Raw genomic sequence first — 141,583 nt, 5'->3', positions numbered from 1 at the left:
TGCCGGTCCACAAAAATACAATAAATTATTTATCCGCCGGTCAACGAAAAAATTTTTTTTATTGACCTGCCGGTACGCACCCAAATCATTTTATTTGACCCCCCGGTCAACCAAAAACACCGTTATTTGAACCGCCGGTCAACAAAAAAAAAAAGAAAAATTGATCCGCCAGTCATCGAAAAAATATTTTTTATTGACCCACGGGTCAAGAAAAAAATAAAATTTTAACGATCAGCCAATAACCAAAGAAATAATTTTACTTGACCCGCCGGTCGACCAAAAATACCCTTACGTGAACCGCCGGTCAACAAGCATTAAAAAAATTATTGATACGCCAGTCAACGAAAAAAAATTTTTTATTGACCCACGGGTCAACAAAAAAAAGGAGAAATTTTTACAACCTGCTGAAAAGCCAAAGAAAGAATTTAATTTGACCCACCAGTCAACCAAAAATACCCTTATGTGAACCACCGGTCAATAAACATGAGAAAAATTATTGATCAGCCAGTCAACAAAAAATTTTTTTAATTGACCTGCGGGTCAACCAAAAATACCCTTATGTGAACTGCCGGTCAACAAAAATACAATAAATTATTGATCCGCCGGTCATCGAAAACATTTTTTTTATTGACCTGCCGGTACCCACCCAAATCATTTATTTGACCCCCTGGTCAACCAAAAATACCGTTATTTGAACCACCGGTCGACAAAAATAAAAAAAATTATTGATCTGCCAGTCAATAAAAATTTTTTTATTATTATTTATTTTATTGGGCAACAAAAAAAAAGAAGAAATTTTTACAACCTGCCGAAAAGCCAAAGAAATAATTTTATTTGACACGCTGGTCAACCAAAAATACAATTATGTGAACCGCCGGTCAAAAAAAAAAAAAAAATTTTATAACCTGGCAATAACCAAAAAAATCATTATATTTGACCCGCCGGTCAACCAAAAATACCTTTTATTGACCCGCCAGTCAACAAAAATACAATTAATTATTGATCCGCCGGTTAGCGAAAAAAAAGTTTTTTATTGACCTGCCGGTACCCACCCAAATCATTTTATTTGACCCCGTGGTCAACCAAAAATACCGTTATTTGAACCACCGGTCAACAAAAAAAAAAAAAAAAGATTGATCCGCCAGTCAACGAAAAAATATTTTTTATCGACCCGTGGGTCATCTCCTGTTATCTCCTCTCCTGTACGCGATTTGCATTGAGCCGTTGGCACAGATCTTGAGAAGGGACCAACGAATCCACTGGGTCTTTGTACCAGTGTCCGGGGGACTGTCTAAATGCGTTTTATACATGGACGACATAAACATTTTATGCACTGACCTCTTATCAGTCAACCGGACCCTGGACTTGACAGACTGGTTTGGACGGGCCTCTGGGTCCAAACTAAACCGGGACAAGACCCAAGCCCAAATTTATGGACCATGGACAGCGACAGAAATGACAGGACTGCCCCTGACTGTGACCCAGACCGACCAAAAAAATTGTGGGGGTTAGATTTGACAAGGAAGGGGGAGGGAGAACAAATTGGCCAGACATTTTAGGAAAAGTTAGACAAAGGCTTGGGTACTGGGGACTGAGGGAACTGACGATGGAGGGAAAGGTTTTAATCATTAAAGCAGTGATTTTACCTTTGCTTTTATTGATCGGTTCTGTTTTTATCCCCCCAAGAAGAATTATTTTAGCCCTGGAACGAGCCATTTTTAACTTTCTGTGGGGTTCGAAGTGGGAGCGCCTGAGAAGAGAAGTCCTGAAGCGACCAAAAGAGAAAGGAGGCAAAGGCGTCCCAGACCTGTCTGTCTTTTTAATGTCTTTATACACAGCCACGCACATCAGAATAGTGACAACCCCATCCAGAAACCCCAAAACGGCAGCTATGTCACGTTTCTGGATGAGGTCCTACCTCAGACGGCTCAAAATTTTAACGATTAGTCTTAAATTTCCAGTGTCTTTTAACCTGCCACCAGCTTATGCTTTTATTCAGACCTTTTTAAAGCATTTTAGCCTGGAGCAGGAGGAGCTGCAAATTTTAACCAACCATCGTTCTCTTTTATGTGTTGTACAGGAGCGGGAACCAGTGAGTTCAGTGCGCGGGCTTGCACTCGGCGAGCCCTCCACGGTTTGGCGCAATGTGAACCATCCCACTCTTCCAAACAGACTCCGGGACCTGTCTTGGATGATGGCACACGAGATCCTCCCAGTCAGGTCCGTCATGCACTCCCGGGGAATGTCGACGCTGTCGACCTGCCCCCGACCTGGTTGCGGCGCGCCGGAGTCGGTGAGGCAACTGCTCTGGGAGTGTAGTGCTACTGTGGACCTGTGGGAAATGGCTGGCTCCTCACAATTCCCGTACTTGCCAGCAATAGAGGTCCTCACTGCATAACTGGTGCTCTACGGGGCCAGCCAAAGGCCCGTCCCCAAAAAGGACTGGGAGAAGCAGTGGCTGGCCATCAACGCCCTAAAGGACGCCTTGTGGACCTCCAGAAATTTGCTGGCAAGAAAGCACACGCAGATCCCCCCCGTGGCTGTGATCCGAATGGCTGCCGCAACATTCAGGGCAGCCGAGGCGGCCAGGGACCGCCCACGGACGCAGCCACCAAGAAGAATGACCTCTTTGCCCACTCGGAGGGAGGAGCCGGACCCACAATGCTGAAAAGGACACAGCAGCAGCGGCCTGGCTCTCCAGGAGAGGCAGGTGGGAAGGAGCACCAGGGCGGGGATCTCTGCCGAGTGCCTCAACAGGACCTCCGAGAGACCTACTGTTTGGAAGAGCGGGATGAGTTACCCTTGGTAGGGACTCACTGTGCTCCTGTACAAACGGGACTTTGGTTGGAGTTTTTTTTAATGTTCTTTTTATAACTTTTACGGACAATTGACCTATTTTTTTACTTTTTTGCACATTTTAAATTTTTTTCAATTAACTGAAACTTTTTCACCCATTACTGGTTTTATCTGTATTATTTCATGATTGAGAATATTTATTGTCCTGTACAGATAAATATTTATGCCTAAAAGAAGTTGTGGATGGAAAAAGTGAAATATGACTGAAATGTGACAAATGAACCAAGTGTCAATAAACGTTTTCAAAACAAAAAATCTGTTCTTATCAGTTTAATATCTGATACGTTCCCTACCCGGGGACCATATATTAAATTGATTTTTGGAACAGGGAGATGGAATAGGGGCTTGCTCCGTCCACTCCACGCATCGACCTGGTATTGCAGTACTTCCAGGAACGGTGCACCCCCTGAACGTGTGAAAAATAAATTGGCATCAGAAACACATTATTTAGTAACTAAAGGAAAGGGAATGTGAAACTGTTGTTTCATAGATAAGAGATGCACGTTTCCCGCTTGCTTCTACTTGCCTGTGAAATTTGGGCTTTTTCATGTTTTTATTCAGTTTCTTTTCTTTCCAGACATATTATTACAACAGACTTCACTTTCATCAGTTTTTGGAACATCAACAACAAAATCCAAAATGACAAATAAAAAAAAGTTTGACGGACATTAATGACATTAATGGTCTGAGTTGTGATTTCCCAGCTTCACTTGCTCTCTCCTGTCAGACAGGAAATCCATGATGCATGATAGGGTGGAGTCGGTGTTTTGTGAAATTTTAAGCCTTATTTAAAGACCTAAGGTCCGAAGTAAGTCAGCACACTCACAAATGGTTAATATATTTATTATAACAAAAGATCCACAAAGCAAGCAAAGATAATCAACAGTGATGAAAACGCTAGATACAGGTTGTCACTCCCGCAATCCCCACATTAACATCAGTTCAAAGAATGCAAACAAGTCATCAGCTATATCACTCTTACCGTTGACAATAGGCGGAGAGCCAACACCTCAGTCAGAGCAGCAGATGAAAAACTAAGGACCAGGCGTCTGTACCAAGACCCGTGGCAGACTAACTGGCAGAGAAAAATCTCTCTTCTTTATAGTGGAACATCACGTGCAAGTGAGGAGGGCCGGTCCCCACCTGCAGGCAACATCCATCCCTGGTCAAGGCTAGCAGTCTCCCCTTATCTAGGTTGTCAAGGCAAAATACGAGCATCAGCTAAAATAATTGGTCTCACAAGTTTGACATGTTTTGCAATAACAAGGCCATATATTGTATGGGAGTGTGCAGATAAGGATATTTTATGACAATGTGCAACAGTAATGAGTTTGAGCTCATTTAGGAGTTCATTCATATACTTGGGTTCATCCATGGGACACATAAGACACATGCATTCATGGGACACATAAGACATATACACTTGAGTTCATTCATGGGACACACTAGTTCAATCATGGGACACTTAAGACATACACTTTCCTCCACAGTCGGGTACATTCAGCAGGGAGAATTTGTCCTGTAGCAGATCAGGAATGAGTGTAGAAAACAAAGCTGAAATCCAAAGAGTATCCTAGCATCATGTCCTGTGGAGTCAGACGCTAACGGCTAGGGACCCGTTGGCTTTGCAGGCGAACTGCAGGGGGTTCAGGTGAGTGTTTGTGGTAGCTTTGAGGTGTGAAAGCACAAGACGCTCAAAAGACTTGATCACCACAGGGGTCAGGGGACTGCTGTGGTTGTGTTGGTGGAGGAGGGGGGGCTCTGAGATCAGCATCTGTCAAGGAGCCCTGTGATGAGGGTGGTGGAGCTGGTTGGCTGGGCCTAGTCAGAGGTGTGAAGATGAGCGATGGTCCCAGGTCTGTCTCTTTTGTCTTTCAAATGGGGTCGTTGGCTGGGTGTTGATCGTTCATGAAGCGGAGGGGGGTGGGGGTTGCGCTGGTAGTCTGTGATCTTCCTGAACCTCTACAGACAGAAAAAGTATCATTATCTGAGAACTTTTGAGACGTCTTCTCTGGGTGGTGGTGTACGGGGGCAGCCATATTGTTTTGAAATATTGTAATGTTGGATATTATATTATTGTAATTTCTTTCAGAGAACATGTCAGTGCTGAGGATTTTTCTTGCAAAAAATTCAGTTTTCAGTTTATCCATCCCCTTTATTACCAGCAAGGTCATGGTAAGAAAGTTAACATGACCATGCAACAATATACCAAAATAACTATGTACCAAAATAAAATCATTTAAATGTGACATGCAATGTACAAATTTGGTTGATTATGTGTTGCAATGAGAGAGATGTTGTAAATTATGGGGACTGGAACTTTAAAACCCGTCGACTCTTTTTTTTTATTTGTCATTTTGGATTTTGTTGTTGATGTTCCAAAACTGATGAAAATGAAGTCTGTTGTAATAATATGTCTGGAAAGAACAGAAACAAACTGAATAAATAAATGAAAAAGCTCAAATTTCACAGGCAAGTAGAAGCAAGCGGGAAATGTGCATCTCTTATCTATGAAACAACAGCTTAATCATCTTTCATTCAAACCTTTTAGTTTCTAACTAATGTGTTTCTGATGCCAATTTATTTTTCACACGTTCAGGGGGTGCACCGTTCCTGGAAGTACTGCAATACCAGGTCGATGCGTGGAGTGGACGGAGCAAGCCCCTATTCCATCTCCCTGTTCCAAAAATCAATTTAATATATGGTCCCCGGGTAGGGGACGTATCAGATATTAAACTGATAAGAACAGATACTACACTTGATCTTAGCCAAAAGGCCGAGAAGCGATACCGACAAAGGGACCGAGGCAGGGTATTCTTATGCCGCCCTCTCCTTCTCGCTGACGGTCCACAGAACCGAATCACGAACCGGAGCCGGGCTGGAACACGAGAATAACACCAAACACACGACAGTAAATTAAACGTCAGAATCGCTGGGAAAGAGTTTTTAACAAGTGGACGTAACTAACCGGCTGGACTTCCTGGTCACGTGATCCATGTCAAACCAATGGGAACTCACAACCGCAGAATTTTTCTTCAGTGATTTTAGCACAAAATAATGTGTCTGAACATATAAAACCCAACAAGTTTATACGTATAATGAAATAGTTCAGAAACTGTAGTGGAAAAACATGCTTTTCTGACATACTTTGTTCATAAAAAACGTTTCTTGATTACCATTGATGTCCAACCCTCCAGACGTAAGAGCAACAACTTGGTTCGGATTTTACGAGTCTATTTCGTCTGATTTGATCGATTAACTTCAACTGTATCTAGTGAATAATCGAATCATAACTGTCTATATTTACTCAGCCGAAACAATTTGCTTTTGCGATCCCCAACTACCTCCGAGAAGACTGGTCTGCAGCGCACTCAGCTGGAGAATTCAGGCAACAGCAGGCAAATCCACAATTACCGAGCTGGTAATTACTGTAGAATATGAGACGCAAGGTTTTCAACAAATAAATTGTGTGAATACATTCATAAATCGATACAAGCAAAATTTCCTCTAAATCTGATTGAGTCTTAATCCAACTGTGGCATAAAATCTCTCAATAGTCGTCAATCAACACATCTGCATCAAACTCCTTCAGAGTGATGTTGCTGGCATGGCATTTGACGACAAACATGGAAAAGGTGTGGGCTTCAAATTTAACGTACCTTGAAACGTCTTCGTACCAAAACAAATCTTCAGACGACGCGGAGAAATAAAAACACGTCCGTCGTCGCGCAGTCCTGGTGACCTAGGATCGTGTTACATGCATTGATGATTGATGCGCCTCCCCCCCAACGGGACGAGAGTTTACTTCAAGTTTACGAAACGCACTTTCCGCCCTGAGATCGACAGGGTGAGATTATCAATTAAACCATTTTTAATCACGTTTTTTTTTTTTCTAATTATTTTTTAATGGTGTCACACAAATACAACACAGCTGGTGAATGGAGTTGTATTTAACTTCTAATAGAGGAGATTATTCTGTTAATAAAAGATTGTCCGTGGAACCTTTAACATACACTGAAACAAAAATATAAACTCAACACTTTTGTTTTTGCTCCCATTTTTCATGAGATGGACTTAAAGATCTATAATTCATTCCAGATACACAGTATTACCATTTCTCTCAAACATTGTTCACAAGTCTGTCTAAATGTGTGATAGTGAGCACTTCTGCTTTGCTGAGATAATCCATCCCACCTCACAGTGTGCCACATCAAGATGCTGATCTGACATCATGATTAGTGCACAGGTGTACCCTATACTGCCCACGATAAAAGGCCACTCTGAAATGTGCAGTTTTGTCTCACAGCAAAATGCCACAAGCATTGAGGGAGCGTGCAATTGGCGTGGCACCATAAGCCGTCTCCAAAGGCGTTTCAGAGAATATGGCAGTACATCCAACCAGCCTCACAACCGCAGACCACGTGTAACCACACCAGCCCAGGACCTCCACATCCAGCAGGTTCACCTCCAAGATCGTCTGATACCAGCCACTCAGACAGCTGCTGAAACAATTGGTTTGCATAACCAAACAATTTCTGCACAAGCTGTCAGAAACCGTCTCGGGGAAGCTCAACTGCATGCTCGTTGTCCTCATCGGGGTCTTAACCTGACTCCAGATCATCGCCGTAACAGACTTGAGTGGACAAATGCTCACATTCGATGGCGTCTGGCATGTTGGAGAAGTGTTCTCTTCACAGATGAATCTCGGTTTACATTGTTCAGGGCAGGTGGCAAACAACGTGTGTGGTGTCGTGTGGGTGAGCGCTTTGCTGATGTCAGTGTTGTGGATCGAGTGGCCCGTGGTGGTGGTGGGGTTATGGTATGGGCCGCCATCTGTTATGGACAAAGAACACAGGTGCATTTTATTGATGACATTTTGAATGCACAGAGATGCCGTGATGAGATCCTGAGGCCCATTGTTGTACCATACATCCATGAGCATCACCTCATGTTTCAGCAAGATAATGCACGGCCCCATGTTGCAAGGATCTGTTCACAATTCTTGGAAGCTGAAAATGTCCCAGTTCTCGCATGTCCAGCATACTCACCGGACATGTCACCCATTGAGCATGTTTGGGATGTGCTTGACAGGCGTATACGACAGCGTGTACCAGTTCCCACTAATATCCAGCAACTTCGCACAGTCATTGAAGAGGAGTGGACCAACATTCCACACGCCACAATTGACAATCTGATAAACTCTATGCGAAGAAGATGTGTTGCACTGCATGAGGCAAATGGTGGTCACACCAGATACTGACTGGTTCTGAGTCCCCAGACCCCCAATAAAGCAAAAAAACCAAACAATCCCCTGCACATTTCAGAGTGGCCTTTTATTGTGGGCAGTATAAGGTACACCTGTGCACTAATCATGATGTCAGATCAGCATCTTGATGTGGCACGCTGTGAGGTGGGATGGATTATCTCAGCAAAGCAGAAGTGCTCACTATCACACATTTAGACAGATTTGTGATAATATATGGTAATATTGTGTATCTGGAATGAATTATAGATCTTTAAGTCCATCTCATGAAAAATGGGAGCAAAAACAAAAGTGTTGTGTTTATATTTTTGTTGAGTGTACAACCAGTTTCATCAACAAGAGTAGATCCGCACATAAATTCAGATCAAGAAAACTCTTTGGTTTTATTTCCATGATCTACACTAATAATTGTGGTTTCTGGAGAGGAGATTTTCTCCTTTACAGTCCGATAATGCCACCTTCTGACGATGGGCAGAAGGACCTACAAATCCTCTTTAGTGAGGTGTGGCTATATTTCCCCCCACTAAGGGACAATTGACATGCAGGTATGTAACTGTATTTCAGTTTATTATAACACCAAAAAAAGCATAAAACCAGTTAAAGTAGCTATTTTAAAATACTGTTGTGAAAAGCTGGTGAATCCTTCTCAGACTAGGGAGGCCAGTTTAGCAGAAGCAATACCCCTGGCCTTTGGTGAGACAAAGATGGAGACAGCAGACCCAACACCAACATAAAGCATACAACACAGGGAACACCACACACCTAAAAAAAATCTGAATCTAAAAAAATATTAATCTGGTAAAAGCTATAAAATATCACGTTATAGTAAAAAAAAAAAACATGTTTGTTGTTGCACAATATTGGTGATCTGGGCCTCCGCCAAGGGGGGCAAGAGTTTACTTCAAGTTTAAGAAACGCTACCCTGAAACTGACAAGGTCAAATTACCAATGAAACTTTTGTTTGTAATGAGGGCTTGTTCCAACTAGTAATAACTTATTTTGTGGTGTCACACAAAACACATCGACAGTCCACATCATAGCTGGCAGTAAAAGTTCCAAGTGAAACAAAAAGAAAACATAACGGACATAACATAATGGAGTGTATTTTTATTATAGAGCAGATCCATGGACACATCCCGTTAATAAAAGATTATTTGTATAAACAATAATAGCATAATTATAAACCTGATTCTAGAAGTAGGAACACTGTAACACAGATGGTAGCGTGTTGTTAACCTTCTGTGACTCACTTGAAAACAGTGAACATGTGCGTATTAAACATTATGCGGCAACATTTTAAACCAAATCAGGAGAGAGGAAATGAAAAAGAAAAATGGTTGTTACCTTGAACATACACCCAGTTTCGTAGTTCCAATCATCAATTCAGATCGTTATCACCTCAAGAAAACAATCTTTGGTTTCCTTTCCAGAATGTACACTAATAGTACAGAAAATGAATCCTAGTAAAACATTTAGCAATCATCGGAGGATACAACACACATTCATGAGAGATACACACAAGTAATATTTAAAAACAACTTTTTAAAAACAATATTTAAAAACAACTGTTTTATCTGCACTCAGTGCAGACAAAACAGTGAAAGAGGCCTAAGTACAATCGGTGCCACGTAAACGATCACTTGTGATGGAGTGAGAGGCTTTTATCCCTGAGAGTCGAGCTATAATGTTGAGTTTTCATCCAGGCTGACGCCTCCAAACCGCTGAAAGTCTTCTCTAAATGACACGCAAATTCGTGAAGCGTTCCACATTTTTTTTCCGGGGGCGGCAGTGGCTCAGTGGTAAAGCGGGCGGTAGAGCGGGTCGTCCTATGATTTAAGATCGGCGGTTCGATTCCCGCTCCCGCCCCCCCAAAAAATACCCGGAGGTGAGCTGACAGTGGGAGGTGTCAGCTCACCTCCGGAGCACTGCCAAGGCACCCTTGAGCAAGGTGCCGTCCCCTTTACAAATTGCTCATTTGAGGCGCACCAAGAAGGAGCTGCCTGCCACTCTACCTCCCCTGCATGCCTACAGGCCCCCTTGTGTGTTTGTGTGATACAGGGGCCTGTACTCACAAATATATATGTATGCATGCATTTGAATCAGTAGCTAGAGTGTGCGTTCTTAATTTCCCTCAGGGGATCAAATCAGTATATTAAAAAAAAAAAAAAAGCTGACACAATGACACAAGCTGAAGTGACAATATGTGATTTTCCCTTACCGCACAACTTACATGTTAGAGAAAAGTGTTTGTTAGACGTTGAGCAGTGAACAAACTTGTACCGTTCTGTCAAAAAACAACAAATACATGTATAAAATCAAAAGTTTAAAGCTTCCTGCACAAGAGTCAAATCCTGCAGAACAGAATAATGAATGATTTCTTTTAGTGGTGTCCCCCTTTCACAACGCAGACCATGACATCATCCTTACATACGAGTAAAACAGTCATGCACTCACAGAAACAGTGAAGATTAAGGTCACGTCTCATTTCATACTTGATGTAGAGTACCTGTATATCAATGCAAGCTCAAGCTAGTGAGCATCTACCTCCACCTTGTCTGTAGCTTGCGTGCTTGGATGGATGGATCCAGCTTGCTTTTCATGGAAATCATTTTGATATGTATGTATTTAAGGTAAATATGAAACGTTGATACCGAATAACTGGGTATATATCGTTTTTCCAGCTGTGCACCAAAACATAGTGGTTATTCCCTGCCCCGCGCCCCACTATTTCATTAATACTTGATGGATATTTCCACTGATAAACCAACCAACAAATCTTCACAATATCAAAATGTCTTTGCCCGAGGCAAACATCCATCTGGATGAGGCAGCAATCCACCTCTTATAGTGCAACAACATTTAGTACAAACTCTGCAGATTGCTTTCACTTGAAACAAACATTTAAAACACATCTTGATAACTACTCCAAAGTAAACGGGTATCACATCCTAACAAGCTGTCTAAACAACTTTTGATTTTAACATCTTCTTTAGATGTCAGAAAGTCTGATAAAATCACAGCCAACAATTAATTTAGTAATGCAGCCTTGTCGCCAAAACCTGTATTGATTTCTAAGAGATCAAAAATGTCAACTGCTTTCTTTAATCTTTCAGAGTAACAGACAAAAACTCATCTCACCGACTACATCGTTCAAAGAAGGACAAATATTTGAATCCTTCATTGATGATGCGTCAGCATCATGAGATGATGGTGATGCTTGATATTTATCCATCAGCAGAGGTGAGGTCATGAGCGTAAAGTAATGTTACATCATGAGGCCCCTCTGTCCAGGTCTTCACATCAGCAGCCGTTCAAATCGCTCTCTGGCGGACAGTCTCTCCTCTGTCTGCTGCGTTGCTGTTTCCTGCCACCAAGGGAGCGAGCTCTGTAAATAAAGAAACCATTTTGATCTTGACGTTTGGGATTCTGCCCCTGTATCTAGCCTAGCATTGTCCAGTAGAAACAAAAAAAATTCACCTACCAGTGTATTTACAGCTTGCCAACTAGCACGCTGTATATTGTTTATGTATTTTAAAAAATAGTCAGATTACAGTTTAGACTTTCCTTTCTGACCCTGTATAACGCATGTAATGGTCATTTTTAGACAACCGGAAATTTACAACAATCTGTTCAATCTATTTAAGTACATTTGATTAAAACAACATGCTACTAATTTACTTAAACTATTACTTAATATTTACTATTTTTCTTAAAATATTTACTTACTTTAAAGTATGCCATCTATGAAACAGAACAGATTTAAAACGTGACGTGACTGTTTACATGTTCTGGAAATCAGGTCATTCCAGTTTACGCTCATTCTTCAGGCCAATTTACACAGTGAATGTCTCCATTCAGAGTTTAGCTCATACTGATGTTTGAAAACAGTTCAAAACCAAGAAAATAGACTATAACTTTGTTATAGACTATGACTATAACAAAGTAAACAAAATTTAAGGCACTGCTTTGCGGCAAATGTATGATCTTTCAGATGCATAAACGTCTTTTTCTCAAGAGATACTTGCTTTATAGAACAAACTGTACAACACAACAGCATCAAACAGTTATTTTAAACAGCTGTGAAGCATTTCTAATTTTTGCCTCACCTTTCATTTCCGTTTTGTTGTCATTGAAACTCTTACAGCTGTTCTTGTCTGCCTCGTCTTTAGGTGCCGTCAGGCTGCTGGCAGAATCAGCTGTTTTTACTTGATCTTGTTTCCCTGCAGCCCCGGAACGTTTAGCTCCGTCCACGTTGTCCACCTTCACCAGACAGAGAGTCTGCAGCAGACCCATAGCGTCAAAGTTCTCTTCTGAGCTTACACCTCGTTTCTTCAGCATCTCCAACACCTAGAACCACAAAACAAAAAAAATTAGTGAAAAATCTAAACCACATACTCCTGAAACGGTTAAAATGGATAATTCACAATTCATTTGCTTTAATCAGAGAATAGTACAGTACAGACAGTTATATTCAAAATGATTGCAAGATAAATCAATATTTTGTCAGAATTTCAACTTCTAGACTGCAAGTAAGCTTGTAGAAAACCAACAGACCCAACAGGCATCATGTGTGTGCTGCCGAGTCTGTGAAAAGGAATCACTAACTGAAAGAGAAGCGTTCGAAAAATAGTAGTGCTGAGTTGAATTAGTGAGGTCACTGATTATGTAAAAAAAATAAGTGTTCAACAGGTTTCCCTTATTTAAGGATCAAGGAAACTGATACTGTAGATGCTGGCTGTGCATTTTTCTATAAGAAACAGTCAAATGAGTCATTAAAGATGCATCACAGATGTGAAGCAGTTATCAGAAACCGTGGTTACGCAACCAAATATTACTTAATGATTCTCAGCAATGTTGAATCTTCAAGCATTTCATAGTTTACACAGTAAATTTTTAAATTTGTAAATAAAGATGTCAACACTATTTTTTTTACCGATATATCTCTTGACTTTCTGTAAAATATTACCAAATTTAATTGCTTTTCCCAACTTTCTTGCCACTTCAAAATAGAATGTGTAGTGTCTGCAATGTATCTGTGTGCATTAAAATAAAATTTACTAGAATAACTTTGCAGTTTACTAATCACTAATGAATCAGATTGGTTACCACAGACATGTGCAGAAGCACACAAATATTTGAATTTATGATAGCTGTAAATAAAGTACTAAACACGATCCATATGTAAATCAAGATTATTTTTAGAGACAGCAATGGTATATAAGCCCACCTTGATATATTTGTAGGATTTCAGTTCACTGATGTTCTCCCCCAGGAAGAGCAGATAAAGAGAGAGATCATCCCATCGGCCATCCGGGGTGGGCAACAGGCCCACGGTGGGGAGTAACTGGTAGATTTCCAGGAAGCGAGCGTATCCATGACAGAAAAGGGGCCGGACACTTGCATAGATGACCACAGGCATCAGCGCAATGAAAAGGACCAAGTTGACAAGGCTGGACAGAGTAAAGAGGGGATATATGTGTGACTACTGGAAGTGGACCATTAGAAAATGAGAAAAAATAAACATCAAATGATAGCTGTCATAGCTGTCTCTAAGAAAAAAAGATTTCATTTATAAATTTCTAAACATAATATATCCCCATTCACATGCAGGCAGATACCTCAGTAAAGAGAAGACTCCAACGGCGATGAGTTTACACTGCACCTTGTCAGGTACGCCCGGGTCAGAGGCGAGAAGCCCGACACGAAGCGTACAACCAAACTCATCTGTGACGGAGGCAAGTCGCAGGTAGTAGCCCAGGTAGACGCAAGCGCAGATCAGGGTCACAAGAGTCAGGCCGCGACACAGCAAATAGTAGATGAGCACGACTAGCGATGAACGCTTGGTCATCAGGAACTTCTCCACTAGTGGATAACTGAAACAGCTCTCAGGTGGTTCGCTGACAACACAAGAGAAGTGATGTTATTTCATCGATTAGCAAAATGGAAACATCAAACCAATCAGTTGATATTTTGTGGGAATGAAGTAGGAAAATCTTTTTTCCATCCACTAAAAAGATCAACAAAATCTTTTCATTGGTCGAAGGGAAACATTAAATCTCTTGTTTGTGTGCCGTTCATTTGAAGTGAAATGGTGTCTCAAACATTCCCAAATGATGTGAGGGATCTGACCCTACCTTTCTGAGGTGGCCACACGTTTTGCCAGAGTGACAGCACGGTTGTAACACCGGTCCAGCTCCTCCATGATGAAGCTGATGTCAGAGTGCAGGCGGGGCGCTGCCGTAAACCTCCAGAACAGCGCTGGGGTGTACATGAGCACGGCCACAAGCAGCAGAATATAGGGAAAGAACTGGACACAGGACGGACAAACAATCTATTAAAGCAGCAGTTGACGAAAGAGATGTGAGTACAAGTGTAAAGGGCTTAAAGTACAGGGGGCAGGATAGTAGTGTGTTGTGTTGAGTAGTGTGTGTTGTGTACCTTATGCAGCCACAGGGGAAGTGTGTGCGTATGCACAGATGCCCAGCAATAGGAGTCCACATAGGAACCCTGTTTCCAGGAGAAGTTGGAAGGAGGAAAACAACTGATCTGAGTACCTTAAAAGAAAAAAAAATGACTGACAATATGCCATGGCAAAGTTTGAATCTGCTGCTCTTTCTCTAAAGAGGGAAAAACAAAGAGACCAGAAGTGTAGCACAGGATCTCATCTCGGGAAATTCTTCTGATCTTGCCTCTCGTCTCCTTATCTCTACTCACCGACTGAAACTTCTTGCGCGAAGGCCAGAGAGATGAGGAGCAGGGGCAGCCCCACCGCCACACAGGTCACTATCTTGTCCACAGCCAGCTCAGTTCGGACGCTGCGGTACCGAGCCTGGGTCGGATCCCGCAGCAGAAAATCGCTAAACACGTACTCAGTAGCCACATGGGCGATGGCCATCTCGCTACGCTTCTATCACCTACAACACATACGGAACAACTGCTGAAAATACAAAAACCAGGAAACAGGATTCACATATTTAGATTTATTCACATGATCGTATCCCGCCCTTTTTTGCCTGGCAAATTTTATTTGCAGATTGAAAAAAAAAAAAAAAAAGGAGTCGGGTAACAAGGTAATCTCAGAGTCAAGACGACCAGACAATGCTCACTGTGCCTGATTATCTCCCTAATTCGTTGAAAATGGATAAGAATGACCTCAGTCGGTATAAATTTAAGGGGATTTGCGTCCATAAATATCTTTGCCACGTATAATGGAGTTGAATTGAGAAGTCATCATAAAAATTCCAAAAATTCCAGACTTGACAGTTTTATTGGTTCATCTGAAGCTTTTTATTTTTCCTAAACTTCATCATCAGCCTAAAGTGTGAAACTCAACCAAACACCAAACTCAAAACTGTTTACAAACTTTGCAGGCGGTACATGAATATTTATGACACACATCTTGACAATCTGGTTGAGAATGTTGACATTGCATCAGAGCTTCCAACACTACCTCTCTAAAAGTCAAGAAGTTGGTAGGATTGTAATCAGTGACTACAGTTTTAACACTAAAGACAATTGATTCCACCATTTGTTGCTGATGGTGAATCAGCAACAAATTGTTGCTGATTCACCATCAGCAACAAACATCTGTCGATGTTTGGTTGTTTTTCTGTGGTCAAGACTTGAGACATGTTTATAAAATCATGGCTGTAAACAACCCGTGACCGTCTCCCCACAAGACAAAAACCTCGTTGTTTAGCTGCAGATGGATCGTGAAGACATGTTTTTTTTAGTTCATACTATTTTATTATTAAGGCACATGTCGTTTCAACACACATCTATACTCCGGTCAACTTTTAGGAAGAACATTTGATTGTTGTGATTTGTACTTCGGTGCCGACTGGCTGTTTGTAGAGAGCAAGAATAAACAATTTATACATTCACTTTTTAAGTAATATCGATTGCACTAAAAACTAAACAGTGCTGGAATATAAAAAATGTCAGAACACGTTATAAAAACAAATAGCAAAGGCGATAAAGCACAGCAGCGCTGCGTGAGTCATAATGAAAGAAATCTCACCTGCCGCCCAGATTGTGTTCGCTGTCAACTGCCTCGTCTATTAAAGTGTCATGGCTGCGGGTAAACAGCTCCAGCTATGAAAACACAAGTTCTGTTTGTTTCCCAAGAAGGCGGCTAAGCGATGCAGCGGGAAATACATTCAACACCTGAAACAATGAACACAACTTCACAGTCTTCTTCCTGTAAGACACAAAACTCCTTCCGGCCTTAATTAAAAACAGATGCGTTCAATGGCAGATTAGCAGCTCGGATTTTTTTTAAATATAATGACGAATGGGTTGGGTTTATTAGAAGATATTTTGAATTAGTCCAGTAACAATATAGTATGAAATAGGCAACAAGATATAAAAATAGTAAAATAAATGAAAAATATAATCGATATCCCAACACTTTTATAAATGGAATAAAAAAAAAGAGCATTATCAGTGTATTCCATTTGAAATGTTCAAAATAAAATTCATGGAGACGGAAGTGTCTGTCAGGTGCTTGTTTAGTCTGTCCAAGTGATTCGTCTTTGAGGTGCTCCTGTATCAATGCCAAAATCAATATATTTCCCACTATTTTCAAATTGCAGAGTGAAGAAACGTTGCCTAACCCACCCCAGACTTCAATACAGCCTTCCTGAAAATACTCAATCATTTTGCATTCTAGCCTTCTCTGTTTTTGTTATTTCAAAATTTTGAATTGCAGCTCTGATTGGATGGCATGAAACTCCTTATTTCCCTGTGTTTTATACTGTACTGCATTTGGACAACAAACTCCCGCATTGTTTGTATTCATATAAAACTGAGACCCAGAATACTATTAATTGTATGTTTTAGAAATCAGTCGAAAGCTAAAATTCGTCACCTTGACCATCAAATCAAAAACGTCCAACGAGATGATTTCTTCATGTTCGTAAAACTATTACTGTACTGTAATACGTTCAGCATAAATAACAAAATTGCCATCAGTCCTTGAAGGCGGCATTCACCCAGGCAGACCAACCACATTCAACGCAGCAACATGCTGCAATACTCAATAATAGCCAAACGCCTGATCGATATTACATGTTTGTATCCCAATGCGTTTGCAACTACTGTACAAACCCCTAACAAAAAACAACAACACACAGTTTAGACACAGCCCAGGTCTGCTTTGGGTCTCTAGTTTTTGAGAAAGATTGGTGGAGACTGTTACGTATTTTATTCTGGAGGCAACTGAGGAAAAACAACAACGAAAACCCATTTTAAAATGTTTCTGATGTTGTTCTATCGCGTTGAATTCTGGGCATTTCTCACTGCCCTCCGTGGTCCTCCCAACTTCTCGAAGATGCGTGAAGTTGTTGTAAACTATAGAAAATAATACAGGAAATGGGGTTGCGTATCTAAAATAAAATTGTTAACATACATGTTTTGTGGAAATAAATGTAGAAACAGACAAGTAGCACTGTTTCAAATAATGAGAATATTTAAAACTAGTTTTAAATATGTAAAAATATTCGTCTATCGTGTACTATCAACCCGGAACTCATGTCCGAAATGGTTTTATTTTGAAAGTAAAAGCCGGAAACGGGAAGGTCTCGCTCTTCCTCAATAAAGGAATTGACGCTGTACTCCTTCCATTCATTTGATTCGCACACAGTCGCATCCTAGCATCGAGCCCTCCCCTCCTGTTTCTCTCCGCCTGGAAAGATGGCTGCTCCGGTGGTGGTGAGAAGCTCTGGCCCGGCGCTTTGCCCGAGCTTTGCGGAGGTCTGCTCGTTTCTGGAGAGATACGGAGCGACGCTAGATCTCCCCGAGATGACTTTCCCGCAGATGGAGAGGTACCTGCGAGACACAACGACAGGTGAGAGATCGGTAGCTGTGGTCGTGGTGGGGCGAAGAAGTGGTAGTGAGCTGCGACACTTGAAACCGAAGGAGTCCACCGCTACCACCACCATCACCACCACCACCACCATCATCATCACCATGAAGATGCTGGGGATAGCGAAAAAGTGTGTAACCAGGAGTTTAGTCAACTAGCATCGAGCTACACTTTCCTGGTAGTTTTTGATTGGACGGAGACTAATATTAGTAGTTTCTTAGTAAGTTTCGTAAGAAAGATTTGCCGGAGAGAAAATCGTTAACCGCTACACTGAGCTAGCGTCACTCCGAATTTTACTCACTTTAGAGCATGTGTGTTTGTGCTAAAGGAAACGAATACTGATGAACACAGGAGCTCATAATGTGGTAAACAACATCGAGGGATTTTAGTTGGGGTTAAGTGACATGTCGTAGACGGCGCTGTCAATGCTAATATTGATCTGTGAAGGCTAAACTTGGTGTGGGAGCCATGATGCAGCGGAGCCCAGTGACCACCAACAGCTCAGCCAGCCAGCTAGCTCCGGTGGGTTGTCAGGTGTCGTTTTTTTTATCGGCCTTGCTTCACAGGTCTGCGGAAAATTACAACAACATTCACTGGGTTGCGCGTTGTTCCTCTTCTCACGGCTTATAACGTTGTGTCTGTCGACGTTTAAATACTGCGCAAACGATGCTCGATGAAAACACTGGGTGTAATTTTTTGCCAATGGTAGAGTGGCTGTCAAATGTGCGCATGCGTACTAGGTGCTCTTACTCCTGGCTAACTCATAGCAATAAGGATTCCATCAACTTTAATCCAAGTGTGACATGAAGCCGTATGGTAAATTTAGCACGTAATACATATTTATACGTATTTTTACAAAGCGTTGTGTGAGAGTTGAAGCCATGTCGTTAGAATGTTAGCTAACCGTGTCACGCGGTTTGGAGTTAGCTAGCAAACCCAGTTTCCATTTACCGTTAGGTCTGATTTTGTTCCGTAGAATGGCTGAAACAATGTGTTGGTGTTCATGGTGAAGTAAAAGACAGGATTTTAGATTGGGATTCAGATTACAATCTGATTTCTGTGTGGATTATGTGAAGACGCAGAAACATTTGTTTTATAACTGCAGCACTGAGAACTGTAATTTCCTGGAAATTCATGCGGTCCCTGAAAGTCTCACAGCAGAACTAAGGCGCGATGCTTTTTTTGTAATTTCTAGTTATAAACACTTATTATCATTATGTAATAATACTAGTGTTAATGTTTTAACGTTTGTTTACATTGGAGAATAGTTTTTATCAAAGTATTTTGTTCAGTACACGTTTGAGTGTCTGTTGGTAGATCACTAAATCGTATTTTGATGACTATTTTTTTCATTAGATAAGATCCAAGACACAATCCATTGTATTTTGGGGTGATGTAAATAATCATTATTTGGGGCCACATGTTTTTAGAAGATTTTTTTTTACTAGTTAAAGGCTAATCTGTCATGAAGAATGAACAAACATGATGTGATTACAATCAACCTGATTTCACTTAGACATGACATTGAACATTGAAAAAATGGATGTAAGGATGGAGGGCATGTTTACGACTGTGTTCCACACATACTATAGAACCATACTGTTTGGAACCACACTGTTCCAATGCGTACACTGTGTGGCATCAACAGTGTGGATCCTTTTTCAGTACTGTGTATTTAAAACTCGTCGATTGCTTTGCTTTAGCTTCCTGGTAAAAGCAGGGATTTCCCTGATAACTACAGAATCTCAGTGACAGCATGTGTCATATTGTTACTCCTGCCATGTGCACCAACACACTCTGTCATCCCAATGTGGGCCTTAAGCAGGAGGTAAGAGATGGTGGTCAGATACTGTATAAACGGTTTTTCTGGCTGGATGTTCAGTCGTGCTCAAAGGCACTTAAGCAGAATGAGTCTTTGTTACAAGTCTCTGGTGTTTTGTGTTAATTTGGGACTGACAGTCCTATGTTTTAATTATCGTGTTGTGTTTTCCAGTTCCTAAACCCCTTATTGAACTCCATATCAAGCTTCTCAGAAAACTGGGGAGATCTGTCACGACTGACCGATGGGAGAAATACCTGGCCAAGGTGAGGCCCCCATACACCTGCTTGTAGTTTTGATGTGTTTAACTGTAAGGACCCTAACGCAGTGCACAATTTCTATTCACTGGAAGATGATATCAAAGATGTTTGTACATCAATTTCTGACCTTGTTGAGCTTTATGTGGAATGACTTAACTGTCGAGAATTTATTCTGTTGTCTTCAACAAATGTTATAATGGAAGGAAACATCTGAAAGGGAATGAAACTGGGCGTGTCATATTTGTGACTCAGAACTTGTGCACATTGTCATTTGTCTTTTTGTGGTTTGTTGTAGGTTTGCCAGGAGTTGAACAGTACTTGGGCTTGGGAGTTGGAGCAGAAGGGCTACCAGGAAATGTCAATGGAGTGCAAGTCAAGCATTCTCAAAGTACGATACGTTTTAATTTTATTGCTTCATGTGATTAGTGCATCCAAAGCATTGAGCAACCCGTCAACAAAACAACCTCATTAACCTCTGTTGTTTCTCCCCCTGCAGTATCTCTGTGAGTGTCAGTTTGATGACAACCTCAAGTTCAAAATGGCGATAAACGAGGAGGACCCAGAGAAAATGCGTTTGCAGCCTCTTGGTCGGGACCAGCAGGGTCTGATGTACTGGCTTCAGCTGGACCAGGAACAGAACATCCGGATGTACACAGAGGAGCAAGATGATCTGGACGGCTCCACCTGGAAGTGTATTGTTAGGTAGTACTTTTGTTTGAATTAGCTGATCTCCCTCTGATAACAAACATTATCCCTTCCCCCATTCAGATGAAATTAATTGTTATCAAAAAGTTTTTCTTACTACATTGGGTTTGCGTTAGGGTTATCGGTTTGCAAAATTCCATTCCAGCCCTGGCTTGAACCGATTCGAGGATAACCTCGTCATGTCATTGGGTGTCACATTATTTAAATCCTGCTTTTCTTTCTCCTCAGGACACGTAATGACCTGGCTGAGGCTCTGGAGCTGCTGAAGGCCCAGATCAGTCCTAACCCAAACCAGGACCAGGACCAGGCTGGAACAAGGAGCACCAGCCCAACTGATAAAGATGCTGGTGTGTTTTGCAAAATGGAGAATAGATGGAAAAATATGATTTCACCTCCTTTAACAGTGACTCGCAATTTTTTCCTTTTTTCCATGAACTCTTTATTCTCTCTGGAATTTATGAAGTGAAATAATTTCACTCTCTACCGTATATTTAAGTAGACAGATATGAATGTAAACTGGAACTTGAATGATGCACAGGGATATCCAGCCAGAAGATGCTGATTTTAATTCTATGCTGTGCCGAGAGTCTAACTGCAGTAGTGACTGTAATGTGGACAAAAGATAAATGACTCAAAATGTTTTATGATGTTTCAGGTAATGAAGCCACTGGAAGCACCGACCTTGAACCCTCCAAGACCACAGAGGAACAAACTGATAGTAAGACGGTTGACCCTGTGAAAGAAGAGAAGGTCCTAACAGAAGGTATTTATGTTAAAATAACAGTCTTGTTAGAAAAAGTAGACTAGACACACACAGTATACATTAATTATAGTACAGTGCTTCCATGTCAAACAACAGACACTCTGAGATACCTAAAGAACTTTCCCAGTTCATCCTAATTACACTGATCTGATTGCTTTTTGTTTTGCAGAGTTAAAGCAGGAGCAGATTCAGGATATGAAGCAGATCAACACCGAAGTGAAAGAAGAGAGAACAGACCAAAAATCTCCGCTGTTTGATAACCGCGTGAGCACCATAACCACCATCATCAAATCAGAATCCAGGGATGCTGACGCCTCCAAGAACTCTGTGTCGGTTGTCATGGCACCAGTAGCGACTGTGACGAAGCAGGAAATGAACAAGGAAGAGGAGGCAGAGCGAGCGGTCGTCAGGAGCAGCCAGCAGGCCAAGATACCACTGAAGAAGAGGGAGCTTAAGCTGGCTGAGAGTTACCACAGCAACCACCTTAACAACAGTAGCATTATTGTTTGTAACCCTTCAGTGATCCAGACCAAAGACAGCTATGGAAGAGAGCAGGAGGTATCAAACTCATTAGTGCCTGTTTGTGGTCAAGCTGCTTCACAGCAGCAGCGAGTGGCGACTGAAGCCAGGCCAGAACTGACCAATGGCAGGCCAGCGTCACTCTTCATGCCGCACAAAGAGGGGCAAAATGGAGTCATAGGAGTCATAGGTCAAGTCGGAGTTATAGGTCACATAGGAGTTATCCGCAGCCCATCCGAGCATCACAAGGGAGCACCTGGTTCTGATCGGCAGGAACAGAACGGGACAAGTTTAGAACACCAAGGCTCCAGAGATGCGAAGGAAGAAAAGGAGGCGGGCCGGCAGTCGGTGCTGGTAAGAAAGGAGGATGTCGAAGTGGAAGCAGCTGCTGCTCTTACTCCCCCTGTGGCCACGGAGGTTCCATCGGCCAGAAAACTACCATTGCCCACATCTGATCCACTCCCTGAAGTGATGGACAGAAAAGTAGATGCTTGTAGTGTTTCCTCCAATCTGCTCACAGAGGAGGACCAAAGTGCAAAAATGATAGAGGAGAGTAGAGGTCAGCAGAAATGTGATAACCTGGATCGGAAGGAGGAGAGGAGAAGAGAGGTGTACGGGCACCCAGTGGCAGACGATGAAAGTAAAGATCATGACATGAATAAAAGCACACTAGGAAAGTTGCAGGTAGAATCAGGGAGCACTAATTCACCTTCAAAAACAGAGGAGCAGGGAGACGGAGTCAACGGTGGGTTGGCATCGCAGTGTAATGTGAAGGACGCTGGGGCAGAAGAAAGGCCCGGTCCCCTGGAGGAAGCCTCCTCTGAGCTCCAGAAAGAAGGAATCAGGTTGAAGATAAAGATTCCTCCTCACCGGAGAAACAAGTTAAAGGGAAAGGGGGCCAAGGAGGAGAAGGAGAGGAAGCAGGATGCACAAGAGGAAGGGAGGACACTAAGGAGATCTGCGAGGATTTGCAGGTATGTGTTCCTTATGTGGTTGTTATGTCAGGTCCTGCGACGATGAATTTAGTCCTGTAGGTTTTTTTCTTCAAGATCATTTTTGTTTTCCAACTTGCAGGCCGAGCTCCAAGGTAGCCGAGAGCCCCAGGAAGAAAACACAAGGAAAAGAGGACTCGCTCGATAGGACGATGGAAGATGATGACGAGGAAGAAGAAGAGGAGGAGGAGGGAGAAGGGGAAGATGAAGATGAGGAAGAGCAGGACTCTACTCCAAAAAAACACAGAAAAACAGAATCTGTCAGTCAAAATAGGAAACAAAGGGTAATCAGATTGTGTGGAGTGAGGTTGAACAGATGTGTGTGTGTGTGTGTGTGTGTCTGCTCTGGTTTTTGTTTGCTCAGCTGCTTCTCTCTTTGTTTGGGGGGGCGTTTTTAGGGTAAAAGGAGACACCGGCGTCCGAGATGGTCCAACATTCGCTCAAAGAGGCGCAAACTGAATGAGGGAGGGGAGCTTGAGGACAGAGGGGGGAAAGGAAGAGACGAAGACGGCAAAGGAGGGAGCGAGTCGGAAGAATCGTGCAAATCGGGGGAGATTCCGAGCGAAGATGCCTGCAGCCATTGTGGCCTGCCCAACCACCCTGAGCTGGTGAGACATATTAACTCAACAGGGTGTCCAGATACGTTATATGATAATGACGTGCAAGCAGGTGTGACAATCTGTTAATTCCACAACAGGAGAAACCTCTTCTGTATTTAGGCGGAATAAAATGTGCCTGTTAGCAGGGACTCAAACTGAGATGGAGAATGTTGTTGTCTGTCCTCAGATCCTGTTGTGTGACTCCTGCGATAGCGGATATCACACGGCCTGTCTGCGGCCGCCACTCATGTTGATTCCAGATGGAGAGTGGTTCTGTCCACCCTGCCAACATGTAAGCTGCATCGTGTGACACGGGAGAGGAACTCACACATACTGTTGATCAGCGTAGCCAGTTAGGTTGCAGTTTGAGTCGAATAGATGTCAGCTTTCGCAATAAAATTAAAAAAAAACATTTAAGAAAAATCAATTGCTCTCATTAGAATAACAATAAAATTATCTAATTTAATCCCACCTTGCAGCACTGGAGTTTTGGACACATTTCACTCATACAAAAAAAGAATGATTTCTGATCCGAAGCGCTAGTGAACATATTCGTGATGGGTTCAAATTTTTTTCTCAATTTCTAGAAGCGGCTGTGCGAGAAACTGGAGGAGCAGCTGCAGAATCTGGACAGTGCTCTGAAGAAAAGAGAGCGTGCAGAGAGGAGGTATACACACACACACACACACACACACACACACACACAAAGATCAACTTTCCAAAAATATTCTAATTCTAATTCTTGTGAATTTTGGCCCTGATTTCTCACCTTCGTCTTTGCAGGAGGGAGCGTCTGGTGTACGTGGGAATCAGTGTGGAGAACATCATTCCTGTGAGCAAATCACACCCGGATCAAAAACGCCTCATGAACAAATATGTACTGACCATCTGTTTTATCCCAAATACATTTTAAATATTAAATCTACTTTACTGTTTTAGGAGGGCGATGAGGAGGAGGAAGAGGAGAAGTCGGCAAAGAAGAAGGATTCCAAAAAGAGTAAAAATCTAGGTCGGAGATCAACCAGAACCAGGAAGCACATCAGTTACAGGTGAGTTTTACTCAGCAGAAGTTCATGCTCAACAGTATGTGGAGCTCAAGTTATCATGTCAAATATTAAAATAGCCATTTTTTATTTGTTTGGAGTTGCTGTTGTTTGCAGACCCCTTCTGTTGAGTCTTCTGATGTTTTTTTGACTTTTTGCATGTGTTTTCCAGGTTTGACGACTTTGATGACGCCATCGATGAGGCTATAGAGGAAGACATCGGGGATCTCTGTGGTGGTGAGTGGCCAATATGTGGTGGTGATGGAAATATGTGTTCATAGAGGAAATGTAACACCACATATTGAAGAACTCATCATTAGAAGTTCAGCAGGAAGGGTGACGTATGGAACGAACAGCCGGGTAGAGACAAAGCTCCGTCAGTTAAATTTAAAAATCAGAGACAACATCAATTATCATAAGTCCTAAATACAGCAAAATAATTCTACAAAATGTACCCATTTACGAAAAACAAGGGCTCCAGCAGAAATGAAGCTTTAAAAGAAAAAGACGACAAACAGAACGGATTGGCTAGCCCTGACGATGCTAGCTACTAGCAACAGGTGTCCATAGGACCAAGGCCTAATATAGGAGAGTCGAGGAAACTCCGTACAGAAAACCAGGACGGGCATCATCACATTACAATGTCCCTCAAAAAACTGGAACAGACCGTAGGGAATGTTAAACACTAGGTGGGCGATCATGAAAGATTTGTAAACTGGAAGAAAGCGTTGGTATGGCGGAAGATACGGTGATGCGACAACAAAAGGTGCTGCAATACCTGATCCACCGTGACATCGATCTAGGAAACATTTGCGATGACCTCCAAAATAGAAGGAATAACTTGAGAATGTTCCAGGTACCAGAAGGAAGCAAAGGAGGAAACATGGTTCAGTTTGTAGAAGAACTATAGCAGACGGTGCTAAAACTACCACCAGAGATGGACATAAGGACTGAAAGGGGACATCCTTCTCCCCTGTCTAAACCTCATGACCCCACAGCCCCTCCCAGATTGATTACTGTAAGATTTTTGGATGCAGCTGTAAAAGATGGTGCTTATAGCAAGCATGGAGTCAAGCAAAGGTCCGATTCCACAGTAAACAGATCTTCTTTGACCACAATTACTCTCCTGAGTTACTGAAGAAACAAGCAAAAGTCCATGAAGTCATCAAGCAGCTTAAAGGGATGGATATAAAGGCAAAATGTCTTTGCCCTGCCAGACTGAGAGTTAAACTGAGCTCAGGAGAGAAGACCTTTAAGTCATTGACAAGAGCGGCAGTGATGCTGAAGGACCTGGGAGTACAGGTGCGCTGTGGAGAAAGGGAGGGCATTGAGGAGGAGCTCAAGGAAGGATGGAGGAGCAGTGTGAGGAGAAAAAGGGAAAAGATGTTGTCAGCATCAGATCTGAAGGTCTTGCTTACAAGGAAAAGATTACATTTCCACCAAGATCAAGGTAGATCAAAGATGTACAAGGACTGAAATAAAGATAGTTGACTCTAGCTTAAATAGAAAAAAATCAAAGAAAAGGACAATGAACATATGTAACAATGCAATATGAAAATACTTTTTCCCGGACATGTGCTGTGGACCACAATTTGTTTATGTAGGGTTGGTATGGGTAAAGGTGTTGTTTTGGTTTTTTTGCTTTCTTTCTTAACAGATGTTTGCAAGCAGGCAGGGCAGAATATTCAAAACCAGAGTAAAGATAACAACTTATCTGAATTTTGTTAGTTATAATATAAGAGGAATTAATAACCCAATTAAAAGAAAAATGATATTGGGGCCGTTGAGGCTGCTGCGGTGCTAAGTAGCTCTGATTCAGGAAACACATTTAACAGAACTAACAAAGAAGGTCATCATACATACATACAGTGCATCATATGGGAACAGAAAAAAAAGAGGGGTGGCTATTTTATTTACACTGCTTAAATGAATATGGGGCAATTTCAGGATACAATACTGTATTAATAATAATAAATCAGAAGCATTGATGATATCAGGGAATTGGCCTATACAGTTAAATACGCATGTGTCTTTTCTCCGGTCCAAACAAAACTTTAGATACCGGTACTTAGGAATAACTATCACACCTCATTCCACAAAGTTATATAATGGTTATTATGATAAAATGATAACACAAATAAAAAATGACATGACACGTTGAGGGAATCCTCCTCTTTCTCTATTTGGGAAGATGGAGACAATAAAAATGAATCTGCTCCTCCAACTTCTTTTTCTGTTCCAGTTCCTTCCTGTAAGTGTTCCAGTCTACATCTTTAATATGTTAAACAAAGTAATTTGCAGGTTTATTTGGCAGCATAAAATATAAAGGATAAAACTTAAATCTTTTTTTATGTCAAATAACAGGGAAGGCTGGGACTTTCCCAATTTAAAAAATACTGCTGGGATAGAAGATAGATAGAACAGATAAAGTAAATGTACAGCTTTGGCGATACTGCCTTTTAAATATTAAAAGGAGAAATGGGAATAACAATTAAATACCATAGTTGGCAATAAGGAATGGGAAGATTTATGTTCCAGTTGTCATAAAGAAATAAATAGTCAATTACGGAAAGAATTTGATTGGAAATTAAAAATGAAGTACTTCAATGCACCTTTTAACATATCTATATATCTTTGTGTTGGAGGAATTATTGATTAAAAGAGGATCATACAGATGTGTTTTGGGATTGCCCAGTAATCCAAAGTTCCTGGAGAAATTTTTAAAAAGTAATGGAGAACATTTTGGATGTGACTATTAGTCCAGATCCTAACTTCTTATTGCTGGGAATAATCCCTGGGGAGAAGTACAACAGAGTCTTTCATTGATTGCTAAGAAGAGGATAACCATGAACTGGTAGGATGTGAAACCACCAAGAATAACTCAGTGCAGCCAGAGACTAAAACAAGTCTACACAATGGAACAGGTGACTGCAAGACTCCAACCGAAGATGGATATATTTAATTTGAGGTGGAATTGTGTTAAAATATATTTAGGTGTTAATTGAGTGATGAAAAATGTTTTTTTTAAAAACCTGTTACATATCTGACTTTGTCCTAGGGAATAACGGAAAAATAAAAAAAATGTGAGGTCTATAGTCTAATGTCCGGGAATATTTTATGTTTTGTATTTTATTTTATTAAAAAAAATATTACTACTGTATTTGTTGTTGTTGTTTTTGTTAAAAAAAATTTTTTTTTTAAAAAGAGAAGTTCAACAGTTGTTTCCTTGGATGACTGAAGCGTCTGTCATGAAGCTTTAGAAGAATTAATTATTAGTCCCGTAAGAAATTATTCTTTCCACTCATGGTGTTTTGTTAGTACAGTGGTACCTCTACTTACGAATGTCTCTACATACGAAATTTTCTACTTACGAAACGCCTCAACAGGAAAATATTGCCTCTAGTTACGAAAGAAATTTCGAGTTACGAAAGGTAAAAATACAGTATGGGCTGCTACTCGCATCTCCCAGAAGTTCCTGAACGCAACATTCTTATAGCTGCTCTGCCATTGGCAGCTTAGAGTGTGAACTGTCACCTCCCACTGCCAGCTCACACTCCAAATGTTTTGTCCTACCCGGGTTTTGAACCAGCGACTTCTGGTCCCCAGCCCAAGACTGAGCTGCTGCCGCCCCAACATGAATCAACATGAAATAATCAGTAACTCCAGTCAGTCAACAAAGTGCATGGTCAGGAAAAAAAACATCAAAATCACACAGATTTATTCACGTCATTAGAATATCCTTTAGGTGGGTAAAGACCAATGAACACAGGGTAGTTAGTTAAAATAGTTCCATTATCTTCAAACAGTGTCGAACACTGTTAGAGGGTCGCCCTGTCACTGCCCGTCACATGTTAACTAATCAAAATCATTTTGGGTCTGACGCCGGAACAGGACAAGGCAAAGGGATCACAGCCCTCCTGTCAGTGGATGGGAAGGAGAGCCAACGACCAATCAGAAGCCAGGCTCGGTCTGTGAGAAGCAGGAAAAGGCGGAGACTGAACGACCTGGAGAGTGACAGCACAGCGGCAGAGAGTGAAGACGAGTTCATGCTGAGCAACAGGTAATACACATACACACACAAACACACACACACACACACACACGGTATTTCCTCCATTTGCCTCATGTCCTTCATCTTCATCCCTTCAAAGCTCCGAGGATGAGGATTTTGGTGCCTCAGCGGCAGATGACGACGAGGAGGAAGATGAAGATGCGGGTAGCATGGACAGTGGGACTCGCTCCAGACAGGCATTGAGAAGGGCACCTAAACACCAAGCCAGTAGAAGCCAACACAGGAGCAGGAAACGAGTGCGACAGCGGCGGAGATGCTCCTCTGAGGAGGAGGAAGAAGACAGCGATGAAGAAATGGGTCGGTATATAGTTTTATGATTTCTGATACGGGGTAGATTAAATTAGTAGATTAATGATTTGATTGTCATCCCTTTCTCTCTCCATGGTCGGTCAGACTCGGATCAGTTCAGCGACATGACCGACAGCGACACTGACAACAAAAGGCGGGGTCTGAGACGAGGCCAGCGGCAGCAGGTCAACTACCGAGAGACGTCCGAATCGTCCGACAACTCACTGGCCTCCAAGAACAAGGAGAAGGTCAAAGTCCGCGGCCGGCCGCGCAAGGAGCGCCTCTCGAGCGACTACAGCGATGGTCAGTCGGTGCAGTAAATACAATCTCATTATTGAACACTGTAAGGGTTTTAACAATCAATAAGTTGGTTTGATTCCATGAATCTGCAAAGGATTCTGGTTGTCATGGCAGGATGAGCACATCTGTTACTGTTCATCGAACCTTGACCAGCAAATCCTTCCTCCTTTTTCCTTTAGCTTCACATTCCTCCAGGGACTCCGACGAGGAGGATGATTATGAAGATGAAGAGGAAAATGAGCAAAGAAGGAGAATAAACAGGAGGAAAAGAGCAGAGGAAGATCTCCGGAGAAACAGGACGAGAGAAAAGTATAGGAGACGTGAAGAGGAGGATAGAGAGAGGAGGAGGAGGCTGAAAAGGATGCTGTTGGAGAAGGAGAAGGAGAAAAACAAGCTGAGGAGATTAAAGAGGAGAGAAAGAGAAGAGGAGGACCTGGAGAAGATGGGCCGGGGGAAGAGGAGAGAGATTCTATCGCTGCAGCGCCGCAAGCGACTCGCCCTGATGCTGAAGAAACGGCGGCCCTCTACGGACGAGGAGGACGAAGAGGATGAAGAGGATTCCGAGGAATCGGAGTCTTCCTCAGAAGAGGATCGCCCGATCCGGAAAAGACTCAACCGCATCGACTCTGATGATGATGAGGAGGAGGAAGAGGAGGAGGAGGAGGAAGAGGATGAGAAAAAACTGAAGACCAAGAGGTGTTTGGCGGTAGAGAGGAGAGAGGAGGACAAGAACGACAGCGACGCTCAGGAAAAGAGGAGGAGCCACAGCTCGTCTCCGTGTAACGAACATCACACCTCCACGGCGACGGAGACGCCGAGGGATGGAAGTCCTGCTGGGACCAGGGACAATGTTGGGTCAGGCAGGCAGGACAGACACAATGGTCCCTTACAGCCCGAGGAAAAAGATGAGGAGGAGGAAGAGGAAGGCCGGTCAGACTCCTTAAACTCTGTCCAGAACAGTCCGCAGTCATGATACCAGCGTTCATGTCTGTGTTTTAGTCCGGCCTTTCTACCTGCAGACCACCTGTGAAACTGGATCTCTTCCTCTTCTTCCTGCGTCCTCCTCTTCCTCCCCTGCTGTCGTCTCGTGCTTGATAGCGATCCGTCACATACTGCACCTCACAACACAAATATTTACACACGTCACCTTCGGCAGAACGGACCACCGGTCGCACCAAACGTGTCATCGTGGTCGGAACCCGGCCGCTCCTCACGCCTCAGCGGACGCCAGAGGTTTTTGGCGACCTCATCTCCGAACTCTTCCAGACGTCTTTTCTGCTGGTTATTTGTGTCACGATGACAAAAGGTTCGCGTCATCGGGGCTAGGTTTAGTCGGATACAAGAATTTGTTTGTAGTGTACCTCATCCTGAAGCACTTCATCATTCTCATAGCACTTAATGTCCCACCAGCAAGGGGGAGCGAGTCTCAAACCGGACGCTCTGGGTCAGACGCCACAACACAGGTGTTACACACCTCTTAAAGTGGTAAATATCCCTGCAATTATTCTACTCTCATTAAAGCAGTAAAACAAAATGATTCACAGTCCAGTTCAGGTGGAGGAGCCGAGGTTGTATAGCTTCTCTGCTGCTTTAAATGTTCATAAACCTAAAGTTTATAGCTTTTCAAATGTTCACCAAGCAAAATCTTATGTCATGACATCACCTCTGGAGTTTACATCCATGTCATTCATGGATGAATTCTGTCGGCTTCAGGGAATCCAGAACGTTCTCGCTTGGAGTTTAGGCGATTAAAGTACAGTTAACTTTTTTATATGTTTGTTTACGGGATGCAAATGGAGCCTCCGTTTGTACCATTTAAGCCAAACTGGGTAAGATGAAGCAGTTTAAATTTCCCTTGAGATACAAAGAAATTTCTCCCAAAATTTTTATCGACATTCAAAATAATGCTGGAATTATTGTTAGGATTTTTTTCAAAGTAATTTTATTATGTTTCTGTCCCTAACAGAAAAAAATAAGTGCTTTCCCATCAGAAAATAAATTTATATTTTGATCATGAAAAACATCGTTTACATGTGAGAAGCTTTAGAAAGTACATTTTGATGCGGGACGTCTGTGATGGCCGAGGGTTCGGTTTCAGACCCGCTCGTTCGTTCACACCTCATCTAGGTGGGATCACGTTTGCTGTACATACTTTGCCTGTATGCTGTTTCTTGTAAGATACTAGATGTTCTGGTAGTCCTCTTGTAAAATATAGTGTTATATTTTCTATATGAAGGAGAGGAGGAGAGATGCTGCTCTGAGTGATGTGTGGATCGATGGGTTTCAACAAAAAGTTTATGGTGTGCGAATTAAGACCAACATGGAGCCCGTTCACCGCTGAAACATCAGTGTCTAAATTCTGCTTGCTTCACACATCTTTGTGGGTTTTTAACTGTCCCTGAAGGAGTTTTCAAAAAAAGTTTTCAAAAACAAAGCTTTTTAATATCTTGTTGAGGGGAAACTGATTGTAGCCGTCTCCCTGACGTCACTACGGATGTCATCTAGCTAGTTGTATTTGGTAAAATGGTGAAAGAAGAAGCCGAGGGTGAGAGTTGGTCCCTTTTGTTAGAGAATAACTAACTTCATGCAGTCAGAACACTGTTAAGACTTTAAAAGAAGAGTTCATCCAGAAATGGAAAGACAGGCACGATCTACTCACAGCGTGTTTCACAGTCCTCTGAAAATTGCCTTATTGATCTCTAGATTAGATAAAACCAATGTTCATCTAATCCTCTCATTTTTGGGTGAACTCTTCCTTTACTTGACTTTTTATTTTGGTCATTTAAATATTTCTAATTCCCCCCTTCCAATGCACAAAGTCAGAATATATACAGTAGTTGCAAATCTTTATTTTTTCTGTCAGTTCAGTTTTTTGGTTGTTTTTTTTTTTTACAGTTTTTGAAATTGATTTCCAAAATCCAAGCTTGCATTTGTCAAAATTCTAAGACTTCATTTTGAGCAATAAAACACCTTGATCACGTCGCTCACTGATCAGGGTTTTAAACATGTCTGACATGTTTGCAGTAATAAGTCAATATGTTTAGGTTTGACTCAAAAAAGGAAAATCTGTACAAAAACAAGCTTTTGTTGATTTATTTTTGTCGTTTCAATCCCTTCAAACGGCAGAACAAAAAGCCTCTAAATGCGGAACTCAAATGGGAATAATATAAAACTAGCATGTTGCTTTGATACAGTACAGTATTCCTTCATACCAGCCTCGACTCTGACTCCTGACAAATGTAATAAATAGCTTTTATTTTCCAGGTTTATGAGATGGAATGAGGTGAGTGAGTGCTTTTCATTTTGTCTTTCAATTGTGGTCAAATTTGAACATTTAGCAGTTTGATAAATCCCTGCCCGGGTCAGGACACAGAAAATCCTCTAGAGATTCACATCATGATGTGGAGCAGAAAAGTGAAAGATTTGAGACTGAACAGTGATTTCTTTTTAGAAGTGTTTCTGCAGACAGAAACATCTGTGGAAGAAAGCTTCTGTCACTTGTCAGAAAATGACAGTTATGAAACAGCAAACTGAAGATGCAGATGAGATCAAATGTGGGGGAAGTTAGTTTTTTCTACTTTATGCTGTCTATATTTACCACATCTTAACAAGTGCTGATGTAAAATCTAAAAGATCAATAACTCATAGAAATGTCTGTAGCCTCGTGAGTTCTCCAGTAATCAGTAGATCATGCTTTGTTTAAGTCATGATGTTTGACTGTCCTCTATGATCACTTTGGAGAGCATATTTCAAGGATATAAAAATAGATTCAAGTCTACACAAATCAAAATACATTTTGATTAATACTTAGCTTTAGAGCAAAATTAGGAAATTGTCAAAACAATGAATTTCGTAAGTAAAACTTTAGACATTTTGTGTCAGAACTGAAAAAATGTAATTGTTGAATTGAACTCTATTGACTAGTTTCAGTCCAGACGAACCGTGCTCTCTCACAGGAAGACAAATCTGGGTTTGTGGCTTTGAAGGGAGACCAAATTACTGAATTACTGTTCTTTCAGGTGTTTTCCTGCTTCCATGCCAAGAGATGAGATAAAAATATTCCCCGGACAGCTGAAAATCCCCTTTATGCTGAACAACTTCATCACTGCAAAAAAAAAAAAAATCTTTCTTTTCTGTAGTGTTCAATTGTTCAACCCTCATCATTTTTTACTGTAAATAATGGTAAACCCCTGTAGCAACTCTTCAAGGCAAGATGAACCTATGTTGAAGCAGCGAGGGGAACTTCATGCGTGTTCAGGACACCTCTCCAAATCATTCCACTGAACCTGATCTGTTGGTTTTAAATCTTCAATCCAGCTGTATTCACACAGGCATCAGTGGATGTGAATACCACTCCTTCCATTTCTCTGTTGTTCTGTTGCTGTAGTATCGCTGTAACATAAATGTTCTCTAAGTTATTAAAACCAACATCCCAGGCATCTCCTCAAACACACTGCCTCTGTGTCTTATTTTATTTATCAAAGGATTAGAAGTCGATCAGCTTACAGATGTTTGATAATACAGTACTGTATGACCCTGGTTCTCTGAAGGAATGACAAGAAATGCAGCTGACGGGGGGCAATACAAATACAGCAAATTCAGAAATAAAATAAGGCTGAGTCTCAAATAGGCACATGAGAAGACTCAATCAAAATGAATACTAAAGCTGACTCAATACAGCAATTCAAAACGAATAGTATAACGTTATTTACCCGAGTTACGTTATTTACGTAAAGTTACGTTGACGTTCCTGAACCGGTTAGAACAAAAAAAATAAAGTTCCTGAACCGGTTAATAACGTTCCTTGTAAATATTAATATGTAGGTGCCGTATTTTGCGCACCATAAGACGCGCTTAAAAGCCTTAAAATTTCTCAAAAATCAACGCTGCGCCTTTTAACATTAAGCGTCTTATGTGTAACTGAGTTCAGAAATATGTAAAAATGTTTTTGTGTGATTTTAGTCAGCGATCCGCCAGATCGGCCATTGTCCGCCGACATCGGACGTATTACGTCACTACGTACGCCGGCAGCGATGGACCAATTAGAGCACATGACGCGAGGCTCCGTCCGGCACACCTCCGGTAGGTACCAGTGTAGGGGAAATACTGGGACTGAACCGCAGGTATGCTGTTAACCACATCTGATTGGCTGAAGACCCCCGACGATGACGTCAGCGAAGAGACACGCTTACGATGAGAGACGTGAACACACGTTTACCAGGACTGGGGGGGCAGTGCCGACCGAGTTACACCCCCACAATATGTGGTGGATTGTGGATCCTGGACTAACGTGTCTGCTTCGACTTTTGTCCGATGTTTCCCAAAAGTCGGCATCATGACCGGACAGACACCCGGAAACCAGACGGTCAGCGGTAGAGAAACTACCGAGATGTTCAATGCAGACCGGAGATGAGGACTTCGAAGGATTTAGCACAGATTTATCAAAAAATAAAAACATATTTAAAAAATAATGTCGGTGTATTTTTTGAAATTTTAATACGTAGTACAACACATTTCAAACAGTCACCTTTTTGCTTCCGTTAGAACGTGTGCACCGAACAATAAGGTGCGTCGTGTGTCCGGTTAAAGCACAGAAATAAACTCCGTCATTTAGACTGAGTCTCTTTATACAATGAGCCGAATAGTGCGCAAAATACAGTAACTTAAGGACTTTTCAATTGGCAACTAAAGCAATTAGTTTATGTACTATAGACTATAATTATAGATATATCCCTACCCTACAGTCAACAGTACCACAGCACTGCACCTCTGCTTTATGACACTTGTATCACTGTAGTTAAGGCTTATGCCTCCTACTTAGACACTACATAAAATAACACAAGAATAACTTCCACCATGTCATTTATTGCTGAACAACAGATCTTCATTCCGTGTCTCCCATAGCTCAATATAGCTACAATGCACTGGTAGTACGGGAACACACTGCACTGAAAATGACTGCAGCCAATGAGTTAATGTGTCTACATCATACATTTTTAAGATTGACATACTGCAGTGTTTACCTGTTATGAATAAATGGTGACTGGGAGACCTCCCTTTTCTTAACTGTTGCTGATTGCTTCTACTTCAGCCCGCTCTCATCCCGCGTCGAGCGAATGACAGGAAGTGAAAAATGAGGTCAAATATTTTTTTCAAGAACGAAAAAAAACCCAGGTATTAACCGGTTTACAATTATTTTCTGTTCCGATTCTGTTCCAGAACATTAAAAAATATAGAGTTTCCGGTTTTCGTTCCATGAACCGGTTCAAAGCCCTGCAACAAAAATATAAACACAACACTTTTGTTTTTGCTCCCATTTTTCAGGAGATGGACTTAAAGATCTATAATTCATTCCAGATACACAATATTACCATTTCTCTCAAACATTGTTCACAAATCTCTCTAAATGTGTGATAGTGAGCACTTCTGCTTTGCTGAGAGAATCCATCCCACCTCACAGGTGTACCACAGCAAGATGCTGATCTGACATCATGATTAGTGAACAGGTGTACCTTACACTGCCCACAATAAAAGGCCACTCTGAAATGTCCACCTCTCCTAGGCACTTCCAAACCTCTACACTGTAGAGTCTACAGGTATATCATCAGGACCGACTGCCTTTCTACTCCTCACCCTCTTCAACGCCCTCCTCACTTCATCCTGACTAATCTTTGCTACTTCCTGGTCCACAACAGTCACCTCTTCTAGTCTTTGTTCTCTCTCATTTTCCACTTTCATCAACTCTTCAAAGTACTCTTTCCATCTTCCCATCACACTACACTCGCCATTAATCGCGAGTGGCAAGTCAATGCGCAAGCATTTTAAATTTGGCCCATTGAGGGACCCGTATGCTGCAGTAACATCACTTCCTACCTGCACCACTAGTCAAAAGCAGGGTGACTGAAAACAGAGATGGATGCAATACAGTAGAGCAAGGCAAGCCTACTCGGACCTTTGGGCGGAAAGTTATTTTATAAAAAGAACAAAGACGCCGTGATTCTGCGCTGCCGATCTGCGCTGTAGACGCCTCCGTCAGTCTGCCCCAGGGCAGCTGTGGCTACACACGTAGCTTACCATCACCAAGTGTGAATGAGGAGTGAATGAATAATGGATCCGATGTAAAGCGTCTTTGAGTGTCCAGAAAAGCGTTATATAAATCTAATCCATTATTATTATTATTATTATTATTATTATTATTATTATTATTATTTGTACCTTTTGTAAAAGAGAATTTTCATATCACCAAAGCAGCTCCAGCCTAACGTGTCATTTAAATGCAAAACATGTCAAGGACACAAAGTTGAACGTTAGCTTACCCTTTTAAAGGAAAAGCCTGCTAGTATCTTGCTATTTAGTTGCCTTATTTAGAGGCATGTTATACTATTTATTTTGAATTGCTGTATTGACTCAGCTTTAGTATTCATTTTGATTGAGAGTCTGCTTATGTACCTATTTGAGACTCAGCCTTATTTTATTTCTGAATTTTATTTATTTTTTTAACTGTATCCGTATTGCATTTTTGAGAAATGGTTTGCTGATGTGCTTGGCCTTTTTTCTTTTGAATTTCATTGATAAAGCACACTTAACCAATAAAAATGTGGATTTCAAATCTTCTCTTCTTGTGCATTCTATTGATTAGTCATGCACTACAATTTTGTAATATCCTAGAATTCAAATTCTTTATTTGTGGGCCTTTAGCAGGTATGAGATTAAAATGCGATTAATTAGATTAATTAATTACAAATCCTGTAATTAATTAGATTTTTTTTATCGCCTGACAGCACTGCTTCAAATGTTTTGTCTACATAGACATTATCGTTACAATCATTTTAAAACCTAGTGAAAGATGATATGAATGTAGTTGGTGTGAGAGAAGAGGATGCAAAGGACAGGTTAGATGGAGGCAATTGATTTGCTGTGGCGACCCCTGAAGGGAAAAGCCGAAAGGAAGAGACGATACAGCTGACAGAGAAACACTTTTTGTCATTTATATTTCCTTCAACAGTGTTTTTAACCTTTAATATTAAAACACATTTTACTGTATTTTGAGCATGAATTCAAGAGGAAATTGTAACATGACATGGTGTTATATAATCGAGTCCAGTAGGGGGCGGTATGAGCCCGAACGTTGTGAACAGAGAGAAGAAGAAGAAGTTCACGCGTCGTTGACGGTAATCTCGCGATATTAAGGAGCTGTCAGCCTTCAGAATGCCACCATTGGCTTTGAACACAATAGTTTGGTCTATTGCGCGCCTCTAGATTCGCTCTTACTCCTAGCTCCCTGGACGGTTCGAATTATTTATTGATTCCGGATTGATTAATTGCCGTCTTTTATCTTCTAACAGTCGAGCTGATATTTACTGTGAAGTCCCTGGTTTTAAATTTGTTAGCTTAGCGGAACGATACGGGTGAAGTTGTTGGTTTGTGTGGAGACAGTGACGGAGAGGGACGATGGTTTTACTGAAGAACCTCTGTCCCCCCACCGAGGGAGTCCGGCATGAGCAGGTAGAGACAACGGCGGTGATGGACGGCAAGAAGCTGGGCTGTGGTACGCTGTTCGTCGCCGAAACGTAAGTAAGAAAAATGGCGCTCGTTGGTGGTGTGGAAAGCATGGCTATGTGTGTTGGTTATTGTTACAGTGGTGAATAATATCGTCGTCGCTCCTCGCGTTTTCCGGAGGGCACACTTTCAAAATAAGAGCGCCAACCTGCTTCAGGTTGTGGGGAATCCGGATCCTGATCCTGATCCCGATCAACGCCAAAATTCAATCACCTTTAGGATATGCTACCTATGGTGAAAAAAAGATGAAAAAAAAGATGAAAAAAAGATGAAAAAAAGATATGCTATCTATGGTGAAAATTTCATGCCAGTTTGTGTGGAATCCTGCTAAGTAAATAGAAAAATCTAAACTAATCAAGTAACCTTCCAGGTGGAGGTAATAAGTTTAATGTGTCCCTGTTTGAAGCAGCTTTGGTGTTTTCTACTCATCAGGCGCCTGTCCTGGTTTGACGGCTCAGGGATGGGTTTCTCTCTAGAATATCCCACCATTGGTTTGCATGCCATCTCCAGGGATGTCAGCGCTTATCCACAGGAACACCTGTACGTCATGGTCAACGGCAAGCTGAGCAGTGAGGGTGAGGCAAAAAGTAAAATTCATATTTAAGGCTCGATTGTCGCATTTGCTTTCTGGTTTGTTTTTTTCTGGTACACTTTTCCGGAAGATTGTAGGTACGCAATCACCACTTAAAAACAAAATGTACCCCAAAAATATACAAGTACAATGAGTTTTGCATTTAAAATAAGTTTTTGGTTGAGCTACTGTGTGGTTTCCATTTCATATTTCCAGATGAGAATGAGTCAGAGATGGCAGAGAAAGCAGCTGATGATGAAGATGATGAGGGCAGTAACAGCCCCGATGACGACGACGATGATAATGGAACGATCACAGAGATTCGATTTGTTCCGAGCGACCGTGCAGCACGTAGGTATCACAATATTGTGAAATATGACACGTCCAAGGAATATTTTTTAATTTTTACTGTCCAAACCAGAAGCAGCAAAAATGTTATTGAGAAGATGTGATTCATAAAGTGTGCTTACATTGTGTTCATCTGAAACCCACATTTTCCCAAAAATATTAACATTATGATCTGTGTGCAGTGGAATCCATGTTCTCAGCCATGTGCGAATGCCAAGCGCTGCATCCCGACCCGGACGATGATGACTCTGACAATGACTTTGAAGGAGAAGAGTACGACGTAGAAGAAGCTGGTGAGAACACAGAAACACACAGCAACACAGGTAGAGTTCTGTAGGTCATGAAACTAATGGTTCAGATCTCATCAAAGGGTTCAGATTAATTTTTAATGAACGTTATGTCTTACCTGCTGCAGACTAGATGTAGAATGCTGACTCACCATTTCTCTCTGTCCTTCTTTTCCTGGCTGTCTGGATCCTTGGGATGCAGAAGCAGGTAATAAATATCTATATATTTATATCGCTATAAGTGTCTATAAATATCTCGTATTGAATTCACTAACATTCTATCCAACAAATCAGAAGCTTTGGCAGGAAGTGGGACAATTTATAAACCATTGATTGTGTTTTGTTTCTTTTTTTTAATTGCTTGTGTATTCCATACCAAACACATCAGTGCTTTCACCTAAACCATTTCCATCCTCCACCACACAGAGCATGGTAACGCCAACGTCTCAACGTTCTACACCTGTGATGAGGGTCTGTCGTCGCTCACGCAGGAGGGTCAGGCCACGCTGGAGCGGCTGGAAGGGATGTTAGCCCAGTCGGTCGCTCAGCAGTACCACATGGCCGGGGTTCGGACCGAAGAAACCAGCGCTGAGTTTGAAGGTTTGAGACGAGACACAACAGGGCAAGACACGGGGGCTGGGGGGAACAAGTAAGAGACAAAAGATGGAAAACAAACGAGAGCCAATCCGACACGCTGGACGTTTTTCAGTAACACATTTGCTGCCAGCACTTTGTAGCAGTTGATCCCCTTCGGCGGTCTTTGTCTGATGTTAGAGATTTATTGTGTTTTCTTTCTATTGTGGACCAATCGCAAGATTTTCTCAGAGCAAGTGTTTGCTCAAGGGTGCGTGCTGACATAGGCAAAATTTTGTTGCGTTGCACGCTGTCGCAAACTTCTCCATCTTCCTCTGATTCGTCATGCTCTATTCCATAACTGGATCAGTGGTCGCGACGCTAAATTCTGTAATTTGAAGCCTGATTTTCACTGACAAGCTCCGTCAGACTGTCTCCCAGCCCCCCTATTGAAAAACGTAGCTGACGTTTATAGTTGTCATAGGCAGACAGTGAGTTAATGTTAAGATTTCAAGAAGGGGCATCATGTTTTTTAAAATATAACACGAGGTCCTGTTTGGTCCATTTGTTGTTGGCAGATGGAATGGACGTGGATGCAGCAGCGATGGAGGCTGGCCAGTTTGAGGATGCAGACGTTGAGCACTGGTAATATTTGTCTCTCAGGCCACAAAACGTTTCTACAGTGTTGCTGTTGTGTTCAGCTGTCATCCAATTCCTTTTGTAGATGGAAATCACTCCGAGTCAAAGCAGCGACTTTTATGGACTGAAGAGGACAGCAGCACTTCTTTATTCTCAGCTTGAAGTCACCTCAGCAGTTTTGTTTTCATGTCTGTTTTCTGTCAGGATTGATTGAACGTAGTGATTCCAGCGCTTACTGTAACAATAAAAGTCAAGATTTTTTTTGTACTGAATGACCAATTTAATATCCAGTTTACCTTCAGAGGAGAGTTAATGTCTTTGTATGAAATTGTCAATAAAAGCATAGTTTTTGTATAATTTTGTGTTTAGCATCATTGTTCGGGTAGGCAGGTCTCTACCAGAATAAAATTCAGGTAGAGACCGAACATAAAGTTTTAAAATTTCAACTCCGTAAAAAACAAGCAGCGTGAACTAAAAACCTTTATTTTCAAAAAGATAACTGCAATGTGAGTTCCAGAGGTTTTGTGTCCTGGTTTGAGTTACTTGTTTGTATTGCAGTTTTTTTCTTTGCCTGATAATTACATCCCGCAAAGCGGTGATGTATGGTAATTGTCAGCGTTTGTGTGTTCGTCTGTCCGTCCACCAAATATCTTCACAACCGTTGCAGATAGAACAAGGCAGTCAGAGACTGCAACATCCTGTGACACCCCTGAATTCAAAATTTTACCCTGACCTACGCATTTTTGTTCCTCTGGCTTCCTGAAAATGTTGCTTTTTGTTTTGTCATTGCCGTATATTTCATCAATTTTCGGAGATGCGTACCTGAATATGTACAAAAGTTGAAATTTGACCTTGACCTAGTTTTCTCATGGTCATCATCTCTTTTTCATCCCCTTTGCGGCCGGTGTAATGTGCTTTTTCTTTCATCTTTATCTGCAACGGTTGTGAAAATATTTGGTGGACGTACGGATGGACAGTGAACACACAAACACTGACAATTACGATACACCGCCGCTTCGCGAGAGCTACATTGATATTTTTCTATTACCTAATGAGTTTAGCCCTGCTGGGCATCACAGGGATAAAAACAAACCAATCACTTCAGATTGATAGAAAACTGATCAGTTTAATGTGCCTCCATTAGTTAAAATCCCATCTACAAACAAACCTGTGTGTACAGTACATTCATGCATTGTGATTGGCTCTGGAATGTCTCATTTTAAAAAATCATATTTAAGTTAATGAAACTATTATACTTTCAAAATGTTGGATTAGCTTCAAGAAACAAAACCCTGGTTCTGTGTATTATTGCAACTAGAGAACAATACTTGTGCTTGTTGCCAAAAATGAGGTAAAAACAGCTTCAGCACGGATCCAGTCAAAAGTTGACCGTCAGTTCTGGTCCCTGAATATATGCAATTTCCTCCGGGATTAATAAAGTATCTATCTATCTATCCATCTTTTGGTGACATTCCAGAGATACGTCAGAGATTGTCAGTGTTTCAGACATCACAGTGGTCCTGTCAGCCACATCCACATCCTCTGCCGTCCTGTGAAGATCACGTCCTTTTCTTGGTCTCCTTGGTGACGTGAAGGGACGACTTTCTCTGGACTTTATCGAACAGCAGCACGGAGCTCATCATACCTGCAAAGGCAAGAATGTAAAGAAGAGCAAATACATTCATCAAATTATGTTTTGGGGGGGGGGGGGTCCTCACCCATGATGGGGCCCAGCCAGTAAACCAGGCTGTATTCCAGAAAGGAGTTTCCACTGCAGGGGAACTGTGTGGAGAAGGCGACAGCCGGGTTAAACACGGCTCCTGTCACACCGCCACCTGAATGCACACACACACACACACACACACCTTTATATGTTTTAATTAAAATGGAAAAAATAAAATATTAGTCGAGTTCAAAAAGGCTGTGAAACACTAACACCATGAGACAACATATTTAGAAACAAAGATTCACAATGAAAAGGACAGGTATGTATGACGTCATGCTGAACACACGTGTCACTGTCAAGACATGAGTCACACAGAAATCGCTTTGACGTCATTAAGAGAAATTCCCAGCATTGATAATCTTTATTATGCGGTCTCAAAATACAAACTGACAAAATGTAAAGAGCTGCATCACGTGACGTCAAACACCAGTCCGTGACGTACCTGCATACACCACTGTTGTGATGATCGCAGCCACGGCGTGAACGTGGGACCTCCCTCCGATCGATCGCGTGTAGGTGATCACCGTCTGCACCGCAAAGGCGCAGGCGAACTCCACGGCGGCCGCCTGCGGGAGCGGTGCGTGAACGGGGCTGATGCACTGGAAGTCGTGCAGTTTATGCCGCACGTGAATGCCCGACAATCCCACCCCCCAGATTAGCGGCACCGCGGCTCGGGACGCGGCGGCTGCAGCGAACTCGCATGCGATCCGCCGGAATGCGCGCCCGCGCGTTAATCTGGAGCGGTACGCGCACTCGAGGACCCCGGTGGGGTTCCCGATTGCCCCGTTGAAGGTAAAACCATGGATTACGGTTATCAGGTACGTAAAGGTGAGCGCCAGGCGGGGATCGATCCTGCCCACTTCCGACAGCACCTTTAGTTCATGCGCGCAGCAGCAGAGTTGGAACGTGGACACGAATTCCGCCGCGTACTCCGAGACCCCCGTGTCCGCCAGGGCCCGGGTCGACAACCTGCGGGTCACATAGCTCAGTGCCACGATCCCGACGAGCACCACCACCGATACGGCAACGTCTGCCGGCATATTGGCGGGTGGTCTGCGGCTTTACTCGCTGGTGCGTGCGGCGCGCTGTCGGCTCCTTCCTGTCCTCTCCGCTCCGGATCGCTTCCTCTCGGGGGTGGAAGATGAGGCGGTGCCGGGCTGCTCCTGCTGCGGTTCTATCAGAGGCTGGTGCGGGGTCCACCAGAGCAAATGAGAGCCAGTTCCTGTTGCTCACATGGTGCGGAAGTGACTGAGCCTAGTTAACCCTCCTCCTCCTCCTCCTCCTCCTCCTCCACGGGTTAATGAACCTCACCTGATGACGCATCATTCATCCTTTCTCAGTTCAACTCAGTTCATCATCATCATCACTGTTCATCAGCTTCATCAGGTAAAAAATCACGAGCCTCAATTCATGCAAAAAATTAACCCAAAACTTGTAATATGTCATTAATAAAGTGTTGTTTCTCAACAATCTTCCCTGTATTATTTCCCATAAAAATGAGCCCATTAAAGGTGATCGATTAACTTAACGAAAATTATTAACTAGATATTGTAGGTGAATGCTGTTCTACGGTTCTGTGTTGTTGTGAAGTTCTCAAGGCAAAAAAAACCCACTTGTCTCTCAAGTAAAGGAGCATTCTGATAGGTATCAAATAACCCATGTCCTCAACGGCCACATGCCGTTTTGTATGAATTACTTAGTCCTACAAAAATTCCTGGTGGATTCCTGGGACTTAGGGAAGATGGGGCCTCGTGAAGAGCCGGCTCTCAAAGTCGGTCACCAATGTAACGGATCTCAGTCTCACTGCGCTGAGCAGAGGGGGGAGGAGCGGCAGTTACGAACACAGCAGCAGTACATGAACAGGTCTCTAAAAAGAGCCAGAATTCCCATCACTACTGGGTGGAACATGAATTAGGGGCTCGTCCATCTTCTTGTCGAGCTTCGTTCTGGGTGAGTTCGGTGAGGTTTTTTTCGGTGGAGAATAGGAATAAACAGCTTGAAGTGCAAGTGTTACCAGTCCCAAATACTGAGGGACATAATAACAAATGAATGGTGGTTCTGTACGCCTCGCACCCTGAAAACACAGGAAAACAATCACAGGAGTGAGAGAGACGAACCACCCTTGTTGCATCTCCAGTATGTTCTCTTTTTATATTGCAATTGTTCACAACATTACAATAAACATTCATGTCCCTAATCTCTGCCTAATACAATAATGTTCATGTTTCAATGTCCATTGTGTGGCTCTCATCTGTCCCTCCAGGACACAGTGTCTTCCGTTCCATCTCACATCACAGTCAGTTTAAGATTTTCCTATTAAAACTCAAAATAAACCAAAGTAAATAAACATGAACCAGAGGGATTCAGATGGTACATTACTTTTGTCCCAAAAGCATATTTTCGACATCTATGCTATTACCATGGCTACTATGATATATAGTGCTCTAAAGTCAGTTTCACATTTACTGTAACAAAATCCACTGAAAGTTACTTACAGTAGTATAAGACTGGTATTAATCTAAAACAGTAAACTCATTGCATAGGGAATGTTAATGGACTAATATACAGTAAAACTAGCACCTTTAAAACTGACGAAAATGCAGTTTCACCCTTCATACTGTAACTATTTATTCCTGAAAGGCACATGAAACTAACAGTGCTTTTTATAAACAGACAATAGCCATTCAAAAATATATGTATCAGCTTGTTCAAGTAATTTCCGTAATGCACCATAGTAAACAAAGATCCTACAATATTAATTTAATCATATCCCAACAGCAACACTTTATTTACAATGTTTGTCAGGTGTGCAGGGCCAAAAGAGGGAAAACAACTAAAATCTTGCCACGCAATGTGCACGTATGCAAATGAGCTCTGCCTAATATGTAACAGGTAGGCGCCACTTTCTGAAACTCCCGCCAGGCGGTTTTGCTTACTAGGCGGAGTTTTCTAGCTAACATCAAACTTACTTTTATACATTGAGAAACGCCGCCGAAAGCATGTCACTAATGCTAAAAATAATTAACTCTTAGGAGGTATTCATTTTGTGATTGTCACAGTATATTAACCTGAAAACACAGGAAAACAATCACAGGGGTGAGAGATACGAACCACCCTTGTTGCTTTTCCAGTATGTTCTGAAGAGAGGGACCGAGGTCCCTCACTAGAGTCACCTGGGTGCAACGCGACCTGCACTTAGGTTCCGCCCTCCTGTTTCCCTGCTACCTGAGCTACTTTGTCTCAAAATAAAGACGAAATTAATATCTGGGAAGACAGACGTTAATATAAAAATGTGTCATCAATTACAATTGGTGAAAATAAAGTGCTGACAAATCAGTAAAATAATATCTAAACATTAATCCCCAAAAATAAAAACAAATATGACCATATATTTTGAGTGTACCACACAAGCCACGCATCTCTGTATCAGGGCTCTTGAACTAGGAAGAGGAGCCCCGTAACCTCCACCCCAAGAGAAAAAGCCAGCACAAAACTGCTAAAACTGCAGCAGGTGTGGGTTTCATCAACATCGCGTCCCCACCTGAAAAACACCATGAGTATTTACCTGAATCGGAGGTAATCGCGGACGTCGATCCCTGTTTTATACCTGGGCTTGCGCTAGCCATTCGCCATAGGCGAAGTAAATTCCAGATTGGCTACAAGGTTTTTAGACTGTGTAGCCAAGGTGGCATTCTTATTTTTATGGGAAAAAGGCTAAAACTTACAACTTTTTCTCTTGCTAGCGGCGCTCGCTATTTCCGCATGAGAGCGTCGCTAGCGTCGCTAGCGCCGCTATTTCCGCATGCCGACGGAATATAGCCGAAGCATGCTGACGGAAATAGCCAAAGTGACTCGAACGCTCCCGATCATTAAATATGCACTCGGGTCATGACCTCCTTTCGTCCAATGAAAAACAAAAATATTGTTTTTTTACAAGCTGAACCCGCGAATTGGTGTTAGACAAGGTGAAGACAATCGATCAAAAGAATCCAGTGTTTTATAGTAGGGTTTGTGTTAAAGTCTTCATTATTAAATAAATGGTGAGTGCTGAAAGGGGGGAGGAGTGGTGACAGACCGATCAGAAGGTAAATGAAAGATATTATCAATACTTGTTTGTAGTCTTAGACTTTTGTTCCCTATGACCGGCAGGAATAACCAGCGATGCATGTAAATATGTATTCACCTCGCTTGCTATTTTTCATGCCTTTTTAAATTGAAATGAAAAATCATGTTATTGAATTTAAAAAAATAAAAATAAACTATGGCATACTAATGGTGTTGGTGGTGGTCAAAGTTGAAATGTCTTCTAGTCTAAGTAAAACTTACAAGTAAACATTGAGTAATATTTTGTATGACTGCATCTTCACATAGTGAATGGAAGTTTTCAATTGTTGAATATCAAATTCATACCTGCATAAAGTAGGACAGAAATAAAGATAGTTCAGCTTGAACTGTTGACTTTAGTGTATTTTTGTAGGTAAACTGAACAGAAGATTTTGCCCTCAGAATGCAGGAAAACAACCCCATTTTCTAAAAAATTTCCCGGGAGCATTTCACATTTTCATGTGACCTAAGAACTGAAACAAAACACTCACTGCTGGGATTTGATCCTCCATCCTCTGACAAACACCTGTGATCAAAGAGTTGTTGTGCTTGGATGTTGTGTTTATTATTCACAACACTATAGTGTGAATAATAAACAGGAGGCGGCCTTCCGTTCGCTTTTACAGTGATACCTCTACTTACGAATGTGTCTACTTACGAAATTTTCTACTTACGAAATTTCTCAGCAGGAAAATATTGGCTCTACTTAACGAAAAAAAATGTCTACTTACGTAATGTAAAAACACAGTACTTTAGAGTCTGATAGTCACACACACACACACACACACACACACACACACACACACACACACACACACACACACACACACACACACACACACACACACACACACACGGAGAAAAATCAACTAGTTAGACTAAATTTCAACCAAATTCAAACCTACAAAGTCGACAGGAAATTGTTGTCTAAACATGTTTTATTTGTGGTGACTGGATCGATGGCACACTCCTATCCTAAGTTTTCCCAGTTCATCATTATTCTCAGTCCTTGTGGTTTGTCAGGCTGCCTTGAACAGTTTGGGAAACTTTTTCTACAGTTCACTGAACTTTCCTCCGTCATTTCCCCACAAAAAATGAATCAAACGAAGTTTCTCTAAGGGGATCACCGTCATGTCAGATTAGACAAACTATAAAATTATTGGACCATGAAAACCTCCTCACTTTTGGAATCGTGTTTATTATCAGTAGTTTATGAGTTATCAACAAAATTCTCCACTATTGAAGATCTGGATCTATTTATCTATTTCTTTGGCAACTCGTCCTCCATAATAAAATTACCGTCAGTAGTCCTGGTGCGTGTAGCACTCCTGATTCCCAGGAAGCGTATCAGCGCGTCGTTCACGTGAAGTGTGGTGGAATACCTCTGTGGAATAAAAGTTGCCTTAGCCCCCACACCCCCTGAGGATAAAATGCATTTAGAAAAGGTAGAGGGAGGAGGGTTAGGGGTTAACAAATGAAAGTGGAACCCTGAAAGTGGAACTCAGAAACATCGCTAAATCTGATGCAGTACTCGGAAACGTATGTACACACGATTTATTTTTTTCATCAGCGATTTGTTCTTTGTCATTTCTGACAAACGTATTAATAAAATGGAACGTACCCTATATTTGCATGAAATATATCTACACTGCTAAAAATACAAATACAACAAAAAAGGAAACAAAAACTGTAGGTCAGACCCGTTCCCGGGTTCAAGGATGGCGTTTTTTTCCGACAGCCTTTGGCGAGCACTTGAAGGCATCACAGCTATGGGGCGTGGCCACAGACCATTTATATTCAGCTTCACTTCTCGACAATATTCATTTCTCTGAAGACACCGAAGACGTTTGCTTACCCGACAGCTTTGGTAATTGTTATCATCCGCAACGATTAAATATTTGTCAGACGTTTATGATTAATGTGAAACTTTACATAAATTATTGCACAAACAGAACGTTGATTTATGTAATTTGCAAAGTACTGTAGACTAAATGCGTTTTTCATTTCTTTAAACTCTTAAATGTGTCTACAGATCTTATATGAAGGACCAGCAAAACTCGTATTTTGTTATTTATGGAATTAATACGCGAGGGAAGGGAGTTTTACTTTAAGTAAAGTATAAGTACATTCAGTATGTGTTTTATTTTAACACGTCTCGTTTTATTGTACATAGTACTTGATTTCTGTACTTGTTTTTTTACTTTTTTCCCACCACTACTTCAACAACAAACTTTTGTTTTACTTCTAGGTGACAGTGATCCAGAATGGCGGTTGATCCACACAAAACTTCCATGTAAGAGCCGGTTTTATTTTCTGATAAATGAGGATTCCGTGAGTAATGACAATACAGCAGAGGTGGATTCAGGTGTCTTGTTCCAATGCATCAAGTGACCAGTTTGAATACCTGGAAGAATTTTAAATATAAAACAATTACAAGATGATCCTAATGTGAGCAATACTGAGAGGCTGAGCCAATGGAGGGTTACAGTAGATTAGGTACATTATTGTTTGACTCACTGAGTGAATGAAAAACATGTCCTATTCTGGTCATCACTGCCTGATATTCCCACCATAATGATTTCTTAAAATGATCTGTGAGTATCAGTTACTACTTTTGTTTCTGTTGAATAAAGTCTATCTCTTTTCTGTGCACCAGACCAGCATCTGAGATGCTTCATTTCTTCCAGAGCCAAAGAGAACAAAGTAGGACACCAAACATCCTCTCCTGACAAATCTGAAAACCAAGCCATCTTAGATTTTTCCAACTCCTCTTGTCGAATGTATGTTGCAGAACCAGATTACCTGACGTGGGTTTCAGATGTTGTGTCCAAAAACAAACGCAAGACTTCTGTTCTGAAGAATCCAGCTGGTGCCAAATGGACAATAGGAGATGTGGATGACACCGTGTACAGCGGCAATTATCGTGAGGTGAACGGATGGGGGAAATTCTACCTTCCTCAGGAAGTAAGTATGCAGGTCATAGGCGTCGTGGAGGGGACCTCGTGCTGCTGTGATCAGCTGGTTCTGATGACCTGTGAGGATGAGAAGGTGTACGCCTACGACGGAGGAGAAGAACTCCATGTGGTGGCGTCAAGCGTGAAGCAGCTGTGTGATGAGGGAATGGAGTATCCAGCATCCAAGAGTTATTACTGCGGGGAAGCCTTCAAAGATATGGTGAGAGGTTCAGTTGTTGGGAAAAGCAGAGTTTTGTGATTGATGACTGTCTTGATTGATCACCATTGAGGACTAATACTGATATTTGTGTTGGTGTGTAGACCCAGGAGGACTGGGATGAAGTGAGGAAGGGAGATGTGGGGAGACGTTTGGACGAAGAACATCGTAAACTGGTTGAAAAATTTAAACCTACATTTCTGGCTGCGCTCAAATCCACCTGTGAGAAACTTTATCATTATTATAGATTTCCTTTGTACTGTGGATGTGTTGAACATCGACAAGAGAAAAATGTAACAATAATAGATGTGCTTATATGGATCAGGCCCTTTCTTACTTTTTCTTTCTGGCACTAATCTTGATTCTATATTAACTGATCTATTTTTTTCTGTCTCCTCAGGATTCCACAGTTGATGCATCTGTCTTGTTCTGTTTGGTTGTAAAAAAAAAAAAGCCCTCAATAAACTGCATTCTGTGTGTTTTATTAAAATCAATTAAAGAACTGCTCAGAAGAAATTTGTTGTTTTATTATCTCTGTCTAGGAGGACATTAATCACCACATTTGGGTTGTTTGTGTTTCTAAATGATAACTCAAAAATGTGGATGAACTTTGTGTAGGAATGTGTCTAGGAAGAATTTATGAAAGTTTGAGGTGGATCTGAGTCACTTTTTCATTGTCTCCAACATTGTGAAATAGAGCTCTTTTGTCATATTTTCACAATATGTAGAAAACTTAGGAATATTGACCAATATAATATACTAAAAAATACAAAGGTATAAACGGTTTGTGATCTGCTACCAGCGTGTGTAATTGGATGTAAATCATCATCTCAGCTAAGAATTATAATCTGGATATGAAGATATAATTGGAGATGGGGCAGTATGTATTTAATCAATACATGATAATAAATACAGAAACATGGCTGAGATAATGAAGGCTCAATGAAGAGTTGCTCAAGTGAATTTTATGTACACGTATTTTGAAAGTTAGATGAATAATATAAATAAGTAGAAATAAAGAAATAGATCCAGATCTGCCATAGTGGGAAACTTTGTTGATAACTCATAAACTACTGATAACAAATGCAAAGTGGTTTTCAGGGTTAAATAATTTAATGGTTAGATTAATTTGACATGAAGCAGACTAATGTAAAGAAACCTTGTTTGATTTATTTGTTTGTGGAGATATCAGTCAACTTTTATTTATTTAGCGCTTAATCACATGATGATGGAGGAAAGTTCAGTGAACTGTAAAAAAATTTCCCAAACTATTCAAAGAGGTTGGCATAAAGCCTGACAAACCACAAGATAAAATGTTTGTTTGGATTGAAATTAATGATGTAGAATAATTTAGAAGTGTGCCCTCAATCTAGACACCAGAAATAAAATGTATTTGTAAGGACCAACAAACAATTTCTTGTTAATTTTAATGATTTGAAACACAATACATTTTGTTACTGTTGCCAATAACAACTGCTGTTTGTTAGTGGTTGACAAACAACAAACACAACAGCTTTGAACAAAATTGCACCTAGTAGCAGCCAATTGTTTTACAGCAAGGAGGCACAAGCTGCATCATTTCTTTTAAAGATGCTGAAGGAAGAAGGTCCAAGTGAGTTTTCAAATTGTGTTTAAATTCACACACTGATCATTAATAGATTGAGGAAACTGGTATTCTGTGTTAACATTCATGGTATCTGAACAGGATTAATACGCCTGGATTTTAACTGGACTGAAAGATGATTAGCAGAGCGAACCTATAGCTCCCATATTTGCTCCAGGACAACCTGATAGAACAGACACATACTGTACATTTAACATGCAATCCTTTACTCATGAATGAGTTCCCAAGAACACAAATAGATGAGTTTGAACATTAAAAGTTTTATCATCAGTTCATTCAGTTACTGTGAGCAGTAAACATTTACAGTAAATCGCTCTTTCACTGGAAATTCAGTGTTGACACTGTTAACACCCCACCAATTACACAATATGCCCTCTGCCACCGTCACTGATAAGAGTTGATTTTAATCAGCACGTTTACTTTCACTGGAAAGTCAGTTCTAAAACTGTTAACGCCCTGCTTGCACAATATGCCATATGTTGCACAGGATCAAAGTTAATGTGACCTATTGGCCATTGTGCTGCTGTATTTACAAATATTTGCTAAATTATGAAGTATGAAAAATTTAATAATTGCAGAACATAAATTTATTATTTTATTTTCGCTGTTTAGGAGGTTATATTTGTGTTTTTAAATGACAACTCAAAAATTTGTCTACAGATATAGATGAACTTTGCGTAGGGATGTGTCTCAGAAGAATTTATGAAAGTTTGAGTTGGACCCGAGTCTTTTTTTCACTTTTCGATCATTATCAAACAGGATCTTTTGTCATATTTTCACAATATCTAGAAAAGTAGTAATTATTGACCAATCAATATATTAAATTACAGAAGTACTGTATAAGGTGGCATGGTGGTGTAGTGGTCAGCACTGCTGCATCACAGCAAGAAGGTCAGGGGTTCAAACCCCATCATTTCCAACGTGGCCTTTTTGTGAAGAGTTTGCATGTTCTCTCCATGTCTGAATGGGTATTCTCCGGGTTCTCCGGTTTCCCCCCATTATCAGGAAAAACATGCATCTAGGGAATATTAGGTCATGTTGGACCTCAGTGGCGGCGCGCCCGGGGTGCAGCGGCTCTGGACCAACTATCCATCTGGCCTCGAAATTTCGTTGTACCGTATCTATGTGTATGACAATAAAGAAAGTTTGACTTTTGACTTTAAGCAATTTATGATCCATTGCCAGCATGTTTAATTGGATCTAAATTATAATCTCAGATCTCAGAATTATCTGAATATGAGAGATAAAAATATACAATTGGACACGTTTAGTATGTATATTTTTTAACTTTATTTATTGGGTTATCTTCAGAAATTGCACAATTATACAAATCATCCACAGTGTAAAACAAAGTACAGCATATTGTGCAATCCTGTAAAAAAACAAAAGAAAAAAGAAAAATACAGCAAAAACCCACAACCCACCAACAACGTCCATCCACTCATGCTACAGCAGCGACGTGCGGTCAGGGGTGGAAGGTGAGGCATGGCCTCACCTGCCATAATGAGAAAAAAAAGAAAAGAAAATTGGAAGAAATTGTTATATTTATCGAGTGATGCATATTATAAAGTTATTTTCCATTCAACATCACCAATTTTAGGTTATTTTTACTCAAAATCGCTGAATTTTCACATTTTTTGCTGAAACACTGAGAAGAGACCTGCAGTGAGGCACCAGCTGGCCGAGCCTCACCATGGATTGATCAATGACTCGACTAGCTGTGCTGGCATGCTATACAGTGAGTCCGTAATGCTCTCTCTATATGTCGCTATTAAAATATTCAAACACGTTTGCTCTATGAACTAAATTTCCATAATTGAGCCAATGTATATAATGTAGTGTTTTTTTGTCAACAACTGCATGAGTGTAACGTCTTGAGTCGAGTGGTCCTGTAACTGCTGGGACAAGGCACTACGTGGGGCACGATGCTGTCGTGCCTCATTGGTAGGGGGCGCTGGTGATCCCAGGAATTCGGCAGAGGAGTCTTTTTCCTCAGCCTTAGAAGAAGTGACAGCAAACTACAGCCATTCAATTGTTTTCCGCTCGCCTTGCCTTAACATGTAACTTTTTTCGCTGCTTTTGTTCAGAAGGAGCGGCGCATGGACTTCATTTAGAAGTAAACGTGACATATCAACAAACATGTAGGTAACAACATAACATATTTTTTAATCAAATGTGCTTATTTGTGTGTTAGTTTGTACATGTAAATAATCCTAATAATTCTGCTCTGAGACTTCAAAAAATAACCCAATCACTGTTGCTAATTAAATGGTGAATGAGCTACACTGTAGGTTCATAACTTTGTAAATCGAATTATGAGGAGATCAGTGCCTCACCAGCCATGAACCTCACCGCACGTCACTGTGCTACAGCATATACAAATAAATACCAAAAAAAAAAAAGTTAAAACAGATACATTAAAACAAAATAAGGACAACTCTATGCAATGCCCACATACAACATATGAGAGCATAAAAAAACAATAAGGACCAAAAGTAAATAAGTACACAAAAATAAATAAAAAAACAAATAAACAAAACTAGCCTGGAACAAAAGGATAATGGCTTTCTTTTACTAACTGAAACAATGGGCTCCATATTTGTAAAAATTTGTCAGTTAACCCCCGTAGTGATATCCTAATTTTCTCAGTTTGAGATAGTAAAGAGTGAGCCAAAGTATATAGGGACAATACGTGTTAAGTCAATGCATAATATTAAGTACAGAGACACGACTGAGAATGAAGATTCAGAGTCGCCAAAGTGGATTTCATGTACAGGTATTATCAAAGTTAGATGAATAAAATAAAGAAATAGAAGTAAAGAAATAGATCCTGATCTGCCACAAATCAAACATGTTTAGGAGGACCAACAAATAATTTCTTGCTGACTTTAATATGGAACAAAATTTTGCAGTCACATCTACTACACTGTGTGATCTGAAACAATATATTGTTACTGTTGCCAATAACAACTGTTATACCGCTGTTGAGAAGCTACAAAACGTCCTTAGTGTATACGTACAGTACATACTGGTGTTAGTTGAGAAACAACAAACACAACTTCTTAAGGCACTTTGAACAACATTACATGTGGTAATATGATGCATTGTGTATTGTTATCGTAAAACAGAACATTCTGCAGTTCAGAACTAGCCTTTTGAAGATACTGAGGGAGGGCGGTCCAAGTGAGTTTTCAAACTGTGTTTAAATTCCCACAGTGATCATTAATAAATAGATACTTCATTAATCCCGAAGGAAATTGCACATATTCACTGCTCAGGCATTACATAATGAATAAATACTGGATAAACACCAGGAGAAAAAGAAACACAGGACAGGACATACCACAAGACGTACAGTGCACTAACAGACACATGTAGCATCAACAGAACATGTACTAAATTAAATAGATAGATATATACTTTAATGATCCCAAGGGAAATTCAAATTATAAGTAAAATATAAAAAGTATAAAATAAAATAAAATAAAATAGCAAATAAAAAGTGCAAGTGAAAATTAGCAGGAGGCCCGCATGGTGGGTAAGGTACACCCTTCTTACAATGTAAGGCGTCACTATCTAATATCACAACATCTAATATGCTAGAGGCAGTCTATTATATCTAATATAATAGACTGAGGAAACTGGTATTCTGTTTTAACGGTCATTGTATCTGAACAGGATTAATATGCCTGGATATTAACTGGACTGAAAGATTATTAGCAGAGCGAACCTATTGCTCCCATGTTTGATGCGGCTCCAGGACAACCTCATAAAACAGACACATACTGTACAGTTCCTAAGAACACAAATAGACGAGTTTGAACATTAAAAGTTTTATCATCAGTTCCACTCAGTTACTGTGAGCAGGAAACATTTACAGTAAATCGCCCTTTCACTGGAAATTCAGTGTTGACACTGTTAACACCCCACCAATTACACAATATGCCCTCTGCCACCATCACTGACAACAGAGTTGATTTTAATCAGCACATTTACTTTGACTGGAAATTCAGTGTTAACAGTGTTAACGTCCTGCGTTACACAAATTGACCTCTGGTGCACGAGATTAAAGTTAATGTTACCTAGTGGCCTTTGTACTGCTGTATTTACAAATGTATGACAAGCGATGAATGTACAGTCATTTTCCAGAGAAGCCACTTGATTGTCATAATCAACCTTTTTTTTGTCAGTATGTTTGAGAGCTGAGTGCAGATTGGTTTCCTGTGAAGTTGACAGGGTATAAAAGCGAGTGGTAGTTTGGTTGTGGGGAAGGACGGCACTCTTTCTTTCATTTACTCTTTGCTGATATGGTGAGTTGCTGCTTTTGAGTTGTTAACCAGTACTATAGTCTATGCCATTCAGTTTAAATTGTGTATTGCATATTTTATGTCAGTTATTTGTAAAGTGTGTAATTGGTTCTGTGTTATTTCCACTTACATCAGATGGAAAGGAAAATCACAAGGTGAGCTGATTCTCGGAATTACAAGCACTTATTGCATTTTTATGTTTATTTGTTATTTGTTTTTAATTTGTGTTTCTTTTAAGGGAAGAGGAATTTCTGGAAAAGAAAGACTTTTTCAGAAGGAATGGTTTCCTGGTTATCAAGCACATTGTGGGATTGGCTCCAAAACATCCTTCGAAGTTGGTGGATGAGGTATGTCTGATGGAGACAGTAATGAAAATTTCAAATATTCTGGATTTTGGTAAAAACAGCATATTTGTTAACTCTCACAAACACTTCTTGTGAATATTTTTTGACTCAATAGATTCTCCATAGCATCTTCTTTTTGGGAGAGATCAACGAACCCAAATACAGCCCAAAAGATATTGTGATTGATGAAGACATGATGAACATCTTGAAGGGTAATTACACGGACCCTTTTAACCTCTATGCCACCCAAGTACCCATGCGGACTCCGATTTCATGTGTGCTGGACATGGTAAGATCATGGTTCATAAAAATATATCATTCATTCTCTCATTGGTGATTCTTCAGCTAAAAGACCTGTTATTATAGTTAGTGATTCATTACAACTTGACGTTTATCAAACACGGGGCGTGACTCTTTGTTATTGCTTACAGACTGTCTATCTGACTGGACAAGAGAAGGAAGGTGAAATTATTTCAGCTCTGCAAAAGCTCATCTCTGAATTGAAGAAGGATCAAGCAACAGAGTTTGTGTCCTTCACCATTTGTGTGTCCCAGTGCAACAATACCGAGGAGTCAGAGAGACACTATGGTGTCTCCATGTCCACCGCTGGTCGTAATCCTGGCCGAATTTTGACAGGCGGATCCTGCCTCAGCTACTGGGAGCTTTATGTGGCAGACGCAGTGAATACATACTACCCAAAGACGAAAAAGAAGACCTACTTTGATGGAACCATCAAAATTCCAGAGCATGTCAGGTGTCAGGCATTTACTCTCACTGATGGAAAACCAATGGCTTCTTGTAGATCATGCAAGAATTTGTTTGGTTTGATTACAAGCGAAATAAAAGAATGGCCGTATGGCAACTGTGCTGAAGTTGAGAGTCTGACTAACCTGTTAAAAAAGGAGAAAGAATTAGAGGAGGAAGTTCGACCAACTTCTGAGACCTACACAAAAGAAAACAGGGAGAGGGCCATAGCGGAAACCTTGAAAGAGGTCACAATGTCTCTGGTGAACATGTTGCACTTTAAATGGGATAAAAAATTCTACACCCCACACGGCCTCACACCTTAAAAAACAGAAATGGTACCAAACGCTGATATACATCTTGAAGTCTTTGGGAGCATGGATATGATTCTCTTGACTCATAAATATGTTGTTGCTACTACTTGCTAGTGCCAAGTAATCATACAATGCATAACAATGTGTTAACTGTTAAATCTGAAATTAAATGAAGATGCAAAAGTTGATGTATTAATCACGTTATGATCAATAAAATGATGCTCAATTATGTTTGTGATTTTATTGTCAACATGTACAAACTTACATACAGTATAGTTCATACAGCGACATTCCACCTTAGGGGTGAAGTACCGAGGAGCAGCTATTGATGATGGCGATGAATAAAATTTAACAAAAAGGGTTTTTGACAATTACCTTTAACAGTAAACTAAAGGTCATCATCCAGGAAAACATCTTCAAATATACAAGACGGAATGAAGATGGACTTCAATAAATCATCTCATACAGTCTCTTAAATGTGTCTATATGTGACATGTATAGAAAAAAGAGAACTCAAAACTGCAAAAACTGAAAACAACTATCTCCCTGCAGATTAATCTGCGTACATCATTTACATACAGTATGTTCATGTATTATGTTCCAGAAAGTATATCCTGATGGACAAGGCTGATTCTTGCCTGTTCATAACCTAAAATTCTGCCCTTGTCACAATGTTACTGAACACAAAATATATAATTTACTGCAAAATTCACTGGCTCCCAGTATCATCACCACTCCTCATAATTTCATGCTAGTCTGTCAAGTAGTCTGAAACTAAAATGACAGTTTATTAAGTTTTTAAGAAATAGCTATGATGCCTTTGTTACACGCCCCAGGGGTGTGGCTAGTAAACAGATTATATTTTAAACTGCTCTGCCAGGTAGACCTGAATAGACAGGGAAAAACACGAGACAGAGTCAGTTTCGGTGTTCGTTGTTCTCTCTTCCTTGGTCATCTCAATTTATTAACAATCATGTATCTTAAATCACTTTACTTCTCTTTCTTTGTTTTAACGTGGTTCAATCATTTCAATCATTAATCATGTTCACAAAATATCAATGACACATATTTTCTCCATACAGTTTCATCATCAATACATTATTCTTTTCATATATGTCCATATTCCCATATGTTTTCATTACTCAGCATCCATATACTGTAATAATGTTTGATTTTTACCAATCATGTTGCTTACTGCATAGAATTAGTCCATTCTGTTTTCGTATCGTCACATCTCTAATGACTGTATTGTTTTTAATCATCACATCACTCTTAAAGTATTTGCAGGATCATGTAATCATTTCTATCATCGTGTAACCAGGTAAATCAAGAAATAATCATGAACCAAACACAACATCACCTCTGTTCTGCTAACAGGCTAACACTGTATTAGCATAATTTAGTGTATAAAGACAACTAGATGCACTTCAAGGGAAAACTGGAGACAATTAACAATATATAAAAAACGGAAATGTACTCTTTCAATGTAAACAAATCTAAAACACAAAACAGAAGCTTGCAAGACTAAAGGAGCAACAAAAATAATACCATCAGTCAAAACCACCCACATGTCACGTAGTGGACGGCCGGAATGGCTGCTGCCAAGAAACTCAGCGTAGAACCCGATTCCACTACGTACATCAAACTACTGCAAAGTAACGTCATTTCTGGCATAAAACCAAGTCAAGTTTTGTTTTATGATACAAAGTGCTCACAGTATAAACGTGTGTCATGTGCCAACGTTATACCTACCTGAATAAACAGGGAAAAACACGACACAGAGTCATTTTCGGTGTTCGTTGTTCTCTCTTGCTTGGTCATCTGAAGAAGAACGTCACGTGGGCACCGAGCTAACCTGTCTCTGGAAACGGAGCGGCCACCTGGTGGCGGAATGTGGAATAGGTGTATTCCGAGAATATACAGTAGATCCCTATTCATTCTCAATACACATAAAGGCTATTCAAAGTACAAGAAAAGTATCTAATATAACAAAAATGTGACTAAACTTTTGTGTGTGTCACACCTTCATCCAATTGATGGCAAATGACACTTTCTTTTCAAAGTGAATGATGATGTGCAAAGGTTGTGTAAATGCATGAGATGGCAGAATACCTGCTGTTGTCGGCTGGCACGACGCTTCAGCACGAAGGACGAGCTCCAAGCTGTCTTTTTGTGTCCCCCTATATAATAATAATATAATAATAATAATAATAATAATAATAATAATAATAATAATAATAATAATAACGAAATGTAGCCCCAAGAGGGCACAAGCCAGTGTCTTATTGTGCCTATTGACAGGTGCCAGTAGTGTGATGGGAAGATGGAAAGAGTACTTTGAAGAGTTGATGAACGAGGAAAATGAGAGAGACCAAAGACTAGAACAGGTGGATGTTGTAGACCAGGGAATAGCAAGGATTAGTCAGGATGAAGTGAGGAAGGCACTGAAGAGGATGAAGAGTGGAAAGGCAGTCGGTTCTGATGATATGGAAGGGAATAATGGAATAGCATCACAACCGAAAAATATCACCTTTGGAATACCCCAAGGCTCTGTCTTGGGGCCTAAACTATTCATTTTGTATCTAAATGACATATGCAAAGTTTCTGAAATGTTAAAACTGGTAATTTTTGCAGATGATACAAATACGTATTGCTCGGGACCTGACATTTCTCAGTTAATTTCCCAGGTGGAGTCAGAGCTTATAAAATTAAAAAAATGGTTTGATTTAAATAAGTTATGTTTAAATGAGAAAAAGACCAAATTCATGATCTTTGCATACAACAAGTCAAGAACAGAGGTCAACTTGATTTAGAATGGGATTGCAATTGAAAGGATTTATGAAATAAGGTTTCGGGGAGTGATCAGAGATCATCAGATCTGCTGGAAGCAACATATACAGTATATCAGGAATAAATTATGAAAGACACTTGGTATATTGTATAAAACTAAACACATATTGAATAAGGAATGTCTGCACATATTGTATTCATCACTTGTGGTTCCATATCTTTCCTACTGCTGTGAAATGTGGGGAAACACATGTAAATCATATATAGATCTTCTGATTAAATTGCAAAAAAGGGCAATAAGACTACTAATACTAATGAACTTTTCATAAAATCAAATCTATTGATCTTCCTCTCGGAGGCCTAGAGGAAGACCAAAGAGGAGGTTTACGGATGTAGTGAAAGAGGACATGAAGGTAGTTGATGTGAGAGAAGAGGATGCAGAAGACAGGGTTGGAGGCAACTGATTCGCGGTGGCGACCCCTGAACGGAAAAACCGAAAGGAAAAGAAGACTTGACTGACGAGTCTGTGTAGTCCTTAATATTAACCACTAGATGTCGCTGTCTGTTATTCTTTAATCAATTGGTTTTCATGATACTGTTTGTTCTCCAGTGTTCCTTTCGCGGACCTCTGAAACAATCACAGAGCAGGTGCGTTTAAACTGAGACCAAGGTGAACTCTGTTTGTCATTGTTAGTCATTTAGGTCGACATTGGATCATTCAGAAGTCATAAGGGAACTTCTGGAGTTGGTTGGCTGAGCTGATAAAACAGGGGTCCAATACTTCTGCACGTCCTACTTTTCAGTTTTTCACTTGTAAACACAATATAAAATGTTGAATAAATGTGGTTCCACTTCACAATTGTTTCTCACATGTTGTTGATTCTTAAAATATATTTTAGTTTGTTATCTTTAAGTTTGAAGCTTGAAATGTGGAAAAATGTCAAAAAGTTCTTGGGGGGCCAATACTTTCGCAAAGCACTGTATATATGTTTTAGACTTTGCATACAATACAATATATATGTAAAGGGCCCCTGAGGAAAACACAACAGTAGTACAGTACAGCATAGGGGGAGGTAGAGTGACGGGCAGCGACCTCGCGGTGCGCCCATCTGAGCAGCTCGTAAGGGGGATGACGGCTCCCACTGTCAGCTCCCACTCCGAGAATGGTCTGATCATAGGACACCCGCTCTGCCACTGAGCCACTGCCGCCCAATAATACCTCAAAGAATTATAATTTAACAGCATTTTAACAAATGTTCTGCTGTTATTTGTTGAAAATGGAGGAATCCATACCAAACCGCCTGATAAACTGGGAGTGTTTTACTGTCAGAAAAAGACGAACGACCAGTCACACACCCACACACACACACACGCACGCACGCACACACACACACACACACACACACACACACACACACGGAGAAAAATCAACTAGTTACACCAAATTTCAACCAATTCAAACCTACAAAGTCGACAGGAAATCATTGTCTAAACATGTTTTATTTGTGGCGTCTAGATTGATGGTACTCCTAAATTTTCCCAGTTCATCATTATTCTCAGTCCTTGTGGTTTGTCAGGGTTTATACCAGCCTCCTTGAACAGTTTGGGAAACTTTTTCTACAGTTCACTGAACTTTCCTCCGTCGTATCCCCACAAGAAAAAATGAATCAAACGAAGTTTCTCTAAGGGGATCACTGTCATGATTCTTTGACCCTGAAAACCTCCTCACTTTTGGAATCGTGTTTATTATGAGTCGTTTGTGAGTTATCAACAAAATTCTCCACTATTGAAGATCTGGATCTATTTATCTATTTCTTTGGCAACTCGTCCTCCACAATAAAATTACCGTCAGTAGTCCTGGTGCGTGTAGCACTTCTGATTCCCAGGAAGCGTATCAGCGCGTCGTTCACGTGAAGTGTGGTGGAATACCTCTGTGGAATAAAAGTTGCCTTAGCCCCCACACCCCCTGAGGATAAAATGCATTCAGAAAAATTAAAGACGTAAAGACAGATGGAGGAGGGTTAGGTGTTAACAAATGAAAGCAGAACCCTGAAAGTGGAACTCAGAAACATCGCTGTATCTGATGCAGTACTTGGAAACGTATGTACACACGATTTATTTTTTCATCAGCGATTTATTCTTTGTAATTTCTGACAAAGTGATAAATAAAATGGAACGTACCCTACACTGCTAAAAATACAAATACAAAATAAAACAAAAAGTTGGTAATGTAGTTCAGGCCCTGCGTTCCCGGGTTCAAGGATGGCGTTTTTTTCCGACAGCCTTTGGCGAGCACTTGAAGGCATCACAGCTATGGGGCGTGGCCACAGACCATTTATATTCAGCTTCACTTCTCGACAATATTCATTTCTCTGAAGACACCGAAGACGTTTTCTTACCCGACAGCTTTGGTAATTGTTATCATCCGCAACGATTAAATATTTGTCAGACGTTTATGATTAATGTGAAACTTTACATAAATTATTGCACAAACAGAACGTTGATTTATGTCATTTGCAAAGTACTGTAGACTAAATGCGTTTTTCATTTCTTTAAACTCTTAAATGTGTCTACAGGTCTTATATGAAGGACCAGCAAAACTCGTATTTTGTTATTTATGGAATTAATGCAAGAGGGAAGGGAGCTTTACTTTAAGTAAAGTATATGTACTTAAAGTACAGTACACATATCGTTTTATTGTACATAGTACTTGACTTCTGTACTTGTTTTTTACTTTTTTCCCACCACTACTTCAACAACAAACTCTTTTTCTTCGTCTAGGTGACAGTGATCCAGAATGGCGGTTGATCCACAGAAAACTTCCATGTAAGAGCCGGTTTTATCTTCTGATAAATGAGGATTCCGTGAGTAATGACAATACAGCAGAGGTAGATTCAGGTGTCTTGTGCCATTGCATCAAGTGACCAGTTTGAATACCTGGAAGAATTTTAAATATAAAACAATTACAAGATGATCCTAATGTGAGCAATACTCAGAGGCTGAGCCAATGGAGGGTTACAGTAGATTAGGTACATTATTGATTGACTCACTGAGTGAATGAAAAACATGTCCTATTCTGGTCTTCACTGCCTGATATTCCCACCATAATGATTTCTTAAAATGATCTGTGAGTATCAGTTACTACTTTTGTTTCTGTTGAATAAAGTCTATCTCTTTTCTGTGCACCAGACCAGCATCTGAGATGCTTCATTTCTTCCAGAGCCAAAGAGAACAAAGTAGGACACCAAACATCCTTTCCTGACAAATCTGAAAACCAAGCTATCTTAGATTTTTCCAACTCCTCTTGTCGAATGTATGTTGCAGAACCAGATTACCTGACGTGGGTTTCAGATGTTGTGTCCAAAAACAAACGCAAGACTTCTGTTCTGAAGAATCCAGCTGGTGCCAAATGGACAATAGGAGATGTGGATGACACCGTGTACAGCGGCAATTATCGTGAGGTGAACGGATGGGGGAAATTCTACCTTCCTCAGGAAGTAAGTATGCAGGTCATAGGCGTCGTGGAGGGGACCTCGTGCTGCTGTGATCAGCTGGTTCTGATGACCTGTGAGGATGAGAAGGTGTACGCCTACGACGGAGGAGAAGAACTCCATGTGGTGGCGTCAAGCGTGAAGCAGCTGTGTGATGAGGGAATGGAGTATCCAGCATCCAAGAGTTATTACTGCGGGGAAGCCTTCAAAGATATGGTGAGAGGTTCAGTTGTTGGGAAAAGCAGAGTTTTGTGCTTGATGACTGTCTTGATCGATCACCATTGAGGACTAATACTGATATTTGTGTTGGTGTGTAGACCCAGGAGGACTGGGATGAAGTGAGGAAGGGAGATGTGGGGAGACGTTTGGACGAAGAACATCGTAAACTGGTGGAAAAATTTAAACCTACATTTCTGGCTGCGCTCAAATCCACCTGTGAGAAACTTTATCATTGTTATAGATTTCCTTTGTACTGTGGATGTGTTGAACATCGACAAGAGAAAAATGTAACAATAATAGATGTGCTTATATGGATCAGGCACTTTCTTACTTTTTCTTTCTGACACTAATCTTGATTCTATATTAACTGATCTATTTTTTTCTGTCTCCTCAGGATTCCACAGTTGATGCATGTCTTGTTCTGTTTGGTTGTAAAAAAAAAAAGCCCTCAATAATCTGCATTCTGTGTGTTTTATTAAAATCAATTAAAGAACTGCTCAGAACAAATTTGTTGTTTTATTATCTCTGTCTAGGAGGACATTAATCACCACATTTGGGTTGTTTGTGTTTCTAAATGATAACTCAAAAATGTGGATGAACTTTGTGTAGGAATGTGTCTAGGAAGAATTTATGAAAGTTTGAGGTGGATCTGAGTCACTTTTTCATTGTCTCCAACATTGTGAAATAGAGCTCTTTTGTCATATTTTCACAATATGTGGAAAACTTAGGAATATTGACCAACATAATATACTAAAAAATACAAAGGTATAAACGGTTTGTGATCTGCTACCAGCGTGTGTAATTGGATGTAAATCATCATCTCAGCTAAGAATTATAATCTGGATATGAAGATATAATTGGAGATGGGGCAGTATGTATTTAATCAATACATGATAATAAATACAGAAACATGGCTGAGATAATGAAGGCTCAATGAAGAGTTGCTCAAGTGAATTTTATGCACACGTATTTTGAAAGTTAGATGAATAATATAAATAAGTAGAAATAAAGAAATAGATCCAGATCTGCCATAGTGGGAAACTTTGTTGATAACTCATAAACTACTGATAACAAATGCAAAGTGGTTTTCAGGGTTAAATAATTTAATGGTTAGATTAATTTGACATCAAGCAGACTAATGTAAAGAAACCTTGTTTGATTTATTTGTTTGTGGAGATATCAGTCAACTTTTATTTATTTAGCGCTTAATCACATGATGATGGAGGAAAGTTCAGTGAACTGTACAAAAAATTTCCCAAACTATTCAAAGAGGTTGGCATAAAGCCTGACAAACCACAAGATAAAATGTTTGTTTGGATTGAAATTAATGATGTAAAATAATTTAGAAGTGTGCCCTCAATCTAGACACCAGAAATAAAATGTATTTGTAAGGACCAACAAACAATTTCTTGTTAATTTTAATGATTTGAAACACAATACATTTTGTTACTGTTGCCAATAACAACTGCTGTTTGTCAGTGGTTGACAAACAACAAACACAACAGCTTTGAACAAAATTGCACCTAGTAGCAGCCAATTGTTTTACAGCAAGGAGGCACAAGCTGCATCATTTCTTTTAAAGATGCTGAAGGAAGAAGGTCCAAGTGAGTTTTCAAATTGTGTTTAAATTCACACACTGATCATTAATAGATTGAGGAAACTGGTATTCTGTGTTAACATTCATGGTATCTGAACAGGATTAATACGCCTGGATTTTAACTGGACTGAAAGATTATTAGCAGAGCGAACCTATAGCTCCCATATTTGCTCCAGGACAACCTGATAGAACAGACACATACTGTACATTTAACATGCAATCCTTTACTCATGAATGAGTTCCCAAGAACACAAATAGATGAGTTTGAACATTAAAAGTTTTATCATCAGTTCACTCAGTTACTGTGAGCAGTAAACATTTACAGTAAATCGCTCTTTCACTGGAAATTCAGTGTTGACACTGTTAACATCCCACCAATTACACAATATGCCCTCTGCCACCGTCACTGATAAGAGTTGATTTTAATCAGCACGTTTACTTTCACTGGAAATTCAGTTCTAAAACTGTTAATGCCCTGCTTGCACAATATGCCATATGTTGCACAGGATCAAAGTTAATGTGACCTATTGGCCATTGTGCTGCTGTATTTACAAATATTTGCTAAATTATGAAGTATGAAAAATTTAATAATTTCAGAACATAAATTTATTATTTCATTATTTTATTGTCGCTGTTTAGGAGGTTATATTTGTGTTTTTAAATGACAACTCTGACGGCTCTGGACCAACTATCCATCTGGCCTCGAAATTTCGTTGTACCATCTCTGTGTGTGTATAATGACAATAAAGAAAGTTTGACTTTTGACTTTAAGCAATTTATGATCCATTGCCAGCATGTTTAATTGGATCTAAATTATAATCTCAGATCTCAGAATTATCTGAATATGAGAGATAAAAATATACAATTGGACAGGTTTAGTATGTATATTTTTTAACTTTATTTATTGGGTTATGTTCAGAAATTGCACAATAATACAAATCATCCACAGTGTAAAACAAAGTACAGCATATTGTGCAATCCTGTAAAAAAACAAAAGAAAAAAGAAAAATACAGCAAAAACCCACAACCCACCGACAACGTCCATCCACTCATGCTACAGCAGCGACGTGCGGTCAGGGGTGGAAGGTGAGGCATGGCCTCACCTGCCATAATGAGAAAAAAAAGAAAAGAAAATTGGAAGAAATTGTTAATATTTATCGAGTGATGCATATTATAGTTATTTTCCATTCAACATCACCAATTTTAGGTTATTTTTACTCAAAATCGCTGAATTTTCACATTTTTTGCTGAAACACTGAGAAGAGACCTGCAGTGAGGCACCAGCTGGCCGAGCCTCACCATGGATTGATCAATGACTCGACTAGCTGTGCTGGCATGCTATACAGTGAGTCCGTAATGCTCTCTCTATATGTCGCTATTAAAATATTCAAACACGTTTGCTCTATGAACTAAATTTCCATAATTGAGCCAATGTATATAATGTACAGTGTTTTTTTGTCAACAACTGCATGAGTGTAACGTCTTACTTGAGTCGAGTGGTCCTGAAACTGCTGGGACAAGGCACTACGTGGGGCACGATGCTGTCGTGCCTCATTGGTAGGGGGCGCTGGTGATCCCAGGAATTCGGCAGAGGAGTCTTTTTCCTCAGCCTTAGAAGAAGTGACAGCAAACTACAGCCATTCAATTGTTTTCCGCTCGCCTTGCCTTAACATGTAACTTTTTTCGCTGCTTTTGTTCAGAAGGAGCGGCGCATGGACTTCATTTAGAAGTAAACGTGACATATCAACAAACATGTAGGTAACAACATAACATATTTTTTAATCAAATGTGCTTATTTGTGTGTTAAAACAGATACATTAAAACAAAATAAGGACGACTCTATGCAATGCCCACATACAACATATGAGAGCATAAAAAAACAATAAGGACCAAAAGTAAATAAGTACACAAAAATAAATAAAAAAACAAATAAACAAAACTAGCCTGGAACAAAAGGATAATGGCTTTCTTTTACTAACTGAAACAATGGGCTCCATATTTGTAAAAATTTGTCAGTTAACCCCCGTAGTGATATCCTAATTTTCTCAGTTTGAGATAGTAAAGAGTGAGCCAAAGTATATAGGGACAATACGTGTTAAGTCAATGCATAATATTAAGTACAGAGACACGACTGAGAATGAAGATTCAGAGTCGCCAAAGTGGATTTCATGTACAGGTATTATCAAAGTTAGATGAATAAAATAAAGAAATAGAAGTAAAGAAATAGATCCTGATCTGCCACAAATCAAACATGTTTAGGAGGACCAACAAATAATTTCTTGCTGACTTTAATATGGAACAAAATTTTGCAGTCACATCTACTACACTGTGTGATCTGAAACAATATATTGTTACTGTTGCCAATAACAACTGTTTACCGCTGTCGAGAAGCTACAAAACGTCCTTAGTGTATACGTACAGTTCATACTGGTGTTAGTTGAGAAACAACAAACACAACTTCTTAAGGCACTTTGAACAACATTACATGTGGTAATATGATGCATTGTGTATTGTTATCGTAAAACAGAACATTCTGCAGTTCAGAACTAGCCTTTTGAAGATACTGAGGGAGGGCGGTCCAAGTGAGTTTTCAAACTATGTTTAAATTCCCACAGTGATCATTAATAAATAGATACTTCATTAATCCCAGAGGAAATTGCACATATTCACTGCTCAGGCATTACATAATGAATAAATACTGGATAAACACCAGGAGAAAAAGAAACACTGAAACCACAGGACATACCACAAGACGTACAGTGCACTAACAGACACATGTAGCATCAACAGAACATGCACTTAATTAAATAGATATATACTTTAATGATCCCAAGGGAAATTCAAATTATAAGTAAAATATAAAAAGTATAAAATAAAATAAAATAAAATAGCAAATAAAAAGTGCAAGTGAAAATTAGCAGGAGGCCCGCATGGTGGGTAAGGTACACCCTTCTTACAATGTAAGGCGTCACTATCTAATATCACAACATCTAATATGCTAGAGGCAGTCTATTATATCTAATATAATAGACTGAGGAAACTGGTATTCTGTTTTAACGGTCATTGTATCTGAACAGGATTAATATGCCTGGATATTAACTGGACTGAAAGATTATTAGCAGAGCGAACCTATTGCTCCCATGTTTGATGTGGCTCCAGGACAACCTCATAAAACAGACACATACTGTACAGTTCCTAAGAACACAAATAGACGAGTTTGAACATTAAAAGTTTTATCATCAGTTCCACTCAGTTACTGTGAGCAGGAAACATTTACAGTAAATCGCCCTTTCACTGGAAATTCAGTGTTGACACTGTTAACACCCCACAGATAACACAATATGCCCTCTGCCACTGTCACTGATAAGAGTTGATTTTAATCAGCACGTTTACTTTCACTGGAAATTCAGTTCTAAAACTGTTAACGCCCTGCTTGCACAATATGCCATATGTTGCACAGGATCAAAGTTAATGTGACCTATTGGCCATTGTGCTGCTGTATTTACAAATATTTGCTAAATTATGAAGTATGAAAAATTGAATAATTGCAGAACATAAATTTATTATTTCATTATTATTTTATTTTCGCTGTTTAGGAGGTTATATTTGTGTTTTTAAATGACAACTCAAAAATTTGTCTAGAGATATAGATGAACTTTGCGTAGGGATGTGTCTCAGAAGAATTTATGAAAGTTTGAGTTCGACCCGAGTCTTTTTTTCACTTTTCGATCATTATCAAACAGGATCTTTTGTCATATTTTACCAATTACACAATATGCCCTCTGCCACCATCACTGACAACAGAGTTGATTTTAATCAGCACGTTTACTTTGACTGGAAATTCAGTGTTAACATTGTTAACGTCCTGCGTTACACAAATTGACCTCTGGTGCACGAGATTAAAGTTAATGTTACCTAGTGGCCTTTGTACTGCTGTATTTACAAATGTATGACAAGCGATGAATGTACAGTCATTTTCCAGAGAAGCCACTTGATTGTCATAATCAACCTTTTTTTTGTCAGTATGTTTGAGAGCTGAGTGCAGATTGGTTTCCTGTGAAGTTGACAGGGTATAAAAGCGAGTGGTAGTTTGGTTGTGGGGAAGGACGGCACTCTTTCTTTCATTTACTCTTTGCTGATATGGTGAGTTGCTGCTTTTGAGTTGTTAACCAGTACTATAGTCTATGCCATTCAGTTTAAATTGTGTATTGCATATTTTATGTCAGTTATTTGTAAAGTGTGTAATTGGTTCTGTGTTATTTCCACTTACATCAGATGGAAAGGAAAATGACAAGGTGAGCTGATTCTCGGAATTACAAGCACTTATTGCATTTTTATGTTTATTTGTTATTTGTTTTTAATTTGTGTTTCTTTTAAGGGAAGAGGAATTTCTGGAAAAGAAAGACTTTTTCAGAAGGAATGGTTTCCTGGTTATCAAGCACATTGTGGGATTGGCTCCAAAACATCCTTCGAAGTTGGTGGATGAGGTATGTCTGATGGAGACAGTAATGAAAATTTCAAATATTCTGGATTTTGGTAAAAACAGCATATTTGTTAACTCTCACAAACACTTCTTGTGAATATTTTTTGACTCAATAGATTCTCCATAGCATCTTCTTTTTGGGAGAGATCAACGAACCCAAATACAGCCCAAAAGATATTGTGATTGATGAAGACATGATGAACATCTTGAAGGGTAATTACACGGACCCTTTTAACCTCTATGCCACCCAAGTACCCATGCGGACTCCGATTTCATGTGTGCTGGACATGGTAAGATCATGGTTCATAAAAATATATCATTCATTCTCTCATTGGTGATTCTTCAGCTAAAAGACCTGTTATTATAGTTAGAGATTCATTACAACTTGACGTTTATCAAACACGGGGCGTGACTCTTTGTTATTGCTTACAGACTGTCTATCTGACTGGACAAGAGAAGGAAGGTGAAATTATTTCAGCTCTGCAAAAGCTCATCTCTGAATTGAAGAAGGATCAAGCAATAGAGTTTGTGTCCTTCACCATTTGTGTGTCCCAGTGCAACAATACCGAGGAGTCAGAGAGACACTATGGTGTCTCCATGTCCACCGCTGGTCGTAATCCTGGCCGAATTTTGACAGGCGGATCCTGCCTCAGCTACTGGGAGCTTTATGTGGCAGACGCAGTGAATACATACTACCCAAAGACGAAAAAGAAGACCTACTTTGATGGAACCATCAAAATTCCAGAGCATGTCAGGTGTCAGGCATTTACTCTCACTGATGGAAAACCAATGGCTTCTTGTAGATCATGCAAGAATTTGTTTGGTTTGATTACAAGCGAAATAAAAGAATGGCCGTATGGCAACTGTGCTGAAGTTGAGAGTCTGACTAACCTGTTAAAAAAGGAGAAAGAATTAGAGGAGGAAGTTCGACCAACTTCTGAGACCTACACAAAAGAAAACAGGGAGAGGGCCATAGCGGAAACCTTGAAAGAGGTCACAATGTCTCTGGTGAACATGTTGCACTTTAAATGGGATAAAAAATTCTACACCCCACACGGCCTCACACCTTAAAAAACAGAAATGGTACCAAACGCTGATATACATCTTGAGGTCTTTGGGAGCATGGATATGATTCTCTTGACTCATAAATATGTTGTTGCTACTCTTTCTTTTGCTTTCTAATAGTGCCAAGTAATCATACAATGCATAACAATGTGTTAACTGTTAAATCTGAAATTAAATGAAGATGCAAAAGTTGATGTATTAATCACGTTATGATCAATAAAATGATGCTCAATTATGTTTGTGATTTTATTGTCAACATGTACAAACTTACATACAGTATAGTTCATACAGTGACATTCCACCTTAGGGGTGAAGTACCGAGGAGCAGCTATTGATGATGGCGATGAATAAAATTTAACAAAAAGGGTTTTTGACAATTACCTTTAACCGTAAACTAAAGGTCATCATCCAGGAAAACATCTTCAAATATACAAGACGGAATGAAGATGGACTTCAATAAATCATCTCATACAGTCTCTTAAATGTGTCTATATGTGACATGTATAGAAAAAAGAGAACTCAAAACTGCAAAAACTGAAAACAACTATCTCCCTGCAGATTAATCTGCGTACATCATTTACATACAGTATGTTCATGTATTATGTTCCAGAAAGTATATCCTGATGGACAAGGCTGATTCTTGCCTGTTCATAACCTAAAATTCTGCCCTTGTCACAATGTTACTGAACACAAAATATATAATTTACTGCAAAATTCACTGGCTCCCAGTATCATCACCACTCCTCATAATTTCATGCTAGTCTGTCAAGTAGTCTGAAACTAAAATGACAGTTTATTAAGTTTTTAAGAAATAGCTATGATGCCTTTGTTACATGCCCCAGGGGTGTGGCTAGTAAACAGATTATATTTTAAACTGCTCTGCCAGGTAGACCTGAATAGACAGGGAAAAACACGAGACAGAGTCAGTTTCGGTGTTCGTTGTTCTCTCTTCCTTGGTCATCTCAATTTATTAACAATCATGTATCTTAAATCACTTTACTTCTCTTTCTTTGTTTTAACGTGGTTCAATCATTTCAATCATTAATCATGTTCACAAAATATCAATGACACATATTTTCTCCATACAGTTTCATCATCAATACATTATTCTTTTCATATATGTCCATATTCCCATATGTTTTCATTTCTCAGCATCCATATACTGTAATAATGTTTGATTTTTACCAATCATGTTGCTTACTGCATAGGATTAGTCCATTCTGTTTTCGTATCGTCACATCTCTAATGACTGTATTGTTTTTAATCATCACATCACTCTTAAAGTATTTGCAGGATCATGTAATCATTTCTATCATCGTGTAACCAGGTAAATCAAGAAATAATCATGAACCAAACACAACATCACCTCTGTTCTGCTAACAGGCTAACACTGTATTAGCATAATTTAGTGTATAAAGACAACTGGATGCACTTCAAGGGAAAACTGGAGACAATTAACAATATATAAAAAACGGAAATGTACTCTTTCAATGTAAACAAATCTAAAACACAAAACAGAAGCTTGCAAGACTAAAGGAGCAACAAAAATAATACCATCAGTCAAAACCACCCACATGTCACGTAGTGGACGGCCGGAATGGCTGCTGCCAAGAAACTCAGCGTAGAACCCGATTCCACTACGTACATCAAACTACTGCAAAGTAACGTCATTTCTGGCATAAAACCAAGTCAAGTTTTGTTTTATGATACAAAGTGCTCACAGTATAAACGTGTGTCATGTGCCAGCGTTATACCTACCTGAATAAACAGGGAAAAACACGACACAGAGTCATTTTCGGTGTTCGTTGTTCTCTCTTGCTTGGTCATCTGAAGAAGGACGTCACGTGGGCACCGAGCTAACCTGTCTCTGGAAACGGAGCGGCCACCTGGTGGCGGAATGTGGAATAGGTGTATTCCGAGAATATACAGTAGATCCCTATTCATTCTCAATACACATAAAGGCTATTCAAAGTACAAGAAAAGTATCTAATATAACAAAAATGTGACTAAACTTTTGTGTGTGTCACACCTTCATCCAACTGGTGGCAAATGACACTTTCTTTTCAAAGTGAATGATGATGTGCAAAGGTTGTGTAAGTGCATGAGATGGCAGAATACCTGCTGTTGTCGGCACGACGCTTCAGCACGAAGGACGAGCTCCAAGCTGTCTTTTTGTGTCCCCCTATATAATAATAATATAATAATAATAATAATAATAATGATAATAATGACAATAATAATAATAATAATAATAATAATAATTTTGTGCCTATTGACAGGTGCCAGTAGTGTGATGGGAAGATGGAAAGAGTACTTTGAAGAGTTGATGAACGAGGAAAATGAGAGAGACCAAAGACTAGAACAGGTGGATGTTGTAGACCAGGGAATAGCAAGGATTAGTCAGGATGAAGTGAGGAAGGCACTGAAGAGGATGAAGAGCGGAAAGGCAGTCGGTTCTGATGATATGGAAGGGAATAATGGAATAGCATCACAACCGAAAAATATCACCTTTGGAATACCCCAAGGCTCTGTCTTGGGGCCTAAACTATTCATTTTGTATCTAAATGACATATGCAAAATTTCTGAAATTTTAAAACTGGTAATTTTTGCAGATGATACAAATACGTATTGCTTGGGACCTGACATTTCTCAGTTAATTTCCCAGGTGGAGTCAGAGCTTATAAAATTTAAAAAATGGTTTGATTTAAATAAGTTATGTTTAAATGAGAAAAAGACCAAATTCATGATCTTTGCATACAACAAGTCAAGAACAGAGGTCAACTTGATTTAGAATGGGATTGCAATTGAAAGGATTTATGAAATAAGGTTTCGGGGAGTGATCAGAGATCATCAGATCTGCTGGAAGCAACATATACAGTATATCAGGAATAAATTATGAAAGACACTTGGTATATTGTATAAAACTAAACACATATTGAATAAGGAATGTCTGCACATATTGTATTCATCACTTGTGGTTCCATATCTTTCCTACTGCTGTGAAATGTGGGGAAACACATGTAAATCATATATAGATCTTCTGATTAAATTGCAAAAAAGGGCAATAAGACTACTAATACTAATGAACTTTTCATAAAATCAAATCTATTGATCTTCCTCTAGGAGGCCTAGAGGAAGACCAAAGAGGAGGTTTACGGATGTAGTGAAAGAGGAGATGAAGGTAGTTGATGTGAGAGAAGAGGATGCAGAAGACAGGGTTGGAGGCAACTGATTCGCTGTGGCGACCCCTGAACGGAAAAACCGAAAGGAAAAGAAGACTTGACTGACGAGTCTGTGTAGTCCTTAATATTAACCACTAGATGTCGCTGTCTGTTATTCTTTAATCAATTACGGCGTATTATTTAATGATCATAAAAATAGTCCCGAATAATCTGACTTTGCTGTGCTTTAAAAAAATTAGGATGTCTTAAATGATTTTATGATAATATTCTTATTTTATTTAGGTATTTTGAGGTTAAACGGAAGAAGTGTAAAAAAAAATAAAATAAGATAAACTCAACTTTATTTTACTTCTGCTACAACTCAGAACTGTGTCACATCCAGAAGTTCGCAGATGACACAGCTGTCGTGGGATGTGTCAGGGGCAATGAGGAGGAGTATAGATGCTTGGTGAGTGACTTAGTCGGCTGGTGTCTCAGCAACAGTCTGCAGCCCAACACCTCGAAAACTAAAGAGCTGGTCATTGACTTCAGGAGGGACAGACCCCAACCTAGACCAGTTCTGATAGGAATGGAGGAGGTGGAGGTTGTGCAGACCTATAAATATATTGGGCTGTGGCTGGACAACAAGCTGGACTGGACAAGCAACACGAGGCAGCTGTACAAGAAAGCACAGAATAGGATGTACTTTCTGAGGAGGCTGAGGTCATTCCACATCTGCAGAAGGCTCCTGTGGTTGTTTTATCAGTCTGTGGTCGACAGCATCCTGTGGTACGCTGTGGTGTGTTGGGGACGGAGCGTGACTAAGGTGGATCTCTCCAGGCTGGAGTAGCTGATGAGGTGGGCCAGCTCAGTGGTCGGGTTGAAGCTGGACCCTCTGGCAACAGTGGCAGAGAAGAGAACTTTGGACAAACTGCTGGACATCATGGACAATGTCAGCCACCCTCTGCACAACCAGAGGAGCCTGAGAAGCCTGACCAGCCAGAGGCTGCGCCTCCTAACATGCAGGACCAACAGACTTAAGAACTCCTTCATCCCCCGAGCCATTAAACTGCTCAACTCCTCTCTGGGGGAAGCGAAGAAGAAGAGAGTCCACACGTAAGCTCAGGGATGACACATATAATACACCAAAAACAATGCACACACTGTAGACATTTCACTCTACCCATGCTATCTAGACCCGTTTTTTTATGCCTTCTTATTCCTATGCCTGTTTATGCCTTTCTATTGTAACGGGCCATTGTATGTGTGGCGGGAGCGGAGTATGGGGTGGTGAGGAATACCGGAATTGATGAGTCGACAACGCCACCTGGGGAATTGCACCCCAGGAAATCCTAAACTCAGATTGATCACACAGGTCCGTTATACCACTGGGGCGAGACTGTTTTCCATTAAAACAAACAAATTTTTATTAACAAGAATTAAAATAATACAATATGTGGCACACACCAGTTATGCCGTACTATAGGGTGAGCACTGGGGTCAAAAGGAAATAAGGGCTGGGGCTCCAGGCTTACCAAGCGGCAGGGACAACCAAAATCAAACGAATCACCCAGTGACACTGCACACACTCAAATAAAAAAAAAAGGGATCGTGAAGAACGCGTCACCACCAAGGATAAAACTGCCGCTGTCAGCCCGCAGCACCTAACAGAGAAGGAAAAACAATTAACACAACAGAACAGCACAAACTGGTGTGGACTAAATGATAATTTACATGATTTAAATATACAAACTAATTCAATGAACTAATAGTAAATAACAAAATATAACAGAATGAATTAACCAAAATAAGAACAGAACCAAAATAAAGAACCAAATGAAGAACAAGAAAAGGAAACTCAAAGAGCCAAATAATCCAAAATCAAATGTGCCATACTTCAACAAAATGGTTAAGAGGGCCAGTATGAAATAAAACCAGTATAAAAGGGCCAAGACTAAGCCATTATAAAAGGGCCAGGGCTAATGAGAAGAGCCAGGGTAGCAGCGTGGCCCAAGGAGTAGTGGTCCGTGGTGTCCTGTAATGGCCAGCGCGCCGCAAGCACAGCACACCCCAGGCAACGGGAGGATGTGCGTCTCAAACACGCCTGGGGTACACAACCTGGGATTTACACAGAGATGTTAATGAGCTGGTGCGTGGAAACACAGCAAACGAAGGCGGACAAAGCGCAAACTAACATACCAGAGCGGGCAGGTAGACAGACGCACTGAGCAGAGCTCCACACAGGTCAGCCCCTCTCCCTCGGCCCCCGACAGCCAGCCACACTGGAACAGGTGGAGATCGTGTCACCACAGTGCGCATTACGCACCCACAGGAGGGAAAGGTGGCAGGGTGCTTACCTGGGTGAGACGGTTGGGTACCTAGATGGCGACCACACGACAGGTTCAAACCACCCAAATGGGAAGCCGTCTGGGGAAACTGAGCTGCCGATGCCACGCCAAACAATTTGCGGCCACGCTGAGCCACAGCCACTACGGGAGCGCATGAGGAGCAGGGGAGAGCGGGCGCGACTGCACGCACCTGAATATAACAGTGTGCGTAGCACCGCCCCCCCATCAGTGCGCCACAGCTGTGCGTAAAAGGCTGGCACAGTGCCAAACAGTGACAGGGAGGGAAATAGCCTCTGGCTACATATGGTTTTCTTTTAGAAATGGCTCTCTTCTTGCCACTCTTCCAAAAAGGCCAGATTTATGCAGAGTACGACTAATAGTTGTCTTATGGACAGATTTTCCCACCTCAACTTTGTAAGTCTGCAGGTCATCCAGCGTGATCATGTGCCTCTAGGTTGCTTCTCTGCTTAGTATCCTCCTTCTCTGCTTAGTATCCTCCGGGGGATGTTTAAATATTGTGAGAGCTTCTTGTATCCCAATTCCTGCTTTGAACTTTTCCACAACTTTATCCGGGACCTGTCTGGTGTGTTCTTTGGTTTTCATGATACTGTTTGTTCTCCAGTGTTCCTTTCGCGGACCTCTGAAACAATCACAGAGCAGGTGCGTTTAAACTGAGACCAAGGTGAAGTCTGTTTGTCATTGTTAGTCATTTAGGTCGACATTGGATCATTCAGAAGTCATAAGGGAACTTCTGGAGTTGGTTGGCTGAGCTGATAAAACAGGGGTCCAATACTTCTGCACGTCCTTCTTTTCAGTTTTTCTCTTGTAAACACAATATAAAATGTTGAATAAATTTGGTTCCACTTCACAATTGTTTCTCACATGTTGTTGATTCTTAAAATATATTTTAGTTTGTTATCTTTAAGTTTGAAGCTTGAAATGTGGAAAAATGTCAAAAAGTTCTTGGGGGGCCAATACTTTCGCAAAGCACTGTATATATGTGTTAGACTTTGCATACAATACAATATATATGTAAAGGGCCCCTGAGGAAAACACAACAGTAGTACAGTACAGCATAGGGGGAGGTAGAGTGACGGGCAGCGACCTCGCGGTGCGCCCATCTGAGCAGCTCGTAAGGGGGATGACGGCTCCCACTGTCAGCTCCCACTCCGAGAATGGTCTGATCATAGGACACCCGCTCTGCCACTGAGCCACTGCCGCCCAATAATACCTCAAAGAATTATAATTTAACAGCATTTTAACAAATGTTCTGCTGTTATTTGTTGAAAATGGAGGAATCCATACCAAACCGCCTGATAAACTGGGAGTGTTTTACTGTCAGAAAAAGATGAACAACCAGTCACACACACACACACACACACACACACACACACACACACACACACACACACACACACACACACACACACACACACACACACACACACACACACGGAGAAAAATCAACTAGGACACTTTTTCTACAGTTCACTGAACTTTCCTCCGTCGTATCCCCACAAAAAAATGAATCAAACGAAGTTTCTCTAAGGGGATCACCGTCATGATTATTGGACCATGAAAACCTCCTCACTTTCGGAATCGTGTTTATTATCAGTCGTTTGTGAGTTATCAACAAAATTCTCCACTATTGAAGATCTGGATCTATTTCTCTATTTCTTTAGCAACTCGTCCTCCACAATAAAATTACCGTCAGTAGTCCTGGTGCGTGTAGCACTTCTGATTCCCAGGAAGCGTATCAGCGCGTCGTTCACGTGAAGTGTGGTGGAATACCTCTGTGGAATAAAAGTTGCCTTAGCCCCCACACCCCCTGAGGATAAAATGCATTCAGAAAAATTAAAGACGTAAAGACAGATGGAGGAGGGTTAGGGGTTAACAAATGAAAGCAGAACCCTGAAAGTGGAACTCAGAAACATCGCTGTATCTGATGCAGTACTTGGAAACGTATGTACACACGATTTATTTTTTCATCAGCGATTTATTCTTTGTAATTTCTGACAAAGTGATAAATAAAATGGAACGTACCCTACACTGCTAAAAATACAAATACAAAATAAAACAAAAAGTTGGTAATGTAGTTCAGGCCCTGCGTTCCCGGGTTCAAGGATGGCGTTTTTTTCCGACAGCCTTTGGCGAGCACTTGAAGGCATCACAGCTATGGGGCGTGGCCACAGACCATTTATATTCAGCTTCACTTCTCGACAATATTCATTTCTCTGAAGACACCGAAGACGTTTTCTTACCCGACAGCTTTGGTAATTGTTATCATCCGCAATGATTAAATATTTGTCAGACGTTTAAGATTAATCTGAAACTTTACATAAATTATTGCACAAACAGAACGTTATTTGATGTAATTTGCAAAGTACTGTAGACTAAATGCGTTTTTCATTTCTTTAAACTCTTAAATGTGTCTACAGATCTTATATGAAGGACCAGCAAAACTCGTATTTTGTTATTTATGGAATTAATACGCGAGGGAAGGGAGTTTTACTTTAAGTAAAGTATATGTACTTTACTTAAAGTACAGTACACATCTCGTTTTACTGTACATAGTACTTGACTTCTGTACTTGTTTTTTATTTTTTTTATTTTTTTTTTAACAACAAACTTTTTTTCTTCGTCTAGGTGACAGTGATCCAGAATGGCGGTTGATCTACAGAAAACTTCCATGTAAGAGCCGGTTTTATCTTCTGATAAATGAGGATTCCGTGAGTAATGACAATACAGCAGAGGTAGATTCAGGTGTCTTGTGCCATTGCATCAAGTGACCAGTTTGAATACCTGGAAGAATTTTAAATATAAAACAATTACAAGATGATCCTAATGTGAGCAATACTCACGAGGCTGAGCCAATGGAGGGTTACAGTAGATTAGGTACATTATTGATTGACTCACTGAGTGAATGAAAAACATGTCCTATTCTGGTCATCACTGCCTGATATTCCCACCATAATGATTTCTTAAATGATCTGTGAGTATCAGTTACTACTTTTGTTTCTGTTGAATAAAGTCTATCTCTTTTCTGTGCACCAGACCAGCATCTGAGATGCTTCATTTCTTCCAGAGCCAAAGGGAACAAAGTAGGACATCAAACATCCTTTCCTGACAAATCTGAAAACCAAGCCATCTTAGATTTTTCCAACTCCTCTTGTCGAATGTATGTTGCAGAACCAGATTACCTGACGTGGGTTTCAGATGTTGTGTCCAAAAACAAACGCAAGACTTCTGTTCTGAAGAATCCAGCTGGTGCCAAATGGACAATAGGAGATGTGGATGACACCGTGTACAGCGGCAATTATCGTGAGGTGAACGGATGGGGGAAATTCTACCTTCCTCAGGAAGTAAGTATGCAGGTCATAGGCGTCGTGGAGGGGACCTCGTGCTGCTGTGATCAGCTGGTTCTGATGACCTGTGAGGATGAGAAGGTGTACGCCTACGACGGAGGAGAAGAAGAACTCCATGTGGTGGCGTCAAGCGTGAAGCAGCTGTGTGATGAGGGAATGGAGTATCCAGCATCCAAGAGTTATTACTGCGGGGAAGCCTTCAAAGATATGGTGAGAGGTTCAGTTGTTGGGAAAAGCAGAGTTTTGTGATTGATGACTGTCTTGATTGATCACCATTGAGGACTAATACTGATATTTGTGTTGGTGTGTAGACCCAGGAGGACTGGGATGAAGTGAGGAAGGGAGATGTGGGGAGACGTTTGGACGAAGAACATCGTAAACTGGTGGAAAAATTTAAACCTACATTTCTGGCTGCGCTCAAATCCACCTGTGAGTAACTTTATCATTGTTATAGATTTCCTTTGTACTGTGGATGTGTTGAACATCGACAAGAAAAAAATACAACAATAATAGATGTGCTTATATAGATCAGGCACTTTCTTACTTCTACTTAATGACACTAATCTTTATTCTATATTAACTGATCTATTTTTTTCTGTCTCCTCAGGATTCCACAGTTGATGCATTTGTCTTGTTCTGTTGGAATTGATGGTTGTCAAAAGGGATTTTTGGTTTTTCTTTATTTTTTTGTCTAAATCATCAATGTTAAAACAGTAAAAGGCTTCCACTTCTTCAGTTGTGTGTAATAAATCTAAAATATATGAAAGTCTAATGTTTATCAGTACATTACAGAAAATAATCAACTTTATCACAATATGCTGATTTTTTGAGAAGGACCTGTATAATCTGAATATGAGATAAAAATATACAATTGGACAGGGTTAGTATGTTTTATTTTTAGTATAGTAGTTAGTATATTTTTAAACTTTGTTTATGAGGTTATGTTCAGAAATTGCACAATTATACAAATCATCCACAGTGTAAAACAAACTATATTGTGCAATCCTGTAAAAAAAAGAAAAAACCCCAACAAAACACACAACCCACCAACAACCTCCATCCACTCATGCTACAGCATATACAAATAAATACAAAAAAAGTTAAACAAAATACGGTAGACTCTGTGTAATGCCCACATACAACATATGAGAGCAATAAAAATACAATAAGGACCAAAGGAAAATAAGTACACAAAAATAAATAAACAAAACTAGCCTGGGACAAAAGGATAATTGCTTTGTTTTACTAACTGAAACAACAGCCTCCATATTTGTAAAGATTTATCTGTGAACCCCCGTAGTGATAACCTAATTTTCTCAGTTTGAGACAGTAAAGAGTGAGCCAATGTATATTGGGGCAGTATGTGTTAAGTAAATGCATAATATTAAGTACAGAGACACGGCTGGGAATGAAGATTCAGAGTTGCCAAAGTGGATTTCATGTACTGGTATTATCAAAATTAGATGAATAAAATAGAAATAGAAATAAAGAAATAGATCCTTACTTGTTGACTTTATTATGGAACAAAACTTTGTCACACTTACTCCACTGTGTGATCTGAAAAAATATAATGTTACTGTTGCCAGTAACAACTGTCATACTGCTGTTGAGTAGCTCCAAAACATCATTACTGTATACATACAATAAATACAAACATTAGTTGACAAAGACAACTTCTTAAAGAGCTTCAAAAGACATTAAATGTGTTAACATATTGTTTATTGTTATTGTAAAAGAGAACCTTCTGCAGTTCAAAACTAGCCTTTTAAAGATGCCAAGGGAGGGTGGTCCAAGTGAGTTTTCAAACTATGTTTGAATTCACACAGTGATCATTTATAGACTGAGGAAACTGGTATTCTTGTTAACGTTCGTGGTATCTGATCAGGATTAATATGCCTGGATTTTAACTGTAATGAAAGATTATTAGCAGAGCGAACCTATAGCTCCCATGTTTGACGTGGCTCCAGGACAACTTGATAGAACAGACACATACTGTACATTTAACATGTATTCCTTTGCTCATGAATGAGTTCCCTAGAACACAAATAGACGAGTTTGAATCTTAAAGGTTTTATCATCAGTTCCACTCAGTTACTGTGAGCAGTAAACATTTACAGTAAATCGCCCTTTCACTGGAAATTCAGTGTTAACACTATTTACACCCCACCAATTAGACAATATGCCCTCTGCCACCGTCACTGACAACAGAGTTGATTTTAATCAGCACTTTTACTTTCACTGGAAATTCATTGTTAACATAGTTAACGCCCTGCGTTACACAATATGTCATCTGTCGCACAAGTTAATGTAACCTATTGGCCTTTGTACCGTTATATCTATAAATGTTTGACAAGCGATGAAAGTACAGTCACTTTCCAGAGAAGCCACTTAATGTCATAATCAACTTTCTTTTGTCTGTATGTTTGAGAGCTGAGTGCAGATTGGTTTCCTGTGAAGTTGATGGGGTTAAAAAGTAAGTAGTTTGGTTGTGGGGAAGGACGGCACTCTTTCTTTCGCTTTCATTTACTCTTTGCTGATATGGTGAGTCACTGCTTTTGAGTTGTTAACCAGTACTATATTCTATGCCATTCTGTTTAAATTTTGTATTGCATATTTTATGTCAGTTATTTGTAAAGTGTGTAATTGGTTCTGTGTTATTTCAACTTACGTCAGATGGAAAGGAAAATGACAAGGTGAGCTGATTATCGGAATTACAAGCACTTATTGCATTTTTTATTTGTTTTGTTATTTGCTTTTAATTTGTGTTTCTTTTAAGGGAAGAGGAATTTCTGGAAAAGAAAGACTTTTTCAGAAGGAATGGTTTCCTGGTTATTAAGCACATTGTGGGATTGGCTCCAAAACATCCTTCGAAGTTGGTGGATGAGGTATGTCTGATGGACACAGTAATGAAAATTTCAAATATTCTGGATTTTGGTACAAACAGTATATTTGTTAACTCTCATAAACACTTGCTGTGAATGTGGTTTGACCCCATAGATTCTCCACAGCATCTTCTTTTTGGGAGAGATAAACAAACCCAAATACAGCCCAAAAGATATTGTGATTGATGAAGACATGTTGAACATCTTGAAGGGTAATTACACGGACCCTTTTAACCTCTATGCCACCCAGGTACCCATGCGAACTCCAATTTCATGTGTGCTGGACATGGTAAGATCATGGTTCATAAAAATATATCATTCATTCTCTCATTGGTGATTCTTCAGCTAAAAGACTTGTTATTATACTTAGTGATTCATTACAACTCGACGTTTATCAAACACGGGGCGTGACTCTTTGTTATTGCTTGCAGACTGTCTATCTGACTGGACAAGAGAAGGAAAGTGAAATTATTTCAGCCCTGCAAAAGCTCATCTCTGAATTGAAGAAGGATCAAGCAAAAGAGTTTGTCTCCTCCACCATTTGTGTGTCCCAGTGCAACAAGACCGAGGAGTCTGGGAGACACTATGGTGTCTCCATGTCCACCGCTGGTCGTAATCCTGCCCGAATTCTGACAGGCGGATCCTGCCTCAGCTACTGGGAGCTTTATGTGGCAGACGCAGTGATGACATACTATCCGAAAAAGGAAAAGAAGACCTACTTTGATGGAACCATCAAAATTCCAGAGCATGTCAGGTGTCAGACATTTAGTCTCACTGATAGAAAAGAAATGGCTCCTTGTAGATCATGCAGTAATTTGTTTGGTTTGATTACAAGCGATACAAAAGAATGGCCGTATGGCAACTGTGCTGAAGTTGAGAGTCTGACTAACCTGTTAAAAAAGGGGAAAGTATTAGAGGAGGAAGTTCGACCAACTTCTGAGACCTACACAAAAGAGAACAGGGAGAGGGCCATAGCGGAAACCTTGAAAGAGGTCACACAGTCTCTGGTGAAAATGTTACTCTTTAAATGGGATAAAAAGTTCTACACCCCACACGGCCTCACACCTTAAAAAATGTAAATGGTACCAAACGCTGACATATATCCTGAAGTCTTTGGGAGAATTGATATGATTCTTTTGACTCATAAATATGTTGTTGCTACCCTTTCTTTTGCTCTCTAATAGTGCATAGTAATCATGCAATGCATAACAATGTGTTAACTTTTAAATCTGAATTCAATGAAGATGCAAAAGTTGATGTATTAATCACGTTATGATGAATAAAATGATGCTTAATTACTGTATGTTTGTGATTTTATTGTCCCAACATGTACAAACTTACATATAGTTCATACAGGGACGTTCCACCTTTGGAGTGAAATACTGAGGAGCAGGTTAAGCAGCTATTGATGATGACCTTGAGTAAAATTTAAGAAAATGGTTTTTGATAATTACCTTTAACAGTAAACTAAAGGTCATCATCCAGGAAAACGTCTTCAAAGATACAAGACAGGAATGAAGATTGACTTCAATAAATCATCTCATACAGTCTCTTAAATGTGTCTGTGTGATGTTCAAACAAGCGTAGAAAAAAATAGAGAACTCAATACTGCAAAAACTAAAATCCGCTCTATCCCTGCAGATTAAATTAATCTGCATACATAATCTACATCTGTTCATGTATTATATTCCAGACAGTATATTCTGATGGACAAAGTTGATCCTTGCCTGTTCATTGTTGTGTATAGATACTAAAAACTACCCTTCCCATAATGCCTTGTGTTCAGGCGGGGGCTGTATAATGTTAGCGCTCCCCTATTCCACGCGCTTCAGGTAATGATAGATATGCAGATTGCCAACCTGGTGTACCGGATGCGGTAAATAAAAATAAATGCAGTTTTAATGTTCAGCACTTCACTCGCTGCCTCCTTGTATGTATACGTGTTCCCCACTCGGACACAACATTCATCACCTACAAATCTGCCCTTGTCACAATGTTATTGAACACAAAATACATAATTTACTGCAAAATTCACTGGCTCCCAGTATCATCACCACTCCTCATAATTTCATGCTAGTATGTCTAGTAGTCTGAAACTAAAACAACAGTTTATTAAGTTTTTAAGAAATAGCTATGATGCTTTCTTCCAACTGATGATAAATAACACCTGCTTTTCAAACTGAATGATGATGTGCAAAGGTTGTGTAAGTGCATGAGAAAGCAGAATGCTGCAATAATCAGTGCTGTTGGGTATATGCTGATTATTGATTACAAACATGTTAACTACAGTTTTTGTTTGTTATGTGTCTTGAACACTATTATAGAAAAAAATACCTGTTTTATTTACTGATTTCCGTGAATCAGATTTATGTCCTGACGTAGTCTGTGGAGGCGCTACACAAACTAATAGAATATGTGTATATTACATTCCCGTTTTTTTTTTTAAAACTCCAAAACATAGTAAATGACCACAACCTATAGTTCAATTCAACCAAGTCATTAAAACAGGTTAATTACCTGAAGTAAAGTCAAAAACTAAACTTTTTGTATCACATTCTACCATGTGCCTTATAATACAAACAGCAGTATTTTACTACTCCAAATATTAACTATGGGATGACATTTTTTCTTTACTTTTGTTTATAAACATATACATGTTTCATCTAAACTGTGTGATACAGGCTGTTTATTCCCTGCATTCCTTGTGTAAGGAAATTTCTTATTGGTTGCCATGTTGTGTTAGAGCCAATAGATTCTCCACAGCATCTTCTTTTTGGGAGAGATCAACAAACCCAAATACAGCCCAAAAGATATTGTGATTGATGAAGACATGTTGAACATCTTGAAGGGTAATTACACAGACCCTTTTAACATCTCTGCCACCCAGGTACCCATGCGAACTCCAATTTCATGTGTGCTGGTGTAAGATAAGCTTAAAGTATTCTGCTCAAAGTGTGCATTTCTAAGTGTGTAATCATGTAAAGTATTCTGCTCAAAGTGTGCATTTCTAAGTGTGTAATCATGTGATACCCCAACAGTTAACCGACACTGGATCAAACCCTTTGTGTCTTCACTTCACCTTGTTTCTGTACTTTTCCATGATGAGCTATTTCCTTGTCTGATAAGGACAATAAAAGGCAGAGGCAGACGGGGGAGTGCCGAGAGTCGAGGATGAGCTGTGAGCGAGCTAGATACTTTCCCTCTCCCACTCTCCCCGCTGCAGCCGGTAAAACTTCAATACGTCTTTGCCTGGTGTTTTTCTACAGCCAGCCCCTTTATAGCTCTCCCACAACGTTGGGGCCTGATCTTAGACCCAACAGCTGGACATGGTAAGATCATGGTTCATAAAAATAAATCATTCACTCTCATGTTGGTGAGAATGAATGACTATAATAACCTCAGTTATTAGTTATTATAGTTATTATATTATTATAGTGATTCATTACCACTCAGCATTTGTCAAACGTGGGATGTGACTCTTTGTTATTGCTTGCAGACTGTCTATCTGACTGGACAAGAGAAGGAAAGTGAAATTATTTCAGCTCTGCAAAAGCTCATCTCAAGCAAAACAGTTCGTCTCCTCCACCATTTGTGTGTCCCAGTGCAACAAGACCGAGAGTCTAGGAGACACTATGGTGTCTCCATGTCCACCGCTGGTCGTAATCCTGCCCGAATTTTGACAGGCGGATCCTGCCTCAGCTACTGGGAGCTTTATGTGGCAGACGCAGTGATGACATACCATCCGAAGAAGGAAAAGAAGACCTACTTTGATGGAACCATCAACATTCCAGAGCATGTCAGTGTCAGACATTTAGTCTCACTGATAGAAAAGAAATGGCTCCTTGTAGATCATGCAGTAATTTGTTTGGTTTGATTACAAGTGAAACAAAAGAATGACTATATGGCAACTGTGCTGAAGTTGAGAGTCTGACTAACCTGTTAACTCCAAAACATAGTAAATGACCACAACCTATAGTTCAATTCAACCAAGTCATTCAAGCAGGTTAATTACCTGAAGTAAAATAAAAAACTAAACTTTTTGTATCACATTCTACCATGTGCCTTATAATACAAACAGCAGTATTTTACTACTGCAAATACAAACTACGTAATGACATTTTTTCTCTACTTTTGTTTTGTTTATAAACATATACATGTTTCATCTAAACTGTGATACAGGCTGTTTATTCTCTGCACTACTTGTGTAAGGAAATTTCTTATTGGTTGCCATGTTGTGTTAGAGGTCCCCCTATGGGACTCTGGCGGTAGTGGGTTTATCTGTGGAAACTTTTCAGTCCGTCCATTTTTAAAAAATTGAAGCTAAACAAATATGTGTGCAAATGGTAGCTTCTTTAAATATTGTATGTAATTGTATTGGTGTAGTCACTTCGGTTAGCGCACTGACAACTGCGCTAAAACATTTAAAATGTGCTGCTAGTTCGTTCGCCATGTGGTCTTGGTGGCTACCTGCTGTTGTCGGCTGGCGCGATGCTTCAGCACAAGGGACGAGTTCCAAGCTGTCTTTTTGTCTCTCCATACATATAAATAATAATATAATAATAACTATAATAATAACAACTTTTGTTTATTTTATTTATATTAGGTTATGTTTGAAGATTCGTGATCCCTGTTCCTGCACCGGTTTCTGTATTTACAGCATTCATTCATTTTTCATTTTCCTCCGCTTTATCCATCGCAGTGGGTCACGGGGAGCTGGAGCCTATCCCAGCTGGTATAGGGCGCCAGTGCACTGTGGAGCCACACACAAAGACAGACAACCACACACACACACACTCACTTCTCTGGGGAATTTGGGACTGGCGAACAAACCTGAAGCGCATGTTTTTGGAGGTAGGAGGAAGCCGGAGGACCCGGAGAGAACCCTCGCAGACACGGGGAGAACACGCAAACTCCACACAGAGTGGGACTCAATCCGAACCTGCCGACGGATGAAGCGGCAGAAAATGAATGAATGAATTTGGTACTCAACCTTATATGATGCCAACAGAATTGGCTTGTTTACTGAAGTAGCATTTGTCGTGTTATGTGTTTGTTGTTAGGAAGCATAGGCTCTGCTACGATGAGGTTACTGTCACTGTAGGCTTTATTGCACTACCTGTCACCATTCATCAGTACTATCTCTCTGACAGCTTCCCGCTCCTGGACGATCCCATCTACTTCAGGAGGGGTGAGCAGGCTAAACCATTATGTGTATTTCGAATACACCACATCTCCCCTTTTGAGTAAAACAATAAAGTCATTTAGTGTTTTCTCCCATAACCCAAAACATCTGCTGGTTATAGTTAACTGAAGATACACATTCAAATGCAAAAAATAAACATTCAAATGCAATCCCTTTTTGTTTCAAACACTAAATACTTAGGGAGGGAGAGGTTTGCCACTTCTACGTACCTGGAGTAGTAATCTACGACCAGCAAGTACATTTTCCCTTTCAAGGTAAAAAAGTCTGCCCCTAGCTTCTGAAGGGTCGGTCTGGAAGGTCTGTAGGCATGAGTGGTTCGGTGTGGTTTGTGCGCTTCTTAATGCACGTTCTACAGTTTTGAACCAGTTCGCTGAGTTAGGCCAGGGCACCACACACTTTGTGTATCACGCTCCCGGCACTTCACCACTCCCTGGTGACCTTCGTGCAGCTTAGCCAGGACATTGTTCCTCATAACTGACGGAATGACTAGTCGCGTCCCTTTAAACAGAAGACCATCATGGACAGTTAGAAAGGCGCGTTCCGCCCAATACAGCCTAAGGAGACCAGTACAGGAGCTGTTCTCTGGCCAACCATCTCGACACATCTTCATGAAAGCTGAACACACGCTGTCAGCCTTGAGGTTCTCTCTTAGAGTGTCCATGTAGGTGGCGCTAACTGGAAGATTGTCCATGATGCTGTCTACATAGATATTAGTGCTCTCCATGAGCTTGTTGTCCGCACGTGTTGCTTCGACACGCAGCGGCGCACGTGACAGGGTGTAAGCTGTCAACAGGTTCTTTCCTGCAACATGAGACATCGTGTATGAGTGTCCCATGAGCCTCATCTGGAAGTGCTGTATGCGAGGGGGCAGGGTGTCCAAGGCTTGGGCCCCCAGGAGGCTCAGAAGAGTCTTGTGATCAGTCTCTAACTCAAAGTGCTGTCCAATGAGAGAGTCTCTGAAGCGTTCACATCGTTCTCAACCTGTGCGTGTCTCTGTTCCACATTTAAGAGAGAACGAGAAGCACAGGCTACAGATCTCCATACGTCGTTCCATTTTTGCAGCAGCACTGCACCCAACCCAAAGGAAGACGCATCTGCTGAAACTTTTGTCTCTTTGTTTGGGTCGTACAGCGCCAACACAGATGTGGATGAGAGCTCCTTTTTCAGCCTATTGAAGGCTCTGACTTGGTCGGCTCCCCAGAAACGGTGGTTTTTCTTTAGAGAGTAGGTCTCTGAGGGGTTTATCTTTCTCTGCTAGCTGTGGCACAAACTTTCCTAGCTGGTTGACCATGCCTAGGAAGCTTCGTAGTTCACTGACATTGTTGGGTTCGGACATCTCTGTGACCGCTGACGTTTTCGTTGGGTCTGATTCCACACCTTTACCTCAGATAATGTGGCCAAGGAACTTCACTTCCGGTTTAGAGATCTCACATCTCTCCACATTGAGTGTTATACTGGCACTCTCCATCTTTTGCAGAACAGTGTGAAGGCGAGAATCGTGTTGTTCTTTCGTGGACGCCCATATGAAGAGGTCGTCCATATGGCACACGACTCCTTCCAGGCCTTCTGTGACCTGTGTGACCATTCTGTTTTGGAAATGTTCTGGTGCAGATGCTATCCCGAACGGCAGTCGGTTGAAGTAGAACCTCCCAAACGGTATGATGAAGGTAGTCAGCTTCGCGGACTCCTCAGCCAATGGAATTTGCCCGAACCCCCTGTTGGCGTCGAGCTTGCTGAAGACCACGGCTCCAGCGAGTGAGCCCAGGGTCTGCTCAACAGATAGAAGGACGTACTTTTCTCTGTGCACTGACTCGTTGAACTTTGTCAGGTCAACACATATACGTGGATCAGCATTCTTCTTAGGCACCACCATGCCAGCGCACCAATCAGTGGGCTCCTCCACTCTGCTGATGACTCCGATCTTCTCCATGTGCTCAAGCTCTTTTTTTGACTTTGGGCATTAAAGGCAGGGGAATCCGTCGTGGAGTCTTAAGTGAGTATGGCATTGCATCAGGCTTTAGCTTGATGGTGTAAGGTTGATCTATCTTTCCTAGACCGGTGCACAGCTTTGGGTAGCTGTCTTTCAGAGTTTGCATGTTACTGGCGTCCAAACTAGCCACTATGCCCAACTTTACACTGGCTGACCTACCCAGCAGGGCTGTGTGTAATTTCCTGATTATGAACACTTCCTCCACTGTGCTCTTCTCTACCCTCTGCAACACAATATCTGTGGCCCCCAACACCTTCAGTGGAGCACCACCTGATCCCAGCAGTGGTTTGGTCACTTTTCGCAGGGAGGGTTTGTTGCTGGCATACACTGCGTTAAACACATAGTCTGGAGTAACAGTCACGTCAGCACCTGTGTCAATTTTAAATGGACTGTTCTGTTTTTCAGTAGAGTTAACAGTCCATGGATCGTCTTTGCTTGCTGACACTAACCCTAGGAATAGGCTGCCGTCCTCTGAGCCTTCCTGGACCTCATTCACAGTTGAGGATGAGAGGCACACGCACTGATAGAGTCCTCTTTTCCCACATCCTCGACACGTGACATCGTTTGCAGGGCATTGACTTGGGGGTTGTGATGGGCTTTTTGCCACATTTGCGACACTGTTTGAGTTTCTCTGAATTAACATGTTTGGCCCTCTCTTTCTGGGCTCTTGGGTGAGGTTTTTTCTGATACTGCTGCTTGCCTTTGTATGAACCTCTACCAACAGGGCACCATACTTGCAATGTTCTGCCAATGTATACAAAGCAGTCACAAACGAATCCACACTTTCATTTTTTCTTCTTCCTCACGTTAAAGCGGGCTCTTTAAATTATCACATTCTTGGAAACAATGAAAAACGCGTGGAAAGCGTCTCTTACCGCGTCTGACAGGTTCAGTCCTTTTAAGACATTCTTGGGGTTTGCTGAATTCAAACTGCTCCGGCGGCTGAATGTCGCACCCGGTCCCGGGACAGCTGCATGTCGTATTCCCGACGCTGAACCGCTGTGGCCGGCTGGCCGGCTCGCCTACGATGGGGTTACTGTCACTGCAGGCCTCATTGCAGTCACCTTTCATCGGTAGCTCTGTCTGTCAGCCTCCCGCTCCTGGACGATCCCATCTACTCCAGGAGGGGTGAGCAGGCTAAACCATTACGAGTATTTCCAATACACCACATCATTCACAAAGCGGGATGATTTCTGGCAATATTCGGTACATTTTCACTGAAAAAACTCCAGCGGCTTATCAACGTGATTGGGATGTAATGTCTTTAAGTTCCATCTTAATTTATTAGACTTATGCTGTCAGCTGCCAGCATTATTGGACACAGTAAAACACACAAGCCTCCCCTCGTCTCCCATTGCAGTCACAGCGCTACAGACGCTTCTTCATGGTTCCTCAAGCTAATAATCCCTGCGCATTACCTGACAACGGAGAACGCCACTGCCAACTACTGTTGTGGATGTGCAATTACACTTTATTCTAGTACGGCAAAAAAAGCATATTCCCCAGGGTCACACGCGTCGCACCAATATTTGAGAAATGTTGATTTACAGGTATTTACCTACCTAACCACTGTCTGTCAGGCCCAGCGCGCTGCATTTCTGCTCAAATCGGTCCCAAACTTCAGTCTCATGCGCTCCAGAGCAGCAACAGTGTCGCAGATGTGAGCAAGAAAAAATTCAAAGTCCATCACTTTGTTTTACAGCACTCTTAAAAAGAGCATCACTTTTATTGAAAATGTACACAAACGCCACAAGGAGAAATCTTGTTGGTGCTTCTGACAGCCGCCAATCGTATCCTATTGCAATCATCAGCGTGTTTTTATCCCGGATGTCGGGATTTTCCATAATAACACAAAGTAATATGCGCAGATCATTTTGGTGCATGATGATCGTCTGCAGTGGTCTAGAGTTAGAGATTCATCCTTTAGGTGCTGCTCCAGGTAAGTGACACCTGATTTCATCCAGCAAGTGAGTGTGCTTAGTGGACTAGTCCCTCAGCTGTTTTAAAAAATATGCAACATTTCGGCATGCACTTTGCAAAATGCGTGAGCACCAAGTTCAACCGGTGTTCGTAACAGTGCGTGAACATGGCTTTGGGCACTTTATCTTTACTTTTTGCTTGCACGCTTTAGAGCTCTGAAGCCATTGCAGCAGCCTCATCATAGGTCTGAACTCAAAGTTTGTCGACTCAGTTCTACTTCTCCAGGACGTAGTAGGCTGTCTGTCTGTCTCCCTGTCTCTTTGTCTGTCTTTCTGTCCGTCTGTCTGTCCGTCCGTCATCCGTCCATCCATCCATCCATCCATCCATCCATCCATCCATCCATCCATCCATCCATCCATCCATCCATCCATCTATCCATCCATCCATCCATCCATCCATCCATCCATCCATCCATCCATCCATCCATCCATCCATCCATCCGTCCGTCCGTCTGGAATGTCAATCACAAATGTGTTGCTGATGATGTTGACTGTGCTCCCCTACTTTCTTTCTGAAAACTTTATTCCTAATTTGTTTTAAAACACATCTAATAATACAATATCAATACATGTCTATAAATTAATGTCTATCCATCCATATGAACTATTTATGAACTATGATGTTGGTAAATTCCTACTTCTTTCTCGTGTCAGATCCCACAAGCCATCTGTAACATGAATGCAACGCTTTTCACTTGTGATTCAATCATCTTTCAACATCAGATTTTTTTTATAGTGTTATGAACGCACCATCTCCTACTCTCTTCTGAATGGCTTCACACAGCACTAGTGCCCGCCCCTTTGTTTAATAGGAATCCATATCAACCAATTGACGGCGAGTATTTGCCACAATCGTCCAATCATACACACCAGGTCGCGTGTAGTTGGGCGGGCGTTACTGTGCAGCAGGTTTCTCTGTACATTGCTAACAATAGCCTGCGATCCATTTACTGCTAAAAACCGACCAGCAGGGCACCGGAGCGGAGCGGGGCTGATCCAGGAGGAGAGTGGAGTTTGTGGAATACATGAGACGGTGTGTCCCCGTGTCGGAAAATATTACCCAACAAACTGGGATTTACTTCAGCGACCAGTCAGTTGGTGAGTAAAGCTTTCGGCTTTGTTTGAAAAGATGAATTTAATCCCTCATCTCCATTCTGAGACAGGCACCAGTGGGGATTGTAAATTAGACTCCCTTGCCTGGGATTATGAAGGGGTTAATAATGGTTACTGTGGGCTGGGATTACAGTTATTCCCTCATTGTGTTTCCACATCCACGAATTACCGCCCCGGACCAACAAACTAGAAGTCAGCCACGACGAGGTTATTAGCGTGTATCTGTTTGAATCAGCGGTCTCCTCCCAGTCCACCAGCTGGATGTGGTCCTGATCACGTCGTGATTTTTTGTCCACGACTTGATAACGTGGACGAGCATCTAATTAATTAATTAGTGACATTTTATCAATTCCTACTTCCCATCCATCTGGTATGATCCATCAGAAAGTTCATGCATTACCCAAGTAGATTTTGAAATTATTTTATTTTTAAACTCTGATCTGTCGTCCTATCAAATTTCCTTCCTTCCACCAGGTGTCAGATTTTCAATAAGCAGATTCTTTATTTTAAGTTAATTTTACAAAAAAAACCCAACAACATTTAAGAGTTTGTTCCAATCTCATCAATTCTAGTTAAACATTTAACCTCATTTGTTAGCTCACCTGGATGAATCAGGTAATGTCTGTCTGTGATCCCATCAGTAATACATGGAACACAGCTATTCTCCCACTGGGTTGGGCTGATTTTACCATTTGCTCCCAGTAATAAAAGGTTTCGTCATTCAAAATGAAAGGCTGTGAAGCCAATTTTGAAGTTTTGGTCTTTGTCTCTTCCTTTTGTTCCAGACAAAAAGGAATTAACAAAGTCACTGATTCAATATGTTTCCACACATAGTGGTGGAAGGGATTTTTATCTAGTTTGTCCAGATTTTCTTTACTTCTTTTACACCCCCCCATGTGTATATTATCTTGAAAAATTAATAGCTATTGTGATTATTATAAAGTTTTTTCAAACAATTGTAAAATAATGCAATTTAGTTAAAAAATGTCACTTTGGATTCTTTGCCATTTTTAGATGTTTTTGTTTTTTACCTACATATTGATTATTTTAGAGAACAATTAGATGAATCACTAATAGAAATCATTATCAGTGTCACCCTTGCTTTAAATCTACTCATATCATGTATATTTTCTTTGTCTGCCGGCTGCAGATGAATTTGAAATTTTCAGAAGGATATGCACAGTGGAATTTCTTAAAATCCAGGACATCTGAGATATATTTGGAATGATTTTCTGTAAACTGGAAACTCCCTGTAAAATCCCAGCGGGTTTGATGAAGAACCGAGTAACTGATGAGGAACAAGCTGATGGGTTACGGGTGAAGATGTTTCCTTTCAAACACAGCAAATCAAACAGTGGATTTGTAACTGAAGTAGCTTCCAGGCTGTCCCACTGACCGCAGTGTGTTCTCCTAAGTTAAAATTAAAACATGATTACAGCATGAGTCTTTGTAGTCTGAGGGAAGAAGTTCAACCACGAGGACATCAAGGACCCTCAAACATGCCGGTGATTATGATGGAACTAAAGTGTGTTCTCCTGAGCGTCTGGCGGCCACCAATCAGAAAGGGACATGCTAATGAGTGGACGCTGAATTGGTTCAGGTCGGCTGACGTGTTTCCAGACTGTGTGGGTTTGGTCAAATGGCATTGAGTTCTCTGCTCGTGGATTTTGGTTGCGGTTTAGTGGCGGTATAGGGCACAGTGGTTGCCATGGAGACCTGGGTGTGGCAAGATGAGTAGTTTATGGCCCCATGTGAAGTATGAGGCCACCCAGTTGGTGTTTTGACACCTCGACAGCGTGACGGAGAGGGACGAAGGCCGGGAGGAGTGAACGGCCCATTTGGCTGCTGTGGTTTTGGGTTTGGTTACTAGAGGAGACGGAGAACTCTGTTCTGGGTTCATTTTGATTTTGGACTCTGAGGCTCTCCCTCACCTGTCTTTCACGTTATTTTAACAGTCACTTTGAGTGCCGAACGAATTAAACCTGCTGATCTACAATATGAGCGTCCCGTCATCTGCTTTTTAACTTGGACTTTTTTTTCGCATTTATTTTATTTTTTTTAATCTAATTATGAAAATGACAAAGCAGTAGCAAATTGTAGCCTGTGTTTTACGAATGCTTTCAGTGTCAGTATTAATTATTATCATTATTATTATTCCAAGAAGGCTTGTTAATATTATTTTCACTAGTTAGAATAACTTTAAGACATTTTAGACACGTTTAATCAAACGTGTCATGCTATCTCAAGGTGTTGTGCATCAGAAATCAAACGGTACAGTATTTTCTGCACTATAAGGCGCACCTAAAAGCCTTTAATTTTCTCCAAAACCGGCAATGCGCCTTATAATCCAGTGCGCCTTATAGTATTGGAAATACTGTAGTTTAACAGTTTGAGAAATATGCTAATGTACTTCCTTGCTGAAATTTTAGAACAAATAGGAGGAAAGGCCGATCTTTCTGTCCAGAGGATTAAAATAATTTTTATTTAACGTGGATGGCTTCGTCTGACGGTGAGAGAAATAAAAAATCATTTTCAAAAATTGTCCAAGCCCTCCTTCAGCCGTCAGATTGGTGGCCAGTGCTCGCATTTTATAGAGCTCCTGAGGAAACCCCGGTAGCGCAGTGATTATTTTCAAATTATTAAACTAAATTACCCATTAGGATGGATATTTTCCCAAGCAGGCTTGACAGTCAGCGACGCGCAGCACCAACAGAAATAGTAATATTGGCCGTTGAGCAGCCAGAAGCCTGCCAGCAGCTGAATAATGGATGGTTTGTCTGCCTGGAAGGCTCCAGGAGCTGTTGAGCATGGCGTCTAGACAGCAGCATGCTCTCTCCTCCTCGCCACCAAACAGGCTGAACCCAGAGGAAAGCTCTGATGCCAGCTTTCTTGGAGTGTTTTATCCTTTTCACTGATGAGAAGGGAGATGAAAGGAAGGGCGATGGCATAGGTTTAAGCTGTTAATAGTACAGCGGCGTACAGTTGGGGATCAGAAAGATGGCCCCTGTGATGTTGGTGTAATTATGATCAAACATGGAGGGAGGATCGGAGTGGCTCACTGGACTGGCTCTGCTTCGGTTCACTGTGGGGTTGGAGTTTGATTAGAGACTAGTTAAAGGAGAAGCTTTTAGAGGAAGATCCCCGTTCATGCATGTCCATGTGATGAAATGGGCTGGTATCGGGTATCGATCATTGGTTTGCTGCTGCATCCAGGCTTCGTTCTAGATCAGCTTTTATCAGTTTGAGAGAGGAAACTGGTGCAGGTATCAGAGCGCCTAGAATTTAACCAATCACACCACCTCAAATCTCACCAGAGATTTTCTGTGGTGTCTGTCATGCTGAGACTATTCAAACTGCTCATTGCGATTTCGTCCTTTATAAACAGCTGATCGAATATTTCATGTGACTGTCAGACCTGGATGGAAGACTGTGAATGTAGGAGCTATTTTTCCAAGCATTTTAAATATTTTAGCAGGATTTCCTAATCAATACAAAGTCATCAGAATAAAGTAATTACATTCATTTTGGCAAATCTTGATCTTCTTTATAATTATACAAAACTCAGCTGATGGGAAATCAGAATGCACAAAAAACCAGAACAAGAAAATAGTTTTGATGCAAAATATAGGGGGGTGTTTATGTGTGTGTGTGTGTGTGTGGGGGGGGGGGGGGGCAGGGGGGAGATGTCCAGTCACCATATGTTGGAGGAACCACCCACTCATTGTAACAGCCACACCTTCTAGTAACACACACATAGCTTAAACCCAAATGTGTGTGATAAATGAGTCATGAATCTGGGTGAAAGTGGGTCTAGTGTGTGTGTGTGTGTGTGTGTGTGTGTGTACATCAGTGTTGAGGTATTGTATTCGCACCCAGCTGCCTTGCACCACCAGAGGGATACGGTGTGCATTGCATTGGTTGATGGTGACACACCGTCTCTGATGGAGGGTTCACGTCCACTGGGAGAGGAACACAGGTGTGTTTTCACCACCCGACTGGTGAATAATGAAACTATATTGAAGAGAAGCTGAGAGCAGCCAATGCACCACAAACATAAGCATCTCCTTACTGTCCTCCTCCTCCTCCTCCTGTGCTCTTCATCTCTCCTTTGTCTCACTCTCATGCTTCACACTCGTCACTTTTTCCGTTTTTTAACGTTCCTCCTCATTACACCTGTACCTCCTCTTTTCATCCACAGCCTTCTGTTGTCTTTTTATTTCATCTGTTATTCCCCTCCTTCCCTTCTTCCTCCTCTTCCACACCTCCTTTTTCACTCCCCTCCTTCCGTTTATCTGACATAACCAGCGAAGCAGCTATAACACTGTAATCTATAAATACCCCTTCATTTCTCTCACTGTCAAACAGAGGAAGTTTCTTCTTCCTCTCTACTATTTTCATCTATTAGATCTATTTTCTTCTTCATCTCCTGTTCCTGTCGAGGGCTTCTCTGGCTTTTGATCCTTCCTCTAACATTTAAAGCAGAGAGAATTTTTTTTTTTTGATGTAGAGATTTTTCTAAATCACTCGGCGTGATTTGAAGATACAATAATCATCTCTGAAATGTCAGCTGTTCTTTTCCCTTGTTTTCCATTTTTGTCTTTTGTTTTTTGCCAAAATCCATCTTTCACATTCTCTTTCTCTTCCATCTTGACCCTTCCCCGACACACACACACACACACACACACACACACACACACACACACACACACACACACACACACACACACACACACACACACTGTTCTCACCTTGGTTTCATCGGGAAGACAGGAATGTTAGATGACATTTTAGATGCCCTCTGTGTGCTCTCTCTCTCTGCTACTCAATGATTAGCCTAAAGCAGTCATCATCATTGTCAAATTTAATTATAATTTCGTATACCAACAACCATTCATGCAGCTATTGATGCCAGAGCTAAGTTTAGTTCTTCTATCTTATGGAGTTGGCAGAACTGATTTAAATTAATTCACATAATTTATCTTTTTGATTAAGTTTTTTTAGCTGTAGTCCACACCGATAATCCTGCTGAACTCGACTCGAGTACATAAATTGTAGCCTTCTGGTGCTGGAAGACCTCCAGTTGTCATCGCAGCTTCATGTGTGCCTCCCTGCTAGCAGTTTGTCAAATATTCAGACACGCCTCGGTAGGAATAATCAGGCTTGGAACACAATTGAAAACCAGAACTCTGATGTAATGCGTTTGTGTGTTTTCTGAATCGAGCTTAGAAAGAAAGGATTTTTAGGGTGTCTTTAGTGTCGATGACAAAATGATGTGGAGCAAATGTGTGTAGCAGGAGGTGAAAACTCTGACTGTTGTTTCAACAAGAGCAACACACTCGCGTGATTTAGCAACACCTTAAATAGCCTCAATCTACTGCTGCATGCCCGCATGCCCGCGTGTGTGTGTTTTCTGACAGGAAGGTGTGAACGTGTGGACAGCTGCAGACAGTCACCTCCTGCCCTCCTCCTGTTTGTCCTCCTTCTCCAGAACCTTTTCACACACAGCCTGTTCCAGGCAGAACTATTGTTCCACGTGGGACCTGGCACACGAGGTTGGCGCTAGAGCGGTTAGCAGCTAACTCAGACAGGGAAAAAAAATAAATCGACCCAAAATGTTTTCCACATTTACGAGACGGCATGAGGTCGGTACCCTTCGAGCAGAGGACGACACGCCAGGTTTGCTTGAGGAATGCCAGCGTCATATTTACTCACACACGGGGCCAAACATTTGTTTTCTGTTAAGTGTTAACAGAAACAACAGTCGCACTTTTCTGCACCAGCGTGCAACTTCTTGTGCAGAAAGAATGTCAAACCATCTGTTCATCCTTTTCTGACGACATGTTGTGTGCACACTCCGCTTCGTCCTCGCCTTGAGGAGGGCAAACTACCAGTGTGTCGGCATATGGATCCCATCTGCTGGGAAAGACCTTTTTGAATCATGGTTTTCTGCTTTATATAAAACTTTGCCATCTGTGCTAGTTAGCAGAAGAATGCTAACTAACCAGGAGATAGTCTTAGCTTTTGCTAAACTGCTTGATCCTCTGTAAATCATCTCAACGTTGACATTGATTCCACGGTGTTTCACATTTTGTAAGTCAGCTGTAATGAGATTGTGAAGGCTCCCGGCATGCAATGCAGCCTCCATTATTTATGGCAGTTGCCGTAGTAATGAGGGTGGGGAAGGGTGGAGTCTGACAGATGGTATAGCGCGGATGGAGGTAAACCTCCCCCAATACACCTGAGTGTGTTGAGGGGGTTTTCATTCGCTCATAAGGGTTTGTCATGCATGTTTAATATATAGCATCATTGTGTGTGCATGAGTGGATGTGTGTGTCGGCCTCACCGTGTTTGTAAATGGGGTGTGTGTTAGGATTTTTTTTTTTTTTGAGGAAGCTAAACCTTCAACATCAGCTGGATGTCTGCTTTTAGCATCTTCAATCTTTTTGTCCGTTGTGTGCATCTGAAGGTTGTTGGCGTCGGTAGCTGACGGACCAAACATGTGATCCGTCCTCATCGCCCTTGTCTACGTGTCTGCTCTTTGACACAGGTGTATTGTTGTTTTCGTGTGTGTGTGTGTGTGTGTAATATGAAGCTGACTCATGTTTTGTGTGTCGTCCTGTGTCTCCAGGGCTAGACTGAGATCAACCCGCTGTCATATCACATTGCGTCTCACACACAAATGCCCACAGACCCATTTTCTGGTCTGGTCGATTGTACTCTAGTTGTCTTCATTTTGTTTTTATTCGTCCTTCTTTATTTCTATTTACTTTATCCAGAAACATCCTTTAGAGAAACGTCCTGGGAATCCTGGTCAATGGGTTCAGATGAATTATTTATAGCTTTAGTGGAAAACATGTTCATTTTTTCTGCTGATTATTTACTGAATCAGTCATTTTTGAGTTTAGTAAAACATTTACAATGATTTTTAAAAAAATAAAATAAATAATAATAACTGATCCATCAGGCTCTACTCCCATTTCTGGGCACATGTTCCACCATTCCACCCAGTTTCATGGTAACCAGTGAAGTATTTTATGTGTAATTGACAAAAACACCATAAAATCCATTGAGCAAAGTTCACAAAGGTAGAAAAAAAAAGGACCCCCACCTCTTAGTTCATCCCTGTCTTTTTTACCAATCCTTTTAAGTTGTCTGGAAATTAAAAAAAGAAAGAAAAACAGCGTTATGGAAAAACAGACTTTGAAAGAAGCATCTAGAAAATGCAGGTGTGTGTGCAGTTGGACACTTCCAGTGACAAATAGTTTTTGTCTAAATTCCACTGGACCCTTGTTGCTCAGTTTTCTATCTTCAGTCCATCGCTTTTTGTTTTCCTCGGGGTCCCCTCGCCCCCTTCTCTCCCCCCCTCCCCTCTTTCTCTCTCTCTCTCTCACCACTTTGTGTTCTTTCAGCAGCTCTCTCGCTCCCGCTGCACCACTCTGGCTCCGTTTTATCTTCCATTTTTGTCATCTTTTGTCCTGCTGTTCTCATGGCACTCACTCATTGTAGTTTCACTCATACTGTAGAGATTCCTCTTTTTATCCATTCACTGTTTTTTAAAAAGATTTCTTTCTTCTTCCACACACATTCACATGATAAATAGCCATAAGCAAAAAAAAAAAGTCCTGAAAGATTAAATGGAGGAAGAGCTTATTTGATGATAGGATGACAAAGGATAAAAGATTTGAAAAGAGTGCAGCTTCGGCTGCAGTTACAGTTTAAGTTCCTCAGTTTCTTGTCAGTAATTCTTTACATTTTCTTTGGGAAAATTGATTCATTAGATGTCATTTTATTTGCAGTACACAGAATGAAGCTGTGTCCATAATTCCAGGTCAGGTTCATGGAGAAACTTCTTGTCATGATATGATTAAACCTACGTACTGATACTAACACAGGAGGAAGTTAAATCAGTCATGTGTCCAGCAGAAGGTTGTTATAGTCGGACAAAGCTGCTGGTTTTTGTGTGTTTGCATTAAGCCTATTAGCATCATTAAAGGACTTCCTTCTTAAGGCTCTGTGGTGCACTATGGGATTGCAACGAAGACCTCACTCCGGTCTTCCCTCTTGTCTTTTTTCATTCATTCAGGGATGTTGATATTCTGGATTTCAATCTTCATTCGATGGCTTGAACAAATAAAAACGGGGGTATCTAAGTGTTTAAAAAACAACAACAGGTCATTTCCCTGTTCTCTCTGTTCCCGTCTTATTTCCCACTCTTCTTCTTCTTCTTCTTCCCGTAAAACCAATCTTGTCCACCTCGGGCAGCCAATCAATCACAGGCAGCGAGTCGACATGAACCAATGAGAGCTGCTGATTCAGACCTTTGCCACTTTGTCAGACACACACAGTTGGTGAGGCTCGGTCAGTGGTTGTCCTCCCTCGGTCAGGTCTCCTCCTTCGCTCTGCATTCACATCCCGCTCCAGTTTAACGTCACATCACATCGATCGTGTCCACGTATGGGATGTCCGCTGTGGTTTCCCACTTCATTTATTACTGTAGTAGCAGAGAATGCTATGAAGTATTCACATCAGCCTCCATCATACCTAATAAGTGGATTTAGTACTTTCCAGACATGCGAAGACATCTAGTGTGTAAGGACACATATTTAAGGGCAAGACAGAGCAGGAACATCAGGTCTCCCATTCGGGGGTCTTAATGCGATCTCAGTCTGTGCCAGTATCGATTATGGTGATGCCTGTGTGTGTGTGTGCGTGTGTGTGTGTGCGCTTTGTACTTGATCTTAAGACAAACACTCCAAAAGAGAATCAAGCTATTCTGGGATCACTGGTGTTGAACCAGGCTGAAGTACTGAATGCATGAATGAGAAATAAGGTAGCTAACAGCAGCTAATCAGTAGGAAAGCATGGGCGTAGTGCACAGAATGCTAAGCTAAAGGCACATCCAAAACATGTGATTCACAAGCATGTCAAACATGTAAGAAAAGCAGATTTTCAAATGTTAGAAGAACATTTTTTGTCATGATTTGTGGAAGAATTTTATTATTTTTTGACCCTTTAGTTGGGGATCATGATTATTTCATGCTTTTGTTATGATCTGCCATTTCTTGCTCTTCCAAATTACTCTGTGTGTGTGTGTGTGTCTCAACACACACACACACATGCAGGAATCTATTATAATTTAAGTCTTTGAAGTCCAAACCTCGAGAGAGTCGCTGATTTTATTCTGTTCGTCCCGACTGTTCGTCTGTATTCTGTAAAATATGTTAAAATATACATTTGAAGCCTGGGCCTTCGGTTTCGTCACGTTGCCATGGTGACGTGACGCCGGAGTCGACTGACAGACGAGATAAATTGCGGTCCGTCCTCATCGCTCAGTCGTCTTTCCCTGCAGCTGTTTGTTGACTCCTCATCGCTCTTCCTCTTTTGTTCTTTTGTTGTGGTTTTTTCCTCCAAGCCGCAGTCATCTCTCCGTCTGTCTCTTATCTCTTGCCTGATTCCACACCACACACAGATACACACAAGTTATTTCTATGAGTACGTGTGTGTGTGTGTGTGTGTGTGTGTGTGTGTGTGTGTGTGTGTGTGTGTCAAATTAAACCTTTTTCTTTGACACACATCCTTTGATGGTTGAACTCATTTTACATTAAGGTGCTTTCAGGATAGAATTCAGAGATCTTGTCAGTTGATCCAGTTTGTGTCTACAGCTAATATTTAACTTCATTATCAATTAATCTGCTGATTAATCAGTCTTGTGAAAAATAATTATCGACTAGAGAGGAGGAGTCATTTAGAGGGGCACGGCTTGCCTGATATAAATGTAAAGAATTCAACACATGTATGCATCAGCGGTGGATAATGCATGCTGGGAGGATTCTGAGTGTGTGTGAAGTCTTGTTCCAGTAAACGCTGCTGCAGAGGCTGACAGAGCATTTCCAAGAAGTGCTGACATTTAATGGCAGCGGCCTCGTCAGATGTACGTCTGTGTGTTTAGTGTGAGTCTCTGTGCATGCAGTGTGTGTTGGTTTGGTGGATATTTGAAATCCTTTACTCTGTTTGAAAGGAAAATAAAGATCTGGACGTAATTAGGACATGAGATAGACGGTGAAGACAAGAGTAGAAGTTGTATACAATAGTACGGATTGTGTTTTGTTTTTTGAGACACAAAAAGAAGACAACAGTTCACAAGTCTCTTTCACCAAAAACACACATTCTGTTCCCCTTTTATTAACAAATAAAGGTGGAACAGAATGGATGAAATTAAAATTTGGCTGTGTCCAACTAAGGTGATTTTAGAAATGGGGGGGGTGAATGAAGAAAAGCTAATGGTTGTTTCGGTGAAAACGTCTATAAAAAGTGAAGGAATGAATAGTTGGAGATGGACAGGAAGAAAAGAAGAATTTTTCAAGATGATTGAGGAGGAGATGAAAAGCTGACAGCTGAGAAATTGATGGGTCGGCACAGAATGGTCTGATATAGACTGTAATCATCCTCTGTGTGTGTGTGTGTGTGTGTGTGTGTGTGTGTGTGTTGTAATTTCAGATATCATGAGGTCTCTGACGGATGATTTTTTTGTCCTTTGTCAAATGATTCTCTCTCTCTCTCTGTCTCTGACTCTGTCTCTGACTCTGTCTCTGTCTCTCTCTCTGTCTCTCTCTCTGTGTCTCTCTCTTTCTTATAGATTGAAAAAACTAAGGAAAAAAGTAAAAGAGATGATTGTGGAGAACAGACAATTGTTGTTGTTTTTTTAACTCTGTCTTTTTTTTAGTTTGATAAATGTTAAAGGGTTAGGTGTTACTTTGTTCAGAAAACAATACTATTGAAAATCTTATTTACACGAATCTTGTGGATTTTGTTTCAACGTGATTATTTTGTAATTTGACTTTTATGAATAAATGTGATGTTAAATCTCAGTCTTTCTGTCTCCAAATTGCTACACATTTGACCTTCAAGAATCAGATAAATTACAACATAAACTCATGGTTTTGATATTTTTCAAGTTATTAGATTAAGTGAAAAGTGTGTGTGCTGCCGCTTGTTTGCTAGTCAGTAAGTTGAGCACTTACTGCTATCATTAATCAAAAAATCAAGTTAAAACGTTGCCTGTCATGTCGACAGCGGTTCGTGCTGAAAGGCGTCGGGGGCTGATGGGCGGCCGCTGTCAGCTGTTAAGTCGCTCGACTCTCTCCTCCCTCCATCCACTCTGCTGCTGTGGTCCAGAACAGACACTTTAGTTTGTAATCGCAGCGGCTTTTACCCAACTACATATCGATTTGGTAAAAAGGCGGTGGCTAAGTAATGTAATTGGCGCAGGCCTCAACATTGTCTAACACTGGCTTCCGCAGCAAGACTACCATGATAGCAGTAATAAATGCTCACTGCATCATAATTAGGATCTGTTGGATTACATTATTACAGAACGATGGAGCTCATAGTCACGCCGTCTGCTGGAGGCATCTGCATCTCCTCTCACAGTTAACAGCAAACTGATTCCATCCATGCATGTGATGAGGTGTGATTGGCTAATAGATCCATAAGGCAGGGTGTGTGTCATGAACCGTCTGAGGAACATTCTGTTGTGTGGTTTCTTCCGTTCTCGCTGAGTGAGGTAGGATTTTTTTAAAAATAGTAAACAACACAAGAAACAAAATGTATCGTAATAGTTTATTTCCTTCCTTTGGTAAACAGGTTTGCCTCACTGGACATTTGTAGATCAAATGTTCCTGGTTTGTTAGGATAGGTTAGTGTCCAAAGTTGTTTTTTGGTTCTTTGGTACTTTGAGGAGAGAAAAAGGATTTAAGTGATGAAAGAGCATTTTCTTTGCATTTAAGGCCAAAGTGATATTTTGATTCAGATGGCTCCTCTCCAAGGGTCAAACTGATTTACATATAAAGTAGATAATTGATTTAAAGCTTTTAATGCTGATAAAACTGTTAAACATAACTTATTTGTTTTACTGGGAAACTTTCTTTTTTTTTTTTTTTTTTTTTAAATAGTTACTTTATAAAATTTTAGTGTGACCGTTGTTTGGCTTATTGACATTTTATCAGATGTGATTGTGACTGGTTTAGAAAATGGTGTGTGGGTGTGTGTGTGTGTGTGTGTGTGTGTGTGTGTGTGTGTGTGTGTGTGTGTGTGTGTGTGTGTGTGTGTCATTTAGTATATTCAACAGACAGTGTGGGTGTGTTGAACTTTGACAGAAGTGTCTGAAATTTTAGACGTCTGCTGCCACATTCCGTGTATGTGTGTGTATGTGTGTGTTGGGGGTGGGGGGGGGGTTGTCTGCGTGTCTGTGAGACAACAAAACGGGCATCACTTCCCTGTATGCACTGGTTGGATGTGACCGAACACCTCTGTACCTTTGTGTGGCTCAGGGCGTGTGTGTTATTGTGTGTGTATTTGCCAACTTCCTCATGTGACTCACCTGGTGACATCACCGTCCACAGGAAGTAGGATTGGTCAAAAAGTAGTAGTCGGAGTGTCTAATGCTATCGCTCTATCATTCCCTTTCCATTTCAGTGGATCCTTTTTCTTCTCAGACTTTTCTTTGTTCCTCAATGAAGGTAAGACTTAGCTGCTGTTTTCTGAAGAGTTTGGTGTTTTAAAATTGTTTTTGAGGTGAACTTTCACTTCTCTCCTCCTTCAATCTCCTTATCCGTTTGTATATGTTTGTTTCTCTACGTTCTCTGGGCATGGCACTGACAGATAGTGGGCAAGTATTGGTTTCTATCCATCAGTCCATAGTAACTTTTTCTCTGATGCAGCGTCATGAACGTGGGACATAGATGAATGGAGGTCAGGTTTTTATTTAACTTTTAATCTCATATTGTGAGATTTACATGAAAACATCTGTCTTCGGAAAACTTGAGGCTCCCCAAAGGAATTCCTGAAATGATCTTCAGTGATTTGTTATGGAATGTTTTGTGGGATCTCGAGGTCATATTCTGACTTCATATTTGATGTTCCTACCATCTGTCTTATCTAAAAATATAGTCATTATATGAATTTTCCTTGGGTTGCTTTTAATCAATGGAAAAATTGTCAAACAACAGCTGCCAGACAATTTTTTTTTGTGAGAATCTTTGCTGTCTGCAAAACAATGCAATTCCATTGGCTTCTAAATTAGCGGAGGAAATGTTTTTTCGCACCATGACGGGGTTTCCCATAACTGTTAAAGCCACATGACAAGAGCCAGTCCTCCTCCTGTTGGTTGGGACTGGTTTGGATGAGAGGAAATGCATATTTACAAAAACGCTGGACAGGAAGACAGAGCTGGTATTCACACATCAAAAAGACAACCTGATTTGTTTGTTATCCCAGTATGCAAACCATTTTTGGCTAAAGGAACTTTTGTTGTCAGGGAACTCTTTAAGTTTATCATGTTTCCAACACAGTTTTCTTTGTAAGAGGACTTCCTCAAAATTTTCACCTGTTGTTGTGATGTCACATGAAGTGTGCTGCTGGATTTAAACATTTTCAGGCCAATTCAAATTTTTTTAAACCTTTTTCATAAGTTAATTACATTTTTTTGCTTGATTAAATTATTGTTAAACATCTTGATATTCCCTCAATATCCCAAATGAACTTATCCAAAGTTTGACTTGCTGGAGAACGTCAAACTGAAGCGTGAGTTCATTTGAAATGATTATTTAAATCCATCAGTGCAGAATGAATTGATAGTGTTGTTTGGAGGTCAGGCAGTGATGTTCCCTGGCTTGATGATGATGATGATGATGCTGAAGCCACAGGGATCTGATCTCAGGACACGTGCAAGAGAAGTTGGCCAGAACAGATTCAGTGACACTTTCAGTGCATCAGGTTCAGCCTGCTGTGTGTGATTGTGTAGTTTTTTGTATGATAATGTGTGAAGATGTGTTCCTGTGCTTCTCAGCTGTGTTAAGGTTAGGGTTTTTTTTGGACCGTCTGACTTCATAATTACAATATTACAGTTTTTAATATTGATATCTTAATATTTTTACTTGATTACATCAATAATATCATAAAAATAGAAATTTTAAAATTTTCTTATTGCATGTCTGTGATTAGTTGTGTGTTTCTTTTGTGTAGGAGTGGCCGGCTGTAGCCTTGTCGAAGATGTCTGATAATGGGGAGGTCGAGGACAAGCCCCCAGCTCCGCCTATGAGGAACACCAGCACCATGATTGGCTCATGCAACAAGGACCCCGTCCCCCTTAACCACAGCTCCAAGCCCCTCCCACCAAACCCAGAGGACAAGAAGAAGAAAGATCGGTCAATCCGATTCATTCTGACGGGTGGAGGCGATAAGAGTGAGTGTTCCTTCTGATTTCAGATAGAAAATTCACTTTTTTTCACTTTTTTTTTGTTAATGGGAATGCATTGATTCTTTGAAAGTCATCTCCGCTCCATCTCAAATCCAAATGGAAGGAATACCTTCCACAAAACATCCATGGAGATTCATCAGTTTTAAAAACTGGAAATCCAGAAAGCTCGCCTTTGCAATTTGTGGGAAGAGAAATAAAAATACATGAAAACAAACTTTACCATAACTTTTGTTTCCTCATCCATTTTTGGCTAAAAGCAAACGTCAGGTTGTGACTTAAGGGACAAGTAACTAACTCTCAGCCAAAGGTGAATAAACCTATTTGGAAGATTTATTTGAAGTATTTGCTTAATATTGTGTTGGGTTCTATGTTATAAGCATCTGCTTTTACGTTGTGAAAAATGTTTCTGGAGGAATCACCTGATCGCACAGGAACCGATTACCTTCGATTAATTCTCAGAGTCTGGTGGCCTTACATAATTGTTATTGATCCTGTGCATCTTTTTGTTCTTTATTTCACAGATTCAGTCTTATCGTTATGTACTTTTCTCATTCTCATTTCTTGTTCTTTACTCTCCCTCTTCTTTCCCTTGACCTCAGTCTGTCTCTCTGTTCCTTTTCGTTTCCTATACCATTTCTCTCTAAATAAGGGAAACTTGCTTTTTATGCTTATTTTGCTTAGAATACACGACGGTATTTTAAATTTGAAAACAAGGCTCGGATAATCCACTGTTGAAGTAGAATACCTTAAAAATAGATGAATTTCACAAGACTAATTAGGCGTGTGTGTGTGTGTGTGTGTGTGTGTACCATGATTTCTAAACTTTTTGATTTTTTTTCTTCCAGCATATAAAAAGAGGGAACGTCCAGAGATTTCTCTTCCGTCTGATTTTGAACACACCATTCATGTTGGATTTGATGCCGTCACTGGAGAGTTTACTGTAAGTGTGTGTGATGTTGGGTGTTCTGTGTTGTCACACCTCTAATTTTATTGCGGTGTGTTTCTGTCTAGTGCGTTAACATCACTTTTTAATTGCTTAGAAAAGTTCAGTGTGTGCGTGTGTATGAGTGTGAGATGTGCACACATACTTGATGAAGCCTTTAAAATAATCACAGTAGACAAAGGTGCCTTGTCAGGCTAACTCACTGATCCGCATGATCTGGCTCTTTTAGCTGGGAATTAAAGTGTGTGTGTGTATGTGTATGTGTGTGTGTGTGTGTGTGTGTCTGTGTCTGTGTGTCTGCACTACATAGAGCCACCCCCTTCCTGGTCTGTAATCTAGGACATATATCCTCCTTCTCATATAAACTCACACATATATGCAAATGAACATACTTCCTCAGGTGAACAAACCTAAATATAGTTCAGGGAGGAAAAAAACAGAAGAGCAGCATCTAGAGATATTGGAATGTAAGAATCAAAGAATGGTTTAACATAGAAGAAAAGGGAAGGGAAGGACTGATCCAGCAAGATGTGCAAAATTGATGGATTGACTGAGACAGAAAGAGAGATGCGACCCAGTTGTGTGGCAAAAACGCAAATATGACAACACTGGCTCGTCACAGCTCTGGATGAAGGTTGTGTTCGCATGTGTAACAACGTGTGCATTGCATCGTCTTTAAAGCATTCATGTGTGTGTGTTTGTAGGGCATGCCAGAGCAGTGGGCTCGGCTCCTGCAGACGTCCAACATCACCAAACTGGAACAGAAGAAGAATCCTCAGGCCGTCCTCGACGTCCTCAAGTTTTATGACTCGAAGGAAACTGCCAACAGCCAGAAGTACATGAGTTTCACAGGTGTGTGTATGCGTATAAAGATATTTAAACACACATGCACTTGTGCACATCTTGCTCTGTTGTTGGGATTGGTCATTGTGTTGTTTCTTTGCAGATAAAAGCACAGATGCCTACAGCTCATCCACCACAACAGTAAGACTTTCCCCTGACTGTATCTGCGTTTTTTTATCCATCAGAGTCAAAATGAGACTGACGTGTCTCTGAGGAAGGACAAAGATCAACTGCAGCCGTCAGCCTCACTTTCAGTCTATTGAACTCTATTAAGTCTTTTTACAAAAGCCAGTGCAAGTAGCTCAGCAGCAGTCATAAAGTCAGTGTGGTAAAGTTATATGAGAATACAAATACAACATGAGCGTTGAAATAAAGCCACTGAAGGTTGGTGGGGATTGGTTGTAACTGTATGTTTCAGGTAACAAACATTTTTATCATCCTATGTGTTTTAAAGACCTGAAGGCAAGTCGAGGGAAACCCCAAAGGGGTCTGTAAGTCTTTCAGGCAAACAAGAAATGACTGAATGGATGAAATGAGGAAGTTAGATGAGATTTTTAAAAACCAATCAGGCAGGGATCGTTCGTCCAGTCAGGACGGTATGACAGGAGAAGCGTCGTAGGGTGAGATGTGAGGGATTTAAAAAATGAGGAAGAGCACAGTCATGCATTTCCTTTGATTTTAGGGTTAAATATTAATACTGTTGCTGGTATGTGCTGTACTGTCAGTGCATCACAGGATGTTTGAGATGAAACAAACAATACAGAACAGTGTACGGATAAATAATTTTATTATTATGGTTCTGGACAACATTTTACTGCTGGATAATATGAGATGGCTCAAAACCAGAAGACCATACCGGACTTGGAGGCAAATCTCTTACAGTATTTCAAATCATAAAACTGTGATACTACGTCTGAAGGTGATGCGTTCACTGACATTAGTTTGTTGGTCTGTCTTTTATTTTTTTGCAGAACTTTTGCTTCAAAATTCACAAATAATGCTAACGTTTGTGGGAAATTACCCAAATACCAGGAAGCAATGAGGATCTGTTTTGTGCATTACTGCACACAACATCATTTACCTCAACTGAGCTGTTCTTAGTGAAACTAATCTGAAGGAGAGAAAGGAACAGAGGAAGTGATGATGATGCGTCTCTGTCAGCATTGTGAATCAGCATCTTTCCATCCTTTCACCATCTCTTACTCACTAGCTGAGCATCAGACGATTAGACAGAGAAAGAGAAATGAAGTGGAATAGAAAGGAGGATGTGTGTTATGTCAGGGAGGAAAAGTAAAAGGGTGGAAAGATGGAGGAAAAGAGGAGCTGGAGGTAGGAGGACATGTCTGGAGGATGATAGTGGTAGAGAAAGTAACGGAAGCAATGATGGGTTTGGTGTCACTGTGGTCTCATGTGACGATGATGTCGCTAATGCCCCGCCCTCTCTTAACCGATGATATCACACAGAGCTCCAAGGCAGTGTCAGAGACTCCTGCCATAGCAACCGTATCCGAGGATGAAGATGAGGATGAGGCTGAGCCCCCACCGGTGATCGCCCCAAGACCAGAACACACCAAATCTGTAAGAGAAAGAGAACACTCATCTTTTTGATATTGAACACAACACTCTTAAATGTTGAGCTAAATAAACTCCATTAGTGCTGCTTTGCTTTGACCATCGATCGTTCCCTCCATTTTATTGGCTCTACTGTATATTTCACACATTAAAGACTAAAAAACTTCTACAATATACAAAAGGTCACTTAACTCAGTGTTTGATATGCTAGCAAGACGTACTGTATTTCAGTGCTGTGAATGGGAGGTAAATGTCCACAGAGAGACGGTCACAAGGGAGGCAGAGGTTTTTTTATTTGGAAAAGGTTTTCAAAGAGACTTTCTGTTCTCAGCGTGGTCAAGCCAGCCCTGCACACTCACACACATTCTGTCCACAGGAAACCTTTCTCTCGTCACAAACTAATTTCCAGTGAATATCAAGTTTGCGAGGAACGCCAAGCTAAAACCGGAGCGCTCCGACAAACAGTTCTGCAGCAACTCGGCCATTGATGAAGCTTGTAATGTTTGAAACATGTATTCATTTTATTTTTTAGACTTCCACTAAACCTAAAATACATACTAATTTCAATTTTAATCTGAAAAATATTAAAGAAAATATTATTTACCTGATTTTGTCAAATAACAAACACACAAAGCTAAAGCAGCATACCTGTTTTGAAATTATGAGGTTGAAAGTACACAAGGCTGACTGCTGTCAGTGTTTCCACCACTGCAGCTTCGTCGGCGTGAACACAAGTTACTTCATTGTTGAGCGGACATTTCATGACACTTCCTTAAATCTCTTCATTCATAAATATAGTCACACACACAGTCATACACACATTGCTGCTCCTCTGTCAGACTGCTTGGCGGTTGAGAGGCTGCTGCCATGGCGCCAGCGTCGTTTCCAAGGCGATCAGTCCAGCGTACCTGGCTGGAGCCCCCACCATCAAACACACAAACACCCACAATGGCCTCCCTGTTATTTGCCTTTCCATTCCACCCCTCTGCACGTCCTGCAGGTCGTTTAGAGCAACGTTTTTCACTTTCCCAACATCGTTTATCACCGAAGCTGGACTCGCACTACAAGTTAACCTTGATTTACTTCTGACGGCAGTCATTTGCAGAAAACCCGGACAAGGATTTTGAAGCCTGTTGTGTGTCTGTATTTAGAGATGAGAGGAAATAAATCATATGGATTGTCATTATGGTGCGCGATAATTCCAGAATCTGTTGTATTTCAGATTTACACTCGTTCAGTGATCGAGCCCCTCCTTCCTCCATCCACCAAAGATGCTGCGACCTCACCTATCTCCCCTCCAACGGCGGCTGCTGTCACCCCCGTTGCCCCAGCAGAAGCAGCCCCCAGCAGCCCTCACAGCGCAAGCCCCGCCCCTGGTCCCTCAGTGCCCCGCCCCCAGGACAAAAGCAGGAAGAAGAAGATGTCAGATGAGGAAATCTTGGAGAAACTACGTAAGATTAATACATGTTCTTTAATATTAGCAAACACCTCATAACTTTAAAAGAGCTCAGACTATTTAATATAGATTGGATTTTAATAAGTATAATTTATATTATATACTTAATTGTAAATCACTTTTATTTGACCGTACATTGCTAATTAAAAAGTCATTAAACCAGTAAATAATATTTGGTGCAAGCAGTCGCTGCAACCTTTATTTGACCAAAAGTATGTGGACAGCCAAGTCTGCATGTTGCTGCGTTCTTAATATAATTGTGACTTTTTTTTTTTAACATCTATTCAGGAAACACAAAAAACTGATCCATTTATTGAGGACTAGGGAAAAAAATTCACTTTGGTTTGTTGCTCTGACCTATGGAAACCCACAGCCTTCCATGTTAACGCTCTCCCCCACTAACTGGAGCAGTTAACTTTATGTCCTCCTTTATTAAGTCAAGTCATTCAGGCCAGATCCCAGGAGAGAGGATGCAGAAACACAACATTAAATAAAATGAATTCAACCTGTTTTCTAATGGAAAAAAGTGAATTATTCAAAGTCTATATTTTAAAAGATTTGCATAGTCTTTTGGTTTAAACCCCCCCCCCACCTCTTTGAAATGCTTTGTTGTGCTCTTCTAACCCCTCAATAAAAGCTTGTATATTTTTTAAACCATGCCCCAGACGTGCTCAGAGCTCCCTCTACTGGTAAGACCAGGATACTGCCGTTCTGTCGGTCTCACCGATTGACAGACCTGATATCCGCTGTCCCCGCCCCTATTATCCAATCCTCACGTCTGATTGGCTATCCTTCCTGTCATCCAGTCTTCTAAGGTTTTGCACCTGGTTGTACTGACAGAGCTGACTCAGCTCTTTTATTAATTACCCTCTTTCTTGCATTATTCCTCCATTCTTTCTGTCATTGATTCCTCCCCGTTTCTTGATTCCTTGGTTATTTTTTCCTTTGATTCCTGTTGTCCTTGCTTATTTCTATTTTTTGATGGTCCTTCCCTCCATGTCTAGTTTTTTCTTCTAATTTCTTTGATCACCCCCCATTTCTGTTTTCATTGCCTTTCTCTTTCATGGTTCCATTTTTAATTGTTCCTTCCATCTCTCCTCCATTTCTTCTGTTTGTTCTTTTCCCCCAGTCTTGCCGTACCAGCGGTTTGCCAGCTTTTCTATCTTAACAACACTTTCCTTCCTGAATTTACTGAAAAAAAGTTCCTATGTAATGAGTTTTCCCCTTGTTCATTAACTCCATCTTCTCTCTCATTGTATCTCAGCATGCCTCATTGACCTTAGTGTGACGAGCATAGAGCAGAATTCAGATGGATAGAAAGACACCTTCCCCTTCTATCCATTTAAATTCAGTGATATTATAAAGTCAATATGAAGTAAATCTCAGCTGTGGACGACAGGGACACATTGTCTTTATCTTGCTCCCTTGCAGATCCATATGCTGTTTGTTCTGACCAATCCAGTGAGTGAGCTTTGTCTTCTGTTTCCCTCTTTCTTTAACTCAGGGACAATTGTAAGTGTGGGAGACCCCAAGAAGAAATATACCCGCTTTGAGAAGATCGGACAGGGGTAAGTAACGCTGGAGCGGAGATCTTCTTCATCTATAAGAGTGACCCTGTTCATCAGGTTTAATGGGAGTACTCTCTGTTTGTTGTCAGAGCTTCTGGTACTGTGTACACAGCTATAGACATCGCAACAGGGCAAGAGGTAGGTTCCTCCATCAACCCCCACCTCCATGTTTCTGTGCTCCTTTCTTTCACTTTCTTTCCACTCCTTCAGAGCATACCTAGCCACACCCACTTTAAATGAAGATCAATTTAGTCTATAATTTAATACTAATCAAATCAACTTTATTTAGAAAGCACTTTTCATGCAAGAACATATAACACAAAGTGCTTCACAGAATTAAAGACGAACGGAATTAAAGAAAGAAACGAATACAAAGAAAGCCTGTCCCTCCAATCCACACACACACACACACACACACACACACACACACACTCGCACAGCCGACGGGCCGGAGAGACCCAAGGACAGCACCCCCATCAGCAGACTCGACACAGCTCCCAGTGTGGAGGACCCACCCTTGAGGAAATATTGGAAACATAAAATAGAACTAAAAAGAATAATTACAATGAAATAAATACAGTACAAAAATATGTAAGAGTAGAAAATAAAATCCATACAATACCAGTAATATATAAAAACAGAACATTATGATTAATAGCATAAATAGCATAAATATAAAATTGGATAGACCCAGATAAGAACATAAGAAGGGTTTAAAATATTAAAATTAAAGGGTTTAAATTAAAAGCCTGATTAAAAGGTGTGTCTTTAATCGTCTTTTAAAAATATCAAGAATGCATAAAACTGAAAGTGGAGTGATAACAAAAAAATGACTGTACAACTGAGTTGAGTGAAGTTTCCAAGTTACACAATTGAGAGATAGAATTTTGAACTGATGGAATAAATATTTTTTAAAATGTATTTGAATCAGTAAATGAACCTCAATCAGGGTGGTGGTGGAGGATCGCAGAGTTAAAATTACCTTATAAGGACATGAGATTTAACTGCATAAATAAAAATATGTGAATAAAATATGCTGGGGTGAGAATAAAAATGAATTATGGACAAACAAACATATAGTAAATTTATGGCTGGAAATCCTATTTAAAAAATAGGGATTTTGTTAAGACTTCAAATATGAAACTTTTTGCTCTTTGGGGCATTACTATAACTTCAACTCGGGAAAGTTTTGGTTTCTGTTTTTACTCAAACTTTAGGGTTTGGAGATTGACTGGAAACTGTAATCACATTATAGCTCCTATAAACAGACCTCTTGGAATATAAGGAGGAATAATCTGAAGTGAAAGAGGCCGAGAGAAAATAAAGTTTACTTGGACGATGAAGACGATCCCTTACAGGCTTATTACTATACTTAAACAAAAGGCAAAATCTAACTAGGCAAGTTTCATTCAAGATTAAGTTAAACCCTGATGCTGAAGTTGAATGAAATTAATTTCCTCAACTAAGGAAGCTGAAAGCTTTTAGAAGGAAAGCTTAGAGAGAATGCATTGAAGATGGGTTCAGGACGATGCTAGAGGTTAAAAGTTGAATTTGAAGTTAGAGGACATGTAGGTTCATCTTGACTGTCACCCATCCAGTCGTAACCATTATGGCGGTAACTAGATTAAGCTGGGCTGTGACTTTAGGCTAATTTATTCAGTTTGCCTCTCATGCTAATCCTCCATTTCATTCTCTGAGGATTATCCTAGGCACTCAGATTTTAATGTTTGCTTAACAATGTTTTACTTTGACTGCTTTGTGATTTAGATATTTGTCCTTCTTCCAAACCTTTTCTGACTGACTTCATTTTCCTTCCATCCTCTTGTCTTCTTTTATTCCCTGTCAGAATATAGTTTTCTTGCTCTTATTTGTTATTGTGCTATACTTCTCTGCAGTTTATTTTTAATTCCATGTTATTCATTTGCATGAGTGACTTTTAAAGTCTAGTAAGGATTGAAATATGTCTTTTTCTCTCAGGTTGCTATCAAACAGATGAACCTGCAGCAGCAGCCGAAGAAGGAGCTGATCATCAATGAGATTCTGGTGATGAGGGAAAATAAGAACCCAAACATAGTCAACTATCTGGACAGGTCAGAACCGACATCACCCCACAGGGCCGCTTTCATATTTATTCATAGAAATGTAAATGTCACTTTCATGATGATATGTAAAACACCAAACATCCATTCTGGTTCCTCTGCTAACAATGAAAAGGTATTATTATTGAATCAATTGATAAACGTCGGCTGGAGAGTTTACTATAAACGATGAGTATGTGACACTAATATAAGCGCTCCATGAAGCTCTCTGTTTCTTCTGGAACTAATCTGAAGGCCACATGCAGTTTGGAAGTCTGTAGCGATCGACTCTGCAGAGAGTCGGTGACCTCTTTGCACTATGTGCCTCAGCATCTGCTAACACCACTACGTAACCGTTTACGTAGCCTAACACCTCGTGGCTGAGTTGCTGTCGTTCCCACACACTTCCACTTTCTTACAAAACGGCTGACAGTTGACTGTGAAATTTTTAAGAGCGAGGGAATGTTGCGACTGGATTTGTTGCACGGATGGCATCCCATCATAATTCCACGCTGGAATTCACTGAGCTCCTGAGAGCGACCAACTCTTTCTCAAGTGTTTGTTGAAGCAGTCTGCATTCGTAGATGCTTGAAGCACCTGATTCTGATTTATTTGGTTGGGTGAAGGAATACTTTAGGCAATATAGTGTTTGTTTTCTTTGTTGATGAGTTTTAATGAAATGCAAGTCACTTCATGGATGTAAACAACGACCTGACAGCTACCTGGTGGGTGACGAGCTGTGGGTGGTGATGGAGTATCTGGCTGGAGGTTCATTGACTGACGTGGTCACAGAAACCTGCATGGATGAAGCCCAGATAGCTGCTGTGTGCCGAGAGGTGGGAGACATGACACGTTATCATTATGATGATGATGATTTTTATTATCAGTGTTTTTTCAACTTGTTTTTCTGTCTCCAGTGTTTGCAGGCATTGGAGTTCCTCCACTCGAATCAGGTCATCCATAGAGACATCAAGAGTGACAACATCCTGCTGGGCATGGATGGCTCCGTCAAACTCAGTCAGTCCACAACAGCTGATTTCATGTTACTTATTTCTTCCAATAATTGATATAATGGATCATTACTTGACTCATATTCATAGGTCTTGTTCCAGATTGCCACATGTTTTGACATTCAGTCAGTTATTTATAATAAGAATAACAAATAAACCTACCGTGACCTACTTCCTTTAGGGCTCAAAATATATTTTTTCCTTCGTTTGTGAAAAATTATGCAAAAGTAGAACTCATACCTGTCTAAATACAAACTATCAAGCATTTTGAGTGCTGACCCACTTTATCTTCTTTTTATCATCCTAGCTGACTTTGGGTTCTGCGCCCAGATCACTCCTGAACAGAGTAAACGCAGCACCATGGTTGGGACTCCATACTGGATGGCTCCAGAGGTCGTCACCCGTAAAGCCTACGGCCCCAAAGTAGACATCTGGTCCCTGGGCATCATGGCCATAGAGATGGTGGAGGGGGAGCCTCCGTACCTCAATGAAAACCCACTCAGGGTGAGCTTGTGTATCTGTGGAGCACAACAGTATGGTTTTTTATTTATATAACTATTATAAAATAGATGGATATGAATCCCTCAACGATCTACCCGACATTAAGTTCTATGCTCTATGTGTAACCAGGCAACCGTTGTTGCGTCAGTGCAATTTTTGAAACAACCACTAGATGGCATCAAAGTAAACGTTATTTTATGCAAGCACTTGTTTACATGTTGCTCCTGTGTGTTGCCTAGGCACTGTATCTCATAGCAACCAATGGAACGCCAGAGCTGCAGAACCCAGAGAAACTGTCGACAATATTCAGAGACTTCCTGAATCAATGTCTGGAGATGGATGTGGAGAAGAGAGGCTCAGCTAAAGAGCTTCTGCAGGTACAGCAGCCGTGACGTCATAAAGAGGGTTAAGAAATAGATAATATATAAGACAAGTGAAAACAGAATGTTCTATAAATGTCTTGAATTTTTTTTAGGCTCTTTTAAAGGAAAAATTGTTTCTGTGTGCCGCCATTCATCTGTGTGTTGTTTTTTTTAAAAAAAAAACACTTACAAAATCGAAGAATGGGAAGGAAGACAGACTTTGTTCAACTTTATAAATATCAATAAAGAAAACTGTCACCAGGGTTTATATACTTGTTTAATTCTATTATTTTCACACTACATGCCGTGAATGAAAATATTTCCCTCTTTCACTCCCCCCCCCCTGCTTTTCCTTCCTCTCACAGCATCAGTTTCTGAAGATGGCGAAGCCTCTCTCCAGTCTGACCCCTCTCATCGTGGCTGCCAAGGAGGCAGCCAAGAACAACCGCTAGCTACAGTAGATTTGCACTCTTTGATTTTGTCCTCTCTCCATCACGTTTCTTCTTTTTGGTACATTGCAGAGCAGTAACGGCTGCTGGCAGGGCTACACATTTCAATGCCTACTGTCCATCTCTCCCTTTTGTCTTTTTGAACTTCCTCCTTCACCCTGAGACCCACACAAATGCAATCTCTTCTTTTCTTGACACTCCCCTGGACTTGGACAAGAAGATGGAGAGCTGTCTGATCATCAATAATCAAGCGATGTCGGCGCTGACATCACCAGCCCGCCGTACGAACAACTCAATATGGAAGAGAGAGTGCCCAAAGACTCATGGGACTTTTTTTAAAAATCAATGTTTTTTTAACCTTGACTGTCAAAGCTGTGGACCACCTTCTGCTCAAGTGTGCAAACGTGTTAGCGACGGTCCAAGCTTCCTTTCAACCATCAGGTCTAATCTGGATCTAAAAGTGCATTTTTTTGATTTTCATTTTTTAAAATCAGGTGTGCGTGTGTGTGTGTGTGTGTGTGTGTGTGAGTGAAAGACATTCTGTGTAACTTTGATCATGGATGGGGGGGTATTTGAATATTGATTAAGTTGATTGTAGCGTTACCTTCTGTAGTTTCGGACAAGGAGCAGGTCAGGTTTGTTGCTCTGTGACTGCAGTGTGAGCTGTGACTTGGAACTTACCGATTATTAAAACAAATCAGGCCCAGAGCCGCTGATGGAGAGTTTGGAGGGAGGTAAGACAGACGATCTGTCTCCATGAAGACCTTCAAGTAGGACCAGAAAACTAACTTTTTTTTTCCAATGTCAAGGTTTATACTTTCCTTAGTTTTGGTCATAAAGCGAATATTTCTTGTTCACTGATACTGGACAAGCTTTTCCAAATCTACAGGTACCCACAGGTTTCATAATGACATGTAGTCATCCTGCTAGTTCAGTCCTGCCTGAAAAGAAGTCGAAGACAAATTCAGGCAGAAAGGACGGCAGCTGGTTTAGTTTTTTGTGTGAAGGAATGTCACTCCTTCAACAACGTCTGACTGTGCAGTCAAAACTGAAGGCTTTTGTTGTACACAACTCTACAATCTGGTCAGGATGGTGTTTTGTAAATGTAAACTCTAAATGTAATGCACAAATGTATGTTGATGATTAATCTGCCAAGCTTGCTGCATCTGCAGCTCTGGGTCTGCTCAACACTGAGAATGAAGAAGACGATGTGCATGTCAACCTTTTCATGTGGTCTGTTAACGATGGGGGAAATGGAAGCGCATTGTGTTACTGCTGAAACGTAAAATGAAGGATGCTTGTTTACAGTAGGAAAAAGCATATCTCGTTTAATTTTCAGAGACAAATAAAGCTGCAGTGGTACGATCCATTTGTTTCTGACTGGACTGTCGGGTCCCAAGAACCCTCTGGGTATTAGATATAGTTTCTGACCAAAAAAGGAAAACTTTATTGAATAGCATCATCACCATAACACTGCAGCTAACGGTTACTTTGATAATCAGGATGATTATCTTCTTAGACTAGTTTTTAAGTTCCCCAGGCAGAAGAGAAGCTTTACATCAGGAACACAAAGTGAGAAATTAAAATTTTAAAATAAGTTTTCTACCAAGATAATATGAAATTCTAAGTCATAAGAAAGGGATTGGATTACTGTTAAATTATTAACGTGATCTGCAATATTTAATACGGCAAGTATTTAATAACTTCTGCTGCAACAATGAGTCGTTCTTTATTTAACTATTGGTGGTTTTTTGGCTTTTTTAAATTTGAATCTGGGTTCAGACCTGCTGCAGTCATGATGTGTCTTTAATTTTTATATATATATTACTTATGATCCCCGAAGGGAAATTAATGAGCTAAATGAATTTTTGACATTTTTTAAACTTTTTAATCACATCATCGGCTAATAATATAGCACAAGACTTATTTTTATTTGATGCCTATTATTCAGTGTATAAATCCAATAGATTTTTAAGAGGCAGTTTTTAATGCCAACTGTTGGTGAGATATGAGATTCACCTCAGTGTGAGCTTGTGGTTGACCGCCACGTCCATGAAGGACAATGAAAAGTTTTGACGTCACACAAGTGAGAATATTTAATAACAGTAATCATTTAAAACATGTTCATTTTTCTTTTTTCCCCCATGAGCAATCGTGTCTTCTTAAATCTGAGTCTGGCGCATACTCAGGATAAAACCTCACACACGGAAGTTGGCTTTAATAATCGGACTACACCCGAGTCAGGAATCAGGTTTCATCATAGGTGGGACTCTCCAAACTTTATCCCTTGTCAAATCTCTGACAAATTCTAACGCCTCTACCGCTGCGGCGTGGAGGCGTTTACTGGACGCGCCTCACGCATCCGCGCCAGCGCGCACAGAAGGTTGCTACCTATGAAGCACGGCTGTGACGTCACGCGTCGCCGCGGTATCTCCGGTTTCCTCCGTCGACGCGAGTGAAATCAAACGTCGGATACCCCGTTATCTCACGCGCTCAGCTCCACCGCGCGCGTCACGCTCCGCAGCCTCGTGCCTGCAGTTTCTCCCTCCCCTTCCCTCGTCCAGCAGCAGCGCGTGCTGGTACCGGACTTCCCCCGTGTTCCGTCACACACCGAGACGCTCGGGGCTCGAGAGGCTGCGCTGCCGCGCGACAACACTGCGCCAAAGCGCTCGTGCTTCAGGACCTTTATTTAAAAACAAAAACATGACGATTTCAAAGACATGACGGGTGAGGAGACGAACTGAACGGACACGGCAGCCGACGAGGTGAGGAGACGGGAGGACTGCAGAGCCTGTCCTCCTTTCTTTTCATGTTTATTTACACGGGTGGAGGGAATTGAACAAAAAAAAAAAAATTCAGTTCACGGGGAAATTCACAAACAACGTCGGTGTCAGTTTGTTTGAGGCTACTGCCATCTGGTTTAGAATTTAGATTGAATTAGTTTTCTTCTTCCGCCCATTTTAGTTTGAATAATTTTATTTCATTTAGTCGTGTCATTGAAATATTTTACATATATTGAATGTCTCATTAAAATTGCCAGGTTATTTTAATTAATGCTACGTTTTTATTAAAGTTACAAACAGCGGGTAAGATGGAATGTTGTGCAAAATGTTTGAAAAAGTTGTTTATTTGTGGTTAATATTTAAATTTCCGTTTGACATTCCACATTTCACAGAACGTGTATTCACTAGGATATCACCTTAAAACTCAAAAGCTGCTCCTGCAGATGCGACACTGTTATGACTGACTGGGCTCCTGCAGCAGCAGTCTGGTCGAATCCCGACCCTATCAGGCTGCTTCATCCTGATCCTTCAGGTCAATACCGATCTGAGTGGAAGGGCATCTTATTCAAATTCATGGGTTATCACCCAGCCATACAGCTGTGTAAGCAATGAAAATAAAAAGAAAAGTTCCGGTTTGTCATGAGGAAAAGGGTCGCGTCCACCACGCCCGCTCGACCACAGTCATTTAGTCCGTGATGATTGGCTGCATCAGAAGCCATTGTGATGTTTCTTGGTTTTTTCTTTTCTTTCTCTTCTAAAGTTCATGTTTGGAAGGCGAACAAACATCCTGTCCCTGTTGTACACAATTGTTACAGTGGAAATGAATACTGAAGAGGTGATAAGAAAGATCCTGCAGAAATGAAAAGGGAATGTTGGTAAGCACAGACCATAATCTGGACCACAAAACAACAAGAAGTACCTCAGGGAAATCTGGAATGGAAGAGTGGTAAAGCATCAGGATTAAATTTATTCCTAGTTGGATCTGCCTAGATCTACAAAATGAAAAAGTGGACGATTTAATGCCATGCTATGTCCACCTCTGTTATATTTATGTAGTATGCGGTTGTTGTACTGGCTTATGACTTCTAAAAGGGGTATGTCAGCTACGTAGACACATTCAGATAAGGTGAGACTTCAGACCACCTCTTCCTGATAGGTGCTGACATAAAGATAAAATACCTTCTGCTCTAGTGACACCTGCTCATGCTTGCATGAAAAATAGATTTTTTTGACATTTTGGCCTTGCAGCTGGAGTTCTGGTCCGATTTGTCAGGAGCTGTCAGCTGAGCAGGGTTATTAATACATGTATGACATGCCAGCGGTAGCCACTGGCCACAACAACACTGATAGTATATCAGTGATACTGGTGGAAATCTGGAAAACAAGTGTCATGCTGTTCATGAGTGTTCATGTGATTTGATTATCTGGATGAAAATCATTTAATGTTCATTTAATGTCCTGCGACCAGAGAACAGATGTGCTGGTTAGAACGCACACATGATGCTGAAACAGCAGCACAGTGTTCTCATAGTCGTTGCCTCAGCAACTATCAATCACTAAATAAAATGGCAGTGGAAAATTGGAAGGCAAGAAAGTCACACACACATAACTAGCTAAACGTGTTAAAAATAAAAGAACATGGGTGTGGAAATAATTGGAGTGATTGCAGCTGAATCTTCCCTGTGAACCTTTATTCATTCAAAGAATCTCATTATCTTTTTGTGTGTGTATGTGCTGTAATCACTGTTATTTTATGTGCTGGTTATAAACACACTCATTTGCTGCACCCATTCGTAGGAGCATTCTGGATGCGCTATACCATGTAAACTCTGACACACAGCCGTGAAGCGATGAGAATCACTGTTGCTGTACAGCCCCCCCGACGACACTAAATCTCTTCTCAAGTCGTAAGAGAAGCCGTCGCCGCTGTGATTCTCTGTGACGTCAGTGTCGTTCGGTCATTTCAGGATAGAGACAAAGGAGTAATGAGTGTTTTCTATGTTATATACGCTTCAAGGGTTTGGTTATTTTGCCTTAAAGAAATAGTTCTGTTCCTGGAATCAACCTGATTCTCCATCTTTTAGCTTCTGACATCGAGATGAATCTTTAACATTTGATTGGACCTGTCATTTCCAGTTAAACTGAACAAATCTTGAATACAGATTTTGAAGCATGGACTTAAATTTCCACAGTCGACAAACACAGCTGCACCGAAGCTGTGAGGATCACATGTAATGAGTTTTTCAACGACTGAATCAATATGTCGACTATCTTAGTATTAATCTGTGATGAATCATTAACATCAATGCAGATGCATTTCTTCTTCATCATGTTTGTTTGCATGGTCTCCACCATCTGGTTTGTGTTCGGTGAAAAACAGGAGCCAGAGGGACGACAAGCTGTTCATTAGTAAGGAACTGGGACTGAACTGTGAGGAGAGAGTCTGTCTGAATCCGAATGCCACCCCCCCACCCCCCTGGACTTGAGGACTGTTGTAGACTTAAATCGGACGTGCTGTGATGTGTGTGGCCATCAGACAGCGGCTAAGTTGAGGTGAGACTGCAAAGCTTTAAAAGCTGCAGCTACACAGGCCTGAAGGTTACAACGGGATTAAGTGTGGGTCTGGTGGGGGTGAAGTCTCTATCCCTGGGGGTGAGAGTTGTACATATCCCCTCCTTCTCTTTCTATACAGACAGTGAATTAATAGCAAACAGCTGATTGGCATGAGGACCAAACCCTGCATTTGTTTCTGTCTTGCCTCCATGTGTATCCATACAGTCCTCTACTTATATGTTTTGCTGATTCATTTTTTATTATTTTTTTACACATTTTCTTAACACAGCCTCCAGATTTTGTTTATGTTGCTTTCAGCTCTGTGAAGGCTTTCTTCGCTCCTGCAAGCTTCTCATAAGCTACTCTCAGACAGGCATTGCACAACAGTTCCAAAATAAATTCCTCTCTCTGTTCTGCCTTCATTGGGTTCAAACAGGCCATCAAGGTGGATTAAAGGCAAAACGGACCCAGAATGAAAATGGTGTCTGAATGGGGATAAAGTTTTACCCAACCATCCTGGGACCAGTCTTATTCAGGGTCTAGTAGAATCTGCTGCTGGGTTCTACGCTGGATCCACAGTACCTTATTGTTTTATTCTACAGTAGCTTCATTTCATATGCAAAGTGAGAAACCAAATCTGGTTTATTGAGTCTCTGGAGACTCATTTATAGACCCATTTAACAGTATATCTTAAATGTTTTTGACTCTAATACATTTCCCTCTCAGCAATGATCTGCTTCACATTCATACGTCTATTAGCCATGCCTCGTGGGATCATTAAAGTTTAATTTAATCTTGTGCATAATCACGTTCTGCTACCGCAGTGCAACAGCGGGGATCAAGTGCCCGGTTTAAAGGGCACTCCACACGCTCTGCAGGGATTCAAACCCATGTCCTCACAGTAATACGCTGCTGCCTTCTATGTCGGAGGAAAAAATGCTTTGTAGACCTGAAATAGTGAAAGTGCCAATTAGCTTCTGAGTCATGTTGTGTCCTTTACAAAAGACATTCTGTCTGTTTGCTTCCAAGTTAATTTTGTTTGCTTGATTTAATATTTATTTCTCCTGCATTTTTATTATGTTCCCTTCTTGTCCTGAGATGACTGCAGTTAAAGTGAGACAAATAAAGACATTAGAAGTGGGTAATGTAGATGCTCATATATAAACACACAGGCACATTAAATTTCAGAATTAAAGAAACATTGAAATTTTTGCATTTAGATTAAATGAACACAAATTTATTACTTTTGCACCTCACAAGCTGCTGACTACGGGAATCTGGAAATTAATATACTTAAGCTTATAGTTGTCACCTGTGTGTGTGTGTGTATGTGTGCGACGCTTGTTTTATGAGATTGAAGTTTTCGAGAGTCCACTTCTTTTTTAATTTAATTTTTTATAGTAGTTTGATCCCCAAAGGGAAATTAAGACAGCACCCTCTAGTTACTAGTTCAAAAGCATGCACACACACACACACACACACACACACACACACACACACACACACACACACACACACACACACACACACATATATGCCTGTAGGCATGCAAGGAAGGTAGAGTGGCAGGCAGCTCCTTCTTGGTGCGCCTCAAATGAGCAATTTGTAAAGGGGACGGCGCCTTGCTCAAGGGTGCCTCGGCAGTTCTCCGGAGGTGAGCTGACACCTCCCACTGTCAGCTCACCTCCGGGTATGTTTTTTTTGGGCGGGAGCAGGAATCATAGGACAGCCCGCTTTACCACTGAGCCACTGCCACCCCTAAAAATCTTGGATGCATCTCGAAATAATGGAGTCTAATCGGATTCGAGTCATAAAGCTTTTCTACTGATGTTGTTTTCCGACTAGAACTGCATTTAGAAAAGGGGATGTAGAGTTTTTAAAGAGTGGGTGGGTTAGATTTAGGGTTAGGTTATTTTAGGGTGAGGGCGAAGCCGACGATGCCACGTCCTGCAGCAATAGTAGAGCAGGAGGAATTTTTATCAATAAATTCACTGCTAATTTAATGGCTGTTTGTTAGTTGTTTGTCTGTCTGTTTGTTTGTTTGTTTTGTGATGTCTGTGTTGGTTCTAAATTATCCAGGTTATGGTTATCTCAATCTGTTAAAATCAATTCACTGGACTTTTTCTTGAAGACATTTCACCTCCCATCCAACAGGCTTCATCAGTTTGTTTTGTGATGCTGGTGTCAGTGGTTATCATCAGGGTTTTGTTGGAGTTAGTTCAGAAAAGTTAAAATGAGAGTCTGCAAAAAAATAGAAATACTACATCACTTGACGTATAGGCTAAGAAAATATAGATTTATTGACTATTATTACTCTTATTTCTATTATTATTATTATTGTTTTTATAGTTGTTATCTAGCTTTACCATGTTTATACTTTTTTTCTCTTTCATAGTTTTACCATAAAAAAAGAAATTATGGTCCTGCCATGAAACACTTGTCCTTTAGAGGACTTTGCTTCAAAAACCTGTCTATATGGAGCGATGCATTATAAAGTTAATAATTCACACACATGACTTTAAAGGACATGACACAAGGCGAGAAGAGGTTGTAGAGCAATGCATACTTGCTTTTCGGTTGTCATGTAATGTCTTATTGGTGCACAATAGAACTGAGAGGTCAATCTGGAAGGAAAGTGAAGACATTTTTCAACTTTAACACCTTTATGAACCCATCCCGAGAAAAATTATCGAAGGTTATAGGCATTATTCACGTAAACTTTACCACCTCGTCACCCTGAATTATCTGCTTATGGACTCAGCTTGTGTGTAACTATTTTTTATGACTCTGATAAGGAAGGGATTAGGTTGAAAGTTTTCGTGAACATTCTGTGACTTCTAAGCAGTGAAATACTGACTGGTTTTCATCAAAACAACATGTCAGAATGTCAATAGAACAACTGGAGAAGCTGGTTTATAATTGGCCTCTTCACTCCCTTTATGCTGCATGATAGTATTCCTCGGCATCGTGTTCACTCCGTTTTTCTCTTTGGGTGATGTTATAATTCGTGTTGCGGACAAAAGGCAGTCGATGTTCCTGTCAGATGAAACGCAGATGAGCAGGAAGATTGCTCTCCTGTTTTCTGCTCTGCTGCTCACTTCCCACCGTTGCCCACAAATTAAGACGTAAGAAATGCCAGGTACAGCTCCTTTGACATTTTAATGGAACATCCTCTACCAGATCTGTGTAGAAGATAAAATACTCACCAGTGAGTGTAGGTGGCAGGTTTTGTTCCATTATCCCCAAGAGATAAAAATGATAGGAGAAACACAACGTTCCTTCATCCAGAATAATTTTTTACACTGAAAATATTTCTTTTCTTGTTGAAGGCTGCTCATCATGTCTGCCTTCATCCGACCTCGCACATATCTCAACCATCATGTAGTAATGCCTTTTGATTTTATTGAATTCAATTTGTCTGGTTTCTATGGAAACATGTACCCATTTAGTCTGAATACATCTTGCGAGCTATATAAATTACTAAATTACTCAATGTTTGTTGATAATTTACTCTTCCTACAATTCTTATTTTTGCAGTTTTCACTGGAAACTGCAAAAATAAGATTCCATTCTATTTAAACACAGCATTAAATTCCCCTGGGGGGGGGGGGGGGGGCTGAATGTACAAGTACAGTACAATATGACACCACTGATACTGGTTGGATGCTGTTCCTCCTGAGGTGTCACAGGGGTAGAACAAACTGACAGCCGTTCATTAAGCAGTCATTAAGCGTTGAAACAGTCAGTCATGGTGGAATAGAAAAGGCTGTTTGAATGAGGCTACAGATTTGTTGCAGGACACATGGTTTGTGCTACCTGCTGTTGGTGCATTGCAGTTTTTTTTTTAACTCTCTGCAGTTTCAAATGTGACAATGCTGTATTGAGTATACACAAAAGTTTTAGGATCCTGGTTTGGCGCCTTTTTTTAACTGCATGAAAAAAAATAAAGATATATGTTAATTACATATATAAAAAAAGAAATGTCTTAAAGATGTATGTGGCTGCATTGTGTTGATTTGATATTTATTTACAGTTTAATGTCAGATGAACAACTAAGTGGGGGAGACAAAATAAAGATCAGCATCATCTTCCTGATTTGTATGTTTTTAGTTGCTCTTCCTGCTTTCCCGTCATTCTCTCTAAGATGCAGGATCTTTGTCTCTGTCCTCACTTTTAGGACAGAGCCAAGGTTTAGCTATCTTTCAGACGAATTAAAGATGTCGACTCGCCTTTTGGGAAATATTGTCCGTTTTATGTGTCTGTCTGTGTTTCCCGACATTTTCTTTGTCCTGTTTATTTTTCTCTTTCTACATTTTGCAGCTCTTATTAATTTATGCCGCTGTGTTCTTACTCTGTGATGCCTTATGTCCTGTTGTTATTCACAACGCTCGTGCAACATAGTTATGTAGATGTCACAGCCTGTGGTTTTGTGTTCATAACAGCTTTGAGGACTTCTGCTGGTCGTTCTTCTCGTTCAGGCTGTCATTTCTTCAGTCTTTCCCTATAGTATTCCATCTGGTTGACCCAACTCCCGTCACCCTTCACAGCAGTAATAACAGATCTGATGTCATCGTTGCCATGGCAGCTGTTTATTGACTTGGTTGTTTGAATTGGCCTGCCGCTGACATAAGTTACAGAGACCAAATTAAAGTAAATTAAAATAGCTGAAAAGGGTTTCATGTCAAGTTTGACAATTCTATGAAGCTTGTTTCCAGCAGAATCCAGCAGTTTTTATTAAAAGGCCAGATAAAAGTGAGACAACACTGAGTTTTAAAACTGAGTTTAACATCTCTACATTAAATCTTTCAATTTTAACTTTATGATTGAACACGTTCACTCTCTGGTCAGTGGAGTTTTTATATGGGAGAGTGTGTGTTCAGTCTTTCAGCTGATTTCTTCTCAACCCAGGACTCTGCTGGAAGCTGCTGGACCTACATTCAGCAGATGTAGGCCACCTATTTGTGTCTGAACACATCGGTCTCAGCGTTAGAACTGCTTATTGTGAGTTCAGTGATGGAGCTGAAAGAAGTTTATCGATTAATCCTTCATTTCATCAGCAGAATTTGATAAGCGGCAGTGTTGGAAACTGATTTAAAACCGTTTTATTAATAGTGAGGACTAGTTATTGATCAAAATTATCGATATGATTGGATGAGTGTGTGCGTGCGTGCGTGCGTGCGTGTGTGTGTGTGTGTGTGTGTGTGTGTGTGCGTGTGCGTGTCCTTTGTTTATATTGTTGATCAAGAGCAGATTGTGTTTGAATCCATATTTCCAGGCTGAAGCCATCAATCTCAGAAGTTTATGTTTGAATTCCACATGAGAGGAAATGTTGCGTTCGTTTCATGCCTGGAAAATCTGTACAGTCGTCTTGGAAATCCATATTAAAGTCCTCTTCCATATCACAGTTGTAATTTTAAGCTGCTTTATCTTTGGTGGTGTGATGTGATGTGAACCAGAACAGAGCGACCTGCCTGGCCTCATGATCCGCTGTTCTTTCCCTCTTTAGGTGGCAATCGCTTGGCGGCTGACAGACCAGTGTCCTCTTCTCTGTCTCCCCTGTCCTCTCTTCACCTCCCCTTCCCTTTCCCCCCTTCCTCTCTGTGATGCCAGGCTGCGGCTGAGTGTATGCCTGTGACCAGACTGAAACTGGGGAAGCTAAAGGTGGTGCGGCGGCAGCTGCTGCAGAGGTACACAACTAAACACACAATCAACCGCCGGTTGTAGATGAACACATGAATGTACAGACAGGCAGCCGGTCTGAGTCTGTAGAGATGAACATCAGTCATCGGTTGCATGCATTTGCATCGACTTGACTGGGGGTGCCCATGCTAGATTTAGAAATCATTTGAATGTGTCCTAGAGAAGGAGAAGGATGAGTCTCCCCTTCAGGAAAGAGACAGTCTGATCATCATAAAAGGGTTTTATTCTTCTGTTTTGGACCGATTGGTTGTAATGTAGGCATGTGAAACACAGGGGTGGGTTTGTTGACATTTCATTAGATTTGAATTAGATTATCCATTCTGATAATTTAATCTGAACCATTCTGGAACTGATCAAATCAGCTTTGATTCATGAATTTGCAGCTGAAGTTCAAATGAAAACTGGACTGAGATTTATATATTTTGCTGATGGAGAGACAGAAATACAGCTTAGTTGATATTGACTTCAGGTGACGTTGTTGATTTTCATTCTTACACGGCCCCAGCCAGTAGTAACGTCTGACAGCTGGCGCTTACTGATGCTAATAAGCTGCTAATAAAAGTCATGACCTTTGATTTCTTACTCACGATGTTTTGTAATGTAGTATTTAATGTTCGATTTTTAGAAAAAATCAATTTATTCTCATTGGTTAACATTTGAATGACTCCCCCAGGTATGAACACCAGCCGTTTGTCTCCTGCCTGGCCGGCCTCTACGGTTGCCAATGGAGACGATACCAAAGAGCCCGAGCGCAGCCAGGAGAATGCTGCTGCAGCAAGGTAAACACACGCACACACACACACACACACACACACACACACACACACACACACACACACACACACACACACACACACACACACACACACACACACACACACACACACACACACACACACACACACACACACACACACACACACACACACACACACACACACACACAAGGAGAGAACGCTAGGCCATTTTAAAGCAGTGTTTTGAGTTAGTTAGTTTGCTGATACTGCAGAGCGTATTGATCGTCTACCTTCTTCTCCTGTATCCAACCTGCTGACTCCAACAGTCGATTACTGCTTTTATCTAAAAAAATATCACCACATATACAGTATACACATCGTCATCTTACACGAACATATACTGCTGTCTCTTTGCAGCACAGAGGCATCATATGGGTTACTTTTGTTCGAAAAGAATACCTGTGATCATTTTACGCCACTGGTATAATAATAGCAAATCTACCCTTTGGAAAAACATTGTGTGCTCAACTCAGAATCATATTCAGACATTACAGTTGGAAAGTCATTCATTCCTGACCAAACAGTTTTTTTCCCACTTTTCATAGACGATAAAATATGTATGAAATATCAATTATTCTTGTCAATCATTGAAATAATGTGTGTTACAGGTGGAGTGTGTCAGCTTTGGCCTCCTGATCCTCACCTTCTTTCTGAGTTTTTTATTCCTGTACTTCTGGAGTGAAGCTCAGAATGACTACAACGACTTTGACTGGTTGGTCACATACAGTACATACGTCGTGTGATTGGCAGAGCATGGAATATAACGTGCAAAAACCTTTTTCTTTCCATTATTCAACTCCATCGGAAAATTTTGGTGATATCAACTTCATCTTTGCATTCAACCGTGACATCCTGTTGTGGTTCTAGTTTAAACAGTTAACTGAGTGTGTTCATCAGTTTTTTATGTACAGTATGTATGAAGAAACCAAACTCATTAAAATGATATTTTTGTGCTTCAGGTTTAACTTTGGGACTCTGGGCTTCTGGTTTCCCTGGTCTCTGGTCCTGCTGGTTGTTGCTGCTGCTCTGTTCACATACATTGCTCTGCTTTTGGTATGCACTCTGTAAAGTTTCAGCTTGTTTATTTTAAACTTTGCAAAATAAAATATAACATGGTATCAGCATTAAAGGCAGACATAGGCAGGCATTGTTTTTAGATGGAGGGATTTCAGTGCAGAAGTTCGTTCTGGACATCTGAACTGTACACTCTTTACAGGCTGGAGTGTTGTTGAGTAAAACACTTGAACATGTTGCTTCTGCCTTAAACCCAGATTACAGTAAACTAGAGGAACTTTATTGTTTAGCACATGATAAGACCAAGATGGTTTGGTTGTGTCACTTCATTTCTTTGACTCTTAACCGAAATGCACTTTAGGTTCCACAGCATTTAGGAATCATGTCCCCATTGCTTTGTTTTACTACCAGAATAGTGATGGCGCTGGGATGAAGTGGTGGAGTATCGAGAGAAAAAAAAATGAAATGAACACTTCTGTATGCTAACAACAATTTGCCAACTCTTAGGGTGATATAAGCACAACACATCTAACTCGTGGAAATGAGCTCTTCTGTCTCTCTTTTAACCTTATAAATAAATACTGTAGATGCAGGCAGAACAAGCTCTTCCTCCTCCACTTTCTTACTGACCAGGGCGGTGGGTGACAATACCCGAGACAAGATGGAAAAGTTTATATAATTTTAACTGCATAGAAAAAAGATGCCAGCTACAGTTGTTGTTGTTGTTTTTTGTGGCTGCATAAAATCTTTCCTGATTTGGAAGAAAACAAATCACTGCTATATCTCGACCGTCAATCAGTGAAAAGATTGAAGTTTTAAAAATATTTTGAATTGTATGTGTGGTAGGTGTTCATATATTTAATGATTATTACCTGGACAGGTGCTGGCAGTGTGCCTCCTTTCGGAGGGCCAGAGGCTGTATCTTCACTGGAGCCATAAGGTACGACATCCACAATGTCAAATTATGTTCCCTCGTGTGGAAGTTGTCTTACGTTGTGTCTCGTCTCCCTTCAGTCTGGCATCGTGGTGACGCTGGTGTTCTCCGTCACGGCCACCGCCATCCTGTCAGATCTCTGGAGCAAAGAATGGAAGACTCTCCTTCTCTCCCTGCAGGTTCATCCATTTCTTAATGTGTGAGTGAAATGTTTAAGACATTTTGATCGATCCCTTTTTCCTTCACAGGTGACGGCGCCTTTCCTCCATGTGGCTGCAGTTTTACTTATGGCCATTCTCTCCTGGCCCATAGCGCTGCACTTTTTCCGCATGAACAAGAAAGGTAGGAAAGCTGATGGGTTGATCTTTGAAAATTTGATCACCGTATTGGAATTGGCTTGGTTTTTGGTTTACTGATCATTTTAAATCAACTTTCAAACCTTCTTTTTACTTATGGCTGTGTCACGTTGTGTTTTGTAGTCTCTGAAAGTCCTTTTCTCCTGTCTGAATGGCTTTGACCTCTATGTCTCCCTTTCTTCATTCTTTGGTCTCCATGGGTACTGTCCCTGGTTTCCATGGTGATTCAGTGGGTAGAGTGATGCTGCGTCATGTTGGGAGTCTGTCTCGATAGGAGAAGATGGAGAGGGAGAGAGAGAGAGATTTGCTATAGCACAAAATGCAATTTAGTTCTCTCCTTTTCAAAAGCGCCCACTCAAGTCTGTGTTAGAAAGGAAAGTTGCATTCACTTATGTGTCTGGCTGTCATTCCAAATGTACATGCACTTAAATGTGCACAACTTGAAGCCTTGATTATTTCAACGATTGAACTGTATAGAAAATGAACCCTACACAGTTGATTTGAACAGGATAGTAGCCATAGAGACCAAAATAATTGTTTGTATCAGGCTATAAAGACATTAATTGCGTCCATGGGGATTGGCTTGCGTTAGATTCCAACCTTAAGTGGCCATTAGAGGATCAATTTTTGGCACCACCACCCTGGCTTCAGCCCCTGAGGTTGCATCATGCTTTCATATGGTAAAGCAAGTAAATGTATCTCCGTCAGACCAATGATATTGTTCCCAGTAGAAGCTGCTCTGTAACCAGGTGTCTGTCATTCCGTCTGTTGCCCGTAGGATTCTCGACCAGACCACCATATTTATCCTGTCAGGAAAGATTTACCCCAAATAATCCTGATTTGGATTAACATCCAAATCCTGCACTAATGCACTCCTGTGAGCATTACTATACCTGGGGCATAAGTAAAGCGTTGCTCTGTTGTGTTCATGTTGTTAATCAATGTAGCATACCAACAATAAATGAACCGTGTTTTGATAAATCTTGCATCATCATCCTCGCTCCACTTCAAGAGGCTGTGGTCATTTCCTGAACTGTTGGATTTGACTTCTGTTGTGATTTTTTGTCAACCTAGATTTTATTGAATCTGATTCCCTAATAACTGAAACTTATTTTTAATTGAAAAAAATGATAAACACTTAAAATCTCCTACATATGTGTCATAATCTCCAGTGCGTCAGGTGGCTGTACTGGGTCTCTACCTGTCCATACTGTTCTCTCTCTACCTGGTCCCGCTGGGAATGTACTCACCCTGCATTAAAGAGGCAGGAATGCTGGGACCCGCCCCGGCTCTCATCGGACACAGAGGAGCACCAATGGTGAGTCCATGAATGCTAGAATGTCATTTAATATATCAGATGTTATCTTCACTGCAGAGGTCTCCTGGTTTGGACATAGTGTTTGTTTGTGACTTTATGTGTGCATCTGCAGCTGGCTCCGGAAAATACTGTGATGTCATTTAAGAAGGCAGTGGATGCTGGAGGAGAAGGACTAGAGACTGATGTGACCATCAGGTAATCAAGGCTGTTGAATATGTGTTAGTGAATAATGGCGACTGCCTCCTTGGGATGAACAGTAATTTCATGGTCATTTGCGGCAGTGGAAAAGCAAAATGAAACCGGTTCGGGTCTGTATCTTGTTTGGACTGAACTGAATAAATTGTTCTGCTCAGATTTGATCCTCAGGGCCAAGGTGATTACTGCCATGCCAATCCAGTTAGCATGGGTTAGCATGCAATCTTCCACTTAAACAACAGACAGATTAGCAGCATTGCCATGATTTGGCATTAGTAGATTAGCTAATCCCATTCTGCTGGTGACCGTAGTGAGTCTAGTGGTCTGCTTACATCCAGATGCCTCATTTCATCACATGTTGTTCCCACCTGTATCCGTAGCTACGATGGCGTTCCCTTCTTGATGCATGATTCCACTCTGAGGAGAACCACTAACGTCGCTGAGGTTTTCCCAAATCGAACACACCATGATGCCTCCATGTTCACCTGGGCAGAACTGCAGCAGCTGAACGCTGGCAACTGGTTCTTATCGGTGAGACGCAAATAAATCTGGGTTTATATACGTAACAGGGGGTAGATAATGATTACATATGTTAAAAGTACATTTGAAAAGCCCCACTGATGTCGCTTAGTTATTTTTAAATTCCAATTCCAATCAAGAATTAAACAAATTTTCTCCATCTCTACTGCAGAGGGATCCTTTTGGTAGTGTGTCATCTTTATCTGAGGCCGACCGCCTCCATGCACAGAACCAGTCAGTCCCGTCGCTGGCCCAGTTCCTGGAGGTGGCATCTCATAGTGGCAAACTAGTGCTGTTTGACCTGCGCAGGCCACCGTACGGACACCCTTACAGTCAAGTTTACATAAACCTCACCCTGCAGGTGGTGCAGGCCATCATCAACTCGTCACAGGTAGAGATAGATGTGTCCAAAATGACATTTAATCTGTGTTGATATCAAGTCCAGTCCCAGCAGTGGAACCTACATATGCATGGCTGTTTTTGTGTGTGTGTGTGTGTGTGTGTGTGTGTGTGTGTGTGTGTGTGTGCGTGCGTGCGTGCGTGCGTGCGTGCGTGTGCGTGCGTGTTGTTGTGCAGGTGCTGTGGCTCCCACCTGAGGACAGGCAGCTAGTCCAGACAATGGACCCAGAACTGCAGCAGACATCCGGACAAATGGCCTCCATCCAAGAACTTGCAAACGGCCACATCACTAGATTGAACCTTCACTACAGCACCATGTCAGAACAACAAATCAGGTACAGATAGAGAAAGGAAATCTGGAATGGAAGAAGCAGTGAGAGAGCTCCTGTTAGGAGACGGGTGTTCAGAGGTGGTTCAGAAAGGACGAGGCTTTGAGAGTCTGACAAGGAGCACTAGAGAAATAATGGGTGGCACTTGTGCATAAATAGAAGCTGTGGGAGAACTCTCTGGAAAGATGAGGGCTGGAAAGTTGACTTCTGTTGAGCAGAACCCACACAGCCCACTGAAGTAGTCTCATCCTTGTTGCTGTTGATTCGCTCTCATCATCACTGAAATGAGGACGTGCTGATTTTGAAGGCGTGAATCACCCTGTGATGTTGTGTGTTGTGCTCGTAATTACTGTGTAATTACTAATGTTTTTGTCTCCCCTCACCCTAAAGTAAGTACAGGTCTGAGAATATAAGTACCAACCTGTACGTCATCAGCCAGCCGTGGCTCTACTCTCTGGCCTGGTGCGCCGGAGCTCAGTCTGTGACCACCAATTCCGTCCACATCCTGTCCAGCCTCGGCAAGCCTCTCTTTCTTATGGTGAGTCCATTCAGGTGTATCCCGCTGCTGTCTCTGACATGTTGGTTACATAACCTGTCCTACTACTGTGTAATCAGAAGCATATTAATTATAAAATGATCGATTGAAGTCAGAGACAACATCTGCATCGCTTCTCTCCCCAGACTCCAGAGGAATATAATTTGATGTGGCTCCTGACTGATGCTGTGTCTGCGTTCCTCATCACTGCAGTTTTCATATTCCATTGGTGTGTAGAAACACAGACACACACACACACACATACACACAAATGTCATTTGCTGATGTTTGGTTCATGAAGCTGATCCGAGTCTTTCTGGCGGCTGCTGATGTTTTGTTCTAATTTAATTTGTAGTCTGAGATGTCTGTCTTCCCCTACGATGTGAAGAGAAATGTGTTTTGATCAGTGTAACTGTGGAGAATATGAAAGATCAGAAGCCGTGCAGAGAGGCTGTTGTAATATTCGTTAGGCAAACTGACAACATGACACCTCTTGTGATCTGGAAAGTAAAATACTGCAGAGTTCTCAGAAGAGGGTTTCTGGATAATAACTCAGAAACTGTTCATTATTTCCTCATCAGGCTGAATACACACATCTAATACTGTACGTGCCTTTTGATATTTTGGGAGTTTCTTTTTTCAATGAACTGCACCTGTAACAAAGGATCTTCAGGATTTCATGCTTCTCTTTTGCTGATCTTCATGCTTTGCATCGAGTGCATTGAGTGCACATCAATCTCAGCGATTCATGTAAGCATCAGAAACACAGCTGGTTGCTGTCAAACCCTCTGATCTCTCTCTCTCTCTCTGGTGGTTGTTGTCAGGTGGAGGGAGAGAGGCCTTACCTTCTGGTCCAGCAGCCGTCAAACTCACGAGAATGGACCGTACAGCAAGTTCAGGACTGGTACGAGAACATTTTTGTGTTCCCTCGCTGTTGACGTGTGTTTCCACGTTTCATTTGTTGCTTTGCGTTCATCTTGGCTGATGTGAACGTTCACTGGAGATAAACAGAGATTAGCAGAAATGATAGATTATAATATTGATTTTATCAGACCATCATTTGTCGTAAAAATCCGTGCCTTGCCCGATCGGGACATTTATCATCATCATTGACCTCCTGCTCTGTATGTGTTTGGTATGTGGTTGTGTCAGAGTCGTCAGAGGTCATCTGTATTCGCTGGAGCACCCTCCAGTCTGACCCCCTCGGCTGGAGCCCTCAAACCCTGACCCCGTGCATGTCAGCCCTGCATGTCAACCAGGAACCTTGTATGAACCTTGAACCCTCTTTGAGCAGTATAAGAATATGTGTCTTCTTTAGAAAGTGAGCATTAACCCCCATTGATAGCGTGGAATGACGTTAGAGAAGTGTGTGGATTAAAGGACTCAGAGGTCACGTACACGGGACACATGCATGTTATGATAAATAATCTTTAATTACATAAAGAAGAGGCTTCATTAAAGCTTTGCATGTTCTGAACCTGGTGGGAAACTGTTATGAAGCCTTGACATAAGTCCTCACTGTAGAGTATGTGTCCTTATGTCATCCACCAAACTGCTGTTTGCACATGACTTCTTTTTTTAATCTAACATTTGCATTTAGGGATGCTTGGCTTTCTCACGGCTGGTTGTATTAATATAGACATATATATATATATATATGTGTGTATATATATATATATATATATATATATATATATATATATATATATATATATATATATGTATGTATATATATTTATTTTTAGACCCCCCATGCCTTTATTACTTACAGTCTACTAATGTGAATGTGTAAAACTGCTTGACTTTGTCCCGTTTGCAGAGCTTAGCGATGTGTGGTCCATCTCCAGCGTCAATGTCAGGCCCGATCTTCGTAGCGCGCCCAGTTCTCCCAGTACCCCTCACCTGCCCACCATTACAGAGGAGTGACTGGTAGAGGGATCGAGACAGGGGGGTGTCTCAGCAGAGGAGAGGAAAAAGAACGTTTGCTGCCCCTGAGAACCTTTGTTGGGAAGGATTAGACAAACCCTGAAACATGTAAATCACTCATGTGGAATTATGGGTTGTTGTTTTATTTGGGCTGAATTTTGATTCACTCATTAAGAAGCTGTTTTAAAAATCCCCTTTTGTTCCTAAAGTAAATAGAACGTTCAAATCAGAAAAGAAAAATGTGTGGATTGTGGAATAAATTCTGAATCTGAATAGAGTAAACAGAAAAGAGACAAATACTCTTGTCTTTCCCAACTTCCACTCTCATCCTGTTAATCTGTGGACGAATGCCTGCAGGAAGTGAACTGTTGAACCTGCAGAGACGCTGGACGGGTTCCCGGGACCATCGGATTTCATTTCCATGTAGTCATCTCAGTAAAATATCCGGTCAGCGAAGACATTCAGCGCCACCAAAAGACACACCGCTGTAGCATACGGCCTGCTGTCATTCTTCAGCTCCATTTTTTTCTAGCTGATAAGCTGATGGTGGTTAGGATTTGGGTTTGGAGTCATGTGACCGATGATAAAACAGAGCTTTTTGTTGTCATTTTCAACTGTACACATTTCAGGTGCATCAGATCAAACCTCACAGAGCGTCTGCAATCGTTGGACAAACTTTGGACTGACGGCGTGAATGTAAACTGGAGAAGGTGTCTTTGTTTCCTAAAAAAGGGAATGCACCAAGCGGGGCCGTATTTCTCATAAGCAGATGAGGAATGTTTCAGCTGGTGTCATTTCAGTTTGGAGGTGTATTTGTGCCAAATGCAGATTCAGCTGCTCTACAGAAAAATTAGGTAGAAGGATGCTAGCACTAAGTGCCACAAAAAAAAAAAAAAATCACAATCACTTGATTCATCCAGCACAGGAATTTATTTTTAAAAAAATTCTAACAATACTTTCTCACAAATCACCTTGGATGCATATCGTTGCAGATATTTATTGCAAGGAATCAGAATAACATGGCTCACACTGGGCCGCTCATTACAGACCAAGTCCAAGCACTAGCCCCTCATTTAGCATTTAAGCTATCATTCTTGGACTTGGACAAATATTTTACTCAACTATTTGTTCAAGTTTAGGACTTGGATGGTTTTTAGCCGTTGGTCCCAACTAGACAGTCTCTGTTTGTCACATGTCGGATGAATTCTGTGGCTGCAGGACTCTTTACCTTCTTTTAAGAATGTCTCATGGCATTCCTCAGCCCTGAAATATTTGCTTATTCATCTTAGAATTAAAGCCAAATGATTGTCTGAGTGCAAATGCAATGTAACTTCATTATTGTATTGTATTGTACAGTATTGTAACATGATTAAGTGATTAGCATTTAGTTGAACTATTTAGGTGTTCCTGATGAGCGTATAGGAGGTGATCTGTAGCTACAGATACTTGTTTCTACTCCACCACGTTTGAGTCTGATTGTAGATGCATCCTAACGACACATGAGCATCATGAACATCAAGGGAACATCATGTTTAACGTTATCTCTGAAGACAACTAGCAAACCGACTAAGTACCTGTAATTTTTCATATTCTCCTGGAAATGTAGGTTTATTGTATTTGCTTTTAAATCTTAATATTTAAGACAAACATCCAATTATAGCTTTATAACCCTTACATTTTGCTCTGCATGCTATTTCATTAAAAGGAAATGCAAAAAAAACTTAAATTAGTGCATTCAAACCTTAAAGAAGGTCAAGAATAAAAAGGAAATTTGGTAAAGCTCTATTAAAAAAAAAAGATGTTTTAGGATATAAATTTGACCCACTGGAAAAAACAGCTCTTCATTATCTTATCCTCACTCCAGATTGGTGAGTAAATGGACTTTAAAAGACATTAAAAGTAAACTGAAGCGTTATAAAATCTCAATATTATATTTTAATAATGCCCTACAATAATCAATTCTGAGGGAAAATTATGTAAGGTATAATATTGTTGTATTTGGATATTATAGTACCATTCTTTAAATGGTTATTTCCAATGTGCTGTACTGAGAGGTTTGATTTTTTTTATTTTATTGTAGCATTATGATTTTTAAAAATTTCATTCTTAGTTTTTTCTGATTGTAAATGTTACTATCACTTGGAATTAAAATGTAAAAGAACAATTTCTTTCTGGTTGTTCATCGTCATGTTTGAGTGCCTTCAGCTGCTGTTTGATGCTAACCTGAGCTAGCATCTGTATCAGTCCAGTCAAAACAACTTTATTGAAAGTTTTGTACAAAAGTAAACGCACGTTACAGTTGACCATGAACTGAAAAGCAACAAAGCAGAAAACAATGTTTATAATAATTGACAGAGACAAATGGATGGTTGGCACCATTAAATTACTGATGAGTTTGTCACACACGACAAGCTCTGGGTTCATGGATGAAGATTTTGAGTATTAAGAAGACGTTTAAGTGATAGTGCACCTTTAGCGTAAGGCTAAACACTGAGGCATCTTCATGACAAATATAAATTCTCCTGGTGAGAAACAGCGCTCACGAGGACCTCGATTTAGGATTCTTTATTAAACTACAGGAATCCCCATTGCAGCTGCACTCCGCTGAAATTCTGGGTAATGAAATCCCAACATGAGCAAAAGATTCAGGTAAAAACTAACATTTGATAACACAAAACCTTCATTTAAACACCCACATGTTAGCCATGACTCTCTGTCCTGTGGGCTTTGACCTAATGTCATACTGGTTTGGATCAGTCAATGAAAACACTTGGTTTTAAGGCCAAATCATGTTTCTAAACACAAATACAAAGGACTATTAAACTGAGACGAAATTAACTTTTCTCAAAGAATGTAAACTGAACATGTGTTGACTTCATGTTAATAGTTCAACAAACCTCTTGTAATGTTGTAATGCACTTTAAACACACGCATGTACAGGGAACCAAAAATAAGACCGTACGGAAGTTTATCAATACTGAGACAAAAGCAATCGTGATGTTTTTTAAACACTCTTTTAGTCAGACTTAAATATTAATTAAAATCTGGATTAGTGAAACCACAGAGTAGGACGTGAAAAGCTTGATGCAAAACCAGTAGAGGAAATGAGCCTACGTCGATTCAGATCAGCGATCAACACGATGCGACAGGACATGTTTCCTGGGTGTTCACACACACTAGTATTAACTGACTGAACTCTTTTCCTACAAGCAGGTTTGATTGTTAAAGACCGGTTTCAGAGGTAGTCATCCTCACTGGACGTCTCGTCTTCATCCAGATGGGAGTTGTGGAGGTAATAGTTACTGGGGCCTTCACCTGGGTCGTCGCTGCTAGCGGCCCAGCTCACTTCGGTGAGCTTTGAACCTTCTGAACTAGCAGAAGGACTGCGGCTCATCCTCCACAGCTGATGGGCAAAGGTCCGCCCCCAGCTGCAGTGCTGGCCAATGGGGCGCAAGAGCCGGATGAGCTCAGCGGCCTCCTGCCAGTAAGAAGTTCACTTATTTTGGCCCCGTCCAGAGCGCTGCTTGTTCATGGAGGTCAGCATCTGACTGATGTAGGAGGTCAGTAGGTCATCCATCTTGTAGCCCTGTGGGTGTCATGGAAAAAAAACTTTACATATTGTTCGCTTGTGATGTTATGTCATATCCACATGCATCTGTGTCGTTGACGCCCACCAATGAGGTCTCACACAGCAGCTTGCTTCCTCTGACCAGGTTTCCGATGGTGATGTGGAAGTAGGTGTTCCCACTGCTCCAGTTGGAAATTTTGGTGAAGGGATGGGTTATCAGGATGTCCTGCCAGAATATTCAGAAAGCTGAACCAAACACCTTCAGACTGAGGAGGTAACACACCTAACGCAGCAATGAATGCATGCAATCTGCAGAGGAGTGTGTTCACGATATGAATGTCCAAAGTTCATTTAAATAAATCCTTCTAGATTAGATGGGTGGGCTGGGAACAAAACCGTTTCTGGACAAACACAAACCTTTGTCTTGGGGTCGATGAGGCTGACTCCATGCTTGTTGATGGCGATTAAAAGGATTTCAGGAAAATTGGGCTCTGTAGTTTGCTAAATATAGAGGACAGATTTGTGTTTATAGATAAAATGCGACTGTTTCTTCTAACATGTGACAAAAATGTTCAAAATCACCCTTTGTGTTGATTTCCCATGAGACACAAGGAAAAAGATACAATAAGACAAACCGAACACCCAAAGTGAGAGGCAGAAACAGGAAATGACAGTGTCGCCTGTGTTTTACCTTGACCTCAAAGAAGGCAGAGCCAAAGGTTGCCCATTTGTAGATGATCTTCAGAAACATCAGTTTGGCTTCTTCTCTGGATTTCCCAGCCTGCTTGTTGAAGTAAGCGACCACGGACTGCAATCAGACAAAAACATTTTACTCTACTGTCTTTTCCTGACATTCAGTATTTTTAAATTCTCCATTTTATTTTATGCCACAATTCAGTGAGGGAAAGGAAAGAAGTGGAAAACTTAAGTATCAGCATTGATATGACTCCAGACCCTTTTCCAGTCATCTGGGGACATCTGACGGATGAGATCTTGGGGCACCAGCTCTCGAAGCATCTTGGGGATGGTTGGAAAGTGGGATTTGTCATCCTCAAACTTGACACGGTAGATGAGCGCCGCAAGTTGGAAAACCTCCTCTCGGGAACACTTATGGTAGCCGCGCAAGTATTTAGGCAGCTCCTAGATTGAAGACGATTGAGGAAGGGTTGACGTTAAATCGGGATGAGAGCAATATTCAAAGTCGTCGATGATAACAGAGAATTTAAGGTTAAAGACAATATTAGATTATGTGTGAGACAGGAGAAGCAAACATTAAC

The 141,583-nt window shown here is 40.7% G+C and overlaps 10 protein-coding genes, 1 non-coding gene and 1 pseudogene across 27 annotated transcripts in view; 8 read left to right on the top strand and 4 right to left on the bottom strand.

Moving 5' to 3' along the window:
• The first annotated feature begins 3,090 nt into the window (after positions 1 to 3,090).
• On the top strand, positions 3,091 to 3,264 carry LOC137597871 (U2 spliceosomal RNA; annotated as a pseudogene).
• A 2,189-nt stretch (positions 3,265 to 5,453) lies between these two features.
• On the bottom strand, positions 5,454 to 5,644 carry LOC137597870 (U2 spliceosomal RNA). Its single transcript, XR_011036213.1, has one exon. It is a non-coding gene; the product is annotated as a U2 spliceosomal RNA (small nuclear RNA).
• Positions 5,645 to 7,601: 1,957 nt separating this feature from the next.
• Positions 7,602 to 16,332, bottom strand: LOC137596662 (pannexin-1-like). 2 transcript variants are annotated; one of them, XR_011035566.1, is made up of 9 exons: positions 16,140 to 16,332; positions 14,834 to 15,033; positions 14,558 to 14,673; positions 14,254 to 14,426; positions 13,738 to 14,016; positions 13,347 to 13,569; positions 12,226 to 12,466; positions 11,258 to 11,504; positions 7,602 to 7,689 (listed from the first exon to the last, which is right to left on the bottom strand). XR_011035566.1 is itself a non-coding variant. In XM_068317355.1 (8 exons), the coding sequence occupies exons 2-8, from the start codon at positions 15,012 to 15,014 to the stop codon at positions 11,431 to 11,433; spliced, it is 1,287 nt and encodes a 428-aa protein (XP_068173456.1). In that variant the 5' UTR covers positions 15,015 to 15,033; positions 16,140 to 16,332; the 3' UTR covers positions 8,721 to 11,430. The 2 variants fall into 2 exon arrangements, 1 of the variants encoding a protein (XP_068173456.1); XM_068317355.1 differs by lacking the exon at positions 7,602 to 7,689 and having other exon boundaries at positions 8,721 to 11,504.
• Positions 16,333 to 17,582: 1,250 nt separating this feature from the next.
• rsf1a (remodeling and spacing factor 1a) lies at positions 17,583 to 33,793 on the top strand. The gene is made up of 18 exons (XM_068317188.1): positions 17,583 to 17,966; positions 19,978 to 20,069; positions 20,359 to 20,451; positions 20,560 to 20,765; positions 20,997 to 21,115; positions 21,424 to 21,531; positions 21,701 to 23,024; positions 23,125 to 23,326; positions 23,441 to 23,650; positions 23,829 to 23,933; positions 24,229 to 24,308; positions 24,425 to 24,473; positions 24,581 to 24,690; positions 24,857 to 24,921; positions 28,576 to 28,744; positions 28,836 to 29,053; positions 29,150 to 29,347; positions 29,524 to 33,793. Exons 1-18 carry the CDS (start codon positions 17,813 to 17,815, stop codon positions 30,315 to 30,317), a joined length of 4,296 nt encoding a protein of 1,431 aa, XP_068173289.1. The 5' UTR covers positions 17,583 to 17,812; the 3' UTR covers positions 30,318 to 33,793.
• A 3,744-nt stretch (positions 33,794 to 37,537) lies between these two features.
• Positions 37,538 to 40,678, top strand: clns1a (chloride channel, nucleotide-sensitive, 1A). The gene is made up of 8 exons (XM_068316901.1): positions 37,538 to 37,914; positions 38,336 to 38,478; positions 38,691 to 38,825; positions 39,005 to 39,115; positions 39,312 to 39,317; positions 39,536 to 39,709; positions 40,261 to 40,327; positions 40,407 to 40,678. Coding segments are annotated over exons 1-8 (756 nt in total). The 5' UTR covers positions 37,538 to 37,795; the 3' UTR covers positions 40,408 to 40,678.
• A 749-nt stretch (positions 40,679 to 41,427) lies between these two features.
• On the bottom strand, positions 41,428 to 43,468 carry aqp11 (aquaporin 11). Of its 2 annotated transcripts, none has more exons than XM_068316899.1 (3): positions 42,490 to 43,468; positions 42,040 to 42,156; positions 41,428 to 41,966 (listed from the first exon to the last, which is right to left on the bottom strand). In XM_068316899.1, the coding sequence occupies exons 1-3, from the start codon at positions 43,085 to 43,087 to the stop codon at positions 41,881 to 41,883; spliced, it is 801 nt and encodes a 266-aa protein (XP_068173000.1). In that variant the 5' UTR covers positions 43,088 to 43,468; the 3' UTR covers positions 41,428 to 41,880. The 2 variants fall into 2 exon arrangements, with proteins under 2 accessions (XP_068173000.1, XP_068173001.1); XM_068316900.1 differs by having other exon boundaries at positions 42,040 to 42,103.
• Positions 43,469 to 55,224: 11,756 nt separating this feature from the next.
• LOC137596170 (uncharacterized) lies at positions 55,225 to 58,460 on the top strand. The gene is made up of 5 exons (XM_068316479.1): positions 55,225 to 55,256; positions 55,389 to 55,408; positions 55,492 to 55,600; positions 55,713 to 55,886; positions 56,029 to 58,460. The coding sequence occupies exons 1-5, from the start codon at positions 55,254 to 55,256 to the stop codon at positions 56,665 to 56,667; spliced, it is 945 nt and encodes a 314-aa protein (XP_068172580.1). The 5' UTR covers positions 55,225 to 55,253; the 3' UTR covers positions 56,668 to 58,460.
• Positions 58,461 to 68,829: 10,369 nt separating this feature from the next.
• On the top strand, positions 68,830 to 70,718 carry LOC137596727 (uncharacterized). The gene is made up of 5 exons (XM_068317447.1): positions 68,830 to 68,895; positions 69,028 to 69,047; positions 69,131 to 69,239; positions 69,352 to 69,525; positions 69,668 to 70,718. Exons 1-5 carry the CDS (start codon positions 68,893 to 68,895, stop codon positions 70,304 to 70,306), a joined length of 945 nt encoding a protein of 314 aa, XP_068173548.1. The 5' UTR covers positions 68,830 to 68,892; the 3' UTR covers positions 70,307 to 70,718.
• A 7,318-nt stretch (positions 70,719 to 78,036) lies between these two features.
• Positions 78,037 to 84,890, top strand: LOC137596560 (uncharacterized). 5 transcript variants are annotated; one of them, XM_068317207.1, is made up of 8 exons: positions 78,037 to 78,082; positions 78,456 to 78,500; positions 78,864 to 78,910; positions 78,999 to 79,384; positions 79,486 to 79,603; positions 79,782 to 82,059; positions 82,172 to 82,268; positions 82,488 to 83,348. In XM_068317207.1, coding segments are annotated over exons 2-6 (582 nt in total). In that variant the 5' UTR covers positions 78,037 to 78,082; positions 78,456 to 78,471; the 3' UTR covers positions 79,784 to 82,059; positions 82,172 to 82,268; positions 82,488 to 83,348. The 5 variants fall into 5 exon arrangements, with proteins under 5 accessions (XP_068173308.1, XP_068173307.1, XP_068173309.1 ...); XM_068317206.1 differs by having other exon boundaries at positions 82,172 to 82,345; XM_068317208.1 differs by lacking the exons at positions 82,172 to 82,268; positions 82,488 to 83,348 and adding an exon at positions 84,809 to 84,890.
• A 7,262-nt stretch (positions 84,891 to 92,152) lies between these two features.
• On the top strand, positions 92,153 to 118,745 carry pak1 (p21 protein (Cdc42/Rac)-activated kinase 1). Of its 2 annotated transcripts, none has more exons than XM_068316898.1 (15): positions 92,153 to 92,326; positions 106,364 to 106,583; positions 107,444 to 107,538; positions 108,246 to 108,393; positions 108,488 to 108,525; positions 109,849 to 109,962; positions 111,179 to 111,407; positions 112,917 to 112,980; positions 113,070 to 113,118; positions 114,958 to 115,070; positions 115,777 to 115,894; positions 115,976 to 116,075; positions 116,376 to 116,572; positions 116,809 to 116,946; positions 117,297 to 118,745. In XM_068316898.1, the coding sequence occupies exons 2-15, from the start codon at positions 106,391 to 106,393 to the stop codon at positions 117,381 to 117,383; spliced, it is 1,683 nt and encodes a 560-aa protein (XP_068172999.1). In that variant the 5' UTR covers positions 92,153 to 92,326; positions 106,364 to 106,390; the 3' UTR covers positions 117,384 to 118,745. The 2 variants fall into 2 exon arrangements, with proteins under 2 accessions (XP_068172999.1, XP_068172998.1); XM_068316897.1 differs by lacking the exon at positions 92,153 to 92,326 and adding an exon at positions 104,733 to 104,859.
• Positions 118,746 to 119,787: 1,042 nt separating this feature from the next.
• gdpd4a (glycerophosphodiester phosphodiesterase domain containing 4a) lies at positions 119,788 to 138,902 on the top strand. 7 transcript variants are annotated; one of them, XM_068316575.1, is made up of 18 exons: positions 119,788 to 120,145; positions 128,327 to 128,403; positions 129,090 to 129,195; positions 129,822 to 129,925; positions 130,173 to 130,266; positions 131,108 to 131,167; positions 131,242 to 131,340; positions 131,410 to 131,503; positions 132,690 to 132,835; positions 132,948 to 133,030; positions 133,411 to 133,561; positions 133,722 to 133,940; positions 134,126 to 134,283; positions 134,668 to 134,815; positions 134,959 to 135,041; positions 135,637 to 135,716; positions 135,965 to 136,133; positions 136,632 to 138,902. In XM_068316575.1, the coding sequence occupies exons 2-18, from the start codon at positions 128,342 to 128,344 to the stop codon at positions 136,636 to 136,638; spliced, it is 1,863 nt and encodes a 620-aa protein (XP_068172676.1). In that variant the 5' UTR covers positions 119,788 to 120,145; positions 128,327 to 128,341; the 3' UTR covers positions 136,639 to 138,902. The 7 variants fall into 7 exon arrangements, with proteins under 7 accessions (XP_068172676.1, XP_068172674.1, XP_068172678.1 ...); XM_068316573.1 differs by having other exon boundaries at positions 119,790 to 120,145; positions 128,223 to 128,403; XM_068316577.1 differs by having other exon boundaries at positions 119,791 to 120,145; positions 128,223 to 128,403; positions 135,965 to 136,078.
• A 74-nt stretch (positions 138,903 to 138,976) lies between these two features.
• Positions 138,977 to 141,583, bottom strand: part of myo7aa (myosin VIIAa) — a 24,050-nt gene continuing 21,443 nt past the window's right edge. For 3 of the 4 annotated variants that reach the window (XM_068316572.1, XM_068316570.1, XM_068316569.1), the window contains 5 exons: positions 141,261 to 141,446; positions 140,998 to 141,114; positions 140,724 to 140,807; positions 140,413 to 140,532; positions 138,977 to 140,324 (listed from right to left, as the gene is read on the bottom strand). In XM_068316572.1, the coding sequence (XP_068172673.1) occupies positions 140,232 to 140,324; positions 140,413 to 140,532; positions 140,724 to 140,807; positions 140,998 to 141,114; positions 141,261 to 141,446 (600 nt within the window). In that variant the 3' untranslated portion in view covers positions 138,977 to 140,231. Of the gene's footprint in view, positions 140,325 to 140,412; positions 140,533 to 140,723; positions 140,808 to 140,997; positions 141,447 to 141,583 lie in introns of those variants that run through there. The other variant, XM_068316571.1, reaches the window with a different exon arrangement.

The sequence above is a fragment of the Antennarius striatus genome, chromosome 6 (assembly GCF_040054535.1).
Source record: "Antennarius striatus isolate MH-2024 chromosome 6, ASM4005453v1, whole genome shotgun sequence".
NCBI lineage: Eukaryota > Metazoa > Chordata > Actinopteri > Lophiiformes > Antennariidae > Antennarius > Antennarius striatus.
Note: the sequence above shows the minus strand (reverse complement) of the source record. Positions and strands in the feature narration are given on the sequence as shown.

Excerpts from the sequence above, each read along its gene's own strand:
- LOC137596170 (XM_068316479.1), top strand. Across the intron at positions 55,409-55,491 it reads ATGGAAAGGAAAATCACAAG|GGAAGAGGAATTTCTGGAAA; the intron begins GTGAGCTGATTC and ends GTTTCTTTTAAG. Across the intron at positions 55,601-55,712 it reads CTTCGAAGTTGGTGGATGAG|ATTCTCCATAGCATCTTCTT; the intron begins GTATGTCTGATG and ends TTGACTCAATAG.
- aqp11 (XM_068316899.1), bottom strand. The coding sequence starts at position 43,087 with ATGCCGGCAGACGTTGCCGTATCGGTGGTGGTGCTCGTCGGGATCGTG. Across the intron at positions 42,157-42,489 it reads CACAACAGTGGTGTATGCAG|GTGGCGGTGTGACAGGAGCC; the intron begins GTACGTCACGGA and ends GTGTGCATTCAG. Across the intron at positions 41,967-42,039 it reads CTGGCTGGGCCCCATCATGG|GTATGATGAGCTCCGTGCTG; the intron begins GTGAGGACCCCC and ends TTGCCTTTGCAG.
- rsf1a (XM_068317188.1), top strand. The coding sequence starts at position 17,813 with ATGGCTGCTCCGGTGGTGGTGAGAAGCTCTGGCCCGGCGCTTTGCCCG. Across the intron at positions 20,452-20,559 it reads GCAAGTCAAGCATTCTCAAA|TATCTCTGTGAGTGTCAGTT; the intron begins GTACGATACGTT and ends CTCCCCCTGCAG. Across the intron at positions 24,691-24,856 it reads AGGAAGCACATCAGTTACAG|GTTTGACGACTTTGATGACG; the intron begins GTGAGTTTTACT and ends TGTGTTTTCCAG.
- gdpd4a (XM_068316575.1), top strand. The coding sequence starts at position 128,342 with ATGCCTGTGACCAGACTGAAACTGGGGAAGCTAAAGGTGGTGCGGCGG. Across the intron at positions 129,926-130,172 it reads GACTACAACGACTTTGACTG|GTTTAACTTTGGGACTCTGG; the intron begins GTTGGTCACATA and ends TTTGTGCTTCAG. Across the intron at positions 134,816-134,958 it reads GCAAGCCTCTCTTTCTTATG|ACTCCAGAGGAATATAATTT; the intron begins GTGAGTCCATTC and ends TTCTCTCCCCAG.
- pak1 (XM_068316897.1), top strand. The coding sequence starts at position 104,782 with ATGCTATCGCTCTATCATTCCCTTTCCATTTCAGTGGATCCTTTTTCT. Across the intron at positions 112,981-113,069 it reads TTTGAGAAGATCGGACAGGG|AGCTTCTGGTACTGTGTACA; the intron begins GTAAGTAACGCT and ends GTTTGTTGTCAG. Across the intron at positions 115,071-115,776 it reads ATAGTCAACTATCTGGACAG|CTACCTGGTGGGTGACGAGC; the intron begins GTCAGAACCGAC and ends ACGACCTGACAG.
- LOC137596560 (XM_068317204.1), top strand. The coding sequence starts at position 81,848 with ATGGAAAGGAAAATGACAAG. Across the intron at positions 81,868-81,950 it reads ATGGAAAGGAAAATGACAAG|GGAAGAGGAATTTCTGGAAA; the intron begins GTGAGCTGATTA and ends GTTTCTTTTAAG. Across the intron at positions 82,060-82,171 it reads CTTCGAAGTTGGTGGATGAG|ATTCTCCACAGCATCTTCTT; the intron begins GTATGTCTGATG and ends TTGACCCCATAG.
- LOC137596727 (XM_068317447.1), top strand. Across the intron at positions 69,240-69,351 it reads CTTCGAAGTTGGTGGATGAG|ATTCTCCATAGCATCTTCTT; the intron begins GTATGTCTGATG and ends TTGACTCAATAG. Across the intron at positions 69,526-69,667 it reads TTTCATGTGTGCTGGACATG|ACTGTCTATCTGACTGGACA; the intron begins GTAAGATCATGG and ends TATTGCTTACAG.
- clns1a (XM_068316901.1), top strand. The coding sequence starts at position 37,796 with ATGGTTTTACTGAAGAACCTCTGTCCCCCCACCGAGGGAGTCCGGCAT. Across the intron at positions 37,915-38,335 it reads ACGCTGTTCGTCGCCGAAAC|GCGCCTGTCCTGGTTTGACG; the intron begins GTAAGTAAGAAA and ends TCTACTCATCAG. Across the intron at positions 38,479-38,690 it reads CGGCAAGCTGAGCAGTGAGG|ATGAGAATGAGTCAGAGATG; the intron begins GTGAGGCAAAAA and ends TCATATTTCCAG.
- LOC137596662 (XM_068317355.1), bottom strand. The coding sequence starts at position 15,014 with ATGGCCATCGCCCATGTGGCTACTGAGTACGTGTTTAGCGATTTTCTG. Across the intron at positions 14,017-14,253 it reads CGTGTGGCCACCTCAGAAAG|CGAACCACCTGAGAGCTGTT; the intron begins GTAGGGTCAGAT and ends TTGTGTTGTCAG. Across the intron at positions 11,505-12,225 it reads CAACAAAACGGAAATGAAAG|AGCTCGCTCCCTTGGTGGCA; the intron begins GTGAGGCAAAAA and ends CTTTATTTACAG.